The sequence below is a fragment of the Panulirus ornatus genome, chromosome 49, assembly GCF_036320965.1.
Source record: "Panulirus ornatus isolate Po-2019 chromosome 49, ASM3632096v1, whole genome shotgun sequence".
NCBI lineage: Eukaryota > Metazoa > Arthropoda > Malacostraca > Decapoda > Palinuridae > Panulirus > Panulirus ornatus.
Genome location: NC_092272.1, coordinates 8,708,326 through 8,843,867, shown reverse-complemented (window position 1 = coordinate 8,843,867; position 135,542 = coordinate 8,708,326). Strand labels below are relative to the sequence as shown.

Sequence of the window (135,542 nt, the reverse complement as noted above, 5' to 3'; positions counted from 1 at the left end):
CACAGCTTTCCATGGTTTACCCCAGACCCTTCACATGCCTTGCTTCAATCCACTGACAGCACGTCAACCCCGGTATACCACATTGCTCCAATTCACTCTATTCCTTGCCCTCCTTTCACCCTCCTGCATGTTCTGGCCCCGATCACACAAAATCTTTTTCACTCCATCTTTCCACCTCCAATTTGGTCTCCCTCTTCTCCTTGTTCCCTCCACCTCCGACACATATATCCTCTTGGTCAATCTTTCCTCACTCATCCTCTCCATGTGCCCAAACCACTTCAAAACACCCTCTTCTGCTCTCTCAACCACGCTCTTTTTATTTCCACACATCTCTCTTACCCTTACGTTACTCACTCGATCAAACCACCTCACACCACACATTGTCCTCAAACATCTCATTTCCAGCACATCCATCCTCCTGCGCACAACTCTATCCATAGCCCACGCCTCGCAACCATACAACATTGTTGGAACCACTATTCCTTCAAACATACCCATTTTTGCTTTCCGAGATAATGTTCTCGACTTCCACACATTCTTCAAGGCCCCCAGAATTTTCGCCCCCTCTCCCACCCTATGATGCACTTCCGCTTCCATGGTTCCATCCACTGCCAGATCCACTCCCAGATATCTAAAACACTTCACTTCCTCCAGTTTTTCTCCATTCAAACTCACCTCCCAATTGACTTGACCCTCAACCCTACTGTACCTAATAACCTTGCTCTTATTCACATTTACTCTTAACTTTCTTCTTCCACACACTTTTCCAAACTCAGTCACCAGCTTCTGCAGTTTCTCACATGAATCAGCCACCATCGCTGTATCATCAGCGAACAACAACTGACTCACTTCCCAAGCTCTCTCATCCCCAACAGACTTCATACTTGCCCCTCTTTTCAAAACTCTTGCATTCACCTCCCTAACAACCCCATCCATAAACAAATTAAACAACCATGGAGACATCACACACCCCTGCCGCAAACCTACATTCACTGAGAACCAATCACTTTCCTCTCTTCCTACACATACACATGCCTTACATCCTTGATAAAAACTTTACACTGCTTCTAAGAACTTGCCTCCCACACCATATATTCTTAATACCTTCCACAGAGCATCTCTATCAACTCTATCATATTCCTTCTCCAGATCCGTAAATGCTACATACAAATCCATTTGCTTTTCTAAGTATTTCTCACATACATTCTTCAAAGCAAACACCTGATCCACATATCCTCTACCACTTCAGAAACCACACTGCTCTTCCCCAATCTGATGCTCTGTACATACCTTCACCCTCTCAATCAATATCGTCCCATATAATTTCCCAGGAATACTCAACAAACATATACCTCTGTAATTTGAGCACTCGCCTTTGTCTCCTCTGCCTTTGTACAATGGCACTATGCAAGCATTCCACCAATCCCTAGGCACCTCACCATGAATCATTTTTTTTTTTTTTTTTTTTTATACCTGACTGCCATTTCCCGCATCAGCGAGGTAGCGCCAGGAAACAGACGAAGAAAGAACGGCTGATCCACTCTAATACATACATACATACATACATAATCACCCATACACGTACATTTATTGATTTTTATTTATTTTGCTTTGTCACTGTCTCCTGCGTTAGCGAGGTAGCACAAGGAAACAGACAAAAGAATGGCCCAACCGACCCACATACACATGTATGTGGGTCCACATGTCCACACACGCAAATATACATACCTATACATTTCAACGTATACATATATATACACACAGACATATACATATATACACATGTTCGTAATTCATACTGTCTGCCTTTATTCATTCCCATCGCCACCTTGCCAAACATGAAATAACAACCCCCTCCCCCCTCATGCGTGTGAGGTGGTGCTAGGAAAAGACAACAAAGGCCACATTCATTCACACTCAGTCTCTAGCTGTCATGTAATATTGCATCAAAACCACAGCTCCCTTTCCATATCCAGGCCCCACAGAACTTTCCATGGTTTACCCCTGATGCTTCACATGCCTTGGTTCAATCCACTGACAGCACGTTGACCCCGGTATACCACATCGTTCCAATTCACTCTATTCCTTGCATGCTTTTCACCCTCCTGCATGTTCAGGCCCTGATCACTCAAAATCTTTTTCACTCCATCTTTCCACCTACAATTTGGTCTCCCACTTTTCCTAGTTCCCTCCACCTCTGACACGTATATCCTCTTGGTCAACCTTTCATCACTCATTCTCTCCATACATACATTAAATAACCTTACCAACCAGTCAACAATACAGTCACCCTCTTTTTTAATAAATTCCACTGCAATACCATCCAAACCCGCTGCCTTGCCAGCTTTCATCTTCTGCAAAGCTTTTACTACCTCTTCTCTGTTTACCAAATCATTTTCCCTAACCCTTTCACTTTGCACACCACCTCGACCAAAACACCCTACATCTGCCACTCTATCATCAAACACATTCAACAAACCTTCAAAATACTCACTCCATCTCCTTCTCACATCACCACTACTTGTTATCACCTCCCCATTAGCCCCCTTCACTGAAGTTCCCATTTGCTCCCTTGTCTTACGCACATTATTTACCTCCTTCCAAAACATCTTTTTTTCTTTTTTCTTTCAAACTATTCGCCATTTCCCGTGTTAGCAAGGTAGCGTTAAGAACAGAGGACTGGGCCTCTGAGGGAATATCCTCACCTGGCCGCCTTCTCTGTTCCTTCTTGTGGAAAATTAAAAAAAATGAGAGGAGAGGATTTCCAGCCCCCCTCTCCCTCCCCTTTTAGTCGCCTTCTACGACACGCAGGGAATATGTGTGAAGTATTCTTTCTCCCCTATCCCCAGGGATAATACTATGTTCACAAAAAGTTAACAGCTGTACTCTTGAGTGAAATTGAAGAGGAAAATTTAGGTGTTAATGGTGGATGTTAATGGTGATGGAAGGTGGGAGATGGAGGGTAACTTTCACTACTGGGCCATCTCTCCCTGTGATGTATGATGTTGTATAATCCAGTCATATGCAGTAATTTTTTTCATTCTTGATTGCTGTTTCTCATGTCAATGAGCTATTGTTAGGAACAGATGAAGAAAGGCCACATTCACACACATCCATTCTCTAGCAATCATGTGTAATGCCCTGAAACCACAGCTCCCATCCACAAACAGGCCCCTACAGACCTTTTCATGGTTTACCCTGGTTACTTCTCATGCCCTGGTTCAGTCCATTGACAGCACATTGATCCCAGTCTCCACATTGTTCCAGTTCACTCTATCTTATGCATGCCTTTTACCTTCCTTCATGTTCAGGCTCCAGTTACTCGTATCTATTTCATTTCGTCATTCCATCTCCAATTTAGTCTCCCCTTTATCCTTGTTCCCTTCACTTTTGTCAATCTTTCCATACTCATTCTTTCCATATGTCCAAACCATTTCAGCACACCTACAGCTTTTTCAAACACTTTCTTTTTATTACCACACATTTTCAAACCCAAACACTCCACCACTACAATACACACTGAGCACGCATAACATATCCAAGATGGATGGAACCAACCACAAATCCCTCCCATCCAGTTCTAGTGACAGTTGACATCAACAAAGAATTTGACAGTCCCCAACGCATTCATACAAAAAAATAATTGACACCACCTTCCTTATCAGTGACAAAAAGTGGTTGGCTGTATTCATAACTGGCCACTATAGCAGTCACTCACAGTGGCTTCAATTCCAATACATTTAGATTATGTGGTGGAGTTCCCCAAGGGACAATTCTTTTTCTAACTCTCTTCGGTCCCCTAAGACACAACCTCCCATTACCTCAAGCAAACCTCAGCATAAAGTTTCTCTTATGCAGACATCAGTCACATTGACCCTCAACCCTACTGTACCTAATAACCTTGCTCTTATTCACATTTACTCTTAACTTTCTTCTTTCACACACTTTACCAAACTCAGTCACCAGCTTCTGCAGTTTCTCACATGAATCAGCCACCAGTGCTGTATCATCAGCGAACAACAACTGACTCACTTCCCAAGCTCTCTCATCCACAACAGACTGCATACTTGCCCCTCTTTCCAAAACTCTTGCATTCACCTCCCTAACAACCCCATCCATAAACAGATTAAACAACCATGGAGACATCACACACCTCTGCTGCAAACCTATATTCACTGGGAACCAATCACTTTCCTCTCTTCCTACACGTACACATGCCTTACATCCTCGATAAAAACTTTTCACTGCTTCTAACAACTTGCCTCCCACACCATATATTCTTAATACCTTCCACAGAGCATCTCTATCAACATCATATGCCTTCTCCAGATCCATAAATGCTACATACAAATCCATTTGCTTTTCTAAGTATTTGTCACATACATTCTTCAAAGCAAACACCTGATCCACACATCCTCTACCACTTCTGAAACCACAGTGCTCTTCCCCAATCTGATGCTCTGTACATGCCTTCACCCTCTCAATCAATACCCTCCCATATAATTTACCAGGAATACTCAACAAACTTATACCTCTGTAATTTGAGCACTCACTCTTATCCCCTTTGCCTTTGTACAATGGCACTATGCAAGCATTCCGCCAATCCTCAGGCACCTCACCATGAATCATACATACATTAAATAACCTTACTAACCAGCCAGCAATACAGTCACCCCCTTGGGAGGTAAGTTTGAATGGAGAAAAACTGGAGGAAGTAAAGTGTTTTAGATATCTGGGAGTGGATCTGGCAGCGGATGGAACTATGGAAGCGGAAGTGAATCATAGGACAGGGGAGGGGGCGAAAATTCTGGGAGCCTTGAAGAATGTTTGGAAGTTGAGAACATTATCTTGGAAAGCAAAAATGGGTATGTTTGAAGGAATAGTGGTTCCAACAATGTTGTATGGTTGCGAGGTGTGGGCTATGGGTAGAGTTGTGCGCAGGAGGGTGGATGTGCTGGAAATGAGATGTTTGAGGACAATATGTGGTGTGAGGTGGTATGATTAAGTAATGTAAGGGTATGAGAGATGTGTGGAAATAAAAAGAATGTGGTTGAGAGAGCAGAAGAGAGTGTTTTGAAATGGTTTGGTCACATGGAGAGAATGAGTGAGGAAAGATTGACAAAGAGGTTATATGTGTCAGAGGTGGAGGGAACGAGGAGAAGTGGGAGACCAAATTGGAGGTAGAAAGATGGAGTGAAAAAGATTTTGAGTGATCGGGGCCTGAACATGCAGGAGGGTGAAAGGTGTGCAAGGAATAGAGTGAATTGGAATGATGTGGTATACTGGGGTTGATGTGCTGTCAATGGATTGAACCAGGGCATGTGAAGCGTCTGGGGTAAACCATGGAAAGTTGTGTGGGGCCTGGATGTGGAAAGGGAGCTGTGGTTTCGGTGCATTACTACATGACAACTAGAGACTGAGTGTGAACGAATGTGGCCTTTGTTGTCTTTTCCTAGCACTGCCTTGCACACATGAGGGGGGAGGGTGTTGTTATTCCATGTGTGGCGAGGTGGCGATGGGAATAAATAAAGGCAGACAGTATGAATTATGTACATTTGTATATATGTATATGTCTGTATGTGTATGTATATGTGTACATTGAGGTGTATAGGTATGTATATTTGTGTGTGTGGACGTGTATGTATATACATGTGTATGTGGGTGGGTTGGGCCATTCTTTCGTCTGTTTCCTTGCGCTGCCTCAATAACGCGGGAGACAGTGACAAAGCAAAATGAAATAATAAATCAGTCACATTACAACGACCTAACACAACAGTATCAGTATCAAACATACAGCACTACAGTACTCAGTTGGAACAATAGCATCTCCACAAAAGCCTCAATCACTCACCAGATGGACAAAATTCCAGTTTACACTCTCCAATCATGTTGAATGATCTGTCTTTTCCTCTGAGCAAAACACCAACTATTCGTGGTATCACATACTACATCCACATGAAATTCACTCCCCATGCCAATAATATCAATGGAGAAGCAGCACACAGACTAAATACCCTCAAAACATCAACTAGCACAAGATTTGTATAAGAAAAAGAATTCCTCAGTATCCTGTACAAACCATTCATTTGCTCCACTTTTAGCTATGCCTATCCTACCTGATCTTCCACCCTCTCAAAAGCAAATCTAAAATAAGAGTAAGTCACACAAAATAATGCACTTAGAACAATCACTTATCCTTAGGGTAGGGGGAAAAGAATTCTGCTACACAGTGCACTGAGAACAATCACTTATCCTTGGGGTAAGGGAAAAGAATTCTGCCATACAGTGCACTTAGAATAATCACTTACCTTGGGGTAGGGGAGAAAGAGTTCTACCCCACAAAATAGTGCACTTAGAATAATCTTTTATCCCTAGGATAGTGGGGAAAGAATTCTACCTCAGTATTCCCTGCATATCATAGAAGGCAACTAAAGGTGGGTAGGAGTAGGGGGCTGGGAATCCCCCTTCTTGTATTTCAGTTTCTGCAAGAGGGAACAGAAGACGAAGTCAAGCATGGTGTTATCCTCCTCAAAGGCTGAGGCTGGGATGTCTGAATGTATGTAGATGTAACCAAGAGGAAAAGAGAGGAAAGATGGGTAGTATGTTTGAGGAAAGAAACCTGGATGTTCTGGCTATGAGTGAAACAAAGCTCAAGGGTAATGAGGAAGAATGATTTGGAGATGTTTTACGAGTAAATTCAGGGATTAGTAAGAGGGCAGGAGTTAATGAAGGAGAACCACTACTCCTGAAGCAGTTGTGGGAGTGTGTGAGAGAGTGTAAGAAATTAAATTCTAGATTGATGTGGATAGAACCGAGAGTGGATTGCAAAAGATGGGTGTTTATTAGTGCTTATGCACTTAGTCACAAGAAGAAAGATCATGAGAGGCAAGTGTTTTGGGAGCAGCTGAGAGAGTGTGTCAGCATTTTTGATGTGAGAAACTGATATTAGTTATGGGTGATGTAAATGCAAAGGTAAGTATTGTGGCAGTTGAAGGTATAATTGGAGCACATGGTATATTCAGTGTTATGAATGGAAGTGGTGAAGAGCTTGTGAAGTTGCGTGCTGAAAAAGGACTGATGATTGAGAATACCTGGTTTAAAAAGAGGGACATGCATAAGTATACGTATGTGAGTAAGAGAGATGGTCAGCGGGCAGTATTGGATTACATATTAATTGTTAGGCTTGTAAAAGAGAGACTTTTGGATTTAAAGGTTCTGAAGGGGCAGCAGATGGGATCTCTGATCAATCTTGTGGAGACTTGGGTGAAGGTTTGTAGAGGATTTTGAAAAAAGGAAACAATGTTTGGGAGAAGAGAGGTGTGAGAGTAAGTCAGCTTGGAAAAGATACTTGTTTGAAGAGATACCAGGAGATTGAGTGTAGAATGGCAAAAGATGAGAGTAGTTAAAGCAATGGGAGTAAGGTTTGGCAGGTATTTAGGGTAGCAGTGCTGGCATATGCCAATGATGCATGTGGCATGCGAAAGGTGGGAGGTGGGCAGATTATGGTAGTGAGTGGTGGGACGAAGAGGTAAAGTTGTTAGTAAAAGATAAGAGAGAGGCGTTTGGGTGGTACTTAAAGGGAAGAAGTGCAAATTATTATAGGATGTATAACGGAAAGTGGCAGGGGAGTCAAGAGGAAGATGCAGGGGTTGAAAAGGAGGGCAAATGAGAGTTGGAATGAGAGGGTATTAGTAAACTGTAGGAAGAATAAGATATTTTGGAAGGAGGTAAATAATGTACAAAAGACAAGAGAACAAATGGGAGCATTGGTGAAAGGGAGAAAGGGGAATTGGTAATAGATAGCGATGAAGTGAGGAGAAAGAGTGAGTATTTTGAAGGATTGTTAACTGTGTTTGGTGATAGAATGGCAGATGTAGTTTGTTTTTTGCTTGGGGTGATATGTGAAGTGAGAGAGTCATGGATAGTGGTTTGGTGAAGAGCGACAAGGTAGTGAAAGCTTTGCATGAGATGAAATGAGGCAAGGCAGCTGGAGTGGATGGTATTGCAGTTGGATTTATTAAGAAAAGGGGTGACTGTGTTGTTGATTTGTTGGTAAGGATTTTCAGTTTATGTATGGATTATGGTGAGGTGCCTAAGTATTGGCAGAATTCTTGTATAGTGCCATTGTATGAAGGGAAGAGGGATAAAGGAGAGTGTTCAAACTATATTGGTATAAGCTTGTTGAGTATACCTGGTAAGTTGTATAGGGGGTTATTGACTTGAGAGGATGAAGGCATGTATAGAGCATCAGACTGGGGACAGGGAGTGAGGTTTCAGAAGTGGTTGAGAATGTGTGGATCAGGTGTTTGCTTTTCAGATTGCATATGACAAATACTTAGAAGACAGGTGTTTGTATGTTTATGGACCTGGATAAGGGATATGATATGGTTGATTGAGATGCTTTGTGGAAGGTCTTAAGAAAATACAGTGTGGGAGGAAAGCTGCTAGAAGCTTTGAGAAGATTTTATCAAGGGTGTCAGGCTTGTGTACAGTTAGGAATAGAGAAGAGTGAATGGTTCCAAGTGAAGGTTGGTCTGTGGCTGGGGTGCGTGATGTCACCATGGTTGTTCAGTTTGTTTATGGATTGGATGGTGAAGAAGGTAAATGTGAGAGTCTTTGAGAGAGGAGCGAGTATGCAGTCTTTAGGAGATGAGAGGGAAGTGAGTCAGTTGTTGTTTGCTGATGGTACAGCGTTGGTGCTGGATTCAGGTGAAAAACTGCAGAAGTTGGTGATCGAGTTTGGAAGAGTGTGTAAAAGGAGAAAGTTGAGAGTAAATGTGAATAGAAGGAAGTTTATTAGGTTCAGGAGGATTGAGGGACAGGTTAGTTGGGGTGTGAGTTTGAATTGGAGGAAGTGAATTGTTTCAGATATCTGGGAGTGGCCATTGCAGCAAATGGAAGCATGGAAGTGAGTCATAGGATGGGAAGGGAGCAAAGGTTCTGGGAGTGCTGAGGAATAAGTGAAAAGAGGGGGCGTTATCTGGGAGGGCAAGAATGGGTATGTTTGAAGGAATAGTGGTCCCAACAATATTGTATGGATGTGAGGCATGGGCTATAAATAATTCTGTGCTGAGGAGGGTTGATGTGATGGAAGTGAAATGTTTGAGGACAATATGTGGCATGAGGTGTGATCAAGTAAGTAATAAAAGGGTAAGAGAGATGTGTGGAAATAAAAAGAGCGTGGTTGAGAGAGCAGAAGAGGGTGTGCTGAAATGGTTTGGACGTATGGAGAGAATGAGTGAGGAAAGGTTGACAAAAAAGATATTAGTTTCAGAAAAGGAGGGAACAAGAAGTTGGAGACCAAATTGGAGATGGAAGGATGGAGTGAAAAAGATTTTGAGCGATCGTAGCTTGAACATGTAGGAGGGTGAAAAGCATGCTTGGGATAAAGTGAATTGGAACAGTTTGGTATATTTGGGGTCAATGTTCTGTTAATGGATTGACCCTGGGCATGTGAAGTGTCAGGGGTAAACAATGGAAATGTCTGTGTGGCATGGTTGTGGATAGGGAACTGTGATTTCGATTCATTGCGCATGACAGCTAGAGATTGGATGTGAGCAAATGTGGCCTTTCTTCGTGTATTTCTAGGCACTACTTTGAATGTGGGAACAGCGATCAAGTATGAAAAAATGAAAACAATTACTGGCTACCTAACCACAAATACTCAACACCTTCACTGTAAAACAAAGATCCTCCCAGTGCAGTTTCACTTCAGCATGCCTGGCACTCAAGTTTATGCAGCAGCACAAGAACCCTTCAGTTTATGCAGCAGCACCAGAACCCTCCAACACAAACCACTCTATAACTAACTTCCATCCCTCACTTTTCACTAACCTTTACTCACAGATCCCTTCAACCTCAATAGCTGCTTCCCTAACGCAATACATCAATACATACAACTGAAATAAGCCAACAAGTACTAAACAGTCCACCTCCCAACTCAGTCTTAAACTCACCAGACATACACACCCATCAAAAACCACTCTTCCCAAACAAACACAAGTTTCAATCTCTTGCTTACACTCTGGACATCATTCATCACTACAACACTGCAAATATTTCAATGTACAATGTATCCCAAGATCTGTCATCCCTTGATACATACAACAAAGAAGACACTAAGCAGTTACTACTCAGTTGCCCTGCATTATTTGCACATAGACACAAACACAACACTACAATATTTTATTTCCCAAGGTCCTAATCAGTGGATGTGGCCAGCTTCTTGAGTGCCACAAGAGCCTCAGAAGGATAGAGGGCACTTTGAGGGCAGGGAATAAGCAAAGAAAATTTTGATAAAAATTTAAGCATTAGACCACACAACTTGCTCCAAAACTTTACCCAAGGTGGGATACTGCCACTGATATGGCCCATGGAAAAAACAGTTTAAGTCTACAAAATCCCAAGGAATGCATCATAAAGATATCAAACAAAATGTGCAAGTCTGCAAAATACCAAGGAATGTATCATAAAGATTTTTTTTTTTTTTTTTTTTTTTTTTTTTTTTTTTTTTATACTTTGCCGCTGTCTCCCGCGTTTGCGAGGTAGCGCAAGGAAACAGACGAAAGAAATGGCCCAACCCCCCCCACACACATGTACACACACACGTCCACACACGCAAATACACATACCTACACAGCCCTCCACGGTTCACCCCAGACGCCCCACATGCCCTGATTCAATCCACTGACAGCACGTCAACCCCTGTATACCACATCGCTCCAATTCACTCTATTCCTTGCCCTCCTTTCACCCTCCTGCATGTTCAGGCCCCGATCACACAAAATCCTTTTCACTCCATCTTTCCACCTCCAATTTGGTCTCCCTCTTCTCCTCGTTCCCTCCACCTCCGACACATATATCCTCTTGGTCAATCTTTCCTCACTCATTCTCTCCATGTGCCCAAACCACTTCAAAACACCCTCTTCTGCTCTCTCAACCACGCTCTTTTTATTTCCACACATCTCTCTTACCCTTACGTTACTTACTCGATCAAACCACCTCACACCACACATTGTCCTCAAACATCTCATTTCCAGCACATCCATCCTCCTACGCACAACTCTATCCATAGCCCACGCCTCGCAACCATACAACATTGTTGGAACTACTATTCCTTCAAACATACCCATTTTTGCTTTCCGGGATAATGTTCTCGACTTCCACACATTTTTCAAGGCTCCCAAAATTTTCGCCCCCTCCCCCACCCTATGATCCACTTCCGCTTCCATGGTTCCATCCGCTGACAGATCCACTCCCAGATATCTAAAACACTTCACTTCCTCCAGCCTCTCACCATTCAAACTCACCTCCCAATTGACTTGACCCTCAACCCTACTGTACCTAATAACCTTGCTCTTATTGACATTTACCCTTAACTTTCTTCTTCCACACACTTTACCAAACTCCGTCACCAGCTTCTGCAGTTTCTCACATGAATCCGCCACCAGCGCTGTATCATCAGCGAACAACAACTGACTCACTTCCCAAGCTCTCTCATCCCCAACAGACTTCATACTTGCCCCTCTTTCCAAAACTCTTGCATTTACCTCCCTAACAACCCCATCCATAAACAAATTAAACAACCATGGAGACATCACACACCCCTGCCGCAAACCTACATTCACTGAGAACCAATCACTTTCCTCTCTTCCTACACGTACACATGCCTTACATCCTCGATAAAAACTTTTCACTGCTTCTAACAACTTTCCTCCCACACCATATATTCTTAATACCTTCCACAGAGCATCTCTATCAACTCTATCATATGCCTTCTCCAGATCCATAAATGCTACATACAAATCCATTTGCTTTTCTAAGTATTTCTCACATACATTCTTCAAAGCAAACACCTGATCCACACATCCTCTACCACTTCTGAAACCACACTGCTCTTCCCCAATCTGATGCTCTGTACATGCCTTCACCCTCTCAATCAATACCCTCCCATATAATTTACCAGGAATACTCAACAAACTTATACCTCTGTAATTTGAGCACTCACTCTTATCCCCTTTGCCTTTGTACAATGGCACTATGCAAGCATTCCGCCAATCCTCAGGCACCTCACCATGAGTCATACATACATTAAATAACCTTACCAACCAGTCAACAATACAGTCACCCCCTTTTTTAATAAATTCCACTGCAATACCATCCAAACCTGCTGCCTTGCCGGCTTTCATCTTCCGCAAAGCTTTTACTACCTCTTCTCTGTTTACCAAATCATTTTCCCTAACCCTCTCACTTTGCACACCACCTCGACCCAAACACCCTATATCTGCCACTCTGTCATCAGACACATTCAACAAACCTTCAAAATACTCATTCCATCTCCTTCTCACATCACCACTACTTGTTATCACCTCCCCATTTACGCCCTTCACTGAAGTTCCCATTTGCTCCCTTGTCTTACGCACCCTATTTACCTCCTTCCAGAACATCTTTTTATTCTCCCTAAAATTTACTGATAGTCTCACACCCCAACTCTCATTTGCCCTTTTTTTCACCTCTTGCACCTTTCTCTTGACCTCCTGTCTCTTTCTTTTATACTTCTCCCACTCAATTGCATTTTTTCCCTGCAAAAATCGTCCAAATGCCTCTCTCTTCTCTTTCACTAATACTCTTACTTCTTCATCCCACCACTCACTACCCTTTCTAAACAGCCCACCTCCCACTCTTCTCATGCCACAAGCATCTTTTGCGCAATCCATCACTGATTCCCTAAATACATCCCATTCCTCCCCCACTCCCCTTACTTCCATTGTTCTCACCTTTTTCCATTCTGTACACAGTCTCTCCTGATACTTCTTCACACAGGTCTCCTTCCCAAGCTCACTTACTCTCACCACCTTCTTCACCCCAACATTCACTCTTCTTTTCTGAAAACCCATACTAATCTTCACCTTAGCCTCCACAAGATAATGATCAGACATCCCTCCAGTTGCACCTCTCAGCACATTGACATCCAGAAGTCTCTCTTTCGCACGCCTGTCCATTAACACGTAATCCAATAACGCTCTCTGGCCATCTCTCCTACTTACATAAGTATACTTATGTATATCTCGCTTTTTAAACCAGGTATTCCCGATCATCAGTCCTTTTTCAGCACATAAATCTACAAGCTCTTCACCATTTCCATTTACAACACTGAACACCCCATGCATACCAATTATTCCCTCAACTGCCACATTACTCACCTTTGCATTCATATCACCCATCACTATAACCCGGTCTCGTGCATCAAAACCGCTAACACACTCATTTAGCTGTTCCCAAAACACTTGCCTCTCATGATCTTTCTTCTCATGCCCAGGTGCATATGCACCAATAATCACCCACCTCTCTCCATCAACTTTCAGTTTTACCCATATTAATCGAGAATTTACTTTCTTACATTCTATCACATACTCCCACAACTCCTGTTTCAGGAGTATTGCTACTCCTTCCCTTGCTCTTGTCCTCTCACTAACCCCTGACTTCACTCCCCAGACATTTCCAAACCACTCTTCCCCTTTACCCTTGAGCTTCGTTTCACTCAGAGCCAAAACATCCAGGTTCCTTTCCTCAAACATACTACCTATCTCTCCTTTTTTCACATCTTGGTTACATCCACACACATTTAGGCACCCCACTCTGAGCCTTCGAGGAGGATGAGCACTCCCCGCGTGACTCCTTCTTCTGTTTCCCATAAAGATATCAAACAAAAATGTGCTAAAGCCTAATTAAGAATTTATTGTGCAGTCAAATGAAAAACGTGAATGGGATAAGCACAGATATTATTGAAAAAGGGCTGAATAAACTGTTAAAAGCCTCTCAGGTGAACCCAAGATTGATAACTTTGCAATAAGTATGGCAGCAGAGACTAACAGTATTGTTAAATAAACAATATATGTAGTGAATGCTGCTTAATGGCAAAATCTCATTGCAGGAACTTATTGGTAGGTTCTTTCTTATAAAAAGGATAGATATTATTTTTAAGGCTATATTATATCAAGGAATAAAGTTGATACAATCCTTTATCTACATTTTTCTGTTCATTAATAAATGCATGTTTTTGTCCATAGGTGGAGTTTTTTCTTTGTTCCGTGGGTTAGTAGGTGGAAAAACCCTGTCTGAAGGTGATGTTGAACCTGTTCTTGAAAAACTTAAGGATCATCTAATTGCCAAGAATGTAGCTGCTGAAATTGCAAATAAATTGTGTCAGTCTGTTGGGAGAAAATTAGAAGGCAAAGTAAGTTAAAAGGATATCAGATTTAAATTCGTTTATCTTCTGTTTTGTTCTGCATATATATATATTTTATTATTATACTTTGTCGCTGTCTCCTGCAGTAGCGAGGTAGGGCAAGGAAACAGATGAAAGATATGGCCCAACCCACCCACATACCCATGTATATACATACACATCCACACATGCACATATACATGACTATACATTTCAACGTATACATATATATATACATACAGACATATACATATATGCACATGTACATAATTTATACTTGCTGCCTTTATTCATTCCAGTCGCCACCCCGCCACACTTGAAATGACAACCCCCTCCCCCTGCACGATGTAGTGCTAGGAAAAGACAACAGTGGCCACATTCATTCACACTCAGTCTGTAGCTGTCATGTATATTGCACCAAAACCACAGCTCCCTTTCCACATCCAGGCCCCACAGAACTTTTCATGGTTTTCCTTGGACGCTTCACATGCCCTGGTTTAATTCATTGACAGCACATCAACCCCGGTATACCACATTGTTCCAATTCACTCTATTCCTTGCAAGCTTTTTACCCTCCTGCATGTTCAGGCCCCAGTCGATCAAAATCTTTTTCACTCCATCCTTCCACCTCCAATTTGGTCTCCCACTTCTCCTTGTTCCCTCCACCTCTGACACATATATCCTCTTTGTCAATCTTTCCTTACTCATTCTCTCCATGTGACCAAACTATTTCAATACACCATCTTATGCTCTCTCAGCCACACTCTTTTTATTACCACACATCTCTCTTACCCTTTCATTACTTACTTGATCAAACCACCTCACACCACATATTGTCCTCAGACATCTTATTTCCAACACATCCACTCTCCTCCACACAACCCTATCTATAGCCCCTGCCTCACAACCATATAACATTGTTGGAACCACTATTCCTTCAAACATACCCATTTTTGCTTTCCAAGATAATGTTCTCGCCTTCCACACATTTTTCAACGCTCCCAGAACTTTTGCCCCCTCCCTGACCATGTGACTCACTTCCGCTTCCAAGGTTCCATCCGCTTCCAAATCCACTCCCAGATATCTAAAACACTTCACTTCCTTCAGTTTTTCTCCATTCAAACTTACCTCCCAATTGATTTGTCCCTCAACCCTACTGTACCTAATAACCTTGCTCTTATTCACATTTACTCTCAGCTTTCTTCTTTCACACACTTTACCAAACTCGTTCACCAGCTTCTGCAGTTTCTCACCCGAATCAGCCTCCAGCACTGTATCATCAGCGATCACGTACCCCTGCCGCAAACTGACACTCACTTGGAACCAGTCACTTTCCTCTCTTCGTACTCGTACACATGCCTTACATCCTCGATAAATCTTTTCACTTCTTCCAGCAACTTGCCTCCCACACCATATACTCTTAATACCTTACACCGAGCATCTTTATCAACTCTATCATATACCTTCTCCAGATCCATAAATGTTACATACAAATCCATTTGTTTTTCTAAGTATTTCTCACATACATTCTTCAAAGCAAACACCTGATCCACACATCCTCTACCACTTCTGAAACCACACTGCTCTTCCCCAATCTCATGTTCTGTACATGCCTTCACCCTCTCAATCAATACCCTCCCATATAATTTCCTAGGAATACTCAACAAACTTGTACCTCTGTATTTTGAACACTCACTTTTATCTCCTTTGCCTTTGTACAATGGCACTATGCATGCATTCTGCCAATCCTTAGGCACTTCACCATAAGCCATACATGCATTGAATATTGCCACCAACCAGTCAACAAGTCACCCCCTTTTTTGATAAATTCCACCGCAATGATATACAAATCCTCCGCCATGCCAGCTTTCATCTTCCACAAAGCTTTCACTACCTCTTCTCTGTTTATCAAATCATTCTCTCTGACCCTCTCACTTCACACACCACCTCAGCCAAAACACCTTATATCTGCCACTCTATCATCGAACACATTCAACAAACCTCCAAAATACTCACTCTATCTCCTTCTCACATCACCACTACTTGTTATTACCTCCCCATTAGCCCCCTTTGAAAAGAGGCCATTGCCATTTGGAAAGTACAATTCTATCTTGTAAGATTTGAGTGTAGAATAATTACTCTGTTTGAAGGTGTACTTTTTAGATTTAGCTAAAATATACTTAATTATTGTTTATGATGAATTATTAATGGAGAAGTGTAACAACTATACCTCAGAGAATTAGGTGTTCCTACCCTTTCCTAGCCTACTGGGATGGGGATTCTGTTTTACCAAATTTATTTCCACAGGAATGGGAATGGAGTTGATTTGGATTCTTATAGTGACAATGTCATGGAGAAAGAATTTTTTAGTCTGTACAGGAAAATTTCCTTTACCAGCATGTCATTGAACACTAGGATGAGAGGGATTAATTCACCATTATTAGTATACCGTATCTAGTAGATTATTAGTAGCTCTCATCTAGAAAGTGACTGCAGTGCTTAAGTTTGATAATGTGGTAACTGAAGATGTAAAAAGATCAGAGATGAGACAAGATTTAAAGAGGGGATATAACTGTAGAAACTACATGGAATTTAAGAGTTTCTTGGGTAACATGAATTGGGAAATGGGAGTTCAGTAGTTAGGAAACAGGGTATTGTGGTGAAAGGTTTTGTGACATATAGCCTCAAATACAATGGAAGATTAAAGAGGAGGAATGGTTCAATAATGATGCTAAAAAGCTCTTTAGCTTTATGATGTGCTGTGAAGATGTAGGCAGCATTCCAGCCAGTCAGCCATTGAATGGTAACAAAGAGCAAGGTATAAGTATAGCAAGATAAGAAAGGAGGAAGAGAAACTGAAAAGAATACTTTGGATTACTCAGGAGAAAATCCAAAACATTTCCATGAATACATTAATAGAAAATTATCGGCTAAAGAGCAGCTTACCAGGCTAAGGGATTCAGAAGGAAAATTTGAAGAGGTTGGTATGCGGATCTATGAGGATCTGAGTGACACTATCAAAAGTGCTTTTACAAAGGAAGATATTATAGCCCCAAACAAAACTGAGATGGAATGAGGAGGTCTTAGAAAACATGTCTAGAAAAGAATCAACAAAATACTAAGGGGCCTTGATCCATATAAGACTCATGGTTCTGATGAACTTTCGTATGTGCTGAAAATGTGTGTTAAGACATTTGACAAACAACTTGAAATGATGTTCATTGTGTTGCTGGAGAAAGGCAAGGCAAAGTGCCAAGAGAATGCAAAAAGGGCAAAGGTCATACCTACCTATTAGAATGGAGACCATTAAAAGGCACTTATCTGCAGACCTGTCTCCCTAATGAATTTGGAGTGTAAGGTACTAGAAAAGATAATTAGAAAGCACATAGATGACTTTCTGAAGAGAAGTTACTGAGAGACTGCATGGTTTAGGACAAAAGGAGATTATGTGTAATGAGCCTCTCAAATTTCCACAAGAGAGTAAGCTCTGTTTTATATAAATAGTGGGTAATTTTTTGTATCTTAACTGCTAAAAAGCATTTGACACTCTCCTTGGGAGGCTCAAGGGTGGGCTATTTTAATAATTGCTTGTTCCATACATGTCAAAGCTTTGGAACTCTCTACCTTCTTTTGTCTTTCTCTATAACTATGACCTGACTCACTTTAAAAGGCAAATTTTCAATTCTAGAATTTATAAATACTTTCCCTTGTCTTTTATTTTTCCCATTCATTATTCTCTCTAGGTTTCAATTAAGGCCCATCCTTGATAGGGACTTTTGTCTGTGACTGGAGACTTTAAAGAGAGGAAAAGAAAATAATTTTAGTTGTAGGGAACAAAAGATGCATGCAAGAATAGATGCATGCAAGGTATAGATTCCTAACTGAATATGTGTGCAGTTGATTCAAAGGTCATGAGGGAAGTGGAAAGAGGAGGATTGCATCAACTTACAAGGGGGCTCTGAGAAACTCCAAAGTAGGTCTGATACATGGTTGAATAAGTTTATCCCTTGTAAATGTATAGTAATAAGTATGCATCATAGTAAAAGAAGGCATTGACATGAATATCATGTAGCTGGACATAAGCTGTAGAAATATGGTTTTTGAGAGAGACTTAGGAGACAACATTGTTCCAAACCTGTTGCCAGAGTCGTGTTTTTGGAGAACAGCTGAGACAAAGTGTTTGCTTGCAAGTATTAGAATTACATGCTGGTGCATGTTTTAAGAAATAATCAGTAACCTGGTCATACCGTACATAAGACCAGAATTAAAATATGCCTCTCAGGTTTGGTCATCGCACATAAATAATCACAACATGGTAATAGTGAAGGTACAGAAATAATCACAAAATGGTAATAGTGAAGGTACAGACTAGGGTAACAAAGGTGGTTCCAGAGTGCAGGGAACTAAGTTACGAGGAAAGGCTAGAGGCCTTTACTTTTCCCAACATGGAAGAAAAAAGAGTGAGGGATGACCTGATCACACCTATAGTTTTTAAACCAGATTGATGATGTAGACAGTGAACAATTTTTGAATGATGCTGAGATAGAGTAACCAGAAGGCATAACATGAAGTTAATAAGGAAATTTATTATAAAAGATATGAGTATATAGTATAAGCGTGGTGGATGAATGGAATGAAGTGAATGTAGACATGGTGAAAGTGGACAACATACAGAAATTTGAAAAAATATATGGTAGTAGAGAATGGTCGAGACTGGGCTCCATGAGTTAATGTGGTGGTTGAGAATGGTTGAGAGATGGGGTCCCACAATCGTGTAAATCTCCCTCCTCAGACAGCGTGAATAGGTAATTATGTAGTGTAGTGGAACTTAGACCTTGGGTCACACAAAGGGAGGTACATGGGAAATCAAAGGAGTAATCTGCATTGTCAAAGGTGCGGCAATCAAGAATGTTTATGGACTGGTCAGTGAAAAGTTTAGAAAAATGCAGAGCATACACATCCAGTACTTGTTAGCTAAAAGGGAGGTTTTAGAGGAAGTCAGAGGCACAGAGGTTGGCATTTCATCACCAGAGGATCTAGCTCAAAATTGGGTGGCACCAAAATTAGGAAGATTGGTAAAGCAGAAAGTTGATAGCTATGAATCAGTGATTATATTTGGTTTGACAAGTCGTACTTGAGATAAAGAAGAAAGGGGAAAGGAATAGTTATGGTTATATTTGACTCAGAGTCATCTAACCAGGTGGTACTTCAGCAAGGTAGACAATAAAAGCATTGTAACAACCCTGAATGAGTTGTTTAGTTCTGTTTTTATGCTAGAAAGCAATGACACAAGTTTTGAGGCAGTGATGAATAGCACTCACATAATACAAGGATTTTCCGTCACAGTTAGAGAAGTACTAACACATAAGTTGAAGACTAATAAAAGCCTAAGTTCTGATCATTTCTATCCACAAGTAATTAAAAATGTCATACATGAAATTGCTGGAATGTTAACCTATATTTTCAATAGATTTCTCTAGGATGGAATAGTTCGGCATGACTGGAGACTGGCAGACATCATTCCTACATGCAGGAAGGGAAACTGTGAATTGCTTGGCAGTTACCATCCTATTAGCCTTTCATCAATAATATGTAAACTTCTGGAGTTGATTATTAGGGATAAAATCGTAGCCTACCTGGAACAATACAGCGTGATCATTAAGACACAGATTGGTTTTAGATGGCACTGATCATGCCTTACAAACCTCCTTGAATTTTATCCTAAATCATTCAATACCCAGGACAAGGCAAAAGTTGTGATGTGAGAAGGAGATGGAGTGAGTATTTTGAAGGTTTGTTGAATGTATTTGATGATAGAGTGGCAGATATAGGGTGTTTTGGTCGAGGTGGTGTGCAAAGTGAGAGGGTTAGGGAAAATGATTTGGTGAACAGAGAAGAGGTAGTAAAAGCTTTGCAGAAGATGAAAGCCGGCAAGGCAGCGGGTTTGGATGGTATTGCAGTAGAATTTATTAAAAAAGGGGTGACTGTATTGTTGACTGGTTTGTAAGGTTATTTAATGGATATATGATTCATGGTGAAGTGCCTGAGGATTGGTGGAATGCTTGCATAGTGCCATTGTACGAAGGCAAAGGGGACAAAGGTGAGTGCTCAAATTACAGAGGTATAAGTTTGTTGAGTATTCCTGGTAAATTAAATGGGAGGGTATTGATTGAGAGGGTGAAGGCATGTACAGCGCATCAGATTGGAGAAGAGCAATGTGGTTTCAGAAGTGGTATAGGATGTGTGGATCAGGTGTGTGCTTTGAAGAATGTATGTGAGAAATACTTAGAAAAGCAAATGGTTTTGCATGTAGCATTTATGGATCTGGAGAAGGCATATGATAGAGTTGATAGAGTTGCTCTGTGGAAGGTATAAAGAATATATGGTGTGGGAGGCAAGTTGTTAGAAGCAGTGAAAAGTTTTATCGAGGATGTAAAGCATGTGTACGTGTAGGAAGAGAGGAAAGTGATTGGTTCTCAGTGAATGTAGGTTTGCGGCAGGGGTGTGGGATGTCTCCATGGTTGTTTAATTTGTTTATGGATGGGGTTGTTAGGGAGGTGAATGTTAGAGTTTTGGATGAGAGAGCTTGGGAAGTGAGTCATTTGTTGTTCGCTGATGATACATTGCTAGTGGCTGATTCATGTGAGAAACTGCAGAAGCTGGTGACTGAGTTTGGTAAAGTGTGTAAAAGAAGAAAGTTGAGAGTAAATGTGGATAAGAGTAAGGTTATTAGGTACAGTAAGGTTGAGGGTCAAGTCAATTGGAACGTAAGTTTGAATGGAGAAAAAGTGGAGGAAGTGAAGTGTTTTAGATATCTGGGAGAGGATTTGGCAGTGGATGGAACCATGGAAGTGGATCATAGGGTGGGGGAGGGGGTGAAAGTTCTGGGGGTCTTGAAGAATGTGTGGAAGTCAAGAACATTATCTCAGAAAGCAAAAATGGGTATGTTTGAAGGAATAGTGGTTCCAACAATGTTGTATGGTTGCGAGGCGTGTGCTATGGATAGAGTTGTGCGGAGGAGGGTGGATGTGCTGGAAATGAGATGTTTGAGGACAATATGTGGTGTGAGGTGGTTTGATCAAGTAAGTAATAATAGGATAAGAGAGATGTGTGGCAATAAAAAGAGTGTGGTTGAGAGAGCAGAAGAGGGTGTTTTGAAATGGTTTGGTCACATGGAGAGAATGAGTGAGGAAAGATTGACAAAGAGGATATATGTGTTGGAGGTGGAGGGAACGAGAAGTGGGAGACCAAATTGGAGGTGGAAAGATGGAGTGAAAAAGATTTTGAGCGATCGGGACCTGAGCATGCAGGAGGGTGAAAGGCGGGCAAGGAATAGAATGGATTGGAACGATGTGGTATACCAGATTCGACATGCTGTCAATGGATTGAACCAGGGCATGTGAAGTGTCTGGGGTAAACCATGGAAAGTTCTGTAGGGCCTGGATGTGGAAAGGGAGCTGTGGTTTCGGTGCATTATTACATGACAGCTAGAGACTGAGTGTGAACGAATGGGGCCTTTGTTGTCTTTTCCTAGTGCTACCTCGCCCACATTTGGGGGGAGGGGGTTGTTATTTCATGTGTAGCGAGATGGTGATGGGAATGAATAAAGGCAGACAGTATGCATTATGTACATATGTATGTATGTATATGTCTGTGTGTGTATATATATGTATATGTTGAGATGTATATGTATGTATATTTGCGTGTGTGGACGTGTATGTATATACATGTGTATGTGGTGGGTTGGGCCATTCTTTTGTCTGTTTCCTTGCGCTACCTTGCTAACGCAGGAGACCGACAAAGCAAATAAAAAAAAAAGATAAAATTTCTGTACTTCCAGAAAGCATTTGACAGAGTTCCCCATGTTAAATTGATGCATAAAGTCTGGGCCTTGGGAATTACTGGTTGCATAAGAAATAGGATAGAAGCCTGGTTATTTAATAGTAAGCAGAGAGTCGTAATGAATTATGAATCATCACAATGGTCTCCTGTAACTAGTGGGGTTCCCAGGGATCTGTACTTGGACCTATACTTTACATCATTTATACTAAGGATATCGACTTAGGACTAAATAACCTAGTATCCAAATTTGCAGATAATACAAAGATCGGCAATTCTATGGTAATGAAAGAAGGTAGGCTTAGATTACAAGAGGATCTAGATGAAAATTGCTGAATGGTCTAGTAAATGTAGAAGGCCACTTAAGACCAGTAAATGTCATCTGTTACAAGTAGGAAACCTCAGCAAAAAATTTGATTATGATCTGTTAAGCCACAAGGTAAAGGACACCCTTAGTGTGAGAAATCTACAGGTCATTGTCTCCAGTAACTTCAAATTCTGCTAGCATTGCAATGAAGCTGTCAAAAGCAAAGATGATGATACTGCCACTATACGTAAGTCTAGTTGGGCCCCCAAATGGACTAAAACTTAGAGGTCATTGAGTTAATCTAGACTGTGTGAAATGTTGCTTTACCAGCAATATAACTGATGCCTAGAATAAGCTCCCAGAAAATATTTTTCAGAGCAATACCCTTAATATCTGAAAAAATAGGTTTGATCATCTCTTGGCACTCTCTGGTTTTGGATGATTCATTTAATCACTTATCATAACACAGTGGTATATCATGCTATCTTTTCAACCACTAATCTCTCCCTGGCCATACTGCAAAAAGATATTAACTTTGATTAACCCACGTCACCTAGTTTGAGAGATTAAGTAAGAATTATTGTATCATTTTTCAACATCAGGAATGATATAGGTATGGTAAGTTGATAGGCTAGAGCCCAAGTTTATACTTACCATTGTCTTTATGACAAAAAGTGAAGGGATGCATGTCATTGGTGATGGGATGACAGAGGCATGTTCATTCAACCTTGTGACTTTCATATAAAAAAAAAAATTCCCTTCAGGCATGTTAATCCTGCAAGGTATTTTTTTATGTTTTCTGTCTGATATGTGCCAGAAGGATGGGGAGAGGGCTCTTGCTTTGCTATTCTTTTCTTTTACTGCTTTAAAGGTATTGCATTTTTTAATCATGTTAAGGCCAGACCACCTCGCTTGGACCTTGGGTCTGTATATCTGTGTAACTCTCTGTTTTCCTCCTCCTGTTTATTGGGCTGGGTCCTTTAAGGGTTAAAGCTGAAATTAGATAGGGTATTGTACAGTTTTGCAATACTGATGCTAGAAACTGTAAATGAAATTCAGTGGAAGGTTGTTATAAGGAGTGCTGAAAATTGAAATTTAGGGGCTACTGTTTGCAGATAATGCAAGAAGAGGATAAAAAGATTTTTCTTCTTTCACCAAGTTTTGAAAGCTGTTGTTTTCTTATTATATATCTAATACAAGAATAATTTGTATAATTTTGATTTGTCCTTTCATCTGTTCATAGGTCATTGGAACATTTGAAGGAGTAGCTAGTACTGTGCGAACCACTCTAACTGAAGCTCTAGTACAGCTGCTGACACCTAAACGCCGTCTTGACATTCTGCGTGATGTGGTAGAGGCCAAGTCATCTGGCCGTCCTTATACTATGGCATTTTGTGGTGTAAATGGTGTGGGCAAATCAACCAATTTGGCTAAGGTAATGTTTATTGTTCATATCTGATTGGTATCTATTTTTGATACTTATTTGATTTTTCCTTGTTTGATACATAAGAAGTGTTTGACTGAAGTACAAGAATATTATCATATGTTGCATATAGTGCATACAGTAGTTTACTGTCTTAATAGTCAAAGGGAGTAGAATAGATGCGACTTAGATTTTAAGAGAGTATGTATACATGTGAAGCTACCAAGAATAAGTGGTAGGAAGGAATAAGAAGAGTGAAGATTAAACAGATGGGGAAGATAATAATACTGAGCCTCAATCAAAATACTTCTGCAAGGTTTTGTTTCTTGTGCATGTGATAGAAGATGTCAAAAAATAGTAATTCTTGCTTCATTAGTCTACACTGAATTATGATGAATTAAGATATTTTGAATTTTTTCCTCACAGATTACTTTTTGGCTTATTGAAAACAATTTCCGTGTACTGATAGCTGCATGTGACACTTTCCGAGCTGGAGCTGTGGAGCAGCTGCGTACCCACATGCACCATCTGAATGCTCTGCATCCCTCTGAAAAACATAATGGAAAAACTATGGTTCAGCTCTTTGAACAGGTAAAATATGTTGCATAATTATAAGTGTGTCGTAGAAAGCGACTAGAGGGGACGGGAGCGGGGGGCCAGAAATCCTCCCCTCCTTGTATTAATTTTCTAAAATGGGAAACAGAAGAAGGAGTCACGCGGGGAGTGCTCATCCTCCTCGAAGGCTCAGAGTGGGGTGCCTAAATGTGTGTGGATGTAACCAAGATGTGAAAAAAGGAGAGATAGGTAGTATGTTTGAGGAAAGGAACCTGGATGTTTTGGCTCTGAGTGAAACGAAGCTCAAGGGTAAAGGGGAAGAGTGGTTTGGGAATGTCTGGGGAGTAAAGTCAGGGGTTAGTGAGAGGACAAGAGCAAGGGAAGGAGTAGCAATACTCCTGAAACAGGAGTTGTGGGAGTATGTGATAGAATGTAAAAGTAAATTCTCGATTAATATGGGTAAAACTGAAAGTTGATGGAGAGAGGTGGGTGATTATTGGTGCATATGCACCTGGGCATGAGAAGAAAGATCATGAGAGGCAAGTGTTTTGGGAGCAGCTGAATGAGTGTGTTAGTGGTTTTGATGCACGAGACCGGGTTATAGTGATGGGTGATTTGAATGCAAAGGTGAGTAATGTGGCAGTTGAGGGAATAATTGGTATACATGGGGTGTTCAGTGTTGTAAATGGAAATGGTGAAGAGCTTGTAGATTTATGTGCTAAAAAGGACTGATGATTGGGAATACCTGGTTTAAAAATCGAGATATACATAAGTATACTTATGTAAGTAGGAGAGATGGCCAGAGAGCGTTATTGGATTACGTGTTAATTGACAGGCGTGTGAAAGAGAGACTTTTGGATGTTAATGTGCTGAGAGGTGCAACTGGAGGGATGTCTGATCATTATCTTGTGGAGGCTAAGGTGAAGATTTGTATGGGTTTTCAGAAAAGAAGAGTGAATGTTGGGGTGAAGAGGGTGGTGAGAGTAAGTGAGCTTGGGAAGGAGACCTGTGTGAGGAAGTACCAGGAGAGACTGAGTACAGAATGGAAAAAGGTGAGAACAATGGAAGTAAGGGGAGTGGGGGAGGAATGGGATGTATTTAGGGAATCAGTGATGGATTGCACAAAAGATGCTTGTGGCATGAGAAGAGTGGGAGGTGGGTTGATTAGAAAGGGTAGTGAGTGGTGGGATGAAGAAGTAAGAGTATTAGTGAAAGAGAAGAGAGAGGCATTTGGACGATTTTTGCAGGGAAAAAATGAAATTGAGTGGGAGATGTATAAAAGAAAGAGACAGGAGGTCAAGAGAAAGGTGCAAGAGGTGAAAAAAAGGGCAAATGAGAGTTGGGGTGAGAGAGTATCATTAAATTTGAGGGAGAATAAAAAGATGTTCTGGAAGGAGGTAAATAAAGTGCGTAAGACAAGGGAGCAAATGGGAACTTCAGTGAAGGGCGCAAATGGGGAGGTGAAAACAAGTAGTGGTGATGTGAGAAGGAGATGGAGTGAGTATTTTGAAGGTTTGTTGAATGTGTTTGATGATAGAGTGGCAGATATAGGGTGTTTTGGTCGAGGTGGTGTGCAAAGTGAGAGGGTTAGGGAAAATGATTTGGTAAACAGAGAAGAGGTAGTGAAAGCTTTGCGGAAGATGAAAGCCGGCAAGGCAGCAGGTTTGGATGGTATTGCAGTGGAATTTATTAAAAAAGGGGATGACTGTATTGTTGACTGGTTGGTAAGGTTATTTAATGTATGTATGACTCATGGTGAGGTGCCTGAGGATTGGCGGAATGCGTGCATAGTGCCATTGTACAAAGGCAAAGGGGATAAGATTGAGTGCTCAAATTACAGAGGTATAAGTTTGTTGAGTATTCCTGGTGAATTATATGGGAGGGTATTGATTGAGAGGGTGAAGGCATGTACAGAGCATCAGATTGGGGAAGAGCAGTGTGGTTTCAGAAGTGGTAGAGGATGTGTGGATCAGGTGTTTGCTTTGAAGAATGTATGTGAGAAATACTTAGAAAAGCAAATGGATTTGTATGTAGCATTTATGGATCTGGAGAAGGCATATGATAGAGTTGATAGAGATGCTCTGTGGAAGGTATTAAGAATATATGGTGTGGGAGGAAAGTTGTTAGAAGCAGTGAAAAGTTTTTATCGAGGATGTAAGGCATGTGTACGTGTAGGAAGAGAGGAAAGTGATTGGTTCTCAGTGAATGTAGGTTTGCGGCAGGGGTGTGTGATGTCTCCATGGTTGTTTAATTTGTTTATGGATGGGGTTGTTAGGGAGGTAAATGCAAGAGTTTTGGAAAGAGGGGAAAGTATGAAGTCTGTTGGGGATGAGAGAGCTTGGGAAGTGAGTCAGTTGTTGTTCGCTGATGATACAGCGCTGGTGGCTGATTCATGTGAGAAACTGCAGAAGCTGGTGACTGAGTTTGGTAAAGTGTGTGGAAGAAGAGTGTTAAGAGTAAATGTGAATAAGAGCAAGGTTATTAGGTACAGTAGGGTTGAGGGTCAAGTCAATTGGGAGGTGAGTTTGAATGGAGAAAAACTGGAGGAAGTGAAGTGTTTTAGATATCTGGGAGTGGATCTGGCAGCGGATGGAAACATGGAAGCGGAAGTGGATCATAGGGTGGGGGAGGGGGCGAAAATTCTGGGGGCCTTGAAGAATGTGTGGAAGTCGAGAACATTATCTCGGAAAGCAAAAATGGGTATGTTTGAAGGAATAGTGGTTCCAACAATGTTGTATGGTTGCGAGGCGTGGGCTATGGATAGAGTTGTGCGCAGGAGGATGGATGTGCTGGAAATGAGATGTTTGAGGACAATGTGTGGTGTGAGGTGGTTTGATTGAGTGAGTAAAGTAAGGGTAAGAGAGGTGTGTGGAAATAAAAAGAGCGTGGTTGAGAGAGCAGAAGAGGGTGTTTTGAAGTGGTTTGGGCACATGGAGAGAATGAGTGAGGAAAGATTGACCAAGAGGATATATGTGTCGGAGGTGGAGGGAACGAGGAGAAGAGGGAGACCAAATTGGAGGTGGAAAGATGGAGTGAAAAAGATTTTGTGTGATCGGGGCCTGAACATGCAGGAGGGTGAAAGGAGGGCAAGGAATAGAGTGAATTGGAGCGATGTGGTATACCGGGGTTGACGTGCTGTCAGTGGATTGAATCAAGGCATGTGAAGCGTCTGGGGTAAACCATGGAAAGCTGTGTAGGTATGTATATTTGCGTGTGTGGACGTATGTATATACATGTGTATGTGGGGGCGGTTGGGCCATTTCTTTCGTCTGTTTCCTTGCGCTACCTCGCAAACGCGGGAGACAGCGACAAAGTATAATAAATAAAAAAATAATTATAAGTAAGTTTGACTTTGCACAGCATAATATACAGTTATCCCTAAAGCTCTCCAGATCATGAGAGTTTTTGTTTCTTTGTGAAGGGAAGAATGAATATTGCACTGTCTTTGTAGGTAAGTCTTTTTGTCCAGGTTTAAAGGCCCATTTTTTTGTCAAAAACCAGAAGAGATATTACATATTACTAAGTCTTGGAGAGTGGAAGAGGGTGTATTGAAATGGTTTGGTCCTATGGGGAGAGAATGAGTGAAAGATTGACAAAGAGGATATATGTGTCAAAGGTGGAGGGAACGAGGAGAATTGGGAGACCAAATTGGAGGTGGAAGGGTGGAGTGAAAAAGATTTTGAGCGATCGGGGCCTGAACATGCAGGAGGGTGAAAAGTGCGCAAGGAATATAGTGAATTGGAATGATGTGGTATACTGGGGTTGATGTGCTGTCACTGGATTGAACCAGGGCATGTAAAGTATCTGGGGTAAACCATGGATAGTTTTGTGAGGCCTGGATGTGGAAAGGGAGCTGTGGTTTTGGTGCATTACACATGACAGCTAGAGACTGAGTGTGAACGAATGTGGCCTTTGTTTCTTTTCCTAGCGCTACTTCGTGCGCGTGTGGGGTGAGAGGGGGGGGGGTGCTATTTCATGTGTGGCGGGTTGGCAATGGGAATGACTGATGGCTGTAAGTATGAATATGTACATGTGTATATATGTATTTGTCTGTGTATGTATATGTATGTATACATTGAAATGTATAGGTATGTATATGTGCATGTGTGGGCATGTATGTATATACTTGTGTATGTGGTCGGGCTGGGCCATTCTTTCGTCTTGTTTCCTTGCGCTACCTCACTAACACAGGAGACAGTGACAAAGTATGATAAAAGATAGAAACTTATCCCATTTGAAGTGCACATTGTTGGTAGGCCAATGGAAGACCTCATCTTTGTCTATTTGTAGCTTTTGTTTCCTCTTCTTATGTGATTTTCATTCTTATTTTGATATAAATTGCAGAGGATGATATGAAACTGTGACTCGTGTTTGTGTCATTGTCAGATATAAGAATGAGGAACAGGAGAGATGCAAATACATTTCCTTGGAGGACTGAGCTATTTACTGTGGAGGCTCTGGAAATGGCTTGGTTTACAACCATGCATTGTAATCTGTTAATTTAGAAGTTGTATATCCAACTTACAGTTTTTAAAGTATTCATGCATTTTTTTTTTGCCTTTAAGGTATGTACTTTTTGCTGGCTTGGATGGAGATGTCGATGAAGTGATCTAGAAATGGTAAATCACTTATTTTGAAGCTTTGTAGATTTGCTTCCATGTACAGTGTGAAGGTTGGTCAGTCTGCTTTTCTGTAGTTTGTGTAAGTATTTTTGATAGTTTTGTGGATTGGATGGACCTGTGAAGTCTTTATCATTATCAAGATGTATAAATGGTCAGAGGACAGTTCATGTAGTGTGCTCCGGGCATTTTGTGGATAGGGCTGGTAAGCTGAAGATGATGTCTGGTGAGGTCAGCTGGTGGAGGTGGTGCATTGGTTACACAGTTTCAATACTTTATTCCTTGATAGAGGAATGGGGTCCTAGTGCTGTCACTAGGTACCTCTGTAGGTTGGTTACACATGATGAGAATGTTGAGAGGTTGGTTTCTGAGTAGTTCACTTGTAGGATCTTGGGTGTGAGTGTTGAGCCATGTGAGATGATTGGTTTTGAAATGTCTGCAGAGATAAGTGTTAGGTATTCTGGTCAGATTTTGCAGTTAGGGAGTACTCCTGAATAGGCATTTGGGGGGGGGGGGGTTAGGTATGGATGTGTTGATTATGTTGTAGTTAGTAATCTCTGGCAGGTAGTAGTTGGTAGGCAGCCAACGACTAGGGAGGTATATTACCAATAGGACCCGCTTGGGTATCAGGAGGATTAGTGATGGCTGCATGGTGAGCTTGCACCAGTGGTTATCAGATTGCACTCCTCTGACCCAGGTAGCTTTCTTTTTTCTCTGCCACACCCACATGTGGACTACTAACATTCTCTCCACAGTTATATAATCACTCTCTGTCATACATAACACCTAACAACACTTAACTCACACAGCTGTTCTTTGTAACTCTAGATTTTCCTTTGATGAGCAATAGAGAGAAGTAGTATTATTTTTTTTTTTCTTATTATACTTTGTCGCTGTCTCCCGCATTTGCGAGGTAGCGCAAGGAAACAGACGAGAGAAATGGCCCAACCCCCCCCATACACATGTATATACATACGTCCACACACGCAAATATACACACCTACACAGCTTTCCATGGTTTACCCCAGACGCTTCACATGCCTTGATTCAATCCACTGACAGCACGTCAACCCGGGTATACCACATCGCACCAATTCACTCTATTCCTTGCCCTCCTTTCACCCTCCTGCATGTTCAGGCCCCGATCACACAAAATCTTTTTCACTCCATCTTTCCACCTCCAATTTGGTCTCCCTCTTCTCCTCGTTCCCTCCACCTCCGACACATATATCCTCTTGGTCAATCTTTCCTCACTCATTCTCTCCATGTGCCCAAACCACTTCAAAACACCCTCTTCTGCTCTCTCAACCACACTTTTTATTTCCACACATCTCTCTTACCCATACGTTACTCACTCGATCAAACCACCTCACACCACACATTGTCCTCAAACATCTCGTTTCCAGCACATCCATCCTCCTGCGCACAACTCTATCCATAACCCACGCCTCGCAACCAGTCTCTAGCGGTCATGTAATAATGCACCGAAACCACAGCTCCCTTTCCACATCCAGGCCCCACACAACTTTCCATGGTTTACCCCAGACGCTTCACATGCCCTGGTTCAATCCATTGACAGCACGTCGACCCCGGTATACCACATCTTTCCAATTCACTCTATTCCTTGCATGCCTTTCACCCTCCTGCATGTTCAGGCCCCGATCACTCAAAATCTTTTTCACTCCATCCTTCCACCTAAAATTTGGTCTCCCACTTCTCCTCGTTCCCTCCACCTCTTACACATATATCCTCTTTGTCAATCTTTCCTCACTCATTCTCTCCATGTGACCAAACCATTTCAAAACACCCTCTTGTGCTCTCTCAACCACACTCTTTTTATTTCCACACATCTCTCTTACCCTTACATTACTTACTCGATCAAACCATCTCACTCCACATATTGTCCTCAGACATCTCATTTCCAGCACATCCACCCTCCTCTGCACAACTCTATCCATAGCCCATGCCTTGCAACCATACAACATTGTTGGAACCACTATTCCTTCAAACATACCCATTTTTGCTTTCCGAGATAATGTTCTCGACTTCCACACATTCTTGAAGGCTCCCAGGATTTTTGCCCCCTCCCCCACCCTATGATTCACTTCCGCTTCCATGGTTCCATCCGCTGCCAGATCCACTCCCAGATATCTAAAACACTTTACTTCCTCCAGTTTTTCTCCATTCAAACTTACCTCCCAATTGACTTGACCCTCACCCCTACTGTACCTGATAACCTTGCTCTTATTCACATTTACATTTAACTTTCTTCTTTCACACACTTTACCAAACTCAGTCACCAGCTTCTGCAGTTTCTCACATGAATCAGCCACCAGCGCTGTATCATCAGCGAACAACAACTGACCCACTTCCCAAGCTCTCTCATCCCCAACAGACTTCATACTTGCCCCTCTTTCCAAGACTCTTACATTCACCTCCCTAACAACCCCATCCATAAACAAATTAAACAACCATGGAGACATCACACACCCCTGCCGCAAACCTACATTCACTGAGAACCAATCACTTTCCCCTCTTCCTACACGTACACATGCTTTACATCCTCAATAAAAACTTTTCACTGCCTCTAACAACTTGCCTCCCACACCATATATTCTTAATACCTTCCACAGAGCATCTCTATCAACTCTATCATATTCCTTCTCCAGATCCATAAATGCTACATACAAATCCATTTGCTTTTCTAATTATTTGTCACATACATTCTTCAAAGCAAACACCTGATCCACACATCCTCTACCACTTCTGAAACCACACTGCTCTTCCCCAATCTGATGCTCTGTATATGCCTTCACCCTCACAATCAATACCCTCCCATATAATTTACCAGGAATACTCAACAAACTTATACCTCTGTAATTTGAGCACTCACTCTTATCCCCTTTGCCTTTGTACAATGGCACTATGCAAGCATTCTGCCAATCCTCAGGCACCTCACCATGAGTCATACATACATTAAATAACCTTACCAACCAGTCAACAATACAGTCATCCCCTTTTTTAATAGATTACATGTTAATTGTAGGCATGTAAAAGAGAGTACTTTTTTCATTTAAGACAAAAAGCTGCACTAGCATGAGATAATTTTTCTTTAATTTCAGGGATATGGTAAAGATGCTGCTGAAATTGCTCGACATGCCATAGAGCATGCTCGTAAGAATTCCTTTGATGTTGTACTCATTGATACTGCTGGCCGCATGCAAGATAATGAACCTCTTATGAGAGCCCTTGCCAAGGTAAGATTTTCAAAAGTATCCAGGGATTGCATAACAAGATCTAGCTTATTTTGCAGCATTATTTTATGATGAATGTTCAGAAGTAAGTTACCATTCATTGCTAAGTTGGAAAATATAGCCACAAATATTTGATAACTAGAATTACAGGTAAAAAGTCTAATTTGTAATTAGGTAATTTGTTCTTGTATACTTTATTTTACTGTTTATGGCAACTCATCATATTTTTTTTTTAGTAGTTAGTGTTTGTAAAAGTAGAGGTTTTCAGAAAAGAAGAGAGAATGTTGGGGTAAAGAGAGTGGTGAGAGTAAGTGAGAGGCAAGTGTTTGGGAGCAGCTGAGTGCACTGAGTGAGTGTGTTAGTAGCTTTGATGCACGAGACCGGGTTATAGTGATGGGAAATTTGAATGCAAAGGTGAGTAATGTGGCAGTTGAGGGAATAATTGGTGTACATGGGGTGTAGATTGTTGTAAATGGAAATGGTGAAGAGCTTGTAGATTTATGTGCTGAAAAAGGACTGGTGATTGGGAATACCTGGTTTAAAAAGAGAGATATACTCGGAATACCTGGTTTAAAAAGAGAGATATACATAAGTATACGTATGTATACGTATGTATATATACGTATGTATACGCATTCCTCACGTGTCGTAGAAAGCGACTAGAGGGGACGGGAGCGGGGGGCCAGAAATCCTCCCCTCCTTGTATTTTTTTAACTTTCTAAAATGTGAAACAGAAGAAGGAGTCATGTGGGGAGTGCTCATCCTCCTCGAAGGCTCAGATTGGGGTGCCTAAATGTGTGTGGATGTAACCAAGATGTGAAAAAAGGAGAGATAGGTAGTATGTTTGAGGAAAGGAACCTGGATGTTTTGGCTCTGAGTGAAACGAAGCTCAAGGGTAAAGGGGAAGAGTGGTTTTGGAATGTCTTGGGAGTAAAGTCAGGGGTTAGTGAGAGGACAAGAGCAAGGGAAGGAGTAGCAGTACTCCTGAAACAGGAGTTGTGGGAGTATGTGATAGAATGTAAGAAAGTAAATTCTCGATTGATATGGGTAAAACTGAAAGTTGATGGAGAGAGATGGGTGATTATTGGTGCATATGCACCTGGGCATGAGAAGAAAGATCATGAGAGGCAAGTGTTTTGGGAGCAGCTGAATGAGTGTGTTAGTGGTTTTGATGCATGAGACCGGGTTATAGTGATGGGTGATTTGAATGCAAAGGTGAGTAATGTGGCAGTTGAGGGAATAATTGGTATACATGGGGTGTTCAGTGTTGTAAATGGAAATGGTGAAGAGCTTGTAGATTTATGTGCTGAAAAAGGACTGATGATTGGGAATACCTGGTTTAAAAATCGAGATATACATAAGTATACTTATGTAAGTAGGAGAGATGGCCAGAGAGCGTTATTGGATTACGTGTTAATTGACAGGCGCGCGAAAGAGAGACTTTTGGATGTTAATGTGCTGAGAGGTGCAACTGGAGGGATGTCAGATCATTATCTTGTGGAGACTAAGGTGAAGATTTGTATGGGTTTTCAGAAAAGAAGAGTGAATGTTGGGGTGAAGAGGGTGGTGAGAGTAAGTGAGCTTGGGAAGGAGACTTGTGTGAGGAAGTACCAGGAGAGACTGAGTACAGAATGGAAAAAGGTGAGAACAATGGAAGTAAGGGGAGTGGGGGAGGAATGGGATGTATTTAGGGAATCAGTGATGGATTGCGCAAAAGATGCTTGTGGCATGAGAAGAGTGGGAGGTGGGTTGATTAGAAAGGGTAGTGAGTGGTGGGATGAAGAAGTAAGAGTATTAGTGAAAGAGAAGAGAGAGGCATTTGGACGATTTTTGCAGGGAAAAAATGCAATTGAGTGGGAGATGTATAAAAGAAAGAGACAGGAGGTCAAGAGAAAGATGCAAGAGGTGAAAAAAAGGGCAAATGAGAGTTGGGGTGAGAGAGTATCATTAAATTTTAGGGAGAATAAAAAGATGTTCTGGAAGGAGGTAAATAAAGTGCGTAAGACAAGGGAGCAAATGGGAACTTCAGTGAAGGGTGCAAATGGGGAGGTGATAACAAGTAGTGGTGATGTGAGAAGGAGATGGAGTGAGTATTTTGAAGGTTTGTTGAATGTGTTTGATGATAGAGTGGCAGATATAGGGTGTTTTGGTCGAGGTGGTGTGCAAAGTGAGAGGGTTAGGGAAAATGATTTGGTAAACAGAGAAGTGGTAGTAAAAGCTTTGCGGAAGATGGAAGCCGGCAAGGCATCAGGTTTGGATGGTATTGCAGTGGAATTTACTAAAAAAGGGGGTGACTGTATTGTTGACTGGTTGGTAAGGTTATTTAATGTATGTATGACTCATGGTGAGGTGCCTGAGGATTGGCGGAATGCGTGCATAGTGCCATTGTACAAAGGCAAAGCGGATAAGAGTGAGTGCTCAAATTACAGAGGTATAAGTTTGTTGAGTATTCCTGGTAAATTATATGGGAGGGTATTGATTGAGAGGGTGAAGGCATGTACAGAGCATCAGATTGGGGAAGAGCAGTGTGGTTTCAGAAGTGGTAGAGGATGTGTGGATCAGGTGTTTGCTTTGAAGAATGTATGTGAGAAATACTTAGAAAAGCAAATGGATTTGTATGTAGCATTTATGGATCTGGAGAAGGCATATGATAGAGTTGATAGAGATGCTCTGTGGAAGGTATTAAGAATATATGGTGTGGGAGGCAAGTTGTTAGAAGCAGTGAAAAGTTTTTATCGAGGATGTAAGGCATGTGTACGTGTAGGAAGAGAGGAAAGTGATTGGTTCTCAGTGAATGTAGGTTTGCGGCAGGGGTGTGTGATGTCTCCATGGTTGTTTAATTTGTTTATGGATGGGGTTGTTAGGGAGGTGAATGCAAGAGTTTTGGAAAGAGGGGCAAGTATGAAGTGTGTTGGGGATGACAGAGCTTGGGAAGTGAGTCTGTTGTTGTTCGCTGATGATACAGCGCTGGTGGCTGATTCATGTGAGAAACTGCAGAAGCTGGTGACTGAGTTTGGTAAAGTGTGTGAAAGAAGAAAGTTAAGAGTAAATGTGAATAAGAGCAAGGTTATTAGGTACAGTAGGGTTGAGGGTCAAGTCAATTGGGAGGTGAGTTTGAATAGAGAAAAACTGGAGGAAGTGAAGTGTTTTAGATATCTGGGAGTGGATCTGGCAGTGGATGGAAACATGGAAGCGGAAGTGGATCATAGGGTGGGGGAGGGGGCGAAAATTCTGGGAGCCTTGAAGAATGTGTGGAAGTTGAGAACATTATCTCGGAAAGCAAAAATGGGTATGTTTGAAGGAATAGTGGTACCAGCAGTGTTGTATGGTTGTGAGGCGTGGGCTATGGATAGAGTTGTGCGCAGGAGGATGGATGTGCTGGAAATGAGATGTTTGAGGACAGTGTGTGGTGTGAGGTGGTTTGATCGTGTAAGTAACGTAAGGGTAAGAGAGATGTGTGGAAATAAAAAGAGCGTGGTTGAGAGAGCAGAAGAGGGTGTTTTGAAATGGTTTGGGCACATGGAGAGAATGAGTGAGGAAAGATTGACCAAGAGGATATATTTGTCGGAGGTGGAGGGAACGAGGAGAAGTGGGAGACCAAATTGGAGGTGGAAAGATGGAGTGAAAAAGATTTTGTGTGATCGGGGCCTGAACATGCAGGAGGGTGAAAGGAGGGCAAGGAATAGAGTGAATTGGAGCGATGTGGTATACCGGGGTTGACGTGCTGTCAGTGGATTGAATCAAGGCATGTGAAGCGTCTGGGGTAAACCATGGAAAGCTGTGTAGGTATGTATATTTGCGTGTGTGGACGTATGTATATACATGTGTATGGGGGTGGGTTGGGCCATTTCTTTCGTCTGTTTCCTTGCGCTACCTCGCAAACCCGGGAGACAGCGACAAAGCAAAAAAAAAAAAAAAAAATTTAGGAGAGACGGCCAGAGAGCGTTATTGGATTCCGTGTTGATTGATAGGTACATGAAACAGAGACTTTTGGATGTAAATGTGCTGAGAGGTGCAACTGGAGGGATGTCTGATCATTATCTTGTGGAGGCGAAGGTGAAGCTTTGTTGAGGTTTTCAGAAAAGAAGAGAGAATGTTGGGGTGAAGAGAATGGTGAGAGTAAGTGCGCTTGGGAAGGAGACGTGTGTGGAAATACCAGGAGAGACTGAGTACAAAATGGAAAAAGGTGAGAACAAAGGACATAAGGGGAGTGGGAGAGGAATGGGATGTATTTAGGGAAGCAGTGATGGCTTACGCAAAAGATGCCTGTGGCATGAGAAGCGTGGGAGGTGGGCAGATTAGAAAGGGTAGTGAGTGGTGGGATGAAGAAGTAAAATTATTAGTGAAAGAAGAGAGAGTGATTTGGACGATTTTTGCTGAGAAATAATGCAAATGAGTGGGAGATGTATAAAAGAGAGGCAGGAGGTCAAGAGAAAGGTGCAAGAGGTGAAAAAGAGGGCAAATGAGAGATGGGGTGAGAGAGTATCATCAAATTTCAGGGAGAATAAAAAGATGTTTTGGAAGGAGGTAAATAAAGTGCGCAAGACAAGGGAAGAAATGGGAACATGGGTGAAGGGGGCTGATGGGGAGGTGATAACAAGTAGTGGTGATGTGAGAAGGAGATGGAGTGAGTATTTTGAAGGTTTGTTGAATGTGTTTGATGATAGAGTGGCAGATATAGGGTGTTTTGGTCAAGGTGGTGTGCAGATTGAGAGGGTTAGGGAGAATGAGTTGGTAAACAGAGAAGAGGTAGTAGAAGCTTTGCGGAAGATGAAAGCCAGCAAGGCAGTGGGTTTGGATGGTATTACAGTGGAATTTATTAAAAAAGGGGGTGACTGTATTTTTGACTGGCTGGTAAGGTTATTTGATACATGTATGAATCATGGTGAGGTGCCTGAGGATTGGAGGAATGCTTGCATAGTGCCATTGTACAAAGGCAAAGGGGATAAAAGTGAGAGCTCAAATTACAGAGGTATAAGTTTGTTGAGTATTCCTGGTTAATTATATGGGAGGGTATTAATTTAGAGTGTGAAGGCATGTACAGAGCATTAGATTGGGGAAGAGCAGTGTGGAAGTGATGGAGGATGTGTGGATCAGGTGTTTACTTTGAAGAATGAATGTGAGAAATCCTTAGAAAAGCAAATGGATTTGTATGTAGCATTTATGGATCTGGAGAAGGCATATGATAGAGTTGATAGAGATGCTCTGTGGAAGGTATGAAGAATATATTGTGTGGGAGGCAAGTTGTTAGAAGCATTGAAAAGTTTTTATCGAGGATGTAAGGCATGTGTACATGTAGGAAGAGAGGAAAGTGATTAGTTCTCAGTGAATGTTGGTTTGCTGCAGTGGTGCGTGATGTCTCCATGGTTGTTTAATTTGTTTATGGATTGGGTTGATAGGGAGATGAATGCAAGAGTTTTGGAAAGAGGGGCAAGTATGCAGTCTGTTGTGGATGAGAGAGCTTGGGAAGTGAGTCAGTTGTTGCTTGCTGATGATACAGCACTGGTGGCTGATGTGGGTGAGAGACTGCAGAAGCTGGTGACTGAGTTTGGTAAAGTGTGTGAAAGAAGAATGCTGAGAGCAAAGGTGAATGAGAGCAAGGCTATGAGGTACAGTAGGGTTGAGGGACAGGTCAATTGGGAGATAAGTTTGAATGGAGAAAAAGTGGAGGAAGTGAAGTATTTTAGATGTCTGGGAGTGGATTTGGCAGTGGATGGAACCATGGAAGCAGAAGTGAATCATAGGGTGGGGGAGGGGGCAAGAGTTCTGGGAGCGTTGAGAAATGTGTGGAAGGCGAGAGCGTTATCTTGGAAAGCAAAAATGGGTATGTTTGAAGGAATCGTGGCTCCAACAATGTTATATGCTTGCAAGGCGTGGGCTATAGATAGAGTTGTGCGGAGGAGGATGGATGTGTTGGAAATGAGATGTTTGAGGACAATATATGGTGTGAGGTGGTTTAATAGTGTAAGTAATGAAAGGGTAAGAGAGATGTGTGATAATAGAAAGAGTGTGGTTGAGAGAGCAGAAGAGGGTGTTTTGAAATGGTTTTGTCACATGGAGAGAATGAGTGAGGAAAGATTGACCAAGAGGATATATGTGTCGGAGGTGGAGGGAATGAGAAGAAGTGGGAGACCAAATTGGAGGTGGAAGGATGGATTGAAAAAGATTTTGAGTGATCGGGGCCTGAACATTCAGAAGGGTGAAAGGCGTGCAAGGAATAGAGTGAATTGGAACGATGTTGTATACTGGGGTCGATGTGCTGTCAATGGATTGAACCAGGGCATGTGAAGCGTCTGGGGTAAACCATGGAAAGTTTTGTGGGGCCTGGATGTGGAAAGGGAGCTGTGGTTTCAGTGCATTATACATGACATCTAGAGACTGAGTGTGAACGATTGTGGCCTTTGTTGTCTTTTCCCAGCGCTACCTTGTGCACATGCGCGGGGGGAGGGGGTTGTCATTTCATGTGTGGCGGGATGGCAACGTGAATGAATAAGGGCAGTCAGTATGAATTATGTACATGTGTATATATGTATATGTCTGTGTGTTTATATATATGTATACGTTGTGATGTATAGGTATGTATATGTGTGTGTGTGGAGGTGTATGTATATACATGTGTATGTGGATAGGTTTGGCCATTCTTTTGTCTGTTTCCTTGTGCTACCTTGCTCACACGGGAGACAGCGACAAAGTATAGTAAATGAATTTAGGAAATAGATAAAATGATTTTTGGAAGGAGGTAGACAAAGTGCATAAGACAAGGAAACAAATTGGAACGTCAGTGAAGGGGGCTAATGGGGAGGTGATAACAAGTAGTGGTGATGTGAGAAGGAGATGGAGTGAGTATTTTGAAGGTTTGTTGAATGTGTTTGATGATAGATTGGCAGATATAGGGTGTTTTAGTTGAAGTGGTGTGCAAAGTGAGAGGATTAGGGAGAAAGATTTGGTTAACAGAGAAGAAGTAGTAAAAGCTTTGCGGAAGATGAAAGCCGGCAAGGCAGCAGGGTTTGGATGGTATTGCAGTGGAATTTATTAAAAAAGGGGGTGACTGTATTGTTGACTGGTTGGTAAGGTTATTTAATGTATGTATGACTCATGGTGAGGTGCCTGAGGATTGGCTTGCATAGTGCCATTATACAAAGGCAAAGGAGATAAAAGTGAGTGCTCAAATTTTAGAGGTATAAGTTTGTTTATCCCTGGGGGTAGGGGAGAAAGAATACTTCCCATGTATTCCCTGTGTGTTGTAGAAGGCGACTAAAAGGGAAGCGAGTGGGGGGCTGGAAATCCTTCCCTCTCTCCTTTTTTTTTTTTTAATTTCCAAAAGAAGGAACAGAGAAGGGGGTCAGGTGAGGATATTCCCTCAAAGGTCCAGTCCTCTGTTCTTAATGCTACCTCACTAACGTGGGAAATGGCGAATAGTATGAAAGAAAAAGAAGTTTGTTGATTATTCCTGGTAAATTATATGGGAGGATATTGATTGAAAAGGTGAAGGCATGTACAGAGCATCAGATTGGGGAAGAGCAGTGTTGTTTCAGAAGTGGTAGAGAATGTGTGGATCAGGTGTTTGCGTTGAAGAATGTATGTAAGAAATACTTAGAAAAGCAAATGACTTTGTATGTAGCATTCTTGGATCTGGAGAAGGTATATGGTAGAGTTGATAGAGATGCTCTGTGTAAGGTAGTAAGAATATATGGTGTGGGAGGCAAGTTGTTAGAAGCAGTGAAAAGTTTTTATTGAGGGTGTGAGGTATGTGTATGTGTGGGAAGAGAGGAAAGTGATTGGTTCTCAGTGAATGTAGGTTTGCGGCATTGGTGCGTGATGTCTCCATGGTTGTTTGATTTGTTTATGGATGGGGTTGTTAGGGAGGTGAATGCAAGAGTTTTGGAAAGAGGGGCAAGTATGCAGTCTTTTGTGGATGAGAGAGCTTGGGAAGTGAGTCAGTTGCCGTTCGCTGATGATACAGCACTGGTTGCTGATTTGTGTGAGAAACTGCAGAAGCTGGTGACTGAGTTTGGTAAATTGTGTGAAAAAAGAAAGCTGAGAGTAAATGTGAATAAGAGCAAGGCTATTAGGTACAGTAGGGTTGAGTTAGAAGTCAATTGGGAGGTAAGTGTGAATGGAGAAAAACTGGAGGAAGTGAAGTGTTTAGATATCTGGGAGTGGATTTGGCAGCGTATGAAACCATGGAAGCGGAAGTGAATCATAGGGTGGGGGAGGGGGTGAAAGTTCTGGGAGTGTTGAAAAATGTGTGGAAGTCAAGAGTGTATCTTGGAAAGCAAAAATGGGTATGTTTGAAGGAATAGTGGTTCCAACAATGTTATATGGTTGCGAGGCTTGGGCTATAGATAGGGTTGTGCGGAGGAGGGTGGATGTGCTGGAAATGAGATGTTTGAGGACAATATGTGATGTGAGGTGGTTTGATCGAGTAAGTAATGAAAGGGTAAAAGAGATATGTGGTAATAAAATGAGTGTGGTTGAGAGAGCAGAAGAGGGTATTTTGAAATGGTTTGGTCACATGGAGAGAATGAGTGAGGAAAGATTGACCAAGAGGATATATGTGTCAGAGGTGGAGGGAACAAGGAGAAGTGGGAGACCAAATTGGAGGTGGAAAGCTGGAGTGAAAAAGATTTTGAATGATTGGGGCCTAAACATGCAGGAGGGTGAAAGGCATGGAAGGAATAGAATGAATTGGAACGATGTGGTATAACCGGGGTTGACGTGCTGTCAATAGATTGAACTAGGGCATGTGAAGCATCTGGGGTAAACCTTGGAAAGTTTTGTGGGGCCTGGATGTGGAAAGGGAGCTGTGGTTTCAGTGCATTATACATGACAGGTAGAGACTGAGTGTGAACGAATGTGGCCTTTGGTGTCTTTTCCTAGCGCTACCTCGCGCACATATATATATGTATACATTGAGATGTATAGGTATGTATATGTGCGTGTGTGGACGTGTATGTATATACATGTGTATGTGGGTGGGTTGGGTCATTCTTTTGTATGTTTCCTTATGCTGCCTTGCTAATGCGGGAGAAAGTGACAAAGTATAATGGATAGAAATAAGATAAAGAATTATAGGTGTTTAAAACTGATAGTATTTATATTTCTTTTATGTTTGCTTTTGGGAAACAGCAATAGAATTGCCCTCTGCCAATGGCCTTTTCAAGGATGCGGCACTAAAAGCTTAAGAAGCTGAACTGGAATCCACCAGTCATGCTGGGTAGTAAAAGGGACAAGCAGTTGAGGGTGGTGGCTGTGATTGCTAATGGAATGACTGTTGAGAGTAAAAGGAGAGAGCTTGTGGAGAATTCTAAAAGGTATAGTTTGGATATGTTGGTGATTAGGCTAGATGTAAAGACTAAAGATGGAAATGATGAATGCATGTTGTCGGAGGACGTGGAAGAAGAAGTGGTATGGACAGGAATGACTTAAAATCATGTGGGAAGAGGGAAAGAAGGTTATGCAATTGTACTATCAAAGAGAGTAGGGGAAGGTGTTACAGAGCATGGATACGATGTATCAGGAATATTGTAGTTGAAAGGAAAGATCAGAATTTTGAAGTATGCATGGGTATGTGTATATATATGCCTGTTAGTGTGAAGACTGGGCAAAATAAGGATGAAATGAAGAGTATCTGGAAAATTTTAATGACTATAAATGGGCTTGAGGAGAGAAAGGTGGCTCATGGGTGATATGAGTGCGAAGGTGACATGTGATGAAATTAGCGTTATAATTGGTAAGTGGGAAATGCTTGGAGTAAATGAGAATATAGTAAGTTATCTTGTGGATGTCTGTGCTGAGAGGAGTTCATTCCTTGCAAATGCCTTTTTTCATGACAAGATAATTCAAAGATAAATATGTGTCAGAGGTGGAGGGAATGAGGAGAAGTGGGAGATGAAGTTGGAGGTGGATAGATGGAGTGAAGAAGATTTTGAGTGATCGGGGCCTGAACATGCAGGAGAGTGAAAGGTGTGCAAGGAACAGAGTGAATTGGAACAATGTGGTATACCGGGGTCGACTTGCTGTCAATGGATTGAACCAGGGCGTGTGAAGCGTCTGGGGTAAACCATGGAAAGTTCTGTGGGGCCTGGATGTGAAAAGGGAGCTCTGGTTTCAGTGCATTATACATGACAGCTAGAGAATGAGTGTGAACAAACGTGGCCTTTGTTGTCTTTTCGTAGCGCTACCTCGTGCACATGTGGGGGGAGGGGGTTGTTATTTCATGCGTGGCAGGGTGGCGATGGAAATAAATAAAGGCAGACAGTATGAATTATGTACATGTGTATATATGTATATGTCTGTGTGTGTATATATATGTATATGTTGAGATGTATAGGTATGTATATTTGCGTGTGTGGACGTGTATGTATATACATGTGTATGTGGTTGGGTTGGGCCATTCTTTTGCCTGTTTCCTTGCGCTACCTTGCTAACGCGGGAGACAGCGACAAAGCAAAATAAATGAATAAATAAAATATATGGATGAGAAATGATGGAAGAAAATGAAAGAGTTTCATTGACTATGTACCAGTGGATGAAAGTTGTGCTGGATGCTAGAGTTGTTGTGGGGTTGAGGATTGGGTTAATGGAGGTATGGCATAAGGAAGAATGGTGAGGTAAAAGTGTTGATAAGCGGGAAATAAATAAAAAAATGCAAGGAAAAATATGAAAAAGGGTGACAGAAAGTTTAGTTGAATGTGCATTAATTTATAATTATTTTTACATTTATTTTGCTTTGTCGCTGTCTCCTGCGTTTGCGAGGTAGCGCAAGGAAACAGACGAAAGAAAAGGCACAACCCACCCCCATACACAATGTACACACACACACGCCCACACACGCAAATATACATACCTATACATCTCAATGTACACATATATACACACACACAGACACATACATATATACCCATGCACACAATTCACACTGTCTGCCCCTATTCATTCCCATCGCCACCTCGCCACACATGGAATACCATCCCCCTCCCCCCTCATGTGCGCGAGGTAGCACTAGGAAAATACAACAAAGGCCCCATTTGTTCACACTCAGTCTCCAGCTGTCACGCAATAATGCCCGAAAACCACACTCCCTTTCCACATCCAGGCCCCACACAACTTTCCATGGTTTACCCCAGACACTTCACATGCCCTGATTCAATCCACTGACAGCACGTCAACCCCGGTATACCACATCGATCCAATTCACTCTATTCCTTGCCCGCCTTTCACCCTCCTGCATGTTCAGGCCCCGATCACTCAAAATCTTTTTCACTCCATCTTTCCACCTCCAATTTGGTCTCCCACTTCTCCTCGTTCCCTCCACCTCTGACACATATATCCTCTTGGGTAATCTTTCCTCACTCATTCTCTCCATGTGCCCAAACCATTTCAAAATACCCTCTTCTGCTCTCTCAACCACGCTCTTTTTATTTCCACACATCTCTCTTACCCTTACATTACTTACTCGATCAAACCACCTCACACCACACATTGTCCTCAAACATCTTATTTCCAGCACATCCACCCTCCTGCGCACAAATCTATCCATAGCCCATGCCTCGCAACCATACAACGTTGTTGGAACCACTATTCCTTCAAACATACCCATTTTTGCTTTTTGAGATAATGTTCTTGACTTCCACACATTCTTCAAGGCTCCCAGGATTTTCGCCCCCTCCCCCACCCTATGATCCACTTCCGCTTCCATGGTTCCATCCGCTGCCAGATCCACTCCCAAATATCTAAAACACTTTACTTCCTCCAGTTTTTCTTCATTCAAACGTACCTCCCAGTTGACTTGACCCTCAACCCTACTGTACCTAATAACCTTGCTCTTATTCACATTTACTCTTAACTTTCTTCTTTCACACACTTTACCAAACTCAGTCACCAGCTTCTGCAGTTTCTCACATGAATCAGCCACCAGCTCTGTATCATCAGCGAACAACAACTGACTCACTTCCCAAGCTCTCTCATCCACAACAGACTTCATACTTGCCCCTCTTTCCAAAAGTCTTGCATTCACCTCCCTAACAACCCCATCCATAAACAAATTAAACAACCATGGAGACATCACACACCCCTGCCGCAAACCTACATTCACTGAGAACCAATCACTTTCCTCTCTTCCTACACGTACACATGCCTTACATCCTCGATAAAAACTTTTCACTGCTTCTAACAACTTGCCTCCCACACCATATATTCTTAATACCTTCCACAGAGCATCTCTATCAACTCTATCATATGCCTTCTCCAGATCCATAAATGCTACATACAAATCCATTTGCTTTTCTAAGTATTTGTCACATACATTCTTCAAAGCAAACACCTGATCCACACATCCTCTACCACTTCTGAAACCACACTGCTCTTCCCCAATCTGATGCTCTGTACATGCCTTCACCCTCTCAATCAATACCCTCCCATATAATTTACCAGGAATACTCAACAAACTTATACCTCTGTAATTTGAGCACTCACTCTTATCCCCTTTGCCTTTGTACAATGGCACTATGCAAGCATTCCGCCAATCCTCAGGCACCTCACCATGAGTCATTGAATAACCTTACCAACCAGTCAACAATACAGTCACCCACTTTTTTAATAAATTCCACTGCAATACCATCCAAACCTGCTGCCTTGCCGGCTTTCATCTTCCGCAAAGCTTTTACTACCTCTTCTCTGTTTACCAAATCATTTTCCCTAACCCTCTCACTTTGCACACCACCTCGACCAAAACACCCTATATCTGCCACTCTATCGTCAAAAACATTCAACAAACCTTCAAAATACTCACTCCATCTCCTTCTCACATCACCAGTACTTGTTATCACCTCCCCATTTGCACCCTTCACTGAAGTTCCCATTTGCTCCCTTGTCTTACGCACTTTATTTACCTCCTTCCAAAACATCTTTTTATTCTCCCTAAAATTTAATGATACTCTCTCACCCCAACTCTCATTTGCCCCCTTTTTCACCTCTTGCACCTTTATCTTGACCTCCTGTCTCTTTCTTTTATACATCTCCCACTCAATTTCATTTTTTCCCTGCAAAAATCGTCCAAATGCCTCTCTCTTTTCTTTCACTTAATTGTAGGGGTGTAATCTTGAGTGAATGTGTTTAAAATGTTCAGAGAAAGGCTATTGGAGGTAGAATTGTGAGTTTTAAACAAGGTTGTGAGATAAAGAATAATATTGGAAAAACATAGTGGATAGATGAGATTAGAAATGACTTGGGAGAGAAGAAAAAAGTTAAAGAAAAATAAGAAATTTTGTGCTGGAAGTAGGTGAGAAAGGATAAAGGTGGACGTAAGAGTGGAATTGTGAATGTGACAAGTAAGGAAGGGGAGTTGTTGAATCAAAAGGAGAAAGTGAAGGAAGATGGAAAGAGTATTTTGAAGAACAGATGAAAGTGGGAGAGGTTGAGGCAGCAGCTATGACATGCATAGGTATGGAGAATGGAAGGGAAGCGACACAAAAGCAAGGGCCTATAGCAAGAATGAAGGTAAAAAGGATGATAATGAGGCTGAAGCTAAGAAAGGGACTTGGAGTGTTTGGGCCTACAGCTGAAAGTTGAAGTATGGAGGTGTTTCAGCAGAAAAGTTAGAAAGATTATAATCATCAAATGCAGTGCCAGTGAGCAATGTGGCTTTTGAGGGAATAATTGATGTACATGGAGTGTTCAGTGTTGTAAATGGAAATGGTGAAGAGCTTGTAGATTTATGTGCTGAAAAAGGACTGGTGATTGGGAATACTTGGTTTAAAAAGAGAGATATACATAAGTATATGTACGTAAGTAGGAGAGATGGCCAGAAAGCGTTATTGGATTACGTGTTAATTGATAGGCATGCTGAGAGGTGCAACTGGAGGGATGTTGTATCATTGTCTTGTGGAGGCGACGGTGAGGATTTGTAGAGGTTTTCAGAAAAGAAGAGAGAATGTTGGGGTGAAGAGAGTGGTGAGAGTAAGTGAGCTTGGGAATGAGACTTGTGTGAAGAGGTACCAGGAGAGACTTAGTACAGAATGGAAAAAGGTGAGAACAAAGGATGTAAGGGGAGTGGGGGAGGAATGGGATGTATTTAGGGAAGCAGTGATGGCTTGCACAAAAGATGCTTGTGGCATGAGAAGTGTGGGAGGTGGGCAGATTAGAAAGGGTAGTGAGTGGTAGGATGAAGAAGTAAGATTATTAGTGAAAGAGAAGAGCGATGCATTTGGACGATTTTTGCAGGGAAATAATGCAAATGAGTGGGAGATGTATAAAAGAAAGAGGCAGGAGGTCAAGAGAAAGGTGCAAGAGGCAAAAAAGAGGGCAAATGAGAGTTGGGTAGAGAGAGTATCATTAAATTTTAGGGAGAATAAAAAGATGTTCTGGAAGGAGGTAAATAAAGTGTGTAAGACAAGGGAACAAATGGGAATATGGGTGAAGGGGGCTAATGGGGAGGTGATAACAAGTAGTGGTGATGTGAGAAGGAGATGGAGTGAGTATTTTGAAGGTTTGTTGATTGTGTTTGATAATAGAGTGGCAGACATAGGGTGTTTTGGTCGAGGTGGTTTGCAAAGTGAGGGGGTTAGGGGGAATGATTTGGTAAACAGAGAAGGGGTAGTAAAAGCTTTGTGGAAGATGAAAGCCGGCAAGGCAGTGGGTTTGGATGGTATTGCAGTGGAATTTACTAAAAAAGGGGGTGACTGTATTGTTGACTGGTTGGTAAGGTTATTTAATGTATGTATGACTCATGGTGAGGTGCCTGAGGATTGGCGGAATGCATGCATAGTGCCATTGTACAAAGGCAAAGGGGATAAGAGTGAGTGCTCAAATTACAGAGGTATAAGTTTGTTGAGTATTCCTGGTAAATTATATGGGAGGGTATTGATTGAGAGGGTGAAGGCATGTACAGAGCATCAGATTGGGGAAGAGCAGTGTGGTTTCAGAAGTGGTAGAGGATGTGTGGATCAGGTGTTTGCTTTGAAGAATGTATGTGAGAAATACTTAGAAAAGCAAATGGATTTGTATGTAGCATTTATGGATCTGGAGAAGGCATATGATAGAGTTGATAGAGATGCTCTGTGAAAGGTATTAAGAATATATGGTGTGGGAGGCAAGTTGTTAGAAGCAGTGAAAAGTTTTTATCGAGGATGTAAGGCATGTGTACGTGTAGGAAGAGAGGAAAGTGATTGGTTCTCAGTGAATGTAGGTTTGCGGCAGGGGTGTGTGATGTCTCCATGGTTGTTTAATTTGTTTATGGATGGGGTTGTTAGGGAGGTAAATGCAAGACTTTTGGAAAGAGGGGCAAGTATGAAGTCTGTTGGGGATGAGAGAGCTTGGGAAGTGAGTCAGTTGTTGTTCGCTGATGATACAGCGCTGGTGGCTGATTCATGTGAGAAACTGCAGAAGCTGGTGACTGAGTTTGGAAAAGTGTGTGGAAGAAGAAAGTTAAGAGTAAATGTGAATAAGAGCAAGGTTATTAGGTACAGTAGGGTTGAGGGTCAAGTCAATTGGGAGGTGAGTTTGAATGGAGAAAAACTGGAGGAAGTGAAGTGTTTTAGATATCTGGGAGTGGATCTGGCAGCGGATGGAACCATGGAAGCGGAAGTGGATCATAGGGTGGGGGAGGGGGCGAAAATCCTGGGGGCCTTGAAGAATGTGTGGAAGTCGAGAACATTATCTCGGAAAGCAAAAATGGGTATGTTTGAAGGAATAGTGGTTCCAACAATGTTGTATGGTTGCGAGGCGTGGGCTATGGATAGAGTTGTGCGCAGGAGGATGGATGTGCTGGAAATGAGATGTTTGAGGACAATGTGTGGTGTGAGGTGGTTTGATCGAGTGAGTAACGTAAGGGTAAGAGAGATGTGTGGAAATAAAAAGAGCGTGGTTGAGAGAGCAGAAGAGGGTGTTTTGAAGTGGTTTGGGCACATGGAGAGGATGAGTGAGGAAAGATTGACCAAGAGGATATATGTGTCAGAGGTGGAGGGAACAAGGAGAAGAGGGAGACCAAATTGGAGGTGGAAAGATGGAGTGAAAAAGATTTTGTGTGATCGGGGCCTGAACATGCAGGAGGGTGAAAGGAGGGCAAGGAATAGAGTGAATTGGAGCGATGTGGTATACCGGGGTTGACGTGCTGTCAGTGGATTGAATCAGGGCATGTGAAGCGTCTGGGGTAAACCATGGAAAGCTGTGTAGGTATGTATATTTGCGTGTGTGGAGGTATGTATATACATGTGTATGGGGGGGGTTGGGCCATTTCTTTCGTCTGTTTCCTTGCGCTACCTCGCAAACGCGGGAGACAGCGACAAAGTATAATAAAATAATAATAATGACTCATGGTGAGGTACCTGAGGACTGGCGGAATGCTTGCATAGTGCCATTATACAAAGGCAAAGGGGATAAGAGTAAGTGCTCAAATTACAGAGGTATAAGTTTGTTGAGTATTCCTGGTAAATTATATGGGAGGGTATTGATTGAGAGGGTGAAGGTATGTACAGAGCATCGGATTGGGGAAGAGCAGTGTGGTTTCAGAAGTGGTAGAGGATGTGTTGATCAGGTGTTTGGTTTGGAAAATGAATGTCAGAAATACTTAGAAAAGCAAATGGATTTGTATGTAGCATTTATGGATCTGGAGAAGGCATATGATAGAGTTGATAGAGATGCTCTGTGGAAGCATTAAGAATATATGGTGAGGGAGGTAAGTTGTTAGAAGCAGTGAAAAGTTTTTATCGAGGATATAAGCATGTGTACGTGTAGGAAGAGAGGAAAGTGATTTGTTCTCAGTGAATGTTGGTTTGTGGCAGTGGTGCGTGATGTCTCCATGGTTGTTTAATTTGTTTATGGATGGGGTTGTTAGGGAGATGAATGCAAGAGTTTTGGAAAGAGGGGGCAAGTATGCAGTCTTTTGTGGATGAGAGAGCTTGGGAAGTGAGTCAGTTGTTGTTTGCTGATGATACACCGCTGGTGGCTGATTCGTGTGAGAAAATGCAGAAGCTGGTGACTGAGTTTGGTAAAGTGATTGAAAGGAGAATGCTGAGAGTAAATGTGAATAAGAGCAAGGTTATTAGGTACAGCAGGGTTGAGGGACAGGTTAATTAGGGAGGTAAGTTTGAATGGAGAAAAACTGGAGGAAGTGAAGTGTTTTAGTTATCTGGGAGTGGATTTGGCAGTGGATGGAACCATGGAAGCGGAAGTGAATCATAGGGTGGGGAGGGGGCGAAAGTTCTGGGAGCATTGAAAAATGTGTGGAAGTTAACAGCGTTATCTTGGAAAGCAAAAATGGGTATGTTTGAAGGAATAGTGGCTCCAACAATGTTATATGGTTAAGAGGCATGGGCTATAGATAGAGTTTGCGGAGGAGGGTGGATATGCTGGAAATGAAATGTTTGAGGACAATATGTGGTGTGAGGTGGTTTGATCGAGTATGTAATGAAAGGGTAAGAGAGATGTGTGGTAATGAAAAGAGTGTAGTTGAGAGAGGAGAAGAGGGTGTTTTGAAATGGTTTGGTCACATGGAGAGAATGAGTGAGGAAAGATTGACAAAGAGGATATATGTGTCAGAGGTGGAGGGAATAAGGAGAAGTGGGAGACCAAATTAGAGGTGGAAGGATGGATTGAAAAAGATTTAGAGTGATCAAGGCCTGAACATGCAGGAGGGAGAAAGGCATGCAAGGAATAGAGTGAATTGTTTGTATACCGGGGTTGATGTGCTGTCAATGGCTTGAACCAGGGTATGTGAAGCGTCTGGGGTAAACCATGGAAAGTTTTGTGGGGCCTGGATGTGGAAAGGTAGCTGTGGTTTCGGTGCATTAGACATGACAGCTAGAGACTGAGTGCGAACGAATGTGGCCTTTGTTGTCTTTCCTAGTGCTGCCTCGCGCACATGCGGGGGAGGGGGTTTTCATTTCATGTGTGGCAGGGCTGGTGACGGGAATGAATAAGTGCAGTCAGTATGAATTATGTACATGTGTATATATGTATATGTCTGTGTGTGTATATATATTTATATGTTGAGATGTATAGGTAATTATATGTGCGTGTGTGGATGTGTATATATGTATATGAGTGTGTGGGTGGATTGGGCCATTCTTTCGTCTATTTCCTTGCACCGCCTCGCTAATGCAGGAGACAGTGACAAAGTACAATATAAAAGTAAAGTATGATACATAGAAATATCAACATAGAAAAGTAGATTTATGAACAAAGTCAATCCCTGATGGCTGAGTAAGAGTTGTGGCAAGAAAGAGAATAGTAGAATTCAGCACTGAGTGCTATGCAGTAGCTCTGTCATTCTGCCAAAAATCCCATCATAGATGGCAAGAACCCAGAAAGATGTTCTGCTTATTGGAAGTAATGGTCAGCCTTAGATTCTGCAGGTAAACTGTTTAAATCGTATCTTTTATGGCAGTTTTCACTTTTTAAGAATAAATCAGATCTCGTGACGCTTGCCTATATTAAACATGAAAATAGTAGGAAGGGAAAGAGAAAGGGTTCTTGGCTCCTGCAGGATTATCTTGAGTAGAGCTTAATCAATCCATTTATTGTATATTGAAATCGCTTTCATAGAAGATTTCAGCACATGGGTATGAAGAAAGCAGTGCTGGAGGAAGATAGTTGAATAGTTATATATAGGTGGTTTGATCGAGTGAGTAACGTAAGGGTAAGAGAGATGTGTGGAAATAAAAAGAGCGTGGTTGAGAGAGCAGAAGAGGGTGTTTTGAAGTGGTTTGGGCACATGGAGAGAATGAGTGAGGAAAGATTGACCAAGAGGATATATGTGTCGGAGGTGGAGGGAACGAGGAGAAGAGGGAGACCAAATTGGAGGTGGAAAGATGGAGTGAAAAAGATTTTGTGTGATCGGGGCCTGAACATGCAGGAGGGTGAAAGGAGGGCAAGGAATAGAGTGAATTGGAGCGATGTGGTATACCGGGGTTGACGTGCTGTCAGTGGATTGAATCAAGGCATGTGAAGCGTCTGGGGTAAACCATGGAAAGCTGTGTAGGTATGTATATTTGCGTGTGTGGAGGTATGTATATACATGTGTATGGGGGGGGTTGGGCCATTTCTTTCGTCTGTTTCCTTGCGCTACCTCGCAAACGCGGGAGACAGCGACAAAGTATAATAAAATATAAAAAATATATATATATATAGGAAAGAGAGGAAGAGAGGAAAGTGATTGGTTCTCAGTGAATGTAGGTTTGCGGCAGGGGTGTGTGATGTCTCCATGGTTGTTTAATTTGTTTATGGGTGGGGTTGTTAGGGAGGTGAATGCAAGAGTTTTGGAAAGAGGGGCAAGTATGAAGTCTGTTGGGGATGAGAGAGCTTGGGAAGTGAGTCAGTTGTTGTTCGCTGATGATACAGCGCTGGTGGCTGATTCATGTGAGAAACTGCAGAAGCTGGTGACTGAGTTTGGTAAAGTGTGTGAAAGAAGAAAGTTAAGAGTAAATGTGAATAAGAGCAAGGTTATTAGGTACAGTAGGGTTGAGGGTCAATTCAATTGGGAGGTGAGTTTGAATGGAGAAAAACTGGAGGAAGTGTAGTGTTTTAGATATCTGGGAGTGGATCTGGCAGCGGATGGAACCATGGAAGCGGAAGTGGATCATAGGGTGGGGGAGGGGGCGAAAATTCTGGGAGCCTTGAAGAATGTGTGTAAGTCGAGAACATTATCTTGGAAAGCAAAAATGGGTATGTTTGAAGGGATAGTGGTTCCAACAATGTTGTATGGTTGTGAGGCGTGGACTATGGATAGAGTTGTGCGCAGGAGGATGGATGTGCTGGAAATGAGATGTTTGAGGACAATGTGTGGTGTGAGGTGGTTTGATCGAGTAAGTAATGTAAGGGTAAGAGAGATGTGTGGAAATAAAAAGAGCGTGGTTGAGAGAGCAGAAGAGGGTGTTTTGAAATGGTTTGGTCACATGGAGAGAATGAGTGAGGAAAGATTGACCAAGAGGATATATGTGTTGGAGGTGGAGGGAACGAGGAGAAGAGGGAGACCAAATTGGAGGTGGAAAGATGGAGTGAAAAAGATTTTGTGTGATCGGGGCCTGAACATGCAGGAGGGTGAAAGGAGGGCAAGGAATAGAGTGAATTGGAGCGATGTGGTATACAGGGGTTGACGTGCTGTCAGTGGATTGAATCAAGGCATGTGAAGCGTCCGGGGTAAACCATGGAAAGCTGTGTAGGTATGTATATTTGCGTGTGTGGACGTATGTATGTACATGTGTATGGGGGGGGTTGGGCCATTTCTTTCGTCTGTTTCCTTGCGCTACCTCGCAAACGCGGGAGACAGCGACGAGGTATAAAAAAAAAAAAAAAAAAAAAAAAATATATATATATATATATTTGGAAGAAATAAGGGTAATATATACAAAATATGAAAGCAAAGTTATGGGGGTGGGTAAATTTTGAGCCACATGGCTTCAGAATTAGGAGTCTCAAGACCCATGAAGCAAGCAGTCAGTGTTTGTGTAATACATTTAGCACAGAAAAGCTGCCCTTTGAGCAGAAGCAATGGTAAAGATTATAGTTGGAGATTTGATTGTGTAGAGGATAGGCAGGCTTGGACAGTTTGGTTCGAGAAAGAGGTCTGGAGATGAATTAGAGAGATGGTGTTATACAGATAGGGTTGGGCTTTGACCCATGAATGCTGCAGAAATAAGTAGAGAAAGAGCCAGATTTGGTACTAGTGTTGGGAGAGATGGTTTGGGGCTATGTCACATAATAATGGTTAAGGAGGCCCTGGGAACTGTCCAGCTGTCCTTGACTAGTGGCTTTATTCTGAGTGTGTTGAAGAAACATTGACTTTGTGTAGTTCCACTTTTCCTGTTATAAATCTAGAGTTGTGCGAGTTGCATGGTCAGGTGTCATGAATGATGCTTAGGAAGTGTGAGTTTGTGGAAACGTATAGAAGAGACACCAAAGTGGACTAAGGAAGGGAATGTAACGAACAGCACAGAGCTGGCTCTAATACTCCTAATACCCGGCACTCATACTTCCCTGATCAGTGGTTGCCTGCTATCTCTTATGATATATTTTTACATTGACTCGTACAACCATCACTGAAATTGTTGTTTCCTGTGCTGTATTTTTGTAATTAATTACCATTTTGATTATATGTTCAGATTTACCTAAGTAAGAAATTGAGCATATTTTATTTACCAACAAGAAAGAAAATAGCTATCTTCAGAAAAGCACTTTTTTTGTAGTGTGTTGAAGCTATAACCTGAAGTAGGTGACAGGTATGTCTAGCAATAGTGTTATTGATTTATTAACTGATGGTGCACTTCAGTTGTTTCAAAATATCTTTTGCAAAATTTATTTCATCCTGTTCTGTCTGACAATCTGAGGCCATAATTGTGATCATAACCACTATGGGGAAGAAAATAAAATTTTATTCTTTATGTAAATATGTCAGTAAACATAATAATTTTCTGAATGTGAACCACATTTACAATAGCAAATCATTGTTGAAGATGTTATCTAACACTCATGTATTTATTTAGCTGATCATGGTGAATGAACCAGACTTAACTCTTTTCGTGGGTGAGGCCCTTGTTGGTAATGAGGCTGTGGATCAGCTTGTGAAGTTCAATCGTGCTCTGGCTAACCACTCCACCACCAACACACCTCAGGTTATTGATGGCATTCTCCTGACCAAGTTTGATACTATTGATGATAAGGTAATCTCTATTGCATTTTCCTGACCAAGTTTGATACATTAATGACAAGTTAATCTCTGTTGTACTAAATGGAGTTATTTTTGTTTTGTTTTGGATAGTAGCTGCTAGATTACAATTGCCTGGATTCAAATCATTTCTTTCATCTTTTTTTTTTTTTTTTTTTTTTTTTTTTTGCTTTGTCGCTGTCTCCCGCGTTTGCGAGGTAGCGCAAGGAAACAGACGAAAGAAATGGCCCAACCCACCCCCATACACATGTATATACACACATCCACACATGCAAATATACATACCTACACAGCTTTCCATGGTTTACCCCAGATGCTTCACATGCCCTGATTCAATCCACTGACAGCACGTCAACCCCGGTATACCACATCGATCCAATTCACTCTATTCCTTGCCCTCCTTTCACCCTCCTGCATGTTCAGGCCCTGATCACACAAAATCTTTTTCACTCCATCTTTCCACCTCCAATTTGGTCTCCCACTTCTCCTCGTTCCCTCCACCTCCGACACATATATCCTCTTGGTCAATCTTTCCTCACTCATTCTCTCCATGTGCCCAAACCATTTCAAAACACCCTCTTCTGCTCTCTCAACCACGCTCTTTTTATTTCCACACATCTCTCTTACCCTTATGTTACTTACTCGATCAAACCACCTCACACCACACATTGTCCTCAAACATCTCATTTCCAGCACATCCATCCTCCTGCGCACAACTCTATCCATAGCCCACGCCTCGCAACCATACAACATTGTTGGAACCACTATTCCTTCAAACATACCCATTTTTGCTTTTCGAGATAATGTTCTCGATTTCCACACATTCTTCAAGGCTCCCAGGATTTTCGCCCCCTCCCCCACCCTATGATCCACTTCCGCTTCCATGGTTCCATCCGCTGCCAGATCCACTCCCAAATATCTAAAACACTTTACTTCCTCCAGTTTTTCTCCATTCAAACTTACCTCCCAATTGACTTGACCCTCAACCCTACTGTACCTAATTACCTTGCTCTTATTCACATTTACTTTTAACTTTCTTCTTTCACACACTTTACCAAACTCAGTCACCAGCTTCTGCAGTTTCTCACATGAATCAGCCACCAGCGCTGTATCATCAGCGAACAACAACTGACTTACTTCCCAAGCTCTCTCATCCCCAACAGACTTCATACTTGCCCCTCTTTCCAAAAGTCTTGCATTCACCTCCCTAACAACCCCATCCATAAACAAATTAAACAACCATGGAGACATCACACACCCCTGCCGCATACCTACATTCACTGAGAACCAATCACTTTCTTCTCTTCCTACAGGTACACATGCCTTACATCCTCAATAAAAACTTTTCACTGCTTCTAACAACTTGCCTCCCACACCATATATTCTTAATACCTTCCACAGAGCATCTCTATCAACTCTATCATATGCCTTATCCAGATCCATAAATGCTACATACAAATCCATTTGCTTTTCTAAGTATTTGTCACATACATTCTTCAAAGCAAACACCTGATCCACACATCCTCTACCACTTCTGAAACCACACTGCTCCTCCCCAATCTGATGCTCTGTACACGCCTTCACCCTCTCAATCAATACCCTCCCATATAATTTACCAGGAATACTCAACAAACTTATACCTCTGTAATTTGAGCACTCACTCTTATCCCCTTTGCCTTTGTACAATGGCACTATGCATGCATTCTGCCAATCCTCAGGCACCTCACTGAAGTTACCATTTGTCCATTGTCTTACGCACTTTATTTACCCCTTCCAATACTTCTTTTTATTCTCCCTAAAAATTTAATTGATACTCTCTCACCCCAAACTTCATTTGCCCCCTTTTTCACCTCTTGCACCTTTTTATCTTGACTCCTGTCTCTTTCTTTTATACATCTCCCACTCAATTTCATTTTTTCCTGCAAAAATCGTCCAAATGCCTTCTCTCTTTTCTTTACTTAAATTGTCTGGGGTTGTAATCTTGAGTGGAATGTGTTTAAAATGTTAGAGAAAGGCTATTGGACGGTAGAATTGTGAGTTTTAAACAGGTTGTGAGATAAAAATAATATTGGAAAAAACATAGTGATAGTGAGATTAGAAATGACTGGAGAGAGAAGAAAAAAGTTAAAGAAAATAAGAAATTTTGTGGCTGGAAGTGGTGAGAAAGGATAAAGGTGGACGTAAGAGTGGAATTGAGAATGTGACAAGTAAGGAGGGAGTTGTTGAATAAAAGGAGAAAGTGAAGTTAAGATGAAAGAGTATTTTGAAGAAAGATGAAAAGTGGGAGAGGTTGACGGCAGCAGCCTTTGACATGCTTAGGTATGGAGAATGGAAGGGAAAAGCGGACACAAAAGCAGGGCTTATAGCAAGAATGAAGGTGATAAAAAGGATGATAATGAGGTGAGCTACGAAAAGGACTTGGAGTGATTGGGCCTCCTACCGCTGAAAGTTGAAGTTGGAGGTTGTTTCAGGCAGGAAAGTTTAGAAGATTATTAATCATCAAATGCAGTGCCAGTGATGCAATGTGGCTTTTGAGGAATATTGATGTACATGAGTTGTTCAGTGTTGTAAATGGAAATGGTGAAGAGCTTGTAGATTTATGTGCTGAAAAAGGACTGGTGATTGGAAAATACTTGGTTTTAAAAAGAGAGATTATACATAAGTATATGTACGTAAGGTGGGGAGATGGCCAGGAAAGGTTATTGGATTACGTGTTAATTGATAGGCATGCTGAGCTGTGCATACTGGAGGGATGTTGTATCATTGTCTTGCACTGGAAGGCGAACGGTGAGGATTTGTAGAGGTTTTCAGAAAAGAAGAGAGAATGTTGGGGTGAAGAAGAAGTGTGAGTGTAAGTGAGCTGGTATGAGACTTGTGTGAGAGGGGTCACAGGAGAGACTTAGTACAGAAATGTGAAAAAGGTGAGAAAAAAGGATGTAAGGGGAGTGGGTGAGAATGATGTATTTAGGGAAGCAGTGATGGCTTGCACAAAAGCTGCTTTGTGGCATGAGAAGTGTGGGACAGGTGGGCAGATTAGAAAGGGTAGTGAGTGGTAGGATGTAGAAGTAAGATTATTAGTGAAAGAGAAGAGCGATGCATTTGGACTGGAGTTTTGCCAGGAGAATAATGCAAAATGAGTGGGAGATGTATAAAAAGAAAGAGGCAGGAGGTTCAAGAGAAAGGTGCAAGAGGCAAAAAAGGAGGGCAAATGAGAGTTGGGTTAGAGGGTATCATTAAATTTTAGGGAGAATATAAAGATGTTCGGGAAGGAGTAATAAAGTGAGTAAGACAAGGAACAAGATGGGAATATGGTTTGAAGGGGGCTATATGGGGAGGTGATAAACAAGTCAGTTGGTGATGTTGAGAAGGAGATGGAGTGAGTATTTTGATGGTTTGGTGGATTGTGTTTGATAATAGTAGTGGTCAGACATAGGGCTGTTTTTGGGATCGAGGTGGTTTGCAAAGGTGAGGGGGTATGGGGATGATTGGTAAAAGAGAAGGGGTAGTAAAAGCTTTGTGGAAGATGAAACGCCGGCAAGGCATGTGGGTTTGGATGGTATTGCAGTGGATTTACAAAAAAGGGGGGTGACTGTATGTTGACTGTTGGTAGGTTATTTAATGTATGTTATGACTCATGGTGAGGTGCCTGAGGATGGCGGAATGCATGCATAGTGCCATTGTACTAAGGCCAAAGGGGTAAGAGTGAGTGCTTCAAATTACAGAGGTCTAAAGTTTGTGAGATTCCTGGTAAATTATATGGTGGAGGGTATGATTGAGAGGGTGAAGGCATGTACAGAGCATCAGATTGGGGTAAGAGCAGTGTGGTTTCAGAAGTGGTAGAGGATGTTGTGGATCAGGTGTATGCTTTGAAGGAATGTATGTGAGAAAATTTCTTAGAAAAGCAATGGATTTGTATGTAGCATTTATGGATCTGGAGAAGGCATATGATAGAGTTGATAGAGTGTCTCTGTGAAAGGTATTAAGGAATATATGGTGTGGGAGGCAAGTTGTTAGAAGCAGTGAAAAGTTTTTATCGAAGGATTGTAAGGCTGTGTAGTGTGGAAGAGCGGAAGTGATTGGTTCTCAGTGAATGTAGGTTTGCGGCCCAGGGGTGTGTGATGTCTCCTGGTTGGTTTAATTTGTTTAGATGGGTTGTTAGGGAGGTAAAGCAAGAGTTTTGGAAAGAGGGGCAAGTATGAAGTCTGTTGGGGATGAGAGAGCTTGGGAAGTGAGTCAGTTGTTGTTCGCTGATGATACAGCGCTGGTGGCTGATTCATGTGAGAAACTGCAGAAGCTGGTGACTGAGTTTGGTAAAGTGTGTGGAAGAAGAAAGTTAAGAGTAAATGTGAATAAGAGCAAGGTTATTAGGTACAGTAGGGTTGAGGGTCAAGTCAATTGGGAGGTGAGTTTGAATGGAGAAAAACTGGAGGAAGTGAAGTGTTTTAGATATCTGGGAGTGGATCTGGCAGCGGATGGAACCATGGAAGCGGAAGTGGATCATAGGGTGGGGGAGGGGGCGAAAATTCTGGGGGCCTTGAAGAATGTGTGGAAGTCGAGAACATTATCTCGGAAAGCAAAAATGGGTATGTTTGAAGGAATAGTGGTTCCAACAATGTTGTATGGTTGCGAGGCGTGGGCTATGGATAGAGTTGTGCGGCAGGAGGTGATGTCTGGAAATGAGATTGTTTGAGGACCATGTGTGGTGTGAAGTTGGTTTGATCGATGGTGAGTAACGTTAGGGTAAGAGAGATGTGTGGAAATAAAAAGAGCGTGGTTGAGAGAGCAGAGAGGTGTTTTGAGTGGTTTGGGCACAGGGGAGGATGAGTGAGGAAAAAGATTGGACAAAGGGATATAGTGATAGAGGTGGAGGGAACAGGAAGTGGGAGACCAAATTGGAGGTGGAAGATGGAGCGTGAAAAAGATTTTTGGTGTGATCGGGGCCTGAACATGCAGGAGGTGAAAGGAGGGCAAGGAATAGAGAGTGAATTGGTGGTCAGCGATGTGGTATTTCCGGGGTGACGTGCTTCGTGGATTAAATTGGGGGCATGTGAAGCTTCGGGGGAAAACCCAATGGAAACTGTGTAAAAAATGTATTTTTTGCCGGGGTTTGGGGGTTTTGGGTAAAATAAAATGTGAAAGGGGGGGGGTTTGGGCCATTTTTTTCCCGTCTTTTTCCCTTCCCTTACCTCCCCAAACCCGCGGGATAAACAGCGCAAAGTATAATAAAATAAAATAATGACTCATGGTAAAGGTACCTGAGGACTTGGGAAAAAAATGCTTCCCATAGTGCCATTATACAAAGGCAAAGGGGAATAAAGAGTAAGTCTCAAAATTAAGAGGTAAAAAGTTTTTTGGTTTTTTGGGGGGTTAAATTATATGGGGGGGTATTGTTTAAAGGGGTGAAGGTTGTACAGGAACGGATTGGGGAAGAGCAGTGGTGGTTTTAAAAGTAAGGGTAGGGAATGTGTTTAATTCAGGGGGGTTTTGGGAAATTTTAATGTCAAAATACTTAAAAAAGCAAATGGTTTTGGGTTTGTAGCATTTTTTGGATCTGGAAAAAGGCCCAATAGGGTTTAAAATTGTTTAGAGTTCTCGTGGAGCATTAAAAAATTTTATGGGGGGAGGGAGGTAAGTTGTTAAAAAGCAGTGAAAAATTTTTTATCGAGGATAAAAGGGCCATGTGTACGGTAGGAAAGGAGGAAAGTGATTTGTTCGCGGGTGAATTTGGTTTGTGGCAGGGGGTGCTTAAAGTCTCCAGGGTTGTTTAATTTTGTTTATGGATGGGGTTTTTTGGGGAAAGATAAATTTGCAAGAGTTTTAAGGGAAAGGGGGAAAAGTATGCAGTCTTTTTTTTGGATGGAAAAAGTTGGGAATTTAAATCAGTTGTTGTTTGCTGATGATACCCGCTGGGGGCTGATTCGTGTGAAAAAATTTGCGGGAAGGGGGTGATTTTATTTTTGGTAAAGTGTTTGAAAGGAAATGCTGGAGTAAAATTAAATAAGACCAAGGGTTTATTGGTACGCAGGGTGAGGGACGGTTTAAATTGGGAAAGGTAAGTTTGAATGGGAAAAACTGGAGGAAGTGAAATTGTTTTAGTTATCGGGAGGGAAATTTGGCAGGGGATGGAACCATGGAAGCGGAAGTAAATTCTTTGGGTGGGGGGGGGGCCCGAAATTTTCGGGGAGCATTAAAAAAATGGGGTGGATTTAAACGGGTTATCTTTGGAAACAAAAATGGGTATTTTTTAAAGGGAATATTGGCCCCAAACTTTTGTTAAAAGGGTTTTAAAAAGGGGGAAATTGGGCTTAGTAGAGTTTGGGGAGGGGTGGATAGCGGAAATGAAATTTTTTTAGGAAAATATTTGTTTTCTTTTGGAATCGAGTATGTTAATAAAAGGGGGTAAGAGAATGTTTGGTAAATAAAAAAGGTGTAGTTGAGAGAGAGAAGAGGGGTTTTGAAATTTTTTTTGGCCCAACGGAGAAAATTGAGTGAGGAAAGTTTAAAAAAGAGGATTTAGGGTGTCAGGGTGGAGGGAAAAGGAAAAGGGGGAGACCAAATTAGAGGGGGAAAGGGGAGGGATTGAAAAAAATTTAATTGATAAAGGGCCCTTTTGAACATGGGGGGAGGGAAAAGGGGGCATGCAAGGAATAAGTAAATTTGGGTTTTGTATACCGGGGTTGATGTGCGTAAAAGGCTTGAACCGGGGAAATGTGAAGGTCTGGGGAAAACCATGGAATTTTTTTGGGGGGGCCGGGATGGGAAAGGTAGCTGTGGTTTGGGTGCATTTCTTTCAGCTAGAGAATGAGTGCGAACAATGTGGCCTTTGTTGTCTTTCCTAGTGCTGCCTCGGCCAAGCGGGGGAGGGGGTTTTCATTTCATGTGTTTGGGAGGGCTGGTGACGGGGGAAAGAAAAAGTGCCCTTTAGTATTGGGAAAAATGTAAAAATGTATATATGTATAAGGGCTGTGTTGTTATATATATTTTATGTTTAGATGTTTAGGGTTTAAAAAAAAAATTGGGGGTGGTTGGGGGATGTGTATATATGGGATATGAGGGTTTGGGTTGGGTTGGGCCATTTTTTTCGCTTTTCCTTTTCAACCCCCCCTCGCTAATGCAGGGGAAGTGAAAAGTTCAATATAAAAAAATAAAGTATGAACATAAAAAAAAATATAAATAGGGAAAAATAGATTTATGAAAAAAGTCAAATCCCTTTATGGCTGAAAAGAGTTGTGGCAAAAAGAAAAAAGTAGAATTCAGCCCCTGATTTCTATCAGTAGCTCGTAATTCTGCCCCAAAAAACCCATCATAGGGTGGCAAGAAACCCCAAAAAATGTTTTTGCTTATTGGAAAAATTTAAAGGGGCAGCCTTTTGATTCTTCAGGGAAACTGTTTAAATGTTCTTTTAATTTGGGAGTTTTTTACTTTTTTAAAAATAAATCAGATTCGTGACGCTTGCCTATATTTAAAAAAAAAAATTTGTAGGAAGGGAAAAAAAAGGGTTCTTGGCCCGGGTTATCTTTTTTAGAGCTTTAAACAAACCATTTATTGTATATTGAAAACCTTTTTATGAAAAATTTTAGCACAAAGGGTTAAAGAAGAAAGCATGTGGAGGAAAAAAGTTTTTAATATTTATATATAGGTGGTTTGATCGAGGGGAGTAACGGGAAGGGTAAGAAAGATTGTGGAAAAAAAAAGGGACGTGGTTAGAGAGCAGAAGGGGGTGTTTTTTGAATTTGGTTTGGGCAAAGGGAGAGAGGGGTTTTAGGGATGGAAACCAAAAAGGGGAATTGGGTTTTAGGGGGGAGGGCGGGAAAAGGGGGGCCAAAATTGGGAAGGGGAAAATTATTTTAAAAAAGGGGTTTTGGGAAAAGGGTTTCCAACAAAGGGAGGTTGGGAGGTTTGGGAAAAGGGAAATGTTTGGAAGGATGGTGTATAAATGGATTTTGGGGCGGGGGTGGGGAGGGGTTTTAAACAAGGAAAGTTTGGAAAGTGGGGTTTAAATAAAGCTGGTTTAGGGAAAAGGGGGGTTTTGGGAAAAGGGTTTGGGAAAATGGGTATAGGGTGGGGTTGGGGGGAAATTTTTGTTGGGTTTTGGAACCCCCAAAAGGGAGACCCCAAAGGGGGTGGAAAAAAAAAAAAAAAAAAAAAAAAATTAATTAAATTTTTATTATTTGTGGGGGAAAAAAGGGTAATTTTAAAAATAAGAAAGCAAAGTTATTTTGGGGGTGGGTAAAAATTTTTTGGGGGGCCCATTTCTTTTGTTGGGTTTTCCTTCGACCCAAAAGCAAAGGCATCAGGTTTTAAAAAAAAAAAAAAAAAAAATTTTTAATAAAAATTTTTGGAAAAATTAAGGGGGTAATTTAATTTAAAGGAAAGTTAGGGGGGGGGAAATTTTTGGTGGTTTTGGGGAAAGGGGGTTTTGAATGAAAAGAGAGGGGTTTTTGGGTTTCCCTTTTTTCCCCGAAAATGCCCTTTGGGAGAAATGGGAAGAAAGGGAGGGTTTGGATTGTTTGGGGAAGGTGGGTTTTGGGGGGTTTGGGTTTAAAATTAATAATTAAAAGGGGTTTAAAGGGGGGCCCCTGGGAAATGTCCAAACTTTTTTTTCCTTTTTAAACCCCAAGTTGGCCCTTTTAAACTGAGTGTGTTGAAAAAAAACATTGATTTTTTGTTTTTCCCCTTTTCCTGTTATAAATCTAGAGTTTGCGAGTTTTCAAGGTTTATGGAAAAAGATCTTAAAGGGAAATGTGAGTTTTTGGGGGCTTAAGAAGAGACACCAAAGGGACTAAGGAAGGGAATGTAACGAACAGCACAGAGCTGGGTTAAAAATCCTAAAACCCGGGGACTCCCTACTTCCCGATCAGTGGTTGCCTGCTATCTCTTATGATATATTTTTAAAAAAGGGCTCGTACAACCTCACTTTAAATTGTTGTTTCCTGTGCCCGTATTTTTGTAATTAAATTTCCATTTTGATTATTTTGGTTTAAAATTTTTCCCAAGTAAGAAATTGAGCTATTTTATTTACCCAAAAAGAAAGAAAAAGCTATCTTCAGAAAAGCACCCTTTTTTTTTAGTGTGTTTAAGCTATAACCAAAATAGGGGGCCAAATTTTGTCTAGCAATAGTGGTTTTTTGATTTTAACTGAAAAGGTGAAATTCATTTTTTTCAAAATTTTCTTTTGCAAAATTTTTTTTCATCCCGTTCTGTCTGACAATCTGGGGGCCATAATTTTTGATCAAAAAAACCACTTGGGAAGAAAAATAAAATTTTTTTCTTTAGTAAATAAAGTCAGTAAACATAAAAATTTTCTGAAAAAGGAACCACATTTAAAAATAGCAAAAATTGTTTTGATGGTTAACAAAAACTCAATTTTTTTTATTTTAAACGATCGGGGGAATGAACCAACTTAAACTCTTTTCGTGGGTGAGGCCCTTGTTGGTATGACGTGGATCCTTGTAAGTTCAATCGTGTCGGGCAAACCCATTTCCACCACCCAAAAACTTCCGGGTTTTTGAGGCATTCCCCTGCCAATTTTTGATACTTTTGATGATAAGGTAACCCTTTTTGCTTTTTCCGGCCAAGTTTGTCTTTAAATTTAAAGTTAATCTCGGGGTTGTACTAATGGAGTTATTTTTGTTTTGTTTTGGAAGTAGCGTAGTTACAATTGCCTGGATTAAAATCATTTTTTTCATTTTTTTTTTTTTTTTTTTTTTTTTTTTTTTGCTTTGTCGCGCCCCCCGCGTTTTGCGAGGTTTTGCGCAAGGAAACAGACGAAAAAATGGCCAAAACCCCACCCCCATTCACATGTAAAACCATCCACACATGCAAATAACTACACACAGCTTTCCATGGTTTCCCCCAGATGCTTCACATGCCTGTTCATCCACTCAGCAGTCAACCCCGGTTTCCCAACGTTTCCAATTCCTCTTTCCCTTGCCCTCCTTTCACCCCCCTGCGTTACCCCTGATCACACAAAATTTTTTTCACCCATTTTTCCACCCCCAAATTTGGTTCCCCTTTCCCTCGTTCCCCCCTGCACAAAAACCCTCGGGTCAATCTTTCCTCACCTTTTTTCTCCATGTGCCCAAACCATTTCAAAACCCCTCTTCTGCTCTCTCAACCACCTCTTTTATTTCCACACATCTCTCTTACCCTTATGTTACTTACTCGATCAAACCACCTCACACCACACATTGTCCTCAAACATCTCATTTCCAGCACATCCATCCTCCTGCGCACAACTCTATCCATAGCCCACGCCTCGCAACCATACAACATTGTTGGAACCACTATTCCTTCAAACATACCCATTTTTGCTTTTCGAGATAATGTTCTCGATTTCCACACATTCTTCAAGGCTCCCAGGATTTTCGCCCCCTCCCCCACCCTATGATCCACTTCCGCTTCCATGGTTCCATCCGCTGCCAGATCCACTCCCAAATATCTAAAACACTTTACTTCCTCCAGTTTTTCTCCATTCAAACTTACCTCCCAATTGACTTGACCCTCAACCCTACTGTACCTAATTACCTTGCTCTTATTCACATTTACTTTTAACTTTCTTCTTTCACACACTTTACCAAACTCAGTCACCAGCTTCTGCAGTTTCTCACATGAATCAGCCACCAGCGCTGTATCATCAGCGAACAACAACTGACTTACTTCCCAAGCTCTCTCATCCCCAACAGACTTCATACTTGCCCCTCTTTCCAAAAGTCTTGCATTCACCTCCCTAACAACCCCATCCATAAACAAATTAAACAACCATGGAGACATCACACACCCCTGCCGCATACCTACATTCACTGAGAACCAATCACTTTCTTCTCTTCCTACAGGTACACATGCCTTACATCCTCAATAAAAACTTTTCACTGCTTCTAACAACTTGCCTCCCACACCATATATTCTTAATACCTTCCACAGAGCATCTCTATCAACTCTATCATATGCCTTATCCAGATCCATAAATGCTACATACAAATCCATTTGCTTTTCTAAGTATTTGTCACATACATTCTTCAAAGCAAACACCTGATCCACACATCCTCTACCACTTCTGAAACCACACTGCTCCTCCCCAATCTGATGCTCTGTACACGCCTTCACCCTCTCAATCAATACCCTCCCATATAATTTACCAGGAATACTCAACAAACTTATACCTCTGTAATTTGAGCACTCACTCTTATCCCCTTTGCCTTTGTACAATGGCACTATGCATGCATTCTGCCAATCCTCAGGCACCTCACCATAGATAATATGAAGCCTACTTTAACCTACAATTATCTTGTAGCTAGGCAGTTATTTATCAGCTTTCAGCCATTATTTATGTAGTAAGAAAAGGCACAGGGTAGCATACATACTATAAAGTATCTTTACACCTTGTTAAACAACTCTTCTGAAAAGTGTTTACTTTTCTGTTAAGATTGAATTACTTGTGTGCTTTTTCTTCAGGTTTTCAGTCATTGCTGTTAGTTGTTACTTTAGAAAGATAGTTGTTTTCTGTAGAGTTTTAGTTTTTAATAAAAGTAAATTTTGTAGGGTGACACATTTAAAGAGGTACTGCAGTGTAAAGAAGATTTAAGAAAGTTGATGTAGGAGGAAGAGTGTGAAAGAAGTTAACCAGTTCACCAGAAGTTGTCAATGAATGAAGAGCAATGAGTAGAGAGTTTGAGGCCCTTAATAGATTTGCAAGGATATTACATAAGAGTAAAAGAATGCAAATAAAGATCTCAGCAGAAAAATGAATGAAAATTTAAGGGAGAGTAATAAACTGTTTTGGAAAGAGGTGAATTAAAATAGAAGAATGATATCTATAAGGAGTCAGAGTGTATTAGACAATTCTGGGAGAATGTTAGTAACAAAGGAGTTTATAAAAGATAGATTAACACCTTTCTTTCACTATCCATGGTTTGAGTTTCGCAAAATATTCCATAAGTTTAACACACTCATTTCAGTGTATGGAGACAAGATGTTGTTGGGTAAGGATGGAGCATTAGCTAGAAGTGTGTTCACCTGGCCTACCATTACGTTGTTTACCTATTCAATTTCACAGGCATGAAATCTTACCCATGTTTCTTAAGACTAATGTTTCAAGAAATGACTTAAGGCTTACAGGTGAAAATTAATTATAAATCATTACGCAGCGGGGGGGATTTGGTCATTGTAACTTTTAAATTATGACTTAGGTTTTCTTCTTGTATATGGGTGAATGTATTAAGGCCAATAAATATTCATGTTACCGTAGCTATCCAACTGGCATGCTTTTAAAAAGGTGTGAGATTTAAAATGTTGAAAGTCAAGTCCCACATAGAAATGTGAATGTGAAATGTTGTGGTCAAAAACTTGATTTGATGAATTTCTCTTTCAAGATCCTCCTCTACTTTCCTTTTGTTAGATCACCTGGTCAGATGTGTGCATCTTAGGGGACTTATACCTACCACACATAGAATGGAGACAGGAATCAACATGAAGCTACTAATACCAGAGGCAGCTTGGACAAACAGCTGCAAATAGAGTTATTCAGAGTGTGTGGCAAGTTTTTTCCTCAGTCAGCAAATAACAAAACCAACCAAGAGAAACACTTTGGGCTTGATCTTTACAAATAAGATGGACCTATAATACAACATCACCATCCCAAACACCCTGCTATGTGATTACATCCTAAGTGAAGGAAAAACAAATTTGGTTGCTCAATCACCTGGGCAAAATGCATGTAAACATTGAGGCGCATTTAGTATTTTCCAAAAGAAGGAACAGAGAAGGGGGCCAGGTGAGAATATTCCCTCAAAGGCCCAGTCCTCTGTTCTTAACGCTACCTCGCTAACACGGGAAATGGCGAATAGTTTAAAAAAAAAAAGTATAAAATGATAAAATTCAGTCAGTGATATGTGTGCAACACAATGAAAAACCATGCTGAGTACCAAAACAGAGGAGTGTTTTGAAGGCATGACCACTTTGATGCTAAAAAAAAATCTAGGGTTGAAAGAAAATGACTAGCACTGTGCGGGAGAAGAAAAAGAATTGCAGACTTTCTACAAAAGCCTTAGGTCACCCAGCACAGGAAAGAAAACCTGTCAGATGAAGTAACAGACATAAACTGTAAATTCGAAACTTTATATGAAACACAGGAAAGGGAATCCTAAGTTAAAGTTAAAAGTTAAGTTAAGAGTAAATGTGAATAAGAGCAAGGTTATTAGGTACAGTAGGGGTGAGGGTCAAGTCAATTGGGAGGTGAGTTTGAATGGAGAAAAACTGGAGGAAGTGAAGTGTTTTAGATATCTGGGAGTGGATCTGTCAGCGGATGGAACCATGGAAGCGGAAGTGGATCATAGGGTGGGGGAGGGGGCGAAAATTTTGGGAGCCTTGAAAAATGTGTGGAAGTCGAGAACATTATCTCGGAAAGCAAAAATGGGTATGTTTGAAGGAATAGTGGTTCCAACAATGTTGTATGGTTGCGAGGCGTGGGCTATGGATAGAGATGTGCGCAGGAGGATGGATGTGCTGGAAATGAGATGTTTGAGGACAATGTGTGGTGTGAGGTGGTTTGATCGAGTAAGTAACGTAAGGGTAAGAGAGATGTGTGGAAATAAAAAGAGCGTGGTTGAGAGAGCAGAAGAGGGTGTTTTGAAATGGTTTGGGCACATGTAGAGAATGAGTGAGGAAAGATTGACCAAGAGGATATATGTGTCGGAGGTGGAGGGAACGAGGAGAAGAGGGAGACCAAATTGGAGGTGGAAAGATGGAGTGAAAAAGATTTTGTGTGATCGGGGCCTGAACATGCAGGAGGGTGAAAGGAGGGCAAGGAATAGAGTGAATTGGAGCGATGTGGTATACAGGGGTTGATGTGCTGTCAGTGGATTGAATCAAGGCATGTGAAGCGTCTGGGGTAAACCATGGAAAGCTGTGTAGGTATGTATATTTGCGTGTGTGGACGTGTGTATGTACATGTGTATGGGGGGGGGGGGTTGGGCCATTTCTTTCGTCTGTTTCCTTGCGCTACCTCGCAAACGCGGGAGACAGCGACAGAGTATAAAAAAAAAAAAAAAAAAAAAAAGGAAAGGGAATCAGCCACCAGCGCTGTATCATCAGCGAACAACAACTGACTCACTTCCCAAGCTCTCTCATCCCCAACAGACTTCACACTTGCCCCTCTTTCCAAAACTCTTGCATTCACCTCCCTAACAACCCCATCCATAAACAAATTAAACAACCATGGAGACATCACACACCCCTGCCGCAAACCTACATTCACTGAGAACCAATCACTTTCCTCTCTTCCTACACGTACACATGCCTGACATCCTCGATAAAAACTTTTCACTGCTTCTAACAACTTGCCTCCCACACCATATATTCTTAATACCTTCCACAGAGCATCTCTATCAACTCTATCATATGCTGGTGACTGAGTTTGGTAAAGTGTGTGAAAGAAGAAAGTTAAGAGTAAATGTGAATAAGAGCAAGGTTATTAGGTACAGTAGGGTTGAGGGTCAAGTCAATTGGGAGGTGAGTTTGAATGGAGTAAAACTGGAGGAAGTGAAGTGTTTTAGATATCTGGGAGTGGATCTGGCAGCGGATGGAACCATGGAAGCGGAAGTGGATCATAGGGTGGGGGAGGGGGCGAAAATTCTGGGAGCCTTGAAGAATGTGTGGAAGTCGAGAACATTATCTCGGAAAGCAAAAATGGGTATGTTTGAAGGAATAGTGGTTCCAACAATGTTGTATGGTTGCGAGGCGTGGGCTATGGATAGAGTTGTGCGCAGGAGGATGGATGTGCTGGAAATGAGATGTTTGAGGACAATGTGTGGTGTGAGGTGGTTTGATCGAGTAAGTAACGTAAGGGTAAGAGAGATGTGTGGAAATAAAAAGAGCGTGGTTGAGAGAGCAGAGGAGGGTGTTTTGAAATGGTTTGGGCACATGGAGAGAATGAGTGAGGAAAGATTGACCAAGAGGATATATGTGTCAGAGGTGGAGGGAACGAGAAGAGGGAGACCAAATTGGAGGTGGAAAGATGGAGTGAAAAAGATTTTGTGTGATCGGGGCCTGAACATGCAGGAGGGTGAAAGGAGGGCAAGGAATAGAGTGAATTGGAGCGATGTGGTATACCGGGGTTGACGTGCTGTCAGTGGATTGAATCGGGGCATGTGAAGCGTCTGGGGTAAACCATGGAAAGCTGTGTAGGTATGTATATTTTGCGTGTGTGGACGTATGTATATACATGTGTATGGGGGTGGGTTGGGCCATTTCTTTCGTCTGTTTCCTTGCGCTACCTCGCAAACGCGGGAGACAGCGGCAAAAAAAAAAAAAAAAAAAAAAAAAAAAAAAAGAAAAAAGGAAAGGGAAGAAGAGCAAAGAGCCATTGATGAAGTAAGAAACAACCCCAAATACTTTACTCATGTGCAAAACACAAATTGAGCCCCATGAGCTCTATTAGCCCCCCCAAAATAGAAGAGCATACCATTACAGATGACTGCCAAGAGATGAATGAAATTCTAAAAAAAGCATTATGAACTGGTAATCAGTGAACCAAAAACTTTATTGAAAATAAATGACCCAACAAGCTCTTTCCTAAATAATAATCTCTGTGTATTACATATTGTAGATATTACCTTTTCACTACAGGATATTGAGAAGGCCATTGAGAGTATGCCAATGCACTCTCCCTTAGGACTGGACTTCATAAGAAGTGCAAAACACCTCTTGCATGAGCACTAATTATTCTCTAGAGAAAAAGCCTAGATTTTTGCAGTCATCCCTGAGAGTTTGAAACTGACTCATGCCCCACTTCATAAAGGTGAAAGCAGAGGTGATACCACTGAAATTACACATTATTAAAATCTTCGAGAATCTTAATACAAAACTAATTTATGGAATCAAATAATCTAAATAGCCCAGACTACCTTGATTTCAAGGTGGGAAGATCTTACATATCCCAGTTGCTTGACCACATTGATAAGATTGTCAAGGCTCTGGAGAATACACAAAATGCTGATGTGATTTACACAGACTTTGCAACAGTGTGTGATAATTGTGACCATGGCATCATAGCACCTACAGTGTGTAAGATAGTAATAACCTAAAAAAAAATGGGAGACTCACACTCAACTTCTAAACTAAAAGATCACAATAAGTAGGTGTAAACCTTGCCATTTCCAGTGCCTCCACAGTTAAGAGCTCAGTCCTCTAAAGAACTGTACTAACATCCCTCATGTACCTCATTCTTATGATTGATGTTGACAAGAACACAACTCACTGTTTCATATCCAGTGCAGGTGACACTAGAGTAAGAATGAAAATCAGGTCAGCAAAGGACACAAATGCTGCAGACAGACAGACAGAAATTTAGTCATCCAATAGGCCACCAAGAACATTATGCTTATGATTGGTGATAAATTTCAACTCCTGTATGGGGAAAATGGAAAATCAGAAACAGTACAGAATACCAGCTGGACAGACAGTCATAAACCAACTGAATAATTTGAAAGATATTGGAGTAATGATGTTTGATGACCTTGCCATCTGCAGTCACAACAGAACAACAGTTGTTCCCTCCTCCAGAGGGATGGTGGACTTTTAAGACAGTGGTTGAAAAACAAATGATGATACTTTTTGAGGTGCTAATTTTTCACAAACAGAATATTACTGTGTTCTAATATTAACTTATAAAGCAGGCAAAGCCACAGAATTAGAAAGTATCCAGAGATCTTCCATGGCTCATATTAAAGTGGTAAAGGAACTAAATCATTGGAAATAGCTGAAATCATTGAGGCTGTTCTTCTTGGAGCACAGATGGAGGAAATATATCATCATCTATAGGTAGGAAGTTTAGTGTACAGTAAACCCTCGATTTAATGGACCACTTAGGGGAAGGGGGTGTCCTTTAATGCCGAAAGCCCATTAAATTGAGAATGTAACCTACGGGCCATTTTCTTTATGCAATATGCAGTAAAACAATGCATTTCACACACTTTCTTATAACTATTCTATCACTTGATGCCATTTTGATTTGTAAGGATTGCAAAATTATTTGATAAATAAAGTCACAGTTCTCTAACCACACAGTACCTTGAGGCAGAATGAGACTGAAACAAAGCGAGTATAACCCACACTACCAAAAACTGGTACAGCCATGGTGTGGTATTTGAGATTTTTTTAATTTTTTAATTTTTTTTTATTTTTTATTTTTTTTATTTATTTTTTTTTTTTTTGGCTGTCTCCCACGTTTGCGAGGTAGCGCAAGGAAACAGACGAAAGAAATGGCACAACCCACCCCCATACACATGCCTTGATTCAATCCACTGACAGCACGTCAACCCCGGTATACCACATCGCTCCAATTCACTCTATTCTTTGCCCTCCTTTCACCCTCCTGCATGTTCAGGCCCCGATCACACAAAATCTTTTTCACTCCATCTTTCCACCTCCAATTTGGTCTCCCTCTTCTCCTCGTTCCCTCCACCTCCGACACATATATCCTCTTGGTCAATCTTTCCTCACTCATTCTCTCCATGTGACCAAACCATTTCAAAACACCCTCTTCTGCTCTCTCAACCACGCTCTTTTTATTTCCACACATCACTCTTACCCTTACGTTACTTACTCGATCAAACCACCTCACACCACACATTGTCCTCAAACATCTCATTTCCAGCACATCCATCCTCCTGCGCACAACTCTATCCATAGTCCACGCCTCGCAACCATACAACATTGTTGGAACCACTATTCCTTCAAACATACCCATTTTTGCTTTCCGAGATAATGTTCTCGACTTCCACACATTCTTCAAGGCTCCCAGAATTTTCGCCCCCTCCCCCACCCTATGATCCACTTCCGCTTCTATGGTTCCATCCGCTGCCAGATCCACTCCCAGATATCTAAAACACTTCACTTCCTCCAGTTTTTCTCCATTCAAACTCACCTCCCAATTGACTTGACCCTCAACCCTACTGTACCTAATAACCTTGCTCTTATTCACATTTACTCTTAACTCTCTTCTTTCACACACTTTACCAAACTCAGTCACCAGCTTCTGCAGTTTCTCACATGAATCAGCCACCAGCGCTGTATCATCAGCGAACAACAACTGACTCACTTCCCAAGCTCTCTCATCCCCAACAGACTTCATCCTTGCCCCTCTTTCCAAAACTCTTGCATTCACCTCCCTAACAACCCCATCCATAAACAAATTAAACAACCATGGAGACATCACACACCCCTGCCGCAAACCTACATTCACTGAGAACCAATCACTTTCCTCTCTTCCTACACGTACACATGCCTTACATCCTCGATAAAAACTTTTCACTGCTTCTAACAACTTGCCTCCCACACCGTATATTCTTAATACCTTCCACAGAGCATCTCTATCAACTCTATCATATGCCTTCTCCAGATCCATAAATGCTACATACAAATCCATTTGCTTTTCTAAGTATTTGTCACATACATTCTTCAAAGCAAACACCTGATCCACACATCCTCTACCACTTCTGAAACCACACTGCTCTTCCCCAATCTGATGCTCTGTACATGCCTTCACCCTCTCAATCAATACCCTCCCATATAATTTGCCAGGAATACTCAACAAACTTATACCTCTGTAATTTGAGCACTCACTCTTATCCCCTTTGCCATTGTACAATGGCACTATGCACACATTCCGCCAATCCTCAGGCACCTCACCATGAGTCATACATACATTAAATAACCTTACCAACCAGTCAACAATACAGTCACCCCCTTTTTTAATAAATTCCACTGCAATACCATCCAAACCTGCTGCCTTGCCGGCTTTCATCTTCCGCAAAGCTTTTACTACCTCTTCTCTGTTTACCAACTCATTTTCCCTAACCCTCGCACTTTGCACACCACCTCAACCAAAACACCCTATATCTGCCACTCTATCATCAAACACATTTAACAAACCTTCAAAATACTCACTCCATCTCCTTCTCACATCACCGCTACTTGTTATCACCTCCCCATTTGCGCCCTTCACTGAAGTTCCCATTTGCTCCCTTGTCTTACGCACTTTATTTACCTCCTTCCAGAACATCTTTTTATTCTCCCTCAAATTTAATGATACTCTCTCACCCCAACTCTCATTTGCCCTTTTTTTCACCTCTTGCACCTTTCTCTTGACCTCCTGTCTCTTTCTTTTATACGTCTCCCACTCAATTTCATTTTTTCCCTGCAAAAATCGTCCAAATGCCTCTCTCTTCTCTTTCACTAATACTCTTACTTCTTCATCCCACCACTCACTACCCTTTCTAATCAACCCACCTCCCACTCTTCTCATGCCACAAGCATCTTTTGCGCAATCCATCACTGATTCCCTAAATACATCCCATTCCTCCCCCACTCCCCTTACTTCCATTGTTCTCACCTTTTTCCATTCTGTACTCAGTCTCTCCTGGTACTTCCTCACACAAGTCTCCTTCCCAAGCTCACTTACTCTCACCACAATCTTCACCCCAACATTCACTCTTCTTTTCTGAAAACCCATACAAATCTTCACCTTAGCCTCCACAAGATAATGATCAGACATCCCTCCAGTTGCAATTTTTAAATTGTTATTAATTAATGATTATTATTTAAATCTGAAATCTGTTAAGTCGGGGTACATTTAATTGAGGGGTTACTGTATTTAGATACCTGGAAGTAACCATGGCATCAAATGCAGCCATAGAAGCAGAAGTGTGTCATTGAATGGGGGAGGGGGAGAAGGTTCAGGGAGCATTGAGGAATATGTGGAAAGAGAGGTCATTATCTGGGAGGGCAATTTAGGTGTTATCCAGGCTTTGCCTCAGTAATAACGTCATTGGTTTTCCTATTGTAGTTTTTGTCTTTTTGTTGAATATGGCTGGGATTTCATCCAGTTCTGGAGTGGAATTTTCTCTGAGCTTATCAGTTCCCTTAATTATATCATATTTTGATATTTCAATATCTTTGAGCTCATTTTCATTTTGTTGGTTAATATTTCTCCTTACAATTTGAGTTGATTATTATTGTTATAATACTTTGTTGCTGTCTCGTGCGATAGCGAGGTAGCGCAAGGAAACGGATGAAAGAATGGCCCAACCCACCCACACACACATGTATATACATAAACGCTCACACATGCACATATACATACCTATACATTTCAGCGTATACATACATATACATACACAGACATATACATATATACACATGTACATATTGATACTTGCTACCTTCATTCATTCCCGTTGCCACCCCGCCACACATGAAATGGCAACCCCCTCCCTCTGCATGTGTGCGAGGTAGTGTTAGGAAAAGACAATAAAGGCCACATTCGATTACACTTTCTCTCTAGCTGTCATGTGTAATGCACTGAAACCACAGCTCCCTTTCCACATCCAGGCCCTACAAAACTTTCCATGGTTTACCCCAGACGCTTCACATGCCCTGGTTCAATCCATTGACAGCAGGTCGACCCTGGTATACCACATCGTTCCAATTCACTTTATTCCTTGCATGCCTTTCACCCTCCTGTATGTTCAGGCCCCGATCGCTCCAATTCGGTCTCACACTTCTCCTTGTTCCCTCCACCTCTGACACATATATCTTCTTTGTAAATCTTTCCTCACTCATTCTCTCCATGTGACCAAACCATTTCAATGCACCCTCTTCTGCTCTCTCAACCACACTCTTTCTATTACCACCCTCCTCTGTACAACCCTATAAGTAACCCATGCCTTGCAACCATATAACATTGTTGGAACTACTATTCCTTAAAAATTACACATTTTTGCTCTCCAAGATAACTTTCCTTCCACACGTTCTTCATTGCTACCAGAACCTTTGCCCCCTCCCTCACCTTGTGACTCGCTTATGTTTCCATGGTTCCATTCACTGCTAAGTCCACTCCCAGATATCTAAAACACTTCACTTCCTCCAATTTTTTTGCATTCAAACTTATATCCCAATTAACTTGTCCCTCAACCCTACTGAACTTAATAACTTTGCTCTTATTCACATTTACTCTCAATTTTCTCCTTTTTCACACTTTTCCAAAATTAGTCACTAACTTCTGTATCATTGGCAAACAACAATTGACTCAATTCCCAGGCCTTCTCTTCCCAACAGACTGCATACTTGCCCCTGTCTCCAAAACTCTTGCAATTACCTCCCTAACCACCCCATCCATAAACAAATTAAACATCCATGGAGACATCACACACTCCTGCCACAGACCGACCTTCATTAGGAACCTCTTATCCTTCTTGTTCACATGCTTTACATCCTTGAGAAAAACTTTTTATTGCTTCTACCAGCTTACCTCCAGCTCCATATAGTCTCAAGACCTTCCACAAAGCATCTCTATCAGTCCTATCATATGCTTTCTCCAGATCCTTAAATGCCACTTACAAATCCCTATCATATGCTTTCTCCAGATCCATAAATGCCACGTACAAATAAGAGCAAGGTTATTAGGTACAGTAGGGTTGAGGGTCAAGTCAATTGGGAGGTGAGTTTGAATGGAGAAAAACTGGAGGAAGTGAAGTGTTTTAGATATCTGGGAGTGGATCTGGCAGCGGATGGAACCATGGAAGCGGAAGTGGATCATAGGGTGGGGGAGGGGGCGAAAATTCTGGGAGCCTTGAAGAATGTGTGGAAGTCGAGAACATTATCTCGGAAAGCAAAAATGGGTATGTTTGAAGGAATAGTGGTTCCAACAATGTTGTATGGTTGCGAGACGTGGGCTATGGATAGAGTTGTGCGCAGGAGGATGGATGTGCTGGAAATGAGATGTTTGAGGACAATACGTGGTGTGAGGTGGTTTGATCGAGTAAGTAACGTAAGGGTAAGAGAGATGTGTGGAAATAAAAAGAGCGTGGTTGAGAGAGCAGAAGAGGGTGTTTTGAAATGGTTCGGGCACATGGAGAGAATGAGTGAGGAAAGATTGACCAAGAGAATATATGTGTCAGAGGTGGAGGGAACGAGGAGAAGAGGGAGACCAAATTGGAGGTGGAAAGATGGAGTGAAAAAGATTTTGTGTGATCGGGGCCTGAACATGCAGGAGGGTGAAAGGAGGGCAAGGAATAGAGTGAATTGGAGTGATGTGGTATACCGGGGTTGACGTGCTGTCAGTGGATTGAATCAAGGCATGTGAAGCGTCTGAGGTAAACCATGGAAAGCTGTGTAGGTATGTATATTTGCGTGTGTGGACGTATGTATATACATGTGTATGGGGGTGGGTTGGGCAATTTCTTTCGTCTGTTTCCTTGCGCTACCTCGCAAATGCGGGAGACAGCGACAAAGCAAAAAAAAAAAAAAAAAAAAAAATCCATCTGTTTTTCTAAATATTTCTCACTCATTCTTCAAAGCAAACACCTGATCCACACATCCTCTACCACTTCTGAAACCATACTTTTCCTCCTCAATCTGATGCTTCGCACATGCCTTCACCCTCTCAGTCAATACCCTCCCATACGATTTCCCAGGAATACTCAACAAACTTATTCCTCTGTAGTTTGAACACTCACCTTTGACTTTGTACAGTGGAACTATAGATGCATTCTGCCAATCTTCAGGCACTTCATCATGATTCATACATACATAGAATATCCTTACCAACCAATCAACAACACAGTCACTCCCTTTCATAATAAATCCAACTGCAGTACCATCCAAACATGTCATCTTGCTGGATTTCATCTTCTACAAGGGTTTCACCACTTCTTTTCTTAACCAAACCATTCTCCCTGACTCTCTCACTTCGTACACTACCCCAACCAAAACACCCTAAATCTGCCACTCTTATCATCAAACACATTCAACAAACCTTCAAAGTACTCATATTTCATATTTACTTGCTTTGTCTTATCTTTAGAGGGGGTACATATACGTGGACAACATTTAAAAGGTTTAGTTTTGCTATGGTTTTTCTGAGGCCCATTCTCTATCATACATTCATGTTCTTAAATACTTTTTGGGTTCTCTGCATAGTTGAGATGAATAGGTTTTTAAGGAAAAGCCTTTCTTGTAGGCAGAGCCCTATGATGTCCATTTCTTTTCTATTCATTCTTTCTCCTCTTTCTGTTTTGAAGATCCATTTCATGATTCTAGACTGTAACAGGGCAAGAGCATGGTTTCCAGTAGACAGTGAATAAATGTTTTTGAGAGGTTGCAAAGCATCACTTGATCTCTGACCTTTGTGTCCTAGGTATGAACAGGTTGCTGAGTTAATAAATGAGGATCTGTCAGCCTGTTTAGTCACCTATCTTTTAACCCCTTACTGATCAGATGCTCTCTCAGATGTTTATAGGGCTCTAGCTATGGAAAAGAACTTATATTTTTTGCTTAGATGGCTGCTGACCATTATTTGAAAATATAATGGAAAATGTTCAAGCTTATTCTCAATAATTTCAAATTTAAGAGCATTTCCTCCTCTAGAACATTTGTATTACTTTGCAAATTCTATTAATCAGCATTTTATTCTGAGGGTTGCTGTTTTATGAGGACATGAGTATTTTCATTAAGATTTGGCATTATTATTTGAAGAAAATGGTATCTGATGGACCTTAATAGGTAAAATAACTACAAAGAAGCTGCATGGGGAATGATGCATCTAGGTTGATGTGATGTTTGTATAAACCTGGAAGAGATAGATTCAATTAGATCATATTTGAAGTAGCCAAAGAAAGGGAATCCCACCAACAATTACTGTTTCACAGTAAACTGCACATTAAGGATACTGGCCTAATTTAAGCATGAGCTGAATTGGTTTAGCACCAACATTTATAGTTATGAACATTTTCAAGTTGTAAGACTTTTTCATGCTAAAACTTGCTGAATAACCACTAAGTTCTAATGCTTTACAGAGTCCACAAGATGAAATTATTAATTTTATTTACAATGGAGGACATAGCAGCATGGTCTTACTTTTAAGATGAAAGTGATGATCTAATCATGGGAAAGGAAGTAGGTTGTTAGTGTTTGGGAATCTGGAATTATTGAATGGAAAATCAGAAAGCATTTTGTATTAAGCAGCATGGAACTAGACTCGTATGAAAATGATTTATTAAGTGCTTAATGGTTAGATTATAGTGTAAGATGCGTGATCATGCTCTGGTATTGTTTATAAAGTCAGGAAATATTAGTAAGTAGTTTTTAATTACATTACACATGACAGCTAGAGCCTTAGTGTGGATGAATGTGGCCTTTGTTGTCCTTTCCTAGTGCTACCTCGCATGCACACGGAGGGAGGGGGGTGTCATTTCATTTGTGGTGGGGTGGCGGCGGGAATGGATGAAGGTAGCATGCGTGAATATGTGTATGTGTATATATGTTTACGTCTTTGTATGTATATGTATGTATACATTGAAATGTATACATACATTTCATTTCAAGCTAGAAGTTTCAGTTTTCTAAATTATTTCTTACTTTTTTTCATATGTATATATATGTATATGTGTGTGTGTGTGTGTATATGTGCGTGTGTATGTGTATGTATATATATATATGTATATATATATATATGTATAAAAGAAAGAGGCAGGAGGTCAAGAGAAAGGTGCAAAAGGTGAAAAAGAGGGCAAATGAGAGTTGGGGTGAGAGAGTATCATTAAATTTTAGGGAGAATAAAAAGATGTTCTGGAAGGAGGTAAATAAAGTGCATAAGACAAGGGAGCAAATGGGAACTTCAGTGAAGGGCATGGGAGCGGGGGGCCAGAAATCCTCCCCTCCTTGTATTAACTTTCTAAAATGGGAAACAGAAGAAGGAGTCACGCGGGGAGTGCTCATCCTCCTCGAAGGCTCAGAGTGGGGTGTCTAAATGTGTGTGGATGTAACCAAGATGTGAAAAAAGGAGAGATAGGTAGTATGTTTGAGGAAAGGAACCTGGATGTTTTGGCTCTGAGTGAAACGAAGCTCAAGGGTAAAGGGGAAGAGTGGTTTGGGAATGTCTGGGGAGTAAAGTCAGGGGTTAGTGAGAGGACAAGAGCAAGGGAAGGAGTAGCAATACTCCTGAAACAGGAGTTGTGGGAGTATGTGATAGAATGTAAGAAAGTAAATTCTCGATTAATATGGGTAAAACTGAAAGTTGATGGAGAGAGGTGGGTGATTATTGGTGCATATGCACCCGGGCATGAGAAGAAAGATCATGAGAGGCAAGTGTTTTGGGAGCAGCTGATTGAGTGTGTTAGTGGTTTTGATGCACGAGACCGGGTTATAGTGATGGGTGATTTGAATGCAAAGGTGAGTAATGTGGCAGTTGAGGGAATAATTGGTATACATGGGGTGTTCAGTGTTGTAAATAGAAATGGTGAAGAGCTTGTAGATTTATGTGCGGAAAAAGGACTGATGATTGGGAATACCTGGTTTAAAAAGCGCGATATACATAAGTATACTTATGTAAGTAGGAGAGATGGCCAGAGAGCATTATTGGATTACGTGTTAATTGACAGGCGTGCGAAAGAGAGACTTTTGGATGTTAATGTGCTGAGAGGGGCAACTGGAGGGATGTCTGATCATTATCTTGTGGAGGCTAAGGTGAAGATTTGTATGGGTTTTCGGAAAAGAAGAGTGAATGTTGGGGTGAAGAGGGTGGTGAGAGTAAGTGAGCTTGGGAAGGAGACCTGTGTGAGGAAGTACCAGGAGAGACTGAGTACAGAATGGAAAAAGGTGAGAGCAATGGAAGTAAGGGGAGTGGGGGAGGAATGGGATGTATTTAGGGAATCAGTGATGGATTGCGCAAAAGATGCTTGTGGCATGAGAAGAGTGGGAGGTGGGTTGATTAGAAAGGGTAGTGAGTGGTGGGATGAAGAAGTAAGAGTATTAGTGAAAGAGAAGAGAGAGGCATTTGGACGATTTTTGCAGGGAAAAAATGCAATTGAGTGGGAGATGTATAAAAGAAAGAGACAGGAGGTCAAGAGAAAGGTGCAAGAGGTGAAAAAGAGGGCAAATGAGAGTTGGGGTGAGAGAGTATCATTAAATTTTAGGGAGAATAAAAAGATGTTCTGGAAGGAGGTAAATAAAGTGCGTAAGACAAGGGAGCAAATGGGAACTTCAGTGAAGGGCGCAAATGGGGAGGTGATAACAAGTAGTGGTGATGTGAGAAGGAGATGGAGTGAGTAGTTTGAAGGTTTGTTGAATGTGTTTGATGATAGAGTGGCAGATATAGGGTGTTTTGGTCGAGGTGGTGTGCAAAGTGAGAGGGTTAGGGAAAATGATTTGTTAAACAGAGAAGAGGTAGTGAAAGCTTTGCGGAAGATGAAAGCCGGCAAGGCAGCAGGTTTGGATGGTATTGCAGTGGAATTTATTAAAAAAGGGGATGACTGTATTGTTGACTGGTTGGTAAGGTTATTTAATGTATGTATGACTCATGGTGAGGTGCCTGAGGATTGGTGGAATGCGTGCATAGTGCCATTGTACAAAGGCAAAGGGGATAAGAGTGAGTGCTCAAATTACAGAGGTATAAGTTTGTTGAGTATTCCTGGTAAATTATATGGGAGGGTATTGATTGAGAGGGTGAAGGCATGTACAGAGCATCAGATTGGGGAAGAGCAGTGTGGTTTCAGAAGTGGTAGAGGATGTGTGGATCAGGTGTTTGCTTTGAAGAATGTATGTGAGAAATACTTAGAAAAGCAAATGGATTTGTATGTAGCATTTATGGATCTGGAGAAGGCATATGATAGAGTTGATAGAGATGCTCTGTGGAAGGTATTAAGAATATATGGTGTAGTAGGAAAGTTGTTAGAAGCAGTGAAAAGTTTTTATCGAGGATGTAAGGCATGTGTATGTGTAGGAAGAGAGGAAAGTAATTGGTTCTCAGTGAATGTAGGTTTGCGGCAGGGGTGTGTGATGTCTCCATGGTTGTTTAATTTGTTTATGGATGGGGTTGTTAGGGAGGTAAATGCAAGAGTTTTGGAAAGAGGGGCAAGTATGAAGTCTGTTGGGGATGAGAGAGCTTGGGAAGTGAGTCAGTTGTTGTTCGCTGATGATACAGCGCTGGTGGCTGATTCATGTGAGAAACTGCAGAAGCTGGTGACTGAGTTTGGTAAAGTGTGTGGAAGAAGAAAGTTAAGAGTAAATGTGAATAAGAGCAAGGTTATTAGGTACAGTAGGGTTGAGGGTCAAGTCAATTGGGAGGTGAGTTTGAATGGAGAAAAACTGGAGGAAGTGAAGTGTTTTAGATATCTGGGAGTGGATCTGGCAGCGGATGGAAACATGGAAGCGGAAGTGGATCATAGGGTGGGGGAGGGGGCGAAAATTCTGGGGGCCTTGAAGAATGTGTGGAAGTCGAGAACATTATCTCGGAAAGCAAAAATGGGTATGTTTGAAGGAATAGTGGTTCCAACAATGTTGTATGGTTGCGAGGCGTGGGCTATGGATAGAGTTGTGCGCAGGAGGATGGATGTGCTGGAAATGAGATGTTTGAGGACAATGTGTGGTGTGAGGTGGTTTGATCGAGTGAGTAACGTAAGGGTAAGAGAGATGTGTGGAAATAAAAAGAGCGTGGTTGAGAGAGCAGAAGAGGGTGTTTTGAAGTGGTTTGGGCACATGGAGAGAATGAGTGAGGAAAGATTGACCAAGAGGATATATGTGTCGGAGGTGGAGGGAACGAGGAGAAGAGGGAGACCAAATTGGAGGTGGAAAGATGGAGTGAAAAAGATTTTGTGTGATCGGGGCCTGAACATGCAGGAGGGTGAAAGGAGGGCAAGGAATAGAGTGAATTGGAGCGATGTGGTATACCGGGGTTGACGTGCTGTCAGTGGATTGAATCAAGGCATGTGAAGCGTCTGGGGTAAACCATGGAAAGCTGTGTAGGTATGTATATTTGCGTGTGTGGACGTATGTATATACATGTGTATGGGGGGGGGGTTGGGCCATTTCTTTCGTCTGTTTCCTTGCGCTACCTCGCAAACGCGGGAGACAGCGACAAAGTATAATAAAAAAATATAATATATTATCCCTGGGGGTTGGGGTGAAAGAATACTTCCCACGCATTCCTCGCGTGTCGTAGAAGGCGACTAGAGGGGACAGGAGCGGGGGGCCAGAAATCCTCCCCTCCTTGTATTTTTACCTTTCTAAAATGGGAAACAGAAGAAGGAGTCACGCAGGGAGTGCTCATCCTCCTCGAAGGCTCAGACTGGGGTGTCTAAATGTGTGTGGATGTAACCAAGATGTGAAAAAAGGAGAGATAGGTAGTATGTTTGAGGAAAGGGACCTGGATGTTTTGGCTCTGAGTGAAACGAAGCTCAAGGGTAAAGGGGAGAGAGTGGTTTGGGAATGTCTGGGGAGTAAAGTCGGGGTTAGTGAGAGGACAAGAGCAAGGGAAGGAGTAGCAGTACTCCTGAAACAGGAGTTGTTGGAGTACGTGATAGAATGTAAGAAAGTAAATTCTCGATTGATATGGGTAAAACTGAAAGTTGATGGAGAGAGATGGGTGATTATTGGTGCATATGCACCTGGGCATGAGAAGAAAGATCATGAGAGGCAAGTGTTTTGGGAGCAGCTGAAGATGAGTGTGTTAGTGGTTTTGATGCACGAGACCGGGTTATAGTGATGGGTGATTTGAATGCAAAGGTGAGTAATGTGGCAGTTGAGGGAATAATTGGTATACATGGGGTGTTCAGTGTTGTAAATGGAAATGGTGAAGAGCTTGTAGATTTATGTGCTGAAAAAGGACTGATGATTGGGAATACCTGGTTTAAAAAGCGAGATATACATAAGTATACTTATGTAAGTAGGAGAGATGGCCAGAGAGCGTTATTGGATTACGTGTTAATTGACAGGCGTGCGAAAGAGAGACTTTTGGATGTTAATGTGCTGAGAGGTGCAACTGGAGGGATGTCTGATCATTATCTTGTGGAGGCTAAGGTGAAGATTTGTATGGGTTTTCAGAAAAGAAGAGTGAATGTTGGGGTGAAGAGGGTGGTGAGAGTAAGTGAGCTTGGGAAGGAGACTTGTGTGAGGAAGTACCAGGAGAGACTGAGTACAGAATGGAAAAAGGTGAGAACAATGGAAGTAAGGGGAGTGGGGGAGGAATGGGATGTATTTAGGGAATCAGTGATGGATTGCGCAAAAGATGCTTGTGGCATGAGAAGAGTGGGAGGTGGGTTGATTAGAAAGGGTAGTGAGTGGTGGGATGAAGAAGTAAGATATTAGTGAAAGAGAAGAGAGAGGCATTTGGACGATTTTTGCAGGGAAAAAATGCAATTGAGTGGGAGATGTATAAAAGAAAGAGACAGGAGGTCAAGAGAAAGGTGCAAGAGGTGAAAAAAAGGGCAAATGAGAGTTGGGGTGAGAGAGTATCATTAAATTTTAGGGAGAATAAAAAGATGTTCTGGAAGGAGGTAAATAAAGTGCGTAAGACAAGGGAGCAAATGGGAACTTCAGTGAAGGGCGCAAATGGGGAGGTGATAACAAGTAGTGGTGATGTGAGAAGGAGATGGAGTGAGTATTTTGAAGGTTTGTTGAATGTGTTTGATGATAGAGTGGCAGATATAGGGTGTTTTGGTCGAGGTGGTGTGCAAAGTGAGAGGGTTAGGGAAAATGATTTGGTAAACAGAGAAGAGGTAGTAAAAGCTTTGCGGAAGATGAAAGCCGGCAAGGCAGCAGGTTTGGATGGTATTGCAGTGGAATTTATTAAAAAAGGGGGTGACTGTATTGTTGACTGGTTGGTAAGGTTATTTAATGTATGTATGACTCATGGTGAGGTGCCTGAGGATTGGGAATGCGTGCATAGTGCCATTGTACAAAGGCAAAGGGGATAAGAGTGAGTGCTCAAATTACAGAGGTATAAGTTTGTTGAGTATTCCTGGTAAATTATATGGGAGGGTATTGATTGAGAGGGTGAAGGCATGTACAGAGCATCAGATTGGGAAGAGCAGTGTGGTTTCAGAAGTGGTAGAGGATGTGTGGATCAGGTGTTTGCTTTGAAGAATGTATGTGAGAAATACTTAGAAAAGCAAATGGATTTGTATGTAGCATTTATGGATCTGGAGAAGGCATATGATAGAGTTGATAGAGATGCTCTGTGGAAGGTATTAAGAATATATGGTGTGGAGGAAAGTTGTTAGAAGCAGTGAAAAGTTTTTATCGAGGATGTAAGGCATGTGTACGTGTAGGAAGAGAGGAAAGTGATTGGTTCTCAGTGAATGTAGGTTTGCGGCAGGGGTGTGTGATGTCTCCATGGTTGTTTAATTTGTTTATGGATGGGGTTGTTAGGGAGGTAATGCAAGAGTTTTGGAAAGAGGGGCAAGTATGAAGTCTGTTGGGGATGAGAGAGCTTGGGAAGTGAGTCAGTTGTTGTTCGCTGATGATACAGCGCTGGTGGCTGATTCATGTGAGAAACTGCAGAAGCTGGTGACTGAGTTTGGTAAAGTGTGTGGAAGAAGAAAGTTAAGAGTAAATGTGAATAAGAGCAAGGTTATTAGGTACAGTAGGGTTGAGGGTCAAGTCAATTGGGAGGTGAGTTTGAATGGAGAAAAACTGGAGGAAGTGAAGTGTTTTAGATATCTGGGAGTGGATCTGGCAGCGGATGGAAACATGGAAGCGGAAGTGGATCATAGGGTGGGGGAGGGGGCGAAAATTCTGGGGGCCTTGAAGAATGTGTGGAAGTCGAGAACATTATCTCGGAAAGCAAAAATGGGTATGTTTGAAGGAATAGTGGTTCCAACAATGTTGTATGGTTGCGAGGCGTGGGCTATGGATAGAGTTGTGCGCAGGAGGATGGATGTGCTGGAAATGAGATGTTTGAGGACAATGTGTGGTGTGAGGTGGTTTGATCGAGTGAGTAACGTAAGGGTAAGAGAGATGTGTGGAAATAAAAAGAGCGTGGTTGAGAGAGCAGAAGAGGGTGTTTTGAAGTGGTTTGGGCACATGGAGAGAATGAGTGAGGAAAGATTGACCAAGAGGATATATGTGTCGGAGGTGGAGGGAACGAGGAGAAGAGGGAGACCAAATTGGAGGTGGAAAGATGGAGTGAAAAAGATTTTGTGTGATCGGGGCCTGAACATGCAGGAGGGTGAAAGGAGGGCAAGGAATAGAGTGAATTGGAGCGATGTGGTATACCGGGGTTGACGTGCTGTCAGTGGATTGAATCAAGGCATGTGAAGCGTCTGGGGTAAACCATGGAAAGCTGTGTAGGTATGTATATTTGCGTGTGTGGACGTATGTATATACATGTGTATGGGGGGGGGGGTTGGGCCATTTCTTTCGTCTGTTTCCTTGCGCTACCTCGCAAACGCGGGAGACAGCGACAAAGTATAATAAAAAAATATAATATATTATCCCTGGGGGTTGGGGTGAAAGAATACTTCCCACGCATTCCTCGCGTGTCGTAGAAGGCGACTAGAGGGGACAGGAGCGGGGGGCCAGAAATCCTCCCCTCCTTGTATTTTTTACCTTTCTAAAATGGGAAACAGAAGAAGGAGTCACGCAGGGAGTGCTCATCCTCCTCGAAGGCTCAGACTGGGGTGTCTAAATGTGTGTGGATGTAACCAAGATGTGAAAAAAGGAGAGATAGGTAGTATGTTTGAGGAAAGGGACCTGGATGTTTTGGCTCTGAGTGAAACGAAGCTCAAGGGTAAAGGGGAAGAGTGGTTTGGGAATGTCTGGGGAGTAAAGTCAGGGGTTAGTGAGAGGACAAGAGCAAGGGAAGGAGTAGCAGTACTCCTGAAACAGGAGTTGTGGGAGTATGTGATAGAATGTAAGAAAGTAAATTCTCGATTGATATGGGTAAAACTGAAAGTGGATGGAGAGAGATGGGTGATTATTGGTGCATATGCACCTGGGCATGAGAAGAAAGATCATGAGAGGCAAGTGTTTTAGGAGCAGCTGAATGAGTGTGTTAGTGGTTTTGATGCACGAGACCGGGTTATAGTGATGGGTGATTTGAATGCAAAGGTGAGTAACGTGGCAGTTGAGGGAATAATTGGAATACATGGGGTGTTCAGTGTTGTAAATGGAAATGGTGAAGAGCTTGTAGATTTATGTGCTGAAAAAGGACTGATGATTGGGAATACCTGGTTTAAAAAGCGAGATATACATAAGTATACGTATGTAAGTAGGAGAGATGGCCAGAGAGCGTTATTGGATTACGTGTTAATTGACAGGCGCGTGAAAGAGAGACTTTTGGATGTTAATGTGCTGAGAGGTGCAACTGGAGGGATGTCTGATCATTATCTTGTGGAGGCTAAGGTGAAGATTTGTATGGGTTTTCAGAAAAGAAGAGTGAATGTTGGGGTGAAGAGGGTGGTGAGAGTAAGTGAGCTTGGGAAGGAGACTTGTGTGAGGAAGTACCAGGAGAGACCGAGTACAGAAAGGAAAAAGGTGAGAACAATGGAAGTAAGGGGAGTGGGGGTGGAATTGGATGTATTTAGGGAATCAATGATGGATTGTCTAAAAGATGCTTGTGGCATGAGAAGAGTGGGAGGTGGGTTGATTAGAAAGGGTAGTGAGTGGTGGGATGAAGAAGTAAGATTATTAGTGAAAGAGAAGAGAGAGGCATTTGGATGATTTTTGCAGGGAAAAAATGCAATTGAGTGGGAGATGTATAAAAGAAAGAGGCAGGAGGTCAAGAGAAAGGTGCAAAAGGTGAAAAAGAGGGCAAATGAGAGTTGGGGTGAGAGAGTATCATTAAATTTTAGGGAGAATAAAAAGATGTTCTGGAAGGAGGTAAATAAAGTGCATAAGACAAGGGAGCAAATGGGAACTTCAGTGAAGGGCACACATGGGGAGGTGAAAACAAGTAGTGGTGATGTGAGAAGGAGATGGAGTGAGTATTTTGAAGGTTTGTTGAATGTGTTTGATGATAGAGTGGCAGATATAGGGTGTTTTGGTCGAGGTGGTGTGCAAAGTGAGAGGGTTAGGGAAAATGATTTGGTAAACAGAGAAGAGGTAGTAAAAGCTTTGCGGAAGATGAAAGCCGGCAAGGCAGCAGGTTTGGATGGTATTGCAGTGGAATTTATTAAAAAAGGGGGTGACTGTATTATTGACTGGTTGGTAAGGTTATTTAATGTATGTATGACTCATGGTGAGGTGCCTGAGGATTGGCAGAATGCGTGCATAGTGCCATTGTACAAAGGCAAAGGGGATAAGAGTGAGTGCTCAAATTACAGAGGTATAAGTTTGTTGAGTATTCCTGGTAAATTATATGGGAGGGTATTGATTGAGAGGGTTAAGGCATGTACAGAGCATCAGATTGGGGAAGAGCAGTGTGGTTTCAGAAGTGGTAGAGGATGTGTGGATCAGGTGTTTGCTTTGAAGAATGTATGTGAGAAATACTTAGAAAAGCAAATGGATTTGTATGTAGCATTTATGGATCTGGAAAAGGCATATGATAGAGTTGATAGAGATGCTCTGTGGAAGGTATTAAGAATATATGGTGTGGGAGGCAAGTTGTTAGAAGCAGTTAAAAGTTTTTATTGAGGATGTAAGGCATGTGTACGTGTAGGAAGAGAGGAAAGTGATTGGTTCTGAGTGAATGTAGGTTTGCGGCAGGGGTGTGTGATGTCTCCATGGTTGTTTAATTTGTTTATGGATGGGGTTGTTAGGGAGGTGAATGCAAGAGTTTTGGAAAGAGGGGCAAGTATGAAGTCTGTTGGGGATGAGAGAGCTTGGGAAGTGAGTCAGTTGTTGTTCGCTGATGATACAGTGCTGGTGGCTGATTCATGTGAGAAACTGCAGAAGCTGGTGACTGAGTTTGGTAAAGTGTGTGAAAGAAGAAAGTTAAGAGTAAATGTGAATAAGAGCAAGGTTATTAGGTACAGTAGAGTTGAGGGTCAAGTCAATTGGGAGGTAAGTTTGAATGGAGAAAAACTGGAGGAAGTAAAGTGTTTTAGATATCTGGGAGTGGATCTGGCAGCGGATGGAACCATGGAAGCGGAAGTGGATCATAGGGTGGGGGAGGGGGCGAAAATTCTGGGAGCCTTGAAGAATGTGTGGAAGTCGAGAACATTATCTCGGAAAGCAAAAATGGGTATGTTTGAAGGAATAGTGGTTCCAACAATGTTGTATGGTTGCGAGGCGTGGGCTATGGATAGAGTTGTGCGAAGGAGGATGGATGTGCTGGAAATGAGATGTTTGAGGACAATGTGTGGTGTGAGGTGGTTTGATCGAGTAAGTAACGTAAGGGTAAGAGAGATGTGTGGAAATAAAAAGAGCGTGGTTGAGAGAGCAGAAGAGGGTGTTTTGAAATGGTTCGGGCACATGGAGAGAATGAGTGAGGAAAGATTGACCAAGAGAATATATGTGTCGGAGGTGGAGGGAACGAGGAGAAGAGGGAGACCAAATTGGAGGTGGAAAGATGGAGGGAAAAAGATTTTGTGTGATCGGGGCCTGAACATGCAGGAGGATGAAAGGAGGGCAAGGAATAGAGTGAATTGGAGCGATGTGGTATACCGGGGTTGACGTGCTGTCAGTGGATTGAATCAAGGCATGTGAAGCGTCTGGGGTAAACCATGGAAAGCTGTGTAGGTATGTATATTTGCGTGTGTGGACGTATGTATATACATGTGTATGGGGGTGGGTTGGGCCATTTCTTTCGTCTGTTTCCTTGCGCTACCTTGCAAACATGGGAGACAGCGACAAAGCAAGAAAAAAAACAAAAAAAAAAAATTGAAATGTATAGGTGTGTATATGTGCGTGTGTGGGCATTTATGTGTATACATGTGTATGTGGGTGGGTTGGGCCATTCTTTGTTTCCTTTCGCTACCTTGGTAACGTGGGAGACAGTGACAAAACATGAAGAAAAAAATTGTTTTTAATTATTTTTGTTTGAAGGGTTGTACTTTGTTTTATAGGTGGGAGCTGCCATATCAATGACCTACATCACTGGCCAGCCAATTGTGTTTGTTGGAACAGGCCAGACTTACACAGATCTCCGCAAGCTGGATGCTAAAGCGGTGGTTGATGCACTTATGAAGTGATCCTCAAGGACTGCAGGCTGTGAAGGGTTGGGATTTTGGGCAGGATAATTCATATTAAAGTCATCAGATATTGAGGTGCTTGTTATTTGATTTTGATGATTTGTTAATAAAGCTTTTAGAGAAGAGGACAGAGGTTATTTGCTTTGATTTTGAGCTAATGTGTCTTCTTTTACTGAAAAGTATTCATAGGATTTCAGAACTTTTGTAAAGGAAAAGAAGTGAAATTGTATTGGTACAAAAGTATACTTTTCTTTCCAAAAGGAACTTCATTCATAAAACCAAGGCACTTACAGAACATTCTGATGAATTTGTAACTTAATTGTAATGAATAAAAGGAACATCAGCAAAGTTATCAGTCTTGGCTTAGAGTGTTGTGAAGTTACTAAATTGAGATTTTGTGCCATAAACACAACTGAATTAGTATTTGGTTGAAAACTACAAGCAGATTGACAGTGGAAGGATACAAGATAATTAGGGCAGAAAAATGGTTTGTAAGAATAATGGTAATGTGATAAGGGGTTATTGCACTCCTTAGGAGATTGATTTGGTAACATATGATTTTGGTAACATAGTCATTGGTTTTATGAAGTGATAGGGAATCATTTGGAGTTTTGGAAGAACATTGAACATGCATATATTTGCTTCACTGAACTTTGTAGTTATGAATTTTGCCTGTTAAATGATAATTTTTTTCTTTGAACTCGGCTAATATACAATATGAATTCCTGTAGCAAATCACCATCAGCTGGTATTACTATGATGCCTTTTGTGTATTAATGATGCTGTGTAAACCTCATTTATTTTTACAGAAATTATTAAACATGTTTGGTGGCATTTTTTTGAAAACCTACGAGCCTGTAGTACAGGAATTGGAGTTGATATATATTTTTTGAGATATATCTGACCTCTTATTTATATGTACATATTCATATATATATGGTATTACTGGACTTCATGTGCCTAAAGGTAAACCATGAGTGAAAAGTCACCTTTGGGAGAACAGTCTTGCCAAAGAACTCATTCCAAAGGAGTCCGTCATTTCCCTAGTTTAGTAGTGCTGCCTTGGAACTTTGGAAACTCCTGGAAAAAGAGTTGAGGTAACTCCAGGGCCCTTTTAAGAAAGGAGTCCTAGGGCAATTATGAATAAATGAACATGTATATGATAGTGTAAGAGAGAAGTGTGGTGGTAAGTGCATTCTCACTGAGAAATCTGACAGGGATGTGCTGAAATGGTTTAGATTTAAAGAGAGGATGAGTGAAGAAAGACTGGGTAAGATGTGTAAAAAATTGTGGATGATGGAAGAGGCAAGGGGAACCAAGAAGGAAATGGAAGGATATGGGTAAGAAAAATTTGAGATAATGGAACCTAATCATTCATGAGGGTAAGAGGTGTATGTGGGATAGAATTAATATGATCGCTGTGACTGTAGTACAGGAATTGCCAGTGGACTCAACTAGGACATGTGAAGTGGTCAGTGTAATTCATGGAATCGTCTGTAGGACTTATCTCTGGATGTTGGGCTTTGATGCCAGTACATTATATATAACACCTAGAAAGTGGATGTGTTTTATATAAATGAGGCCCTTGTTCATTTGTTCCTGACACCACCTCACTATTGAGGGAGATGCAGTTACATAAGAAAAATGTATAGTTTTTTGCAACAGCACTAGATCCCTTCCACCTAAACCATTCTGTTGCTGACCACCAACCTTAAGCGGAACTAAAAAATGTACTCCAACCTCAAAGAACTATAACACTGACAAAACACGTAAACACTGAAATGAACGATCAAGAATTAATGACCTCTGTCAAGTTCCCACCAAATTCCTTGAGCCTTAGGGAGAGAAACCTACCCCAGACTGGTCACAGAAAGGAAATATTAACAAATGGGGAATACAGCCATAACTAGCTACCCAGCACCCAAGTGTAGGATGTATATGTCACCACAGAGTACAAAAGGGAGTATGGTTAAAATGCAACTAGTTGTAATGCAGGAAGTATGTGCAGGAACCATAGTCAAATTTAGTACTCAAGTAATAACATTGTTGTTGAAGAATTATAAGGTAAGTAGTTCTAGGTTATGTACTCAACGCATAAGGTGAACACAGAAGGCTAAGTTAACATGTAAGTGTATATGACAATCATATCTTATGTATATACAGTAGAATGAATCACTTAGCCTAACCTTAGCCTACCTAGAATACCCTCCCTTAAATACACAGTCACATGGAGTCCAACACAAAGAAGCTCATGAGGACTCGGGAAGGAGCTGGACAGGCACGTTCAGTCAGCTTGAAGACTAAAATGAGAGTGAAAGCAAGGCCAGGGTGAACCACAACTAACTTCTTAATCAAACTAAGATTGTCTCTTTGCTTTTGGATGCAGTTATGCCCCTGTAATGGCCTTTGGTGCTGCCAAAAGGATTTGAATTAAACCTTCAATTTTACTCCATATTTTTGGATGCCTCCATGCCATTCTTTTGGCCTTTGGTATCCCAGAGGGGCTTTAAAGTAAAATTTCAACTTGTTTCTTTCCCTTTGGATGCCACTATTCCCCTGTAATGGCCTTTGACGCCATGAAAGGGGATTTGAATTAAACCTTTAATTTCTCTCTCTATTTTTGGATGCTGCCACGCCACTCTGCTGACCTTTGCCATCCCCAAAGGGGCTTGCAAGTAAACCTTCACTTTCTGTCTTACCCTTTGGATGCGGCTATGCATCTGTAATGGCCTTTGGCACCGCCAAAGGGGATTTGAATTAAACCTTCAGTTCCCCCTCTTTATTTTTGGATGCCTTCAAGCAATTCTTTTAGCCTTTGGCATCCCCAGAGGGGCTTTAAAGAAAACCTTCCATTTGTCTCTTTAACTTTGGATGCCTCCATGCCCCTGTAATGGCATATACAGTAGAATGAATCACTTAGCCTAACCTTAGCCTACCTAGAATACCCTCCCTTAAATACACAGTCACATGGAGTCCAACACAAAGAAGCTCATGAGGACTCGGGAAGGAGCTGGACAGGCACGTTCAGTCAGCTTGAAGACTAAAATGAGAGTGAAAGCAAGGCCAGGGTGAACCACAACTAATTTCTTAATCAAACTAAGATTGTCTCTTTGCTTTTGGATGCAGTTATGCCCCTGTAATGGCCTTTGGTGCCGGCAAAGAGGATTTGAATTAAACCTTCAATTTCTCTCTTTATTTTTGGATGCTGCCACACCACTCTGTTGGCCTTTGGCACCCACAAAGGGGCTTTAAAGAAAGCTTTCACTTTCTTTCTTTCCCTCTGGATGCTGCTGAGCCCCTGTATTGGCTTTGGCACCGCCAAAGGGGATTTGAATTAAACCTTCAGTTTCCCTCTATATTTTTGGATGCCTTCAAGCCACTCTATTGACCTTTGGCAATCCCCAGAGAGGTTTTAAAGTAAAGCTTCCATTTGTCTCTTTTCATTGTGCTATGCCCCTGTAATGGCCTTTGGCGTTGCCAAAGTGGATTTAAAATAAACCTTCAATTTTTCTCTATATTTTTGGATGCTGCCATGCCACTCTGTTGGCCTTTGGGACCCGCAAAGGGTCGTTAAAGTAAACTTTCAATTTGTCTCTTTCCCTTTGGATGCCGCTATTCCCCTGTAATGGCCTTTGGTGCCACCAAAGGGGATTTAAATTATACCTACAATTTCTCTCTTTATTTATAGATTCCGCCACGCCACAATACTGGCCTTTGGCATCCCCAAAGAGGCTTTAAAACAAACCTTCAATTTATCTCTTTCTCTCTGGATGCAGCTATTCCCCCGTAATGGCATTTGGTGCCGCCAAAGGGGATTTGAATTAAATCTTCGATATCCCTCTATTTTTGGTTGCCGCCACGCCACTCTCTTAGCCTTTGGCATTCCCAAAGGGGCTCTAAGGTAAACCTTCAATCTGTTTTTTTCCCTTTGGAAGCAGCAATTACCCTGTAATAGCCTTTGGCGCCGCCAACGGGGATTTATATTAAACCTTTAATTTCACTCTTTATTTTTGGATGCTGCCACACCACTCTGTTGGCCTTTGCCACCCCTAGAGTGGCTATAAGGTAAACCTTCAATCTGTTTCTTTCCCTTTGGACGCCGTTAGGCCCCTGTAATGGCCTCTGGACCCGCCTCAGAGGATATATATTAAACTTTCAATTTCCCCACTTTATTTTTGGATGCGGCCACGCCACTCTACTGGCCTTTGCCACCCCAAAGGGACTTTAAGGTAAACCTTCATCTGTTTCTTTCCCTTTGCATGTCGCTATGCCCTTTTAATGGCCTTTGGCACCGCCAAAGGTGATTTAAATTAAAGATTCAATTTCGCTCTTTATTTTTGGATGCCTTCAAGCCACTCATTTAGCCTTTGGCAGCCCCAGAGGGGCTTTAAAGTAAACCTTCCATTTGTCTCTGCTTTTGGATGCCGCTATTCCGCTGTTATGGCCTATGGCGCCGCCAAAGGGGATTCAAATTAAATCTTAAATTTTCTCTATATTTTTGGATGCCGCCACGCCGCTCTGCTGGCTTTTGCCATCCCCAAAGGGGCTTTAAAGTAAACCTTCACTTTCTCTCTTACCCTTTGGATGCCGCTATGCCTCTGTAATGGCCTTTGGCGCCGCCAAAGGGGACTTAAACCTCAAATTTCCCTCTATTTTTGGATGCCCTCAAGCCATTCTATTGGCCTTTGGCACCTCCAGAGGTGCTTTAAAGTAAATCTTCCATCTGTCTCTTTGAATTTGGATGCCACTATGACCCTGTAATGGCCTTTGGCGTCACCAAAGGGGATTTAAGTTAAACCTTCAATTTTTCTCTGTATGTTTGGATGCCGCCATGCCACTTTGTTGGCCTTTGGCATCCCCAAAGGGGCTTTAAAGTAAACTTTCAATTTGTCTCTTTCCCTTTGGATGCCGCTGTTCCCCTGTAATGGCCTTTTGCGCCGCCAAAGGGGATTTGAATTAAACCTTCAAGTTCTCTCTATTTTTGGATGCCGCCACGCCACTCTACTGGCCTTTGCCAACCCCAAAGGGGCTTTAAAGTGAACCTACATTTTCTTTCCCTCTGGATGCCGCAATGCCTTTGTAATGGCCTGTGGCGCCGCCAAAAGGGATTTAAGTTAAACCTCCAATTTCCTTCTTTATTTTTGGATGCATTCAAGCCACTCTATTGGCCTTTGGCACCTCCAGAGGAGCTTTAAAGTAAATTTTCCATTTTTTTTTTTTTTGATTTTGGATGCAGCTATGCCCCAGTAATGACTTTTGGCGCCGCCAAAGGGGATTTAAATTAAACCTTTAATTTTTCTCTATATCTTTGGATGCCGCCATGCCACTCTGTTGGCCGCTGGCACCCACAAAGAGGCTTTAAAGTAAACCCTAACATACTTTCTTTCGCTTTGGTTGGCGTAATGCCTCTGCAATGGCGCCGCCAAAGGGGATTTAAATCTTCAATTTCCCTCTTTATTTTTGGATGCCATCAAGCCACTCTATTGGCCTTTGACCCCCCAGGGGGGCTTTAAATTAAACCTATTTGTCTCTTTGCCTTTGGATGCTGCTATGTCCCTATAATGGCCTTTGGTGCCGCCAAAGGGGATTTAAATTAAACCTTTAATTTCTCTATTTTTGGATGCCGCCACGCCACTCTACTGGCCTTTGGCATTCCCAAAGGGGCTTTAAAGTAAACCTTCACTTTCTTTCCCTTTGGATGCCGCTATGCCTCTTTAATGGCCTTTGGCGCCACCAGAGGGGATTTAAATTAAACCTTCAATTTCCCTCTTTATTTTTGGATGTCTTCAAGCCATTCTTTTGGCCTTTGGTATCCCCAGAGGGGCTTTAGATTAAACGTTCCATTTGTCTCTTTCCCTTTGGATGCCGCAATTCCCCTGTAATGGTCTTTGTCGCCGCCAAAGGGGATTTGAATTAACCTTCAATTTCCCTCTTTATTTTTGGATGCCTTCAAGCCACTCTATTGGCCTTTGGCACCCGCAGAGGGGCTTTAAAGTAAACTTACCATTTGTCTCTGCCTTTGGATTCCGCTATTCCCATGGAATGGCCTTTGGCGTCGCCAAAGGGATTTGAAATAAACCTTCAATTTTTCTCCATATTTTTGGATGCCGCCAAGCCACTCTGTTGGCCTTTGGCACCCCCAGAGAGGCTTTAAAGTAAAATTTCAATTTGTCTCTCCCTTTGGATGCTGCTATTCCCTTGTAATGGCTTTTGGTGCCGCCAATGGGGATTTAAATTAAAACTTTAATTTCTCTATTTTTGGATGCCGCCACGCCACTCTGTTGGTTTTTGGCTTCCCAAAGGGGCTTTAAAGTAAACTTTCAATTTGTCTCTCCCTTTGCATTCCGCTATTCCCCTATAATGGCCTTTGGCGCCGCCAAAGGGTATTTAAATTAAACTTTCAATTTCTCTATTTTTGGATGCCGCCACGCCACTCTACTGGCCTTTGGCACCCACAAAGGGGCTTTTAAGATAAACCTTCACTTTCTTTCTCTTTGGATGCCACTATACCCCTGTAATGGCCTTTTGCGCCGCCAAAGGGGATTTAAATTAAACCTTCAGTTTTTCTCATTAATTTTGGATGCCGCCACGCCACTCTACTGGACTTTGGCATCCCCAAAGGGACTTTAAAGTAAACTTTCACCTTCTTTCGCTTTGGATGCCGCAATGCCTCTGCAGTGGCCTTTGGCGCCGCCAAAAGGGATTTAAATTCAACCTTCAGTTTCCCTCTTTATTTTTGGATGCCTTCAAGCCACTCTATTGGCCTTTGGCATCCCCAGAGGGGCTTTGATGTAAACCTTCTGTTTGTCTCTTTGCCTTTGGATGCTGCTATGCCTCTGTAATGGCCTTTGGCGCCGCCAGATGGTATTTGAATTAAACTTTCAATTTCTTTTTATTTATGGATGCCGCCACCGCTGTACTGGCCTTTGCCAACCCCAAAGGGGCTTTAAAGTAAACCTTCACTTTCTTTAGATGCAGCTATGCCCCAGTAATGGTCTTTGGCGCCACTAAAGGGGATTTAGATTAAACCTTCAAATTTTCTCTTATTTTTCGATGCCGCCACGCCACTCTATTGGACTTTGCCACCCCTAAGGGACTTTAAGGTAATCTTTCATCTGTTTCTTTCCCTTTGGATGCCACTATGCTTTGGCGCTGTCAAAGGTGATTTAAATTGAACCTTCAATTTCGCTCTTTATTGTTGGATGCCTTCAAGCCACTCTATTGGCCCTTACCACTCCCCAAAAGGGCTTTAAAGTAAACCTTCACTTTCTTTCTTACGCTTTGGATGCCGCTATGCCCCTGTAATGGCATTTGGCGCCGCCGAAGGGGATTTAGATTAAATCTTCAATTTTCTCTATATTTTTGGCTGCCGTCATACCACTTTTTTGGCCTTTGGCACTCCCAAAGGGGCTTTAAAGTAAACTTTCAATTTGTCTGTTTCCCTTTGGATGCCGCTATTCCCTGTAATGGCCTTTGGCGCCGCCAAAGGGGATTTAAATTAAGCCTTCAATTTCTTTATTTTTGGAAGCCGCCACGCCACTCTGCTGGCCTTTGCTACTCCCCAAAGGGACATTAAAGTAAACCTTCACTTTCTTACGCTTTGGATGCCGCTATACCTCTGTAATGGCTTTGTCGCCGCCAAAGGGACTTGAATTAAACCAATATCCCTCTTTATTTTTGGATGCCTTCAAGCCACTCTATTGGCCTTTGGCGTCCTCAGAGGGCCTTTATAGTAAACCTTCCATTTGTGTCTTTGCCTTTGGATGCCGCTATGCCCCTGTAATGGTCTTTGGCGCTGCCAAAGGGGATTTGAATTAAACCTTCAATTCTCCATATGTTTGGATGCCGCCACGGCACTCTGCTGACCTATGGCATGCCCAAAGTGGCTCTAAAGTAAACTTTCAATTTGTCTCTTTAACTTTGGATGCCGGCATTCCCCAGTAATGGCCGTTGGCGCTGACAAAGGGGATTTAGATTAATCCTTCAATTTCTCTATTTTTGGATGCCACAACGCCACTCTACTGGTCTTTGGCACCCCTAAAGGGGCTTTTAAGGTAAACGTTCACTTTCTTTCATACCCTTTCGATTCTGCTGTGCCTTGGTAATGGCTTTGGCGCCGCCAAAAGGGATTTGAATTAATCCTTCAATTTCCCTATTTATTTTTGGATGCCTTCAAGCCACTCTATTGGCCTTTGGCATCCCCAGGGGGGCTTTAAAGTAAACCTTCCATTTGTCTCTTTGTCTTTAGATGCCGCTTTGCCCCTGTAAAGGCCTTGGGTGCCGCCAAAGGGGATTTGAATTAAACCTCCAATTTCTTTCTGTATTTTTAGATGCCGCCACGCCACTCTGTTGGCCTTTGGCATCCCCAAAGGGGCTTTAAGATAAACTTTCAATTTGTCTCTCCCATTGGGTGCCGCCAAAGGGGATCTAAATTAAACCTTCAGTTTCTTTATTTTTGGATGCCGCCACGCAACTCTACTGGCGTTTAGCACCCCCAAAGGGGCTTTAAAGTAGATCTTCATTTTCTTTCCCTTTTGATGCCGCTATGCCTCTGTCATGGCCTTTGACGCCGCCAAAGGGGATTTAGATTAAATCTTTCAATTTATCTCTTTCATTTTGGATGCCGCCACGCCACTCTCCTGGCCTTTGCCACTCCCAAAGGGGCATTAAAGTAAACCTTCACTTTCTCTTTCCCTTTGGTTGCCGCTATGCCTCTGTAATGGCCCTTGGCGCCACCAAAGGGGATTTAAATTCAACCTCAAATTTCCCTATTTTTGGATGCCTTCAAGCCACTCTGTTGGCCTTTGGCATCCCCAAAGATGCTTTGAAATAAACCTCTTTGTATCTTTGTCTTTGGATGCCGCTATGCCTCTGTAATGGCCTTTGGCTCCGCCAAAAAGGGGTTTAAATTAAACCTATTTCCCTCTTTATTTTTGGACGTCTTCAAGCCACTCTGTTGGCCTTTAGCACCCCAGAGGGACTTTAAAGTAAACGTTTCATTTCTCTCTTTGCCTTTGGATGCCGCTATGCCCCTGTAATGGTCTTTGGCACCGCTAAAGGGGATTTAAATTCAACCTTCAATTTTTCTATATATTTTTGGATGCCGCCATGCCATTCTGTTAGCCTTTGGCATCCTCAAAGGGGCTTTAAAGTAAACTTTCAATTTGTCTCTTTCGCTTTGGATGCCGCTATGCCTCTGCAATGGTCTTTGGCGCCGCCAAAGGGGATTTAAATTTAACCTTCAAATTTCCCTCTCATTTTGGATGCCTTCAAGCCACTCTATTGGCCTTTGGCATCCCTAGAGGGGCTTTAAAGTAAACCTTCAATTTGTCTCTTTGCCTTTGGATGCCGCTATGCCCCTGTAATGGCCCTTGGCGCCGCCAAAGGGGATTTAGATTAAACCTTTGATTTCTCCCTTTATTTTTGGATGCCGCCATGCCACTCTACTGGCCTTTGCCACCCCAAAGGGGCTTTAAAGTAAACCTTCACTTTCCCTGTGGATACTGCTATTCCCCTGTAATGGCCTTTGGCGCCGCCAAAGGGGATTTAAATTAAACCTTCAACTTCCCTCTTTATTTTTCGATGTCTTAAAGCCACTCTATTGGCCTTTGGCATCCCTAGAGTGGCTTTAAAATGAACGTTCCGTTTGTCTCTTTGCCTTTCGATGCCGCTATGCCCGTGTAATGATCTTTGTCGCCGCCAAAGGGGATTTAGATTAAACCTTCAATTTTTCTATATATTTTTCGATGCCGCCATGCCACTGTATTGGTCTTTGGCAACCCTAAAGGGGCTTTAAAGTAAACTTTCAATATGTCTCTTTCCCTTTCGATGCCGCAATTCCCCTGTAATGGCGCCTCCAAAGGGGATTTAAATGAAATCTATTTTACTCTATAATTTTGGATGCAGTCATGCCACTCTACTGGACCTTGCCACCCCCAAAGTGGCTATAAGGTAAACCTTCAATCCGTTTCATTCCCCTTGGACGCCGTTGGCCCCCTGTAATGGCCTCTTGCGCCGCTAAAGGGAATTTATATTAGACCTTCAAATTTCCTCTATATTTTCAGATGCCGCCACGACACTCTATCGGCCTTTTCCACCCCGAAAGGGACTTTAAGGTAAACCTTCAATCTGTTTCTTTCCCTCTGGATGCCACTGTGCTCCTTTAATGGCCTTTGGCGCCGCCAAAGGAGATTCAAATTAATCCTTCAATTTCACTTTATTTTTGGATGCCTTGAAGCCACTCAATTGGCCTTTGGCACCCTCAGGGGGCTTTAAAGTAAACCCTCCTTTTGTGTCTTTGCTTTTGGATGCCACCATGCCCCTGTAATGGCCTTTGGCGCCGCCAAAGGGGATTTAAATTAAACCTTCAATTTTTTCTATATTTTTGGATGCCGACGTGCCACTCTTTTGGCCTTTGGCATTCCCAAAGGGGGTAAAGTAAACTTTGAATTTGTCTCTTTCCCTCTGAATGCCGCTATTCTTCTATAATTGCCTTTTGGCTCCGCCAAAGGGGATATGAATTAAACCTTCAATTTACTTATTTTTTTGGATGCCCCCATGCCACTCTGTTGTCCTTTGGCACTCCGAAAGGGGCTTTAAAGTAAACCTTCACTTCCTTTCCCTTTGGATGCCACTGTGCATTTGTAATGGCTTTGGCACCGCCAAAGGGGATTTAGATTTAACCTTCAATTTCTCTATTTTTGGATGCCTTCAAGCCACCCTATTGGCCTTTGGCATCCCCAAAGGGGCTTTAAAGTAAACTTTCAATTTGTCTCTTTCCCTATAGATGCCGCTATGCCCCTGTAATGGCTTTGGCGCCTCCAAAGGGGATTTAGATTAAATCTTCAAATTCTGTCTTCATTTTTGGACGCCCCCATGCCACTCTACTGGCCTTTGGCATCCCCAAAGGGGCTTTAAAGTAAACTTTCAATTTGTCTCTTCCCCTATAGATGCCGCTATTCCCCTGTAATGGCCTTTGTTTCCGTCAAAGGGGATTTAAATGAAACCTTCAGTTTCTCTCTTGGATGCCGCCACACCACTCTACTGGCCTTTGCCACCTCCAAAGGGGATTTAAATTAAACCTTCACTTTCTTTCCTTTTGCGTTCCGCTTTGCCTCTGTAATGGCCTTTGGCGCCGCTAAAGGGTTTTTGAATTAAACCTTAGATATCCCTCATTAATTTTGTGTGACTTCAAGCCACTCTATTGGCCTTTGGCACCCCCAGAGGGGCTTTAAAGTAAACCTTCCATTTGTCTTTTGTCCTTTGGATGCCACTATGCTTTTTGATGGCCTTTGGCGCTGCCAAAGGGAATTTCAATGAAACCTTCAATTTTTCTATATATTTCTGAATGCCTCCATGCCACTCTGTTGCCTTTGGTACCCCCAAAGGGGCTTTAAAGTAAACTTTCAATTTGTCTCTTTCCCTTTGGATGCCGCTATTCCCGTGTAATGGCCTTTGGCGCTGCCAAAAGGGATTTAGATTAAACCTTCAATTTCTCTCTATATTTTTGGATGCCGCCATGCCACTCTGTTGGCCTTTGGCACCCCCAAAGGGACTTTAAACTAAACTTTCAATTTGTGTTTTTCCCTTTGGATGCCGCTATGCCCCTGTAATGGCGTTTTGGCGCCGCCAAAGGGTATTTATATCAAACCTTCAATTTCTCTCATTATTTTTGAATGCCGCCACGCCATGGACTTTGGCACCCCCAAATGGGCATTAGAATAAACCTTCACTTTCTTTCGTTTTGGATTCCGCTATGACTCTGTAATGGCGTTTGGCGCCACCAAAGGGGATTTAAATTAAACCTTCAATTTACCTCTTTATTTTTGGATGACTTCAAGCCACTGTATTGGCCTTTGGTACTCCCAGAGGGGCTTCAAAGTAAACCTTCGATTTGTCTCTTTGCCTTTGGATGCCGCTATTCCCCTGTATTGGCATTTGGCGCCGCCAAAGGGGATTTTAATTAAACCTTCAATTTTTCTCTTTGATTTTAGATGCCGCCATGCCACTCTGTTGGCCGTTGGCACCGCCAAAGGGGCTTTAAAGTAAACTTTCAATTTGTTTCTTTCCCTTTGGATGCCGCTATTCCCCTGTCATGGTCTTTGGCGACGCCAAAGAGGTATTTAATTAAATCTTCAATTTCACTCAATTTTTGGATGCCGTCATGCCACTTTGTTGGCCTTTAGCACCCCCAAAAGGGCTTTGAAGTAGACTTTCAATTTGTCTCTCTACCTTTGGATGCTGCTATTCCCCTGTAATGGCCTTTGGCGCCGCCAAAGGGGATTTGAATTAAACCTTCAATTTCTCTATTTTTGGATGCCACCATGCTACTCTTTTGGCCTTTGGCACTGCCAAAGGGACTTTAAAGTAAACATTCAATTTGTCACTCAATTTAGATGCCGCTATTCTCCTTTAATGGCCTTTGGCGCCGCCAAAGGGGATCTAAATTAAACCTTCAATTTCTCTCTTTATTTCTGGATGCCGCCACGAAACTCTACTGGCCTTTGGCACCCACAAAGGAGCTTTAGAATTAACCTTCAGTATCTCTCTTTCCCTTTGGAGGCCGCTATGCCCCTGTAATGGCCTTTTGCGCCGGCAAAGGGGATCTAAATTAAACTTTCAATTTCTTTCATTATTTTTGGATGCCGCCACGCCACTCCACTGGACTTTGGCATCCCCAAACGGGCTTTAAAGTAAACCTTCCCTTTCTTTCTTATTCTATGGATGCCGCTATGACTCTGTAATGGCCTTTGAGGCCGACAAAGGAGATTTATGTGAAACCTTCAATTTTCTACTTTATTTTTGGAGTCCTTCAAGCCACTCTATTGGCCTCTGGCACCCCTAGAGGGTTTTTAAAGTAAACCTTCCCTATGTGTCTTTGCCATTGGATGTCGCTATGCCCCTGCAATGGCCTTTGGTGCCGCCAGAGGGGATTTAAATTAAACCTTCAATTTCTTTCTATTTTTGGATGACTTCAAGCCCCTCTTTTGTCCTTTGGCACCCTCAGAGGGGCTTTAAAGGAAACTTTCCATTTGTGTCTTTGCCTTTGGATGCCGCCATGCCACTCTGTTGGCCTTTGGCAACCCCAAATGGGCTCTAAAGTAGACTTTCAATTTTCCTGTCCCTTTGGATGCCGCTAATCCTTTGTAATGACTTTTGGCGCCGCCAAAGGGGATTTAGATTAATCCTTCAATTTCTCTATTTATTTTTGGATGTCACCATGGCACTCTGTTTGCCTTTTGCCCTGCCAAAGGGACTTTAAAGTAAACATTTAATTTGTCTCTCCGTTTTGATGCCGCTAATCTCCTGTAATGGCCTTTGGCGCCGCCAAAGGTGATTTGAATTAAACCTTCAATTTCTCTCTTTATTTTTGGATCCCGCCACGAAACTTTACTGGCCTTTTGCACCCATAAAGCCACTCTATTGGCCTTTGGCACCCCCAGAGGGGCTTTAAAGTAAACCTTCCATTTGTCTCTTTGCCTTTGCATGCCGCTATAACCTTGTAACGGCCTTTGGTGCCGCCAAAGGGGATTTGAATTAAACCTTCATTTTTTCTCTATTTTTGGATTCCTTCAAGCCATTCTGTTGGCCTTCGGCACCTCCAAAGTGGCTTTAAAGTAATCCTTCCGTTTGCCTCTTTGCCTTTGGATGCCGCTATTCCCTGCAATGGCCTTTGTCAACGCCAAAGGGGATTGAAATTAAAACCTCAATTTTTCTCTATATTTTTGGATGCCATTCTTTTGGCTTTTGGCAACCACAAAGGAGTTTTAAAGTAAACTTTTAATTGGTCTCTTTCCCTTTAGATGCCGCTATTCCTCTTCAATGACCTTTGGCGCCGCCAAAGGGGATTTGAATTAAACTTTCAATTGTTCTCTAAAGTTTTGGAATGCCGCCATGCCACTCTGTTTTCCTATGGCACCCCCAAAGGGACTTTAAAGTAAACTTCCAATTTGTCTCTTTCCCTCTGGATGCCGCTATTCCCTGTAATGGCCTTTGGCGCCGCCAAAGGGGATTGAAATTAAACCTTCAATTTCTCTCTTTATTTTTGAATGGCGCCACGCCACTCTCCTGGCCTTTCCTATCCGCAAAGGGGCTTTAAAGTTAACCTTCACTTTCTCTCTTTCCCTTTGGATGCCGCTATGCCTCTGTAATGGCCTTTGGCGGCGCCAAAGGGGATGTAAATTAAACCTTCAATTTCCCTCTATTTTTGGATGCCTTCAAGCCACTCTGTTGGCCTTTGGCACTCCAGAGGGGCTTTAAAGTATACCTTCTATTTGTCTCTTTGCTTTTCGCTTCCTTTATGCCCCTGTAAAGACCTTTGGCATAGCCAAAAGGAATTCAAATTAAACCTTCAATTTCTCTCTTTAATATTGGACGGTGCCACGCCACTCTACTGGCCTTTGGCACCCCCAAAGGCGTTTTAGATTAAAACTTCACTTTCTCTCTTTCCCTTTGGATGCCGCTATGAACCTGTAATGGCCTTTGGCGACGCCAAATGGGATTTGAATGAAACCTTGAATTTCTTTATTTTTGGATTCCGCCCGGCCACTTTACTGGCCTTTGGCAACCCCAAAGGGGCGTTAAAGTAAACCTTCAATTTACCTCTTTGCCTCTGGATGCAGCTATTCCCCTGTAATGGCATTTGGCGCTGCCAAATGCGATTTAAATTAAATCTTCAATTTCCCTCTTTATTTTTGGTTGCCGAAACGCCACTCTGTTAGACTTTGGCACCCTCAAAGGAGCTTTAAGGTATACACCTTCAATCTGTTTCTTTCCCTTTGGAAGCCGCAATGACCTGTAATAGCTTTTGGCACCTCCAAAGGGGATTTATATTAAACTTTTAATTTCCCTCTTTATTTTTGGTTGCCGCTACACCACTCTATTGGCCTTTGGCATCCCCAAAGGGGCTTTAAGGTAAACATTCAATCTGTTTCTTTCCCTTTGGATGCCTCTATGCCCCCTTAGTGGCCTTTGGCGCCGCCAAAGGGGATTTATATTAAACCTTCAGTTTCGCTCTTTATTTTTGGATGCCTTCAAGCCACTTTATTGGCCTTTGGCAAACCCAAAGGGGCTTTAAAGTAAACTTTCACTTTATTTCTTTCCCTTTGGATGCCGCTATGCCTCTGTAAAGGCCTTTGGCGTCGCCAGAGGGGATTTAAATTAACCTTCACTTTCTCTTTAATTTTGGATTCCGCCACGCAACTCTACTGGCGTTTGGCACCCCACAAAGTGGCTTTAAAGTAAACCTTCAATTTTTCTCTTTCCCTCTGGATGCAGTTATTCTCCTGTAATGTCCTTTGACGCCGCCAAATGGGATTTAGATTAAACCTTAAATTTCCCTCTATTTTTGGTTGACGCCAAGCCTCTCTCTTAGCGTTTGGCACCCCGAAAGGGGCCTTAAGGTAAACCTTCAATCTGTTTCTTTCACTTTGGACGTCGCTATGTCCCTGTAATGGCCTTTAGCTCCGTCAAAGGGAATTTATATTAATTCTTCATTCTCACTCTTTAGTTTTGGATACCTTCAAGCCACTGTATTGGTCTTTGGCACCCCCAGAGTGGCTTGAAAGTAAACTTTCCATTTGTCTCTTTGACTCAGGATGCTGTTATTCCCCTGTAATGGCATTTGGCGCTTCCAAAGGGGATTTAAATTGAACTTTCAATTTCTCTCATTATTTTTGGATGCCGCCACGCCACTCTATTGTCCTTTGGCACCCCTAAAGAGGTTTTAAAGTAAACCCTCAATTTGTCTCTTTCTCTCTGGTAGCTGCTAAGCACCTGTAATGCCCTTTGGTGCCGCCAAAGGGGCTTTATATTCAACCTTCAATTTCCCTCTTTATTTTAGAATGACGCCACGCCACTCTAATGGCCTTTAGCACTCACAAAGGGGTTTTAAGGTAAACCTTCAATCTGTTTCTTTCCCTTTCGTCTCCGATATGCCCCTGTAATGGTCTTTGGCTCCGCCAAAGGGGATTTATATTGAACCTTTAATTTCCCTCTTTATTTTTGGATGTCACCAAGCCACTCTATTGGCCTTTGCCACCCCACAAGGGGCTTTAAGATGAAATATACATATGTTTCTTTCCCTTTGGATGCCACTATGCCCCTGTAATGCCCTTTAGCGCCGCCAAAGGGGATTTAAATTAAACCTTCAATTTCACTTTCGTATTGGATGTCTTCAAGTTACTCTATTGGCCTTTGGCACCCCGAGTGGGGCTTCAAAGTATACTTTCCATTTGTCTCTTTGCCTTTGGATGCCACTATACGCTTGTATTCGCCTTTGGCGCCGCCAAAGGGGATTTAAGTTAAACCTTCAATTTTTCTGTATATTTTTGGATACCACCATGCTACTCTGTTGGCCTTTGTCACCCCCAAAGGGGCTTTAAAGTAAACTTTCCATTTGTCTCTTTGCCTTAGGATGCCGTTATACCCCTGTAATGGCCTTTGGCGCTTCCAAAGGGGATTTAGATTGAACCTTCAATTTCTCTAATTTTGGATGCCGCCACGCCACTCTACTGGCCTTTAGCACCCCTAAAGGGGCTTTAAAGTAAGCCTTCACTTTCCTTCTTTCCCTATGGATGTCGGTATCCCCTGTAATGGTCTTTGGCGCCGCCAAAGGAGATTCAAATTAAACCTTCAATATGGCGCCGCCAAAGGAGATTCAAATTAAACCTTCAATTTCTCTCTTTATTTTTGGATTCCTCTTCGCCACTCTACTGGCCTTAGCATACCCAAAGGGACTTTAAAGTAAACCTTCAATTTATCTCTTTCCCTCTCGATGCAGCTATTTCCCTGTAATGGTCTTTGGCGCCGCCAAAGGGGATTGAAGTTAAACCTTTAATTTCCCTCTTTATTTTTGGTTGCCGCCAAGCCACTCTGTTAGCGTTTGGCACCCCGAAAGGGGCTTTGAGGTAAACCTTCAATCTGTTTCTTTCCCTTTGAATGCCACTATACCCCTGTAATGGCCTTTGACGCCACCAAAGGGGATTTAAATCAAACCTTCAATTTCCCTCTTTATCTTTGGATGCCACCACGCCACTCTATTGGCCTTTGCCACTCCCAAAGGGGTTATAAAGTAAACCTTCAATCTGTTTCTTTCCCCTTGGACGCCGCTATGCCTCTGTAATGGCCTTTTGCGCCGCCAAAGTGAATTTAAAACTTTAATTTTACTCTTTATTTTTGGATGCCGCCACATCACTCTATTGGCCTTTGGCACACCCAAAAGGGTTTAAAGTAAAAACCTTTTATTTGTCTCTTTCCCTCTGGATGCCGTCATTCCCCTACAATCTCCTTTGGCGCCGCCAAAGGGGCTTTAAATCAAAGTTTCAATATCCCTCTTTATTTTTGGACGCCGCCACACCACTCTGTTTGCCTTTGGCACCCCTAAATGGGCTTTACAGTAAACCTTTCATTTGTCTCTTTGCCTTTGGATGCCGTTATGCCCCTGTAATTACCTTTGGCGCCGCTAAAGGGGATTTAGATTAAACCTTCAATTTTTCTCTTTATTTTTGGATGCCTCCACGCCACTCTGTTGTCCCTTTGCATCCCCAAAGGGGTTTTAAAGTAAACATTCAATTTGTCTCTTTCCCTCTGGATGCCGCTATGCCCCTGTAACGGCCTTTGGCTACGTCAAAAGTGCTTTAGATTAAACCTTCAAAATCCCTCATTATTTTTGGATGTCGCCAAGCCACTCTGTTGTCCTTTGGCATCCTCATAGTGGCTTTAAAGTAAAGCTTCAATTTGTCTCTTTCCTTCTGGGTGCCGTTATGGCCCTATAATGTCCTTTAGCGCTACCAAAGGGGCTTTGAATTAAATCTTCAATTTCCCTCTTTATTTTTGGATGCCGCCACGCCACTCTATTGATGTTTGGCACCCCTAAAGGGGCTTTAAAGTAAACAGTCAATTTGTCTCTTTCCTTTTGGATGCCGCTATGCCCCTTTAATGGCTTTTGGCGCCACCAAAGAGGCTTTGAATTAAACCTTCAATTTCCCTCTTATTTTTGGATGCCGCCACGCCACACTATTAGCCTTTGGCACCCCTGAAGGATTTTAAAGTAAACCTTCAATTTCTGTTATCTTGTTTCGTCTTTGCTCATTTGTTTGGAAGATCCTATACTCCGCTTTAAAAAAAAGATGTGAAATATTAATTGACTCAGCATAGTACTGCCTGTGTTTTCATTTTTAACTAGTATGACTGATCATATTTACATGTAAATAGAAATACTCTTGCATATCAGGTTGTTATACTTTGAAAGAATTTTCTGGATTTGTAAGAATTGATAACTATTTTACATCCATGTACATTACTTTTGAAATCTTTAAAGACTGATGTATCACTGTCTGTGTGTATATTTTAAGCAGAATTATGACTGCTTGTGTTACATATGAATTTCAATATGCTTGCATGTCAGACAGTTACACTTTGATATCCTATTTTGTATACAATACTGCATGCATGTGTATACGCATGTACATACAGTCTATCTCATGGTGCAAAATGTATGTTCTGATATATATATATATATATATATATATATATATATATATATATATATATATATATATATATATATATATATATATATATTTTTTTTTTTATACTTTGTCGCTGTCTCCCGCGTTTGCGAGGTAGCGCAAGGAAACAGACGAAAGAAATGGCCCAACCCCCCCCCATACACATGTATATACACACGTCCACACACGCAAATATACATACCTACACAGCTTTCCATGGTTTACCCCAGACGCTTCACATGCCTTGATTCAATCCACTGACAGCACGTCAACCCCGGTATACCACATCGCTCCAATTCACTCTATTCCTTGCCCTCCTTTCACCCTCCTGCATGTTCAGGCCCCGATCACACAAAATCTTTTTCACTCCATCTTTCCACCTCCAATTTGGTCTCCCTCTTCTTCTTGCTCCCTCCACCTCCGACACATATATCCTCTTGGTCAATCTTTCCTCACTCATCCTCTCCATGTGCCCAAACCACTTCAAAACACCCTCTTCTGCTCTCTCAACCACGCTCTTTTTATTTCCACACATCTCTCTTACCCTTACGTTACTCACTCGATCAAACCACCTCACACCACACATTGTCCTCAAACATCTCATTTCCAGCACCTCCATCCTCCTGCGCACAACTCTATCCATAGCCCACGCCTCGCAACCATACAACATTGTTGGAACCACTATTCCTTCAAACATACCCATTTTTGCTTTCCGAGATAATGTTCTCGACTTCCACACATTCTTCAAGGCTCCCAGAATTTTCGCCCCCTCCCCCACCCTATGATCCACTTCCGCTTCCATGGTTCCATCCGCTGCCAGATCCACTCCCAGATATCTAAAACACCTCACTTCCTCCAGTTTTTCTCCATTCAAACTCACCTCCCAACCGACTTGACCCTCAACCCTACTGTATCTAATAACCTTGCTCTTATTCACATTTACTCTTAACTTTCTTCTTCCACACACTTTACCAAACTCAGTCACCAGCTTCTGCAGTTTCTCACATGAATCAGCCACCAGCGTTGTATCATCAGCGAACAACAACTGACTCACTTCCCAAGCTCTCTCATCCCCAACAGACTTCATACTTGCCCCTCTTTCCAAAACTCTTGCATTCACCTCCCTAACAACCCCATCCATAAACAAATTAAACAACCATGGAGACATCACACACCCCTGCCGCAAACCTACATTCACTGAGAACCAATCACTTTCCTCTCTTCCTACACGTACACATGCCTTACATCCTCGATAAAAACTTGTGTTTTTATATATATATATATATATATATATATATATATATATATATATATATATATATATATATATATATATATATATATGTATATATATATATATATATATATATATATATATATATATATATATATATATATATATATATATATATATTCCTATGAGTCCACGGGGCAAATGAAACACGAAAAGTTCCAAGTGCACTTTCGTGTAATAATCACATGTTTTACCAAATGGCGTCCTAGCTTCGTCTCTTCGATGTATATCAACTGACTGTTATATTCCTCTCTTGTGTCTCCCCTGATGATGTGATTATTACACGAAAGTGCACTTGGGAACTTAACTTTTCGTGTTTCATTTTCCCCGTGGACTCATAGGAATATCTTGATCACGCGCAAAATTGTGATCCTTTCCAACATATATATATATATATATATATATATATATATATATATATATATATATATATATATATATATATATATATATATTTTTTTTTTTTATACGATTCGCCATTTCCCGCATTTGCGAGGTAGCGTTAAGAACAGAGGACTGGGCCTTAGAGGGAAAATCCTCACCTGGCCCCCTTCTCTGTTCCTTCTTTTGGAAAATTAAAAAAAAACGAGAGGGGAGGATTTCCAGCCACCCGCTCCCTCCCCTTTTAGTCGCCTTCTACGACACGCAGGGAATACGTGGGAAGTATTCTTTCTCCCCTATCCCCAGGGATATATATATATATATATATATATATATATATATATATATATATATATATATATATATATATATATATATATATATATCATTATCATTAAACTTGATCACTGCTTCTCCCGTCAGCGAGGTAGTGCCAGGAAACAGACGAAGAATGGTCCATCAACTCATATACACATATATATACATAAATGCCTATACACAAACATATACATACACATACACAGACATATATATACACAAGTACATATTCATACTAGTTTGCCTTCATCCATTCCTGGCATCATTCCACCCACAGGAAACAGCACCGCTAACCCGTTTCAGCATGGTAGCACCAGGAAAACAGACAAAAAAGGCTACATTTGTTCACACTCAGTCTCTAATTGTCATGTTGATTGCCACTTCCTGCGTTAGCGAGACATCGCCAGGAAACAGACGATGAAAGGCACATCCACTTGCATACACATATATATAATTATATGCACATACATGTACATTTGTATACATATATATACAAATGTACATATTCATTTGTTTGCCTTCATCCATTCCCGGCAACACAGGAAATATATATATATATATATATATTTTTCTTTTTCTTTTAAACTTCGCCATTTCCCGCGTTAGCGAGGTAGCGTTAAGAACAGAGGACTGGGCCTTTTTTGGAATATCCTCACCTGGCCCCACTCTGTTCCTTCTTTTGGAAAATTAAAAAAAAAAAAAAAAACGAGAGGGGAGGATTTCCAGCCCCCCGCTCTCTCCCTTTTAGTCGCCTTCTACGACACGCAGGGAATGCGTGGGAAGTATTCTTAATCCCCTATCCCCAGGGATTATATATATATATATATATATATATATATATATATATATATATATATATATATATATATATATATATATATGTGTGTGTGTGTGTGTGTGTGTATTTTTTCATACATATTCGCCATTTCCCATGCTAGTGAGGCAGCAGTGAGAACAGAGGACTGAGCCTCAATTGGCCTCCTTTTCAGTTCCTTCTTTTGGAAAATAAAAAACAGGAGAGGAGGATTTTCAGCCTCTGCTCCCTCCCCTTTTATTTCCACACATCTCTCTTACCCTTTTGTTAATTCCCGGCACACAGGAAACAGCATAGCCACCTGTATCAGCAAGGTAACGCCCAGAAAAAACATACAAAAAAGCCACATTTGTTCACACAGTCTCCAGCTGTCGTGTAATGCACCGAAACCACAGCCTCCCTATCCACATCCAGGCACCACATGATTTACCACAGATATTTCACATGCTCTAGTTCAGTCCACTGACAGCATGTCGACCCTGATATACATCATTCCAATTCATTCTATTCTTTGCAAGCCTCTCACCCTATACTAGGGTCGACATGTTGTATATGGCCTGAATCAACACATGTGAATTTGCTGGTGGATACTATGGAAAGGCCTGTGGGCCCTGGCTGTGGATAGAGGGCTGCGGTTTTGGTGCAATGTGCATGACAGAGAATTAATGTGAGCAAATATTGCCTTTCTACATCTGTTACTGGCACTTCCTCTCTAACGCAAGAAACAGCAATCAAGTATGAAATATATATTCTCTTTTATTTTACTTAATCGCTGTCTCCCGCATCAGCGAGGTAGCGCAAGGAAAGATGAAATAATGGCCCAACCCACCCATATACACATGTACATACATAAATATATACATACACAAACATATACATATATACACATATACATATTCATACTTGCTGCCTTCATCTATGCCCGTCGCCACCCCATCACACATGGAATAGCATCCCCCCCAAATAAAAAGGCAGCTCTGGGAAAAGACAAAAAAGGCCACATTTGTTCACATTCAGTCTCTAGCTGTCATGTGTAATGCACCAAAACCACAGCTCCCTTTCCACATCCAGGCCCCACATATATATTGTTGCTCTTTCCCACACAGAAAGGGCAGCAGAGTTCAACTTTTAAAAATCAAATGATTACCACTTAATGATGGAAACTGAAAACCACTATCTCTGGAAACATGAAGCTAAGAAAAACTGAACCTTGGAGAGTTTATGGTTGGTTTTGGTGAAGCCTGGGTGTGAGTGGCCTTGGGTTACAAGTAACTAGTTTATGACAATAATGATGTTAAACTATACTGCAAGTATCATTATTATGTTTTGTTGGGCAGGTGTCAAGTGCTTGTGGTTGTGAAGCAGCCAGTAACTGTTCTGAAGACCTTGCAGTTTTATTATGTTTGCTTTCGACAGGTTTGTTGACTAAGCAAGGAAAGCATAGTTTACAATGCTGTGGATAAACAGCTTGTAAAGGATGTGAAGGGATTCTTTACCCTTTCCAAAACCAATACCAGTAAGTGTTGTAACAGCATTTGTTTCTAGCGTTTGTGTTAGTGTCTACATTATGGGAATTGAACGTCACACACGTCATATATACTCAATATGGTGGGAGTTCAACTGAATGGTAATGATAAGCCTATTCAGGGTTATAGGAGGGTGTAGATTGGATTTTTTACTTTCCAAGATGAAGAGAGTAATGGTGATTTTCTGCTGGGATACAGTCACATTAATGTGATTTTCTGCTGGGATACAGTCATTAGTCTGAATAAGCCAGTGTTCTAATTGTAACATGATTTTGCATGTCTGTTGTTGCTTAATTTGTGTCTGGGTGTTGTGACATATTTTTGGGTTATCTCCTCATCAGAGGACCTTCACAGTGTGGCCTGTGCAAGGACAAATATAAAGAAACTGAAGAAGGTTGAACAACTGCACAACTGCTCGTTGGGGAAATTCATCATGGAGTATACATGTGAGACCATCATCAATGACACTGGTCTGACGGCCCATTCTTAAACCACTTAACCTTTTTTTTTTTGTGGGGGTAGTGTCAAGTATCTTTATTGTGAAGATGTGTCGAGTAACATTGTTTAATGCTTTGTTTATATCTTTTGCCACTAGTACAGCATGAGAAAAGGTGTGTGGTTGTTTGAAGCCATCCACAATGTGTTGTATGACGTCCATTTGCAATGCAGTGACTGGGTCTAAAACCATACTGTGGGTGAGAGGGACATCTTGTTGGAGTCTTGTGGATAAGAGAAGGGGAAGCTTGGGGGTTTGGAGGGTTTAAGGATGGGTTACATTTTCCAATGTTTCCAGAAGTTTGGTATTTTGTTGTGTTGCCATTAGTTAAAGACATCTAAGTGTTTGTATCACTTTTGTGCCAAATGTTTTCCGTGGATGTTTGATACGTTATCTGGCGAATGTCAGTGGGTGTGAAGGGTAGGTGAAGTGGGTATTATAGCAGAGTTTGTACATTTTTTCATGACTCCTGTTCTGGGCTAATTCTTTATCAGTTTATCAATTGTGTTTCTGTTTGTTGGGAGAGGGAATTTTGTTATTTTGGCTTCCAAGTGGTTCATGATTGGTGAACGGAGAGATATGGGATGAACAGATTTTCTTTGTCACCAGCGTTGGTTGCTGTTGGTTTTGTGGTACATAGTGTCAATCAAACAAGCTAGTTTGTTATTTTCCAATGATAAGGTTACTGTAGTATTGTTTAGAGGTTTTACTTTGTTATATGGTCTCTGCTGATGGCAAGCGGTTTTATTTGAGCACTGCTGTTAGCCTTTAAAGGCCTGCAATTTGGTTGAAGTGTGGGTTATATTTCTTTCTATATCACTGTGGTATGTACTTTTTGCTGACTTGTTTGGTGCTGATAAAGTGTGATTTGGCATAATATGGGGATGAGTGGGAAGTTATCAAAGATGTAGCATTAAAGTTTGGATTCCATGTAATGTGATGAATATTGCTCCATCTGCTGTCCAACAGTTTATATGACTTTTGATGGTTGTGTGCGTTGGATGAGTTAAAGTGATAACTGGATGGGTAACTGGTCAAACTCAAGTTCATGGGGAGTGCTCTGGGTGGTCCTTGTGTGCCGTGCCAACAGAAATAACTAGTGAGGTTCACTACTGCAGTGGTGGTTTGGAAGTCAGTGTGGTTTGTTACATAAATTAAGGATGTCAAACGCATACAGATGATTTGTATGTAGAGCACTTCTGCAATGTTAGTTGGGAGTGTTCATCCATGCAGGATGGTGGGCAATGAAATCTCCACATAAATGGGTGACGTATGTGTTTGTTTGGTTCTGAAGTTTGGGCAAGTGGAGGGGGAATTATGTAGGTGATAACTACTGGCATTTTGTACACAAACAAAATCTTTCTCCTTGTCATACATAACATATATATATATATATATATATATATATATATATATATATATATATATATATATATTTTTTTTTTTTTTTTTTTTTTTTTCTTTGTCGCTGTCTCCCGCGTTTGCGAGGTAGCGCAAGGAAACAGACAAAAGAAATGGCCCCCCCCCATACACATGTATATACATACACGTCCACACACGCAAATATACATACCAACACAGCTTTCTATGGTTTACCCCAGACGCTTCACATGCCCTGATTCAATCCACTGACAGCACGTCAACCCCGGTATACCACATCGATCCAATTCACTCTATTCCTTGCCCGCCTTTCACCCTCCTGCATGTTCAGGCCCCGATCACACAAAATCTTTTTCACTCCATCTTTCCACCTCCAATTTGGTCTCCCACTTCCCCTCGTTCCCTCCACCTCCGACACATATATCCTCTTGGTCAATCTTTCCTCACTCATTCTCTCCATGTGCCCAAACCATTTCAAAACACCCTCTTCTGCTCTCTCAACCACGCTCTTTTTATTTCCACACATCTCTCTTACCCTTACGTTACTCACTCGATCAAACCACCTCACACCACACATTGTCCTCAAACATCTCATTTCCAGCACATCCATCCTCCTACGCACAACTCTATCCATAGCCCACGCCTCGCAACCATACAACATTGTTGGAACCACTATTCCTTCAAACATACCCATTTTTGCTTTCCGAGATAATGTTCTCGACTTCCACACATTCTTCAAGGCTCCCAGAATTTTCGTCCCCTCCCCCACCCTATGATCCACTTCCGCTTCCATGGTTCCAACCGCTGCCAGATCCACTCCCAGATATCTAAAACACTTTACTTCCTCCAGTTTCTTTCCATTCAAACTTACCTCCCAATTGACCCTCAACCCTACTGTACCTAATAACCTTGCTCTTATTCACATTTACTCTTAACTTTCTTCTTTCACACACTTTACCAAACTCAGTCACCAGCTTCTGCAGTTTCTCACATGAATCAGCCACCAGCGCTGTATCATCAGCGAACAACAACTGACTCACTTCCCAAGCTCTCTCATCCACAACAGACTTCATACTTGCCCCTCGTTCCAAAAGTCTTGCATTCACCTCCCTAACAACCCCATCCATAAACAAATTAAACAACCATGGAGACATCACACATCCCTGCCGCAAACCTACATTCACTGAGAACCAATCACTTTCCTCTCTTCCTACACGTACACATGCCTTACATCCTCGATAAAAACTTTTCACTGCTTCTAACAACTTGCCTCCCACACCATATATTCTTAATACCTTCCACAGAGCATCTCTATCAACTCTATCATATGCCTTCTCCAGATCCATAAATGCTACATACAAATCCATTTGATTTTCTAAGTATTTGTCACATACATTCTTCAAAGCAAACACCTGATCCACACATCCTCTACCACTTCTGAAACCACACTGCTCTTCCCCAATCTGATGCTCTGTACATGCCTTCACCCTCTCAATCAATACCCTCCCATATAATTTGCCAGGAATACTCAACAAACTTATACCTCTGTAATTTGAGCACTCACTCTTATCCCCTTTGCCTTTGTACAATGGCACTATGCACGCATTCCGCCAATCCTCAGGCACCTCACCATGAGTCATACATACATTAAATAACCTTACCAACCAGTCAAAAATACAGTCACCCCCTTTTTTAATAAATTCCACTGCAATACCATCCAAACCTGCTGCCTTGCCAGCTTTCATCTTCCGCAAAGCTTTTATTACCTCTTCTCTGTTTACCAAATAATTTTCCCTAACCCTCTCACTTTGCACATCACCTCGACCAAAACACCCTATATCTGCCACTCTATCATCAAACACATTCAACAAACCTTATATATATATATATATATATATATATATATATATATATATATATATATATATATATATATATATATATATATATATAATATATATATATATATATATATATATATATATATATATATATATATATATATATATATATATATATAAAAGCTTTGCGGAAGATGAAAGCCGGCAAGGCAGCAGGTTTGGATGGTATTGCAGTGGAATTTATTAAAAAAGGGGGTGACTGTATTGTTGACTGGTTGGTAAGGTTATTTAATGTATGTATGACTCATGGTGAGGTGACTGAGGATTGGCGGAATGCGTGCATAGTGCCATTGTACAAAGGCAAAGGGGATAAGAGTGAGTGCTCAAATTACAGAGGTATAAGTTTGTTGAGTATTCCTGGCAAATTATATGGGAGGGTATTGATTGAGAGGGTGAAGGCATGTACAGAGCATCAGATTGGGGAAGAGCAGTGTGGTTTCAGAAGTGGTAGAGGATGTGTGGATCAGGTGTTTGCTTTGAAGAATGTATGTGAGAAATACTTAGAAAAGCAAATGGATTTGTATGTAGCATTTATGGATCTGGAGAAGGCATATGATAGAGTTGATAGAGATGCTCTGTGGAAGGTATTAAGAATATATGGTGTGGGAGGAAAGTTGTTAGAAGCAGTGAAAAGTTTTTATCGAGGATGTAAGGCATGTGTACGTGTAGGAAGAGAGGAAAGTGATTGGTTCTCAGTGAATGTAGGTTTGCGGCAGGGGTGTGTGATGTCTCCATGGTTGTTTAATTTGTTTATGGATGGGGTTGTTAGGGAGGTGAATGCAAGAGTTTTGGAAAGAGGGGCAAGTATGAAGTGTGTTGTGGATGAGAGAGCTTGGGAAGTGAGTCAGTTGTTGTTCGCTGATGATACAACGCTGGTGGCTGATTCATGTGAGAAACTGCAGAAGCTGGTGACTGAGTTTGGTAAAGTGTGTGAAAGAAGAAAGTTAAGAGTAAATGTGAATAAGAGCAAGGTTATTAGGTACAGTAGGGTTGAGGGTCAAGTCAATTGGGAGGTGAGTTTGAATAGAGAAAAACTGGAGGAAGTGAAGTGTTTTAGATATCTGGGAGTGGATCTGGCAGCGGATGGAACCATGGAAGCGGAAGTGGATCATAGGGTGGGGGAGGGGGCGAAAATTCTGGGAGCCTTGAAGAATGTGTGGAAGTCGAGAACATTATCTCGGAAAGCAAAAATGGGTATGTTTGAAGGAATAGTGGTTCCAACAATGTTGTATGGTTGCGAGGCGTGGACTATGGATAGAGTTGTGCGCAGGAGGATGGATGTGCTGGAAATGCGATGTTTGAGGACAATGTGTGGTGTGAGGTGGTTTGATCGAGTAAGTAACGTAAGGGTAAGAGAGATGTGTGGAAATAAAAAGAGCGTGGTTGAGAGAGCAGAAGAGGGTGTTTTGAAATGGTTTGGTCACATGGAGAGAATGAGTGAGGAAAGATTGACCAAGAGGATATACGTGTCGGAGGTGGAGGGAACGAGGAGAAGAGGGAGACCAAATTGGAGGTGGAAAGATGGAGTGAAAAAGATTTTGTGTGATCGGGGCCTGAACATGCAGGAGGGTGAAAGGAGGGCAAGGAATAGAGTGAATTGGAGCAATGTGGTATACTGGGGTTGACGTGCTGTCAGTGGATTGAATCAAGGCATGTGAAGCGTCTGGGGTAAACCATGGAAAGCTGTGTAGGTATGTATATTTGCGTGTGTGGACGTATGTATATACATGTGTATGGGGGTGGGTTGGGCCATTTCTTTCGTCTGTTTCCTTGCGCTACCTCGCAAACGCGGGAGACAGCGACAATATATATATATATATATATATATATATATATATATATATATATATATATATATATATATATATATGTATATTTTTTTTTTTTTTTTTATACTTTGTCGCTGTCTCCCGCGTTTGCGAGGTAGCGCAAGGAAACAGACGAAAGAAATGGCCCAACCCACCCCCATACACATGTATATACATACTTCTTAATACCTTCCACAGAGCATCTCTATCAACTCTATCATATGCCTTCTCCAGATCCATGAATGCTATATTTTTTTTTTTTTTTTTTTCAAACTATTTGCCATTTCCCGCGAGAGCGAGGTAGCGTTAAGAACAGAGGACTGGGCCTTTGAGGGAATATCTTCACCTGGCCCTCTTCTCTGTTCCCTCTTTTGGAAAAAAAAAAAAAAAAAAAAAAAAAAACGAGAGGGGAGGATTTCCAGCCCCCCGCTCCCTTCCCTTTTAGTCGCCTTCTACGACACGCAGGGAATACGTGGGAAGTATTCTTTCTCCCCTATCCCCAGGGACAATATATATATATATATATATATATATATATATATATATATATATATATATATATATATATATATATATATATATATATATATTTTTTTTTTATACTTTGTCGCTGTCTCCCGCGTTTGCGAGGTAGCGCAAGGAAACAGACGAAAGAAATGGTCCAACCCCCCCCATACACATGTATATACATACGTCCACACACGCAAATATACATACCTACACAGCTTTCCATGGTTTACCCCAGACGCTTCACATGCCTTGATTCAATCCACTGACAGCACGTCAACCCCGGTATACCACATCGCTCCAATTCACTTTATTCCTTGCCCTCCTTTCACCCTCCTGCATGTTCAGGCCCCGATCACACAAAATCTTTTTCACTCCATCTTTCCACCTCCAATTTGGTCTCCCTCTTCTCCTTGTTCCCTCCACCTCCGACACATATATCCTCTTGGTCAATCTTTCCTCACTCATCCTCTCCATGTGCCCAAACCACTTCAAAACACCCTCTTCTGCTCTCTCAACCACGCTCTTTTTATTTCCACACATCTCTCTTACCCTTACGTTACTCACTCGATCAAACCACCTCACACCACACATTGTCCTCAAACATCTCATTTCCAGCACATCCATCCTCCTACGCACAACTCTATCCATAGCCCACGCCTCGCAACCATACAACATTGTTGGAACCACTATTCCTTCAAACATACCCATTTTTGCTTTCCGAGATAATGTTCTCGACTTCCACACATTCTTCAAGGCCCCCAGAATTTTCGCCCCCTCCCCCACCCTATGATCCACTTCCGCTTCCATGGTTCCATCCGCTGCCAGATCCACTCCCAGATATCTAAAACACTTCACTTCCTCCAGTTTTTCTCCATTCAAACTCACCTCCCAATTGACTTGACCCTCAACCCTACTGTACCTATTAACCTTGCTCTTATTCACATTTACTCTTAACTTTCTTCTTCCACACACTTTACCAAACTCAGTCACCAGCTTCTGCAGTTTCTCACATGAATCAGCCACCAGCGCTGTATCATCAGCGAACAACAACTGACTCAATTCCCAAGCTCTCTCATCCCCAACAGACTTCATACTTGCCCCTCTTTCCAAAACTCTTGCATTTACCTCCCTAACAACCCCATCCATAAACAAATTAAACAACCATGGAGACATCACACACCCCTGCCGCAAACCTACATTCACTGAGAACCAATCACTTTCCTCTCTTCCTACACGTACACATGCCTTATATCCTCGATAAAAACTTTTCACTGCTTCTAACAACTTTCCTCCCATACCATATATTCTTAATACCTTCCACAGAGCATCTCTATCAACTCTATCATATGCCTTCTCCAGATCCATAAATGCTACATACAAATCCATTTGCTTTTCTAAGTATTTCTCACATACATTCTTCAAAGCAAACACCTGATCCACACATCCTCTACCACTTCTGAAACCACACTGCTCTTCCCCAATCTGATGCTCTGTACATGCCTTCACCCTCTCAATCAATACCCTCCCATATAATTTACCAGGAATACTCAACAAACTTATACCTCTGTAATTTGAGCACTCACTCTTATCCCCTTTGCCTTTGTACAATGGCACTATGCACGCATTCCGCCAATCCTCAGGCACCTCACCATGAGTCATACATACATTAGATAACCTTACCAACCAGTCAACAATACAGTCACCCCCTTTTTTAATAAATTCCACTGCAATACCATCCAAACCTGCTGCCTTGCCGGCTTTCATCTTCCGCAAAGCTTTCACTACCTCATCTCTGTTTACCAAATCATTTTCCCTAACCCTCTCACTTTGCACACCACCTCGACCAAAACACCCTATATCTGCCACTCTATCATCAAACACATTCAACAAACCTTCAAAATACTTACTCCATCTCCTTCTCACATCACCACTACTTGTTATCACCTCCCCATTTGCTCCCTTCACTGAAGTTCCCATTTGCTCCCTTGTCTTACGCACTTTATTTACCTCCTTCCAGAACATCTTTTTATTCTCCCTAAAATTTAATGATACTCTCTCACCCCAACTCTCATTTGCCCTTTTTTCACCTCTTGCACCTTTCTCTTGACCTCCTGTCTCTTTCTTTTATACATCTCCCACTCAATTCCATTTTTTCCCTGCAAAAATCGTCCAAATGCCTCTCTCTTCTCTTTCACTAATACTCTTACTTCTTCATCCCACCACTCACTACCCTTTCTAATCAACCCACCTCCCACTCTTCTCATGCCACAAGCATCTTTTGCGCAATCCATCACTGATTCCCTAAATACATCCCATTCCTCCCCCACTCCCCTTACTTCCATTGTTCTCACCTTTTTCCATTCTGTACTCAGTCTCTCCTGGTACTTCCTCACACAGGTCTCCTTCTCAAGCTCACTTACTCTCACCACCCTCTTCACCCCAACATTCACTCTTCTTTTCTGAAAACCCATACAAATCTTCACCTTAGCCTCCACAAGATAATGATCAGACATCCCTCCAGTTGCACCTCTCAGCACATTAACATCCAAATTGTGATCCTTTCCAACATATATATATATATTGGAAAGGATCACAATTTTGCGCGTGATCAAGATATTACTATGAGTCCACGGGGAAAATGAAACACGAAAAGTTCCCAAGTGCACTTTCGTGTAATAATCACATCATCAGGGGAGACACAAGAGAGGAATATAACAGTCAGTTGATATACATCGAAGAGACGAAGCTAGGACGCCATTTGGTAAACATGTTCATTTTCCCCGTGGACTCATAGGAATATATATATATATATATATATATATATATATATATATATATATATATATATATATATATATATATATATACTGTATTTCGTCAAATGAATATCACATGATCATTTGTTTTCTTTTATCACAGTATTTAAGAATGAGGTGAAATGTAAGAGTATTAAGGAAATCTAACTTACGATAAATTACCAGCACAAACCGAAGATAGGATCATGAAATATATATACATTATTACTAATTCATATCAGCACTAGTAAAAAAAAAGATATATGGTTCTTGAACCATGGAGAAAATTTTGAATAAGTTAACAGAATGTCTGTTTATATTAAGTATTGTCATTGCTAAAGCAAAACATAACATTTATACCACACTAAGTAGAACAAAGGACTTTATTCCCTGCAGAAATTATGGCAGATTTGAATATCTTAGAATTAACTTTAAGTTTCTTGCTTTCTGTGGTAGTTAAGCTCTATGTTTCCCGTTTTCTAATAGTTCTTAATTCGCTTCCCAGATGGCGTTACTGCAAGCACCACAAAAATTAGTGTATCAGTCTTAAATTGCGCTTCTTTGTATGTGTTTCTCGCTGAATACGGCCGCCATTTGCCGTCTTATTTGTCTCGTCTCCCAAGACGGATGCGCTTTTACGCTCTGTATTTCAAGTCTGTGTTGTCTGATGTCGTAGTGTCTACTCGTCTTTTCGGTAAGTCAGACTTTGCTTATCGCTATGGCAATGTTTTTGTGCATTTTTCCTTGACAAGTGGGGCTATCTTGAGGTTTTGTTCCGCGTATCAATACGTAGGAAGGTTTACACAGCTCCTAGCCAGGATGCCATTTTGGTTTCGTTTAGAATGCCATGATCAGCTCTCTTCTTTCAGCCTTTCTATCTTCAGTTAACCTTCACTGCTTTCTTCGGGTTATTCAAAAGTATCTAAATTTGGTGTATGTTTATTAGTGTTAAATTTATGTGAAGTGCCTCTTCTGGTAGCCTTGTATGTTCGTTGTTTTTAAGTGTAGTGTTTATAGGGGTGTTTTTCACTCGGTGAAGTGTTTCCAAAGGAAATGTTTTTGAAATTCAATGCAATACTTTACTATTCGTCCCTATGCTCAGGGCTGGGGTCAGGATGAACATACTGAGAAACGCCAGTCAGGCAAGCCACCACTGCTCCCTATCGGTGGTAGCCATAACTACATGCGCAGTGACATTGCGCAAAGCAATGTGCAATCGTATCTGTGCCGACCATAGTCTCGTACCAGCTACAAACCTGTACGGAGCTGTTGCCGTTCTTTCAGAGGTAGGTTGTTGCTATTCCTCCTTGCGTTGTCGCTACCCTTGCTTTGTTTTGAAGGTTTTTTGAAAGTTATTGTTCATCAATATCTTTTTAAAAGGTTGTTTTATGCAAAATCGATCTTTCATTGACGGGTGTGCGCAGTAGAACTTCGCCTGGCCTTTGTGCCACCGGCTCCGCCTTGAAACCTTTTTCTGCATAAAACAATTGCCTGATATTTTTTTTCGGGGTTGCTAGTCCCCCCCCCCCCTCCAATTATCTGGGGTGGTTTGCCGTTTCAGATTTTGAGGCTAGGCCCCTATAGGATGGACCCGGGTAAGCCATCCACTGACCCCGTAGGGGGTAGTGGTGACGGATCGTCCATAAAAAGTAGCAGCGCTGATTTTGTTTTGGCTTATGCGACCGGAGCAACGACTCTTACTTCCCTCAGTCCCTTCCTAACCAGGAAGGTCTTTGATGGTTGGTGTGGCCCTCTTGAAACTGAGAGGAAACTGGTTAGTGGTGATTTGCTGCTAAATGTCAAGTCAACGAAACAGGTGGCGGAACTGTTAAGTTCATGATGTTGTGGTTTCGATATCCATTGCCATGAATTCATGCAGGGGAATCATCTACTGCACTGATGTCATGCATATGTCAGAACAACATTGCGAAGGCACTAGCAAACGAGGACGTTATTACTGCCAGGTTCATCACCATATTTGTCAATGGCGAACACCGTAGAACTCCCCTGTTTAACCTAACCTTCGGAAAAGCTCGGCTTCCGGACAATATCTCTATTTGTTACTTGCGATGTCAAGGTCATCCCTACATTCTGAATCCCTTACGTTGCTTTAAATGCCAGAAATTAGGCCATCCCTTAAAGTCTTGCACTCCTGCTAAATGGGTGAGGGAAGTGTGCTGCGGAGGGTCATACCGCTGAGGATTGTACGGGTGATAGGATGTTGTGTGTTAACTGCGATGGCAACCACCCAAGCTCAGACCGGGCCTGTTCCCGGTTCCAGTTTGAGAAGCAAGTCTGTGCAGTCGACTCAACATCTCATATAGCGAAGCTAGGAGGAGGGTGAAGGAATCTCATGAGATCCCTAAACTTAATGAATCCTACGCGTCGCCTTTGAGATGTAAGCCGGTTATGCGAACAATCTTGACACAGCCTCCTTATGACACGCCGACTGTCAGTTCCAAACACCCAGCTCCATCTAACCCTACACCTACACCTGATCCTCCAACCACAGCCCATAACAAATCTTATGCCAATACCACATCCTCTCTCCGTCCTATAGAAAAGAAAGAGAACAAAACTAATGTATCTTTACACTTGATTAAACTTGAAAAGATTACGTCGCACTTCATTGTTTCGGTACCTCCGACAAGGAGGCCTGCGGCTTACAGGTCCTTTTCGTTGAACATAGAATTGATGGATGCCAGACAATGCACATCCAGGGACCGTTCATGTTCCCCATGGGGACTCTCCCAAGGCACGACATAAACGCGCTAAGAAAGCTGGTCGGTTGAATAACTCTTAAACCAGCACGTTCAATATCATTCAGAGGAATTGCAGAGGACATAGGTATAAAGCAAGCACAACAAATGTTGCTTGCACTATATAGGCCAGCCGAGATCTGTTTACAAGAGACCCTTCTATATGGCACAGTCGAAGACTGTTCCGTTCTAGATAACTATTATTCGTATAGAAGAGACGAGAATCATGAAGTTGCTAGCTATGTGCACCAAAGTATACCTCACACACTAGTGACTAAATTCTACTGTAGACGCTGTTGCACGTAGAGTAAAATTTATTATCGCATACCTGACCATCTGTTTGATGTAATGCTCCCGTTCCAATGCACTTGATAATGATGAGTTAAATGTGTTTGTTAATTACCTCTTGTAAAATACATTTAGGAGACTTCAATGCTCATCAGTATCAGTTGGGAAGTATCCGGGCAGGCGCCAGAGGGGAACAAATGGTTAATTTTATGATTAGTGCTAACCTCACTCTTCCGAACGATGGTAGTGGAACTCGTGTAGATGACTGGACTGGCAATATCTCGGCAAATGATATATCCTTGTCATCGCCGGATATACTTAATAGATTATTACAAGAAGAAAAACATCTGTTTTAACATTGTCAATGTACTCTGGGACAACTCTAGTACTATTGACAAGTTGATGGTCTTTCTCAGAGAAACAATTAATAAAGATTATGTAAGGTGGTTCGTGGGTTGTTCTCTGTGGCGGGGTTGGCTTCGGTGTGAGGCTCCTCCTATTTGGGCTGGTCGCATGGTGCGTGGATATGTTTACTCATTAAGTGGTCGGCCTTGAGGGGAGGTGGTGATCATCCGGGGCAGCTGCGCCATGAGGTTGAGCCGGTGGACTTCCGAATGAATTATGATCTATGTGCATGACGTGGTGGAGGACTATCTCTAGTCTGTCTTATCTCCTCGCACTCTTGGGTAAACTGCAACTATGGCTGCTGTACTGACTGGACGGTGTTTCCCGCCACGGTGGCTCAATACCCACAAAATCTTTTCTTTCCATTATTTTTGAATGATAATTTGTATCTATCATAGTAGAATTCTACATTTTCTAGTTTTTCTGTTTCCTATTTTTTTTTTTTTTTAGAATAGGTATTTAGGGATGATTTCAATCACATTAAATCTAACGATGTATGCTAATAGAAAAATATGCCTCACTGTATTCAAATTGAGATAGAAATTAAACACCGTTCATCTACACAATTCCAGTCAAACAACTGGTTGGATATCATGACCTTCCGTCCAACGTCGAGGACCACGTCACCCTCAGTCGCCTGCTGACGTCAGAAGAGGGAGAGAGGAAGCCGTCATGAGAGCACTCAAGTGTCTTTTGTCAAGGAGGGTGGTAACTCCTTCACGTGTAAGTTTGATAAGGGGATAAACGTTTGTCGCGTCAAGGAGGGTACCTCCATGTTTGATAGGGGAGGGGGGCAAACCTTCGTTGAGTCAAGGAGGGTACTTCCTCCACGTATATGTTTCTTCGGGGGGTGGGAGTAAACCTTCGTGGAGTCGAGGCGTGAACCACCGACATAAGGAAGTGATTCACATGACGGTATGTGGCAGACTGGGACCCTCTTTCCGTCTTGTGTCAGTGTATTGAGCGTTGGTTCCTCACGGAGCGCTATGCTCTCAGGGCATTATCCGGTAGGCTATAGTTTCTCGTCAGGAAGAGTTACTGTAGCATCTCAGGGAGGGAGAAGGGGGTAAACCCAACGCGTGACAGTGAGTAAGACACTGTTGTGTGTCAGGGAATGAATGGCTGGGATGTGTCAGGCGTCTTCGTCTGTCTTGCAGTGACCTGCCGTATTTTATCAGGAAGGGATGTGCCAATGCGCCAGGATATGAGGTGCAGACGCATATCAGTTGATGAGATGGTCATTTGAAAGTGAGCAGCTTTCATGTTAAGACGAGTCGGGCGTTGTTGTTTGTCAGGGTTGGGGAGAACCTCTCGTGTGCCAGAGAACAGCCGCCATAGTAAACTATCGCACATCGGGGCATAAGCCCACGACGTGTGGTCGAAGCAATGCCACTAATGTCTATTAGGGAGAAAGTAGCGTTTCTTCGCCGTCAGACAGGAAGTCGCCCTCGTGTGCCAGGGAGTTAGTGGGAAAAGTGTGTCCTAGAGTGAAGTTCCGACGTGTGCTAGAGACAGTGTGTTAGGAAGTGAGCAGCAGTTTTTTGTCGCCAATATAGTAGTGTCAAACAGGAAGCCAGCCTTGTGTATCAGGGAGTTTGTCATGTATTGTGTCATGGTGTGAACTACCATTGCATGTTACAGACGAAGCCACCGACGTTCATTAAGGGAATAATCACCGTTTTTTGCCTCTGAAGTGTGTGGGGCAGGTAACCATCGTTACGGAGTTAGGCAATGTAGTGTATCTTGGAGTGAGCTACCAACTTGTATCAGACACAAAGCCACTGACGTCTGTCAGGGAGTGAGTAGTGTTTTTAGCGTGTCAGGTAGGAAGCCATACCTTTGTGTGTCAGAGAGAAAATCGAATTCGTTTGCCATCAAGTGAGCTACCGACACATGTCTTAGAGACGAAGCCATCGATGACTGTTGGAGAGTGAGCAGAGTTTTCTTTTTGAGTTCGTCGAAGTGATATATGGTGAAGTAAGCTACCGAAGTGTATCAGAGACTGAGCCAACGACGCCTGTCGAAAGTGAATAACGCTTTCTTTTCACATTTGTAGTGTGTAAGGCAGGAAGCCGCAATGTATGTATAAACAAATTAGTCGAAGTAGAATGTCGAGGAATAAACCAACGACGCCAAACTAAAGCGTCCCTTTAGGACATTTGTTCTAGCTAATGCCAGACGATTATTTTCCACTTGCATGGTTTATGGGTCGTCAAAGTAAAGCTTTACATTCAGTCTTTTATTTAGGCTAACGGTAGACGGTTTTATATAGGTTTTGTGGGACACATATGTTGGTCGTCGAATTAAAGTTTTACTTTAGGCATTTTCCTCTGGCTAACACTTGTGCGTGCTACATGGGTCATCAAAGTAAAGCTGCACGTTGGTGATTTTACACTGGCTTCGCCAGACAATTATATTTTGCTGTTGAGGGCACCACAGGTAATCAAAGTAAAGCCTTACTCTGAGTTTATGCTGAGCAATGCCAAACGATATTTTGCAGCTCTATCGAGCTCCACAGCTTCACTTTGGGAATCGTATATTTCTGGTCCATGACTGGCGATTATATTTAGCTTTTGGGGAGTGATATGAGCTTAAGGTATTAACCAGGAGGTTGTGTGTTAGGGAGCGAGTTGCTGTAGTCTCCCAAAGAGAGAGCCACTGCAGGGAGTAAAGCATCGTCGCATGGTGGTGGCTGACACCCTGCTGTCAGGGAGTGAATCGCCGGCATGTGTCGGGCTTCATTGTCAGTCTTGGAGTGCGCTGACGTCCTGTGTCAGCAGGAAACGTACCAACACGCGCCAGGCTGTGAGGTGCTAACGTATGCTAGCTGGTGAGATATCATCGGAAAAAGAGGCTCTTGTTTAATAGGGAGGGAATACCTTGCGTTTATCAGAGAACAAGCCGTCGTAGTGCACTGTCGTACGTCAAGACGTACGTATATATATATATATATATATATATATATATATATATATATCACTTTCCTCTCTTCCTACACGTACACATGCCTTACATCCTCGATAAAAACTTTTCACTGCTTCTAACAACTTGCCTCCCACACCATATATTCTTAATACCTTCCACAGAGCATCTCTATCAACTCTATCATATGCCCTCTCCAGATCCATAAATGCTACATACAAATCCATTTGCTTTTCTAAGTATTTGTCACATACATTCTTCAAAGCAAACACCTGATCCACACATCCTCTACCACTTCTGAAACCACACTGCTCTTCCCCAATCTGATGCTCTGTACATGCCTTCACCCTCTCAATCAATACCCTCCCATATAATTTACCAGGAATACTCAACAAACTTATACCTCTGTAATTTGAGCACTCACTCTTATCCCCTTTGCCTTTGGTTCTCAGTGAATGTAGGTTTGCGGCAGGGGTGTGTGATGTCTCCATGGTTGTTTAATTTGTTTATGGGTGGGGTTGTTAGGGAGGTGAATGCAAGAGTTTTGGAAAGAGGGGCAAGTATGAAGTCTGTTGGGGATGAGAGAGCTTGGGAAGTGAGTCAGTTGTTGTTCGCTGATGATACAGCGCTGGTGGCTGATTCGTGTTAGAAACTGCAGAAGCTGGTGACTGAGTTTGGTAAAGTGTGTGAAAGAAGAAAGTTAAGAGTAAATGTGAATAAGAGCAAGGTTATTAGGTACAGTAGGGTTGAGGGTCAAGTCAATTGGGAGGTGAGTTTGAATGGAGAAAAACTGCAGTAAGTGAAGTGTTTTAGATATCTGGGAGTGGATCTGGCAGCGGATGGAACCATGGAAGCGGAAGTGGATCATAGGGTGGGGGAGGGTGCGAAAATTCTGGGAGCCTTGAAGAATGTGTGGAAGTCGAGAACATTATCTCGGAAAGCAAAAATGGGTATGTTTGAAGGAATAGTGGTTCCAACAATGTTGTATGATTGCGAGGCGTGGGCTATGGATAGAGTTGTGCGCAGGAGGATGGATGTGCTGGAAATGAGATGTTTGAGGACATGTGTGGTGTGAGGTGGTCTGATCGAGTAAGTAACGTAAGGGTAAGAGAGATGTGTGGAAATAAAAAGAGCGTGGTTGAGAGAGCAGAAGAGGGTGTTTTGAAATGGTTTGGGCACATGGAGAGAATGAGTGAGGAAAGATTGACCAAGAGGATATATGTGTCGGAGGTGGAGGGAACGAGGAGAAGAGGGAGACCAAATTGGAGGTGGAAAGATGGAGTGAAAAAGATTTTGTGTGATCGGGGCCTGAACATGCAGGAGGGTGAAAGGAGGGCAAGGAATAGAGTGAATTGGAGCGATGTGGTATACCGGGGTTGACGTGCTGTCAGTGGATTGAATCGGGGCATGTGAAGCGTCTGGGGTAAACCATGGAAAGCTGTGTAGGTATGTATATTTGCGTGTGTGGACGTATGTATATACATGTGTATGGGGGTGGGTTGGGCCATTTCTTTCGTCTGTTTCCTTGCGCTACCTCGCAAACGCAGGAGACAGCGACAAAGCAAAAAAAAAAAAAAAAGTATATATATATAAGAGTGAGTGCTCAAATTACAGAGGTATAAGTTTGTTGAGTATTCCTGGTAAATTATATGGGAGGGTATTGATTGAGAGGGTGAAGGCATGTACAGAGCATCAGATTGGGGAAGAGCAGTGTGGTTTCAGAATTGGTAGAGGATGTGTGGATCAGGTGTTTGCTTTGAAGAATGTATGTGACAAATACTTAGAAAAGCAAAGGGATTTGTATGTAGCATTTATGGATCTGGAGAAGGCATATGATAGTTGATAGAGATGCTCTGTGGAAGGTATTAAGAATATATGGTGTGGGAGGAAAGTTGTTAGAAGCAGTGAAAAGTTTTTATCGAGGATGTAAGGCATGTGTACGTGTAGGAAGAGAGGAAAGTGATTGGTTCTCAGTGAATGTAGGTTTGCGGCAGGGATGTGTGATGTCTCCATGGTTGTTTAATTTGTTTATGGATGGGGTTTTTAGGGAGGTGAATGCAAGAGTTTTGGAAAGAGGGGCAAGTATGAAGTGTGTTGGGGATGAGAGAGCTTGGGAAGTGAGTCAGTTGTTGTTCGCTGATGATACAACGCTGGTGGCTGATTCATGTGAGAAACTGCAGAAGCTGGTGACTGGGTTTGGTAAAGTGTGTGAAAGAAGAAAGTTAAGAGTAAATGTGAATAAGAGCAAGGTTATTAGGTACAGTTGGGTTGAGGGTCAAGTCAATTGCGAGGTAAGTTTGAATGGAGAAAAACTGCAGTAAGTGAAGTGTTTTAGATATCTGGGAGTGGATCTGGCAGCGGATGGAACCATGGAAGCGGAAGTGGATCATAGGGTGGGGGAGGGGGCGAAAATTCTGGGAGCCTTGAAGAATGTGTGGAAGTCGAGAACATTATCTCGGAAAGCAAAAATGGGTATGTTTGAAGGAATAGTGGTTCCAACAATGTTGTATGGTTGCGAGGCGTGGGCTATGGATAGAGTTGTGCGCAGGAGGATGGATGTGCTGGAAATGAGATGTTTGAGGACAATGTGTGGTGTGAGGTGGTTTGATCGAGTAAGTAATGTAAGGGTAAGAGAGATGTGTGGAAATAAAATGAGCGTGGTTGAGAGAGCAGAAGAGGGTGTTTTGAAATGATTTGGGCACATGGAGAGAATGAGTGAGGAAAGATTGACCAAGAGGATATAGGTGTCGGAGGTGGAGGGAACGAGAAGTGGGAGACCAGATTGGAGGTGGAAAGATGGAGTGAAAAAGATTTTGTGTGATCGGGGCCTGAACATGCAGGAGGGTGAAAGGAGGGCAAGGAATAGAGTGAATTGGATCGATGTGGTATACCGGGGTTGACGTGCTGTCAGTGGGTTGAATCAGGGCATGTGAAGCGTCTGGGGTAAACCATGGAAAGCTGTGTAGGTATGTATATTTGCGTGTGTGGACGTATGTATATACATGTGTATGGGGGTGGGTTGGGTCATTTCTTTCGTCTGTTCCCTTGCGCTACCTCGCAAACGCAGGAGACAGCGGCAAAAAAAAAAAAAAAAAAAAAAAAAAATATATATATATATATATATATATATATATATATATATATATATATATATATATATATATATATATATACTCGTTGACAAGATTCCTTGATTAGGGCATTCAGGTGCCCCTGCTGCCTCGGACACCGTAGAAAAAATAAATCGGTCACGACAGTTCCCATACGTGTCTTGGAAATTCCCGTCGACGAAGGTTGTTTTGGGAAATACCACATTAAAAGCAGTACGAGCACATTGCTCATGTTTCAGTCTGGTCTGTTGACATTCTTCTGTTGATTCTGTGTCCACTTATTATTACACGTTAGGTAAATACTATAAATACATATGAGGTCATTGAAAACCATCGGCGAAGTTCCATTTACTATGGTGAGTGTGGTAAATGGTGATCTGTTCTATCCATAATCGCGATGAAATATGTATTTCCAACGTCAAGGACAAAATGTATTCTTAAGATCACAATTTGTCTCAGTCGTGGTTTACCGTAAAAAGACAAAGTAAAACATTATTTAGAAATTGACTGACGTCAGAAGAGTCGGAATACATTATAAAAGTGGACGATGTTTGAATCCGAATTGTTACATTGACTCTGACTTGGACGGACTTATGTTCAAAATATATACTTTATTATGCAACAAAAGTAATTTTCGTACATAAACTTTTACTAACATGCGCATGTAGCACAAGTACATGGAATATTAGTAAGTATATGGTCAAAAACGAATGTTACAAAACGGTGAAAGGCCATACAAGTCATTTCACTGGATTGAGACAACGCCTTGCCATAGAATGAATCCCCGCTTCTGCTTCGAGATGGCGGACGAGCGCGTTTATTGCGGAATCGAAGATTACTATGTTTCTGGTTCATAAGTTCATTTCCTGGGTTGTTGTGTTGTGACAGTATCGCGTTAAGGGTTCCGGCAAGTGTAGTGGCGGAGGAGGCTTCAGGGGTTTAGAGAAGAGGTAAGAATCTGGTCACTGAGATACTCGGGGTAAAACTCAATTTGCTGACATAAGTCTTGTGGTGGTGGAAAGGTGAGGATATGTGACCACAGGTGTCAGGTCGCCGGCTCGGTAGCTGCCAGCTGGCTTCGTGCTCCCGGCTCGGAGTTGAATGATGTTTGCATAAACAAAGGTCTTATTTCTAGCTAGGTATTAGTAACATTTGGAGATTAATGGTTGTAACCAATGTAGAGTGAGTGGTGAGCTACAGTTAGGTGTACTTAATGTAATTACCACAGCTAGAAAATGTAGAGAACAATGAACTCGGCAGACAGAGACTTCGAAGTGTATTACTATTCACACAGGTGACAGCTTATGATTGTTCATCCTGGAACGTGTAACCCGCCATACACGTTATTGCAGTTAACATGGTTTTGGTAAATTGATAGTTTAGCTCATTTGAATGACGTTGTTTGTTTTAGATTTGCAATATAGATGCAGTAACAGACCACCGGGTCCTTTTGAAGCTTCATGTTGCCAATGAAAGAAATTAGAAACTGTGGTAGGAGTTCGCCCCACTGCCCAACCTCGCCTATACGTGGTCACTTCATCCATTCACACATCAGCAGACCACAATAATAATGGCACATTTCCATTATAATTATCTGCTTCTTGGGAGGTTAGGTAAGGCTACGGTCGGGTGGGCGGTTAGGTACTGCACTGGGTCAAGGTGAGGTAGGCTAGAATAGGCGGGTGAGTGGTGGCTACCAATTTGGATCATTGTGAGGTAGGGTAGGTTCGGTCAGCCGCGAAGCGGTGGCTGCTATAGTGGGTCGCGGTGAGGTAGCCCAGAAATAGCAGGTGAGTGGTGGCTTCTGTACTGATTTATGGTGAGGTAGGTTTGGTCGGCTGGCCAGGAAACGGTAGCTCCTCTACTGGATTCCGGTGATGTAGGCTAGGGTGAATAGGAGAGACGAGAGGTTGGTGCTCAGAGGTCGCATGATCACTCTCCTTGATAATGTGATTTCCATACTGGGCATCGCACATGAAGTTGTCCTGTCCTCCGACACCATGAAGTGGAATAGAAGAAGGTGGACAGCGGTATCCTTAACAACTTATGTGTTATAAGAATGTGTGAAAAGGAGTGGAACATGGCAGCAATGGTGAACGATGTATAGAGAATGAAATACCTGCATCGGAGTTTATTAGTAGCCGAATCCGAAGTCTCTGTTCGCGGGTAACTATATATGGGTATGGGTAAGTTTTGATGATAATGAAGTAGGCAATATATTTGGAAATATTTCAGTCATTATTGTAACCTCATTTTCATATTAAAGGTATTACGTAGATTATAAAAGTTATGAAATTAGGCTTATAGGCCATATAGGTTATTACAGTTATATGGTTATTTGCCTGAATTAGCAGTTTAGCTCAACATGGGAATAATGACTAGTTTTATGTTTGCAGTATACAAACAGTGAGACCAGCTTTTGAAGCTCCTTTTGCTGTTAAATGATGATATGCAATTGCATCTTGTTTACCCTAAATTTTCACAGAACAAGAATAGTAAGGATGACATTGGTAGTGAGAGGTTTTTGTCCTCGCAGCTGCCACCAATTTTAAGCAGATATTCAAAGATGGATGATAATAGTTTAATATATAACGTACCCATGACTTCAGCTCTATCATAACCCACACATAAACACTGGTAGATGGTATATACAACATGTAATTCAACTTAATGTTAATAAAAGACATACCGTAATGTGTTCAAGTTGAAATGGAAATTAAGACACTATTCATTTCCAGAATTCCAGTCAAACAACGGGTTGGATATGATAACCTTCCGACCACCGTCGAGGACCACGTCTCCCTCAGTCGCCTGCTGACATCGCAAGAGGGAGGGAGGAAGCCGTCATGACAGCACTCAAGTGTCTTGCCTCAAGGAGGGTGGTACCTCCTTCACGTGCAAGTTTGATAGTGGGGTAAACCTTCGTCGAGTCAAGGAGGGTGGTACCTCCTTCACGTGTAAGTTTGATAGTGGGGTAAACCTTCGTCGAGTCAAGGAGGGTTGTACCTCCTTCACGTGTAAGTTTGATAGTGGGGTAAACCTTCGTCGAGTCAAGAAGGGTGGTACCCCCTTCACGTGTAAGTTTGATAAGATGATAAACCATCGAGTCAAGGAGGGTTGTACCTCCTTCACGTGTAAGTTTGATATGGGAATAAACCGTCGAGTCAAGGAGGGTGGTACCCCCTTTACGTGTAAGTTTGATAAGGTGATAAACCGTGGAGTCAAGGAGGGTGGTACCTCCTTCACGTGTAAGTTTGTTAGGGGAATAAACCGTGGAGTCAAGGAGGGTGGTACCTCCTTCACGTGTAAGTTTGATAGTGGGGTAAACCTCCGTCGAGTCAAGGAGGGTGGTACCTCCTTCACGTGTAAGTTTTGTAGGGGTTAAATGTTCGTCGAGTCGAGGCGTGAACCACCGACATAAATGATTTTGACTTGGCGGCATGTGGCAGACTGGGACCCTCCCTCCGACTTATGTCAGGATAGGGAGCATTTAGTTCCTCATGGAGCGCTATGCTCTCAGGCTATTGTTAGCCGGGAAGCCATGGTTTTGTGTCAGGGAGTGATTTGCCGTAGCACCTTAGAGAGAGAGAGAGAGAGAGAGAGAGAGAGAGAGAGAGAGAGAGAGAGAGAGAGAGAGAGAGAGAGAGAGAGAGCCCAGCGCGTGGCAGTAAGACACTGTTGTGTGTTAGGGAATGACTCGCTCGTTATGATGTGTCAGGCATCTTGGTCTGTCTTGGAGTGACTGCCACCGTGTATCAGGAGGGAAAGTGCCAATGCGCCAGGATATTATGTGGAGACGCATGTCGGCTGGTGAGATGGTCGTTTGAAAGTGAACGGCTTTGATGTTAGGGGACGCGTTGGGCGTTGTTGTTTGTCATTGTTGAGGGGGGAGAGAACCTCTCGTCGTGTGCCAGAGAACAACAGTCCGCCGTGGTAAACTATCGTACATCGGGGCATAAGCCCACGACGTGTGGTCGAATCGAAGCCACTGACGTCTGTCAGGGAGTGAGTAGCGTTCCTCCACCGTCAGATAGGTAGCCGCCCTTGTGTGCCAGGGAGTTAGTGGGAATAGTGTGTCCTAGAGTGAGGTGCCAACATGTGCTAGAGACGGAGCCAGACAATCTGTCAGTGTGAGCAGCCATTCTTTGCCATGGTAGTTTGTTAGGAAGTGAGCAGCAGTTTTGTGTTGTTGCCATTGTAGTAGTGTGAGGCAGAAAGCCAGCCTTTTGCATCAGGGAGTTAGTCATGTATTGTGTCATGGTGTGAACTACCCACGTACGTTAGAAACAGAGCTACCGACGTGTTTTTGCCTCTGAAACGTGTGTGTCAGGCAGGAAGTAATGACGGAGTTAGGCAATGTAGTGTATCTTGGAGTGAGCTACCGATGTGTAACAGACACGATGCCACTGACGTCTGTCAGGGAGCGAGCAGTGCTTTTAGTGTGTCAGGTAGGAAGCCATGCCTTTGTATGTCAGAGAGAATCGAATTTGGTCTGCCATGAAGTGAGCTACCGACACACGTGTGTTAGAGACGAAGCTCATCGATGACTGTTGGAGAGTGAGCAAAGTTTTTGAGTTCGTCGAAGTAATGTGTGGTGAAGTAAGCTACCGACGTGTATCAGAGACTGAGCCACCGACGCTTGTCGAGAGTGAGTAACGCTTCCTTTTCACCTTTATAGTATGTCAGGTAGGAATCCGCAATGTGTGTGTATAAACGAATTAGTCGAAGTAGATTATCGAGAAATGAACCAACGACGCCAAACTAAAGCGTTCCTTTAGGACATTTGATCCAGCTAATGCCAGACGATTATTTTCAACTTGGTTTATGGGTTGTGAAAGTAAAGATTTACATTCAGGCTTATATTTAGGCTAACGCGAGACGGTTTTATATAGATTTTGTGGGGCACATAGGTCATCAGAGTAGAGTTTTACCTTGAGAATTTTCTTCTGGCCTAACACTTGTGCGGGCTTCATGGGTCATCAAATTTGGTAAAGATGCACATTGGTAACTTAATCTGGCTTAGCCAGACGATTTTATTTAGCTGTTGAGGGCACCACAGGTAATCAAAGCAAAGCTTCACTCTTGAGTTCATGCTGACCAATGCCAAACGATATTTTGCAGCGCTGTCGAGCTTCAAGGATCATCAAAATAGGCTTCACTTAGGGAATAATATATTTTTGGTCGATGACTGGCGATTATATTTAGCTTTTAGAGAGTGATATGAGTTTAAGGCATTATGCAGGAGGTTGTTTGTTAGGGAGCGAGTTGCCGGAGTGTCCCAAGGAGAGAACCACTGCAGGGAGTAAAGCACCGACGCGTTGCGGTGGCTGACACCCTATTTGCCTGCATGTGTTGGGCGTAGTCGTCAGTCTTGGAGTGTGCTGACATTCTGTATCAAGAGGAGACGGACCAACACGCTCCAGGATATGAGTTGCTGACGTATGTCAGCTGGTTAGACGTCATTGGAAAAAGCGGCTTTGATGCTTCAGGGAGTGAGCCGTTCTTGTTTAGCAGGGAGCGAATACCTTATGTGTCAG

At 42.0% G+C, this 135,542-nt stretch overlaps 1 protein-coding gene across 1 annotated transcript; it reads left to right on the top strand.

The window, feature by feature from the left end:
• Positions 1-14,038: 14,038 nt before the first annotated feature.
• On the top strand, positions 14,039-89,613 carry SrpRalpha (signal recognition particle receptor alpha). Its single transcript, XM_071690949.1, has 6 exons — positions 14,039-14,236; positions 23,617-23,808; positions 24,223-24,387; positions 32,093-32,227; positions 53,704-53,880; positions 88,664-89,613. Exons 1-6 carry the CDS (start codon positions 14,054-14,056, stop codon positions 88,787-88,789), a joined length of 978 nt encoding a protein of 325 aa, XP_071547050.1. The 5' UTR covers positions 14,039-14,053; the 3' UTR covers positions 88,790-89,613.
• Positions 89,614-135,542: the final 45,929 nt, after the last annotated feature.

Coding starts and splice junctions, on each gene's coding strand:
- SrpRalpha (XM_071690949.1), top strand. CDS start 14,054: ATGTTTTTGTCCATAGGTGGAGTTTTTTCTTTGTTCCGTGGGTTAGTA. Junction 23,809..24,222: donor AATCAACCAATTTGGCTAAG/GTAATGTTTATT, acceptor TTTTCCTCACAG/ATTACTTTTTGGCTTATTGA. Junction 53,881..88,663: donor TTGATACTATTGATGATAAG/GTAATCTCTATT, acceptor TTTGTTTTATAG/GTGGGAGCTGCCATATCAAT.